Raw genomic sequence first — 144,179 nt, forward strand, 5'->3', positions numbered from 1 at the left:
CCTGCTTCCCACACAAAAGAAGGTAAGAGACAAAGGCTGCTGTTTTTCTCCAAAGGCAGATACCCCTCCCAGCCTGGGAAGGAGTTCCAGGGATATGGCAATTAACGTATTTTTTTTAATCTTCCTTTTATAGTTAATCTCCAAATCATGAAAGCAGTTGGCCAGTTCATTAAACTGTAGGAATACAATAGGTCTGAAATGAAGGCAGCACAGATGAATGCCAATGCATAAAACTGTCCCATTTGGTGGAAAAATACAACATGAATCTCAACCTGAAATACTAAATTAAACATTTGAAACTAACCACATGAATATGTTTTCAGACTAATAGGCAGCAGTTCATCTAATGCAGTGGAATGTCATCTTCAGAGTAAGAAGTAGCCATTCTTTGATCTCTTCTAGGAAAAAAATGCTCCTGTTTAGAATTTGGCATAAAATCACCTCCTACTAAGTTCATTCAGTGAATGTGCAGGAAGACTCCCTGACACAGTGGCACCTGATGTGCCCTGAGTGGGACTGGCACTGAGTCTGGGAGTACCCAAGGCATGTAGAATTAAGCATTTGTATGGCTGCTTTGGGAAGAAGGCCATGGGATGCTGGCATATCCTACGCCAGGTGGCACAGTTTCAAAAAGGCCAAAGCTGAGAAGAAAAGTGATGGGGAACCCAGAGCTATGGAGTGCATTCTAGCAAAATACTCATCCATGCTCTTCACCTCTCACTGTTCCCTGCTGCAAGTCCAGGGAAAGCCGCCTGCTCCATTTGAGCCACCTCCCCAATGGCTAAAGTATAGGGCAGCTCATGAGAGACAGGATTCTTTTTCTCACACATCTGTTGCAAGCAGAAGTGACAAAAGCAGGCTATTTTTTTTAATTAAACAAAACAAAACCCAACCAAAAAGCAGATACGAACATTATTTTCAAAGGCACTGGTTGAAAATACTAGTCCAGAGAGCAGAAAAAGAATGGTACATGTAGTTTCCAGATATATTGTTGGACAAAAATGCTTTTCTTCATTGAAATAAGAATTATGGAATGCTGGCTATCAGATGACATCAGACACTGAGTTGGTCTCTACTCTTTCTTGTTCTTGCCAACAAAGCCATCCATTATATTCAAGGCACCCATATAGTCAGCCACAAGCAGTGATACCTTGACAGGCAGGATACTAAAGAGAAACAAGAGAAGTTTTCTTGGTTATTATTATCATGAAAGCATCTTACCAACTCGGTGGAAATGCAGTGTCCCTGACTTGTTGCAGATGAAGTCACTGGCTTACCCACACAGTAGTAGGGGGCTTGTCCACTATCGGGGGAGGGCACTGGCCTGGGGTCTCTATATGTCTTCTTGCTTTCTTTACGTTTACTCAACTCACTTCTCACATCAGTTTCCAGAGCCTCCCTGCACTATGTGATTATTGATGGGAAGCAGTGAAGTCTTGTGGAGTGGGAGGAGCCTGGCTTGAGTCCTAGCTTCATCACTTACAATGCCATCCCAGGTACATTACTTAGTTCTCTTGAGTCTGTTTCTTCTGCTGTAAAATGAAGCCATCAAATCTCATTTTCTGGGACTCCTGTGAGGAATAGATAGGTCCCTAGACCTTTGGCAAGACCCAACTAGGACCACTCATCTTCTCTATCCCTGCTCACCCTTCCCAACAGAGGGCAGACCCCATTAATCCTGACATTCACACTGCAGAGCAAAGGGAGGCATGGTAAACCTAAGACTTGTCCTCACGGTAAGATCAAGGAAAGGACACTGAGCTCACATCCATCTGCAGGCACCACAGGATGTCACATGTTACTTTTTCCATGGTACCTCCCCTGAGCAACACACTGAAACATCAGAGCTCAACCCGCATCACACCCATGCCTCCCACTCTGGGATTTCTCTTTCTTGCTTTGTTTCTTCCTAGCACTTAAGACTACCTGGCATACCTTTTCTTTAACTTAATTTTTTTTGTCTGTTTGTTCTCTGTCACCCACCCCACAAGAAGAAAATCTCCATGAGGGCAGGGACTCTGGTCTTTTTCGTTCTTTGTTGTAACCCCAGATCCTAGGACTGGGTTAGCAATTCGTGGTGCTCACTGGGTGCTCTCTCATGCTTACTGAATGAGTATTTGAAGGAATGTGTGATGTCATCCCCTTTATTGAAACTTCATGTTTCTAAATGGTTCTCAGGAACTATGTAGATCTCTCATTAACCGGGGTCCAGAACTAATATCTTATAAAAGTAAATATAACCTCTATGATAATTCAAAAACATTAGAAAAATTAAGTCTCATGTTCTTTACTGTTGGCATTACTATATCACACACTTCTATCTATTAGGCAATAATAGATGGCCACCGTCCTGTGCACATACCCGCTGTCCCATAAACTGTGTGACCCTCACTAATCTACAAGCTATTACAAGCACTGACTTTGAGGTTGTAAATGAGAAAAGTGGCCAGGAGAATAAACGGCATGCTCAGACTTAAGAAACAGCTGGATCATAACCCCAGATTTCAAAGTGCTAGTCAGAGATCCTTTACCCTGCCTCCTACAGCCTGCCGGCTGTATCACTCCTGTGCTAGGTGAAGCCGGACCCATGAAAGGACACATGCAGAATTCTGTACCAAGTACAAAAAGAATACTTGTGCCAAGTAGATACAGTTAACTGAAGAGAAGAAGGCATTTCCTTATGCAAGAAGGACAGTGGCTACCAGCCATAATATCTACCTTCAAATAACTGAAGAATTGTTGTCAAGAGGAATGGAATTAGACACAGTGCTAGAGGGCAGAGCTAGAACTGGTGAACATTTAAAGGAGACAGATTTCAGAGCCATGGAGGGAAGTGGGTTGATAATGGAATGTGCTTCCTTGCAAAGCAGAAGCCCTGATTGGGCAGAGGGTAGGGAGGTATGGTATAATTAGATGACCTCTTACAGTCCAGAAAATGAATTGAGATAGTGGATATATGCAGCTGCTCAGCAATTTGGCATTACCGTTCCTATAGCTGGATCCCATGTTCACAGACTGCAGCTGATGGGTCTCAGCACTAAAATCCAATGGGGAGCAGAGGGGGTAAGCAAAGATGCCCTCTGGTACTTTCAAGAGGTGGTTATTATTTTAGTCTCCTGCCTCCAACTTTTTAAGCCATCTTATGCTTCAAATTTATCCTCCACTGCCAGTTTTACCCATACCAGAGCTTCCTGAAATGTTTGGCTTTACTGTCTGCCCTTGACTTGGGGGATCTGTACTCGAGGAAGCGTGGACACAGTATCTGTTCCAACATGATTATTCTATGATGCCCACAAGAAAGACCATCTGTCAGGGGAAAAAAAAATCACTTCAATCTGTCCACAGATCATTCACTAAACCCACTTGTCTCCAACAATAATGCAATAGTAAGATGGCTGGAAGGATCCAATTCCATCTTCTAGACTCATGGGAAGCACTGCAACTATGCAGATTTGAGACTGTGTCAGCAAACTCCCACAGGAAGGGATCAAAGTTCATTCATTTGACAGATATTTTTAAAGGGGTTCCTCCTGGTAGAAGACTAAGCTATTGACTGGCTCATTGGAGAAGTAACAGGAAGTTGATATTGTTACCTTTTCAAAAACATCACAAACGATATAAACCTTGGTACATATAAGTACACTTTCTCTTGCAGGATGGCATCTACTATCTTGTCAACTACATATTCTGGTTCCAGAACTGGTAACAGAAAAGGACGGCTAAGGAGTAAAAACAAAAACAAAAACCCAAGTTAATAAATTCCTAAAAAAAAAAATCTTACAAATTAGGGATAAAAGAAGCTTAAGAAATTATCACTTACTTGCCTCTTTGACCTATTTCTATATATACTCCTTTATCATCAACATGCTAATAACAACTTTCCTCTGAAATGGCACCTGATGATTCTAATTAATACACTGGTGTTACAATATGCATATACTTGAAACCATAGCAAGCAACTTCCTGTCATCTCTGTGAGAGGCAGACTTGGGCATTCATGCCCTTTCAGGGATTTTTCAGTCCTTCCATGGAGTCGGCCAGGGAAGGGGGCAGAATGTAGTTTGGTGGCAGAGAGAGAACGCTACAGCCAGGGATGCTGGGGAGGTGGTCAGCACATCTGGCCTCGGGGTGGTAGGAGCTGGACCCAGCCTTGATAAACCCATCCACATTAAAATCAGTATCTTAAACACAAACACATCTGAAGAAGGAAAAAATTCTGAGATCTCTTATAAATCAGGCTAAGAAACGTTAAAAAAAATAGAACAAAATAAAACAGGTGGTTAGTCATTTCTAAAAATGCAGTTTCTCTGAGATCAAAGGACATACTTACACAGTTGAACAACCTTCAAACATGCCAGTGTTAATAAAAAATGGGCATACAATAGTGGTTTTGATGCCGTTTAGTTTCTGGACTACTGTTTCTGCAAATATAGATTCAGCAAATCCAAGGGCTGCAAATTTACTTGCACAGTAATCTGAAAAAGGCAAACAACGCTAATGTATATTCTAGAGCTTTTAAATGGCATTACATCAAAGTTTCCTCATGACACTAATACAAATGGAGAATGAGACAATGATTCCAGAATTATTTTGTAGATCTTGGTCTCTGTGCCAAGAGGAACAAGTGGAGAGGAACAGTATCACGTAAAGGTTGGTTGACAAAAAGGGGCAAGTGCCCTCCAGGAGACACCAGGCTTCCGGGCGCCTCCTGCAGGTCACATTGCTAGACATCACTTCCACTCTGACAAGTGATCAGACACTGTGCCAGCTGTTACACAGGGCACAACGTGGGCGTCCAGTCCTTGTCCCACAGACTTTCCAAAGTATCAGGACAGAGAGATACACAGAAGAAGAAATCCATTAATAAAGGCATGTAGGAGTCCAGGCAAGAGAGATCTGCATGGGCTGTGATACTCAGATCAAATTTTCTTCTAACTCTGACTCTCTTCTGCTTGCTGGAGAAAACCAGACTGAGGAACACCAAGCTCTATCTCTTACACGTCTTGAAAATGCAGGGGGAGTGGGAAGCGGCGTCGATGTCAATTCTGAGCTTTCTGCCTACAATCATACATCAACTAAACAGCTGCATATTGGACTCAAAAAATGGGAACATTTGGGGGAAGAAAAGGCATTTAGGTGGCCTCTGACTTTCCTTTTCCTCACACCATCCGAAGAGGCAAAGGGGCTGTCCTTGCTCTGGCAAGAAGCAGCCACTACAACTGGCAGGAGTCAGGTCCCTAGGTTGTGGTGGGTTAGACAGTAGAGGACAGGATCTGAGCAGCTTCTAGGATCACCTGAGTCATTTGGTACGAACGCAGGTCAGTGAGCCCCTGCATTTCTGAGGTTCCCATGAGCAGATGTGGTCCAGGACTCTAGCAATCTGCATTCTAAATAGCACCCTCGCTGATTCTGATGCAGGGGAGCCAAGATCCACACCGAGGGAATTACAAAAATCTTACACATGTTTCTAGGGTGAACAGGGCATGGGAGAGTCTTATATCGTAAGACAGAGATATTGTGCCAGGAAAAGGATTCAGAGGAGCTGCAAATAGACCTGTAGGAGTTCAGAGACCCATGAGGTAACAATAATACCTGGTGAATTCTAAGAAGGATGGAGGAAAGGAAGTTTCACGCACGGGGAGATGTGTATAGATGGGTAACTGTATAGATTTGGGGTGACTGGTGGTTCTGAAAACCCTATTCCTGTAATTGAGGTGAACTGTGCCAAGACCACTGCTATGCACCTTGAGCTTCGAGTCTTCAACCAGTGGACAAGCAGCGAGGATAATTTTAGATTTCTTGGGCTTGAGAAACTTTCTCCAAGCCCACACCAGAAAGAATCTATTTAATGGAAATTTCAGAAGCCAGAATGCTCCTCCTTACCATCCTGATAACAGCACCAGGGAAATTCTGGGGGACGGTGCCTATGCTCATCACTTGTATAAAAATAATTTATCAGTAAGGTCTCTTTCTTTCTTTTTTTAAAGCCCAGGGAACTGCACTGACCCAATGATTCCAAAGTGCATAGTTCAACCTTGTATAAGCAAATCTGATGGGCAGCTTTGCTGTACCATGTTCTCAACCACTTACCTTATTGAGTATGGCTCTTAATTTATAACCCTTTATCATTTGTACATCAAATCAACGCTGATTATTCAGAGCTAAGTAAGATAAAGTCATAAAACTTTTTGCAACTGCTAAATTTCTCTTACCTGCCAGTTTACTTATTCCAACTAATCCAGCTGAACTTGAAATGCAAACCAAATGTCCATGGTTATTAGCGATCATAGCAGGTAGAAAGGACTTACAAGTCTAAGAAGAACAAGGAAGAACTGTTAACATTTTGTACTTTTTTTCAGAAGGTTATATGACCATTCTGATGAAAAGAGAGTCTTTCAAGTTCATAAAAATACCTGAAGGCACTGGGGTATAAAAATGTAAACATCTGGAAAGTAAGCCTCGTAGTTTGTTCAAGCTCGTAAATCAGTATTTTCCTGGTGGCAGTTCCAATATTATAAAAAAGTATTTATTAAGACTTATATTTAGCTCATATTTGACTTTGAAAAACAATATTCAGACAATAATTGAAGCAGTATTGGAGAATCTTAACTGTGGCAGACACAATCCACAAACCAGTAAGAGTACTTGGAGAGGTATGATTATTTAGATTTACATTGCCTTTCCCACACTCCTGCTTGGATCATATTTGGATTTCAAATTTTTCGGAACATTATTCATAGGACACACTGATGTTGGCGTCAGTTTAAAAACATCACTTTGTTTTGAAATTCACCTCTACTTTGAATAATGGTTTCTAATTTTTATTCCATGCCAGTAGAGAGGATAGAAGATAGAGAGAAAGAAAGGATGTGTGCTGTGTCTCAGTACTCTAGAGCACCTTCACCTTTGATGTGGGGCCTGGAAAAAGAAGGCAAAGGAGGGAGAAATGAGCTTTGATAGAAGATATATTCTACAACACAGAAATAAGTCTTAAATAGAAATACTTAAAAAAAAAGAAAAAAGAAATACTTGCTTATTTATGTGAATTTGTATTCATGCTTATTTTCAAATTTGAATCATATGAATAAATATGAGAAAAGGGATCTCTTATAAAAGTCAAACAACCTTTGTGTGCATCACAATGACTTTCAGAGAGAAACTAACGCTTAGAGAGAGGTGGAAAATCACAACAGCACAGCATAATAAAGAGCTCCCTGAGTTGTGATGGCCTGAGATGAGTCTCTTTACTTCTCCCTGGGGATGCGTCCCTTAGGAGCACGGTCACCAGGAGCCCTCTGACCCACTAGCAAGTGCCTACTCTATGCAGGGGCTCAAAGAACGTATGTGGATTTGACCAGGAAGAGTGTCCAGAGTGAGGATGATGGGGGCCGGGGACACACCAGCATTTTGGGGACAACTAGAGGAAGAGGGAGACAAAGGAGAGAGAGAGAGGAGAACCAGGAGAAAAAAGAACACAGCAGGAGTAGAGACTTTCGATGAGATTATGGTTTTATCTTAATTCTGGCTGAAGACTCTAACTTCATCCTAATGAAGGAGAGGGATATTTGGGACAAGACACCATAAATCACTTGCAGTAGCTCCTGAAGGTAGGCAGTGGCCACTTAGTTCTGGATCTTTCCATCTTTCTCCTGGAAATAATACGAACACCAATAATACCACCAATGCCAGGACACTTTTGGTGAAAGTAGGGGACAGAAACCTATAAAGTCCAAATAACATTGGACTTCAGTTGTCAAATGAGAGTTGGGCAGGGAGTCCAAGTGAGGAGACACAAGGAGCATGGGGGGAAGCTAAGACGTCCAGGAGAGTCGAAGGAGAGATGTCTCCTTCGTTCCAGGAGAGAACCACCCAGGGCAGTGGGAGCAGAGAAAGGCAAGGGAGGGTAATGCCCGTGGGTGAGGAGGCATGGCAAGACTGGTTTTAGCTAAAGCCAGGAAAACCCAACATCTGTAAGGGGCAGATCACCTTGGAGGTCAGGGGCTGTGCCCTTTAATGCCCACAGCTCCTGTCCTGTGCCTTTTGATGTCACCAAGCATACTGGTACAAATTCTCCTTTCCCTGGTTAGATACTTAGGGAGGTGACTGCAGGTCTTGGTTTGCCCAGAAGAGACGTGATTAATGATTATTTAATAATGCTCACTTTCACTTTATTATATATATATATATATCCACTTTCAAAAGAGTTCTGCCTAGGCAAATTATAAGGTCACCCTGGTCACGCCTAGGCAAATTATAAGGTCACCCTGCTGTCATTTCTGTGTAGCCTTGAGCAAATCTTTTAACTCCCCTGATCCATGCAGGGAGCCCGACGCGGGACTCGATCCCGGGTCTCCAGGATCACACCCCGGGCTGAAGGCGGCGCTAAACCGCTAAGCCACCGGGGCTACCCTCACTAAGCTATTTCAAGGATTATACAGGAGGTGCCAAGGAAAGTATCCGACATAAACTGGCGATCAATAAGTGACAGTAAGGCCTTGGGACAGTTGTGTCTTTGCAGGATTCCTGAGCAGAGGCTCAGACAGGTGCAGGTTACATCAGATCAAGGGGGGACAACTGGGTAGACTGAGACGAATCTAAAATCAAGACGTCTGTGCTTTAGTTAGGGGCAAATAAAATTTTAAGAGAACTAGAGGAGGGGTTCTTTCTAAATTCAGAGTAACTTTATATTTGTTATAAGAAGAAAGAAATAATTACCCATAAGTGTGCTTTGAAATTCACATCTAAAGCTTTTTCCATCAGCTCATCTGGGCAGTCGAGGAAATTTTTGCCTGTCACGATTCCGGCATTGTTGATTAGGATGGAGATATCGCCAACTTCTTTTTTAACCTGAATTGAATGACAGGAGCAACAGCACCAATGGAGTAATTCTTTACATGATCTAAGTCTCGTCTTCCCATAGCTTTCTATGTTTCTTTTCCTTGTTAACTCAGATGGAGTGTACGCACCCGGCAAATAAAGTATCCTTTATTTTCTTTGCTGAGTTTATAGTGCGTCAGACATCCACGTCTGATGCTCTTCTTATTTTTCCCCCTGTCTTAGGACCATTCCAACATTGCAGGGCCACTACCTTCCTTAACAATTAGAGCAATTAGAGCTATTCTTATACTCGGTGATCAGTCACATTGCTTCAGGCTCTGTGTAAGTGGCAGGTCATTTCAATTATTGTAATAGGACATAAGGCCTTATAGCCAAGTCCTAGAAATCAAGACCCAGCACACACTGAGGCGAGGTGGAGTAGGAAGACACAGAAAGAACACGAAGTTCCTAAACAGGTTTGACGTGGCACAGCTCAGAACCTGTCTGTCCTGCTTGTACCAGCTAGCTGGTTTTCTTCTCCCTACCACACGCTTCTAGGTGTTAAGATATGTGAAGGGAGGATCAGGGGTTGCTGCAACACTGGCCAGAGCAGGTACTCAATGACTTGTAGTTAAGAAACAAGATTTCTGGGTGTGACCTTGGAGCGTTTTGTTTATGGTAAATCTTTAGCTTATAATCTTGGCTCTTATGGTAGAAGTGAGCACAGGATTTTCCAGGATTGGTGACAGGAGATGGTGGTGTCCCTTTGCCTTTCTGTGTTTTGAATTTCATTACTGTGATTTGTATCCTACAGCAGGGGCTCTGTCCCCAGATCAGTGAGAACCACTGGTTGCACTTGCCCTGTGCTCAACAACAGGAAGCTCACGGCAGTACCCTTAACATCTCCAGTTCTCTCTGTGTGTGTGTATATGTGTGTGCACGTGTGCGTGCATGCGTGCACCTCCCTATATGAATGGCACAGGCTGGCACAGGCTGGCACAGAACGGGCTGTATTACTGAAGCTGGGTAGAAGCCGCCACCTCTCTCATCTATGTTGTGGAAGGCCTGGGTCCCAGCAACGAGGGTGATGTGTAAGGTATTTATTAGCCAACTAGATCCGTAGCCTAGGGAAAATTCAGGATGAAATAGAGCCTACAGAAACCCCACATTTTATGACAGAGCTTCCTACAGAAACCCCACATTTTATGATAGAGCTTTCAGATAAAAGCACTGTCAACACTCTGACTTCAAGTTTTATTTGGAGAGGGGCTAAAACATTGAAGTCAAATTCAAGCTGAACAGCAGTCGAGGCTAGAAACAACTAGCTTTACCTGGGGTTAAAATCAGGTCCAGGCTTCCAGGTCATTCCAGGTGTCATGAACGAATCAAGGGAATAAAAGGCACAGCATGAAGCATATAGTCAGGGAACTGTAATAGTGTTGTATGGTGCCAGTTGGTACCAGCACCTGTTGTGAGCGTAACATAACACATGGAACTGCTGAATCACTGTGTTGTACATCTAAAGCTAATATAACATTGTCTATAAACTATACTCCAAAAAAAAATAAAGAAAGAAAAGAAAAGAAAAGCTGGACAGGGCTGTGGACTGGAAGACAGTACCAGCATCAGAGGCTGATGTCCTAGCTCAATCATGGATGGCAAAGCTGGAAGTTACATCACAGAGAAATAAATAGGTGTGTGTATCCACTGGTGCTTCCTTCATGAACAAAGCATGTTATCATGTCCTTGACAGAATAAACATCAGAATTTCAAAATGGCATCTGGTTTTATTATCCATGGCTTGTATCTTTGACGTATGTGAAAATTCTATCTTTATGAATCATACTTTAAATGTACTGGGCTAAGTATTTGTGATAAGATTTTTCATGTGAATAATCTTCCTATTGCTTTATCTGTTTTGTACATAGGTTTATCTTTTTTTTTTTTTTTAAGGATTATCTTGCTCCAAAGTCTGCTTTTTCCTTTTATGTAAAGCTTTGAAAGACATCATGAGTATTCAGCCTCTGCCCTGTTGGGGAAAAAAGGGATCAAGTTCAACTGTAGTTCACTTATATATTTAACTATTACTGACCAGATAACACAATAAAGCTCATCCATGGGATGAACTTATGCTCATAATTGTTTGCAATTATGCTTTTTTATAAGAGACACGGGGTACCATCTAAGGGAAATGATACAGACTAGTTTTTAACTAGTTTTCTTTTTTTTGCATCCATTATTCTCCTCATTGTAAGAATGTGGCAACAGTCTGTTCAACCCTGGATAACAGGTCTAGTGAGATTCCCACAGAAACTGTCCCTGCCTAATGGTAGGGATTCCTCTACAAACATCCACGCTGTAAGAAAAGCAAGAAGACAGCAAATCAGTGTCTAACTTTAAACTGTCCAAGATACTGGGATGCCTGGGTGGCCCAGTGGTTCAGCATCTGCCTTTGGATCAGGGTGTGATCTTGGAGTCCTGGGATCGAGTCCCACATCAGACTCTCTGCATGGAGCCTGCTTCTCCCTCTGCCTGTGTCTGTCTCTGTCTCTCTCTCTCTTGGTGTCTCTCATGAATAAATAAATTAATTAAAAAAATAAACTGTCCAAGATACTAATTTTAACTTCCCAACCACAACTTATTAGTGGTGATGGGCAATAAAGAAAGGTCTGCTAGTGACCACGTGGTTTAAAAAAAATGAAACATTCCTGAAATTTGACCTTGCACATCAGGAAGCAGAAATAAACCTTAAGGTGTTCTCATAGATGTCACAAATAAGGCTTTTTTTTCCCTATTGAATCAATGCAGTCAACTGGAGGTATGCCAAGTAAAATTGATTCTGATTTGGACTAAGGGATATCATTAAATGTACTCAGACACTTCCACATGCCATGGTAAAAGGTATGCCACTACATAGCCCTAGTCTGGTCTTGTGTTCATTGTTCTAAATAATTGCTTACCTAGGATGCCAAGTTCTGAACTTGGGGCCAAACTATGATCTGGGGACACAAGCATTCAAAGTTCTTGGTGTCTGTGGAGATGGCACACTGTCATACCACCCTGAAAAGTTTCACCTTGATCACTGCTCTATGGAATACTTAAAAAAAAAATTCCCAGTACCTTCTCTCTATCCAGAATAAGAAGGGCAAATGGCTGGTTTATGAGTGGAGTTGAGTTTGCTTCCCCTGAATTGAGAAGAGCACGTAATCAATTCTTTTCAAGACCCATAAGTAAGAAAAGCTGAATAATAAGCTGGTAATATTCAATGTTTGACCATTTCTGAGCTAAGCATCTTGGCCAGAACTAAATCACAGATATAGGGAAGAGGCAATTATTTATTTATAGAGTGTCTCATATTAGCTTGCTCAATATTGGAAGGTCATCAGGACTTGAACATGAACCAATTATTGCTTAACAGTGGCTAGAGAAGTTGTTTGCCATCATCATGAGTGAACACATCAGGTGATCAGTGCTTCAAATGCACAGGGATTAATCTGTGAGGTTGGCAAAGGCAAAGACACACCTGCACCTTGAGGGAGGTGCTAGCTTGTCAGGTTTCGGTCTCCAGACTGTACTGGGCTGCCAGGGATTGGAGATGGTAGTTACAGATGTATAGCATTTAAAGACAAATTTAAACAGAAGCTACACAATCACCCACCAATGACCTGCCAACCTTACCACTAGGAAGTGAGGTGGGAAGGAGATTTGAGGTAGGGTCTATAAGCTGTGAAAGAGCTTTCCAATGTGGCTGACCTGCTCTTTGCAGGCCAGTCTGGTTCCTTCCTTCTTACTGAATTGGGGAATTCTGGGTGCCACCAAAAAAGTGGCCCAGGATAGTGATGTGCGGAGTACTCATGACAATGAGGGGGGGAGGGGATAGAGAAAATCCTTATGAGGGAAAAGAGGCAGCAACAAGTATGTGCCTCAATGAACTAAGAAAACTCTTTCCACTGCATAGTGGGGTTATGACTTCCTGGAAACCTTCTTTACTCGTGTAGCTGTATCATCACCAAAGAAGCCATAGCAGTTAAGAGTCTTTAGGATGAATAAAATATTCTGATTTTCTTATGACTATTTTAAAAGAAATACACATTTAAATGAAAGGCACTGTGGTATGGTGGAAACAGCTGGATTTAAACTCAGACTGAAATGGGTTCAAGCCTTGACTTAGTTATGTGCTAGCTCTGGGACCCTGAATAGATTATTCCATATCTCTAGGTCTCCTTTCTCCTCCAGGAAGGGGGCCACCCTCTACCTCTTATACTGTAACAGGGGCCGCACAGTCCCTACCGTCCACTGGGCAGGGAAGAGTAGGTCCTCTGGAGTCAACAGACTCAAGGCTGAGCTGGATCTTTGCTACTTAGTAGCTGTTTCTTAGGGGAGCTACTTACCTCCTTAAGTCTTGGTTTCCTTATTTGTGAAATGGGCCTCATAATGGACCTCACTTTATAGGATTATGATATAATATAGATGGGGTGCTTAGTATGGTATATTGTACACAGTGACAATTCAAAAACCCTAATTTTCACTCCCCAATTCTTTTTTTTTTTTTTTTTGAGAGAGAGAGAGAGACAGAGACAGAGATAGCGAGAGAGAGGGTGAGTGGAGAGGAGAGGGAGAAGCAGGCTCTATCCCAGGACCCTGGGATCATGACCTGAGCCTCCCAGGCGGCCCTCCCTAACAGCTTTTAAGTTAAAGGGTGCTGGAGACAGGCAAATCTGCACTGAGCAAGGCAAAGGGACAGAGGAGGCATGCGTGTGGGCGTATCTCAGAGTGCTTACTACCCACGGGGAAGAGCGAGACACAAGAACTACCTGCTCGGCCACTCTGTATATGTCTTCCCTTTGGCTGCAGTCGCAAGTGTAGGCATAAACTCTTGTGGCTCCGGCTTCCCGGGCCATCCTGCACGTGTCCTCGTTCCCCTCCTTGTTGATATCCCAGAGAACCAGCACCGATCCAAGGCGGGCAAATCTGAGGGCCAAGAGCCTTCCCAGTCCGCTCCCGGCGCCAGTGATGAGCACGATTTCACCAGCAACGTTCTTCCGTGGTTTGGGGATGATGGTGAAAACCATAGATTCCAGAAACGCAATCACTGATTTTCCTAAGAAAACGACCAAGTCCTTGGCTGACTTCAGGTTAGAAGCCATGTTGTGGCTGAGACCTATGAGAAAAAGAGACCCACATAAAGACCTCGGTGACTATTCCCTCTGAGTGTGCAGACGACCCAGAGCTCATGCTTTCTGAGATAGTCGGAGAAACTGGGACATGTAATTTAAACTTCCCTCTTGGTGGCAGACTTTGAACTTAGACACAGAGACTGTGTCTTGGCCAGCTTTCATTGACAGCACCAAGCGGGGCTCACATCTGAGTGTTGTACAGGACAGAAACGTTCCCTAACTAGGAGGTGTAACCATGCCAAAGTTTAACACAAAGGAGAAGTTAATTATTTCTCATAGTTAACCTTTCTTCATAATAATCTCAAGTCCTGTTGACTGCTTTTATTATATTGTAATGTTTGTGTGATAACTGCTACCTCTCTGGTTTTACTTTTGTCTCCTTTTAGGTTTGTGGTTATTGTTGTTGTTGTTTTTAAGATTTATTTATTTGAGAGAGAGAGAGAGAGAGTGAGCATGAGCAGGGGAAGGGGGCAGAGGGAGAGGTTGCGGGAGAGAAGCAGACTTCCTGCTGAGAACAGAGCCCTATGCAGGGCTCTATCCCATGACCCTGCGATTATGACCTGAGCCAAAACCAAGAGTCCAACTCTTAACCAACTGAGTCACCCAGGCGCCTCTGGGTTGTGTTTTTTAATTTGCACAGTTCTTCTTTAATTCTGTGTCACTATTTAAAATCTGACATTCAATAGATAAAGAAGATGTAGGGCAACACGCACGCACACACGCGCGCGCACACACACAGATACCACACAAAGGAATGTCATGCAGCCTTAAAAAAGAAGGAGATCATGCTATTTTCAACAACATGGATAGAACTAGTGAGTATAATGCTAAGTAAAATGAGTCAAACTGTGAAAGACAAGTACCATATGGTTTCACTCATACATGGAATCTAAAAAAAAAAGAATACACAAGTAAACAAAAAGAAGAATCAGACCTATAAATACAGAGAAAAATGGAGGGAGGATGGGGAAAATAACTGAAGGGGAGTGGGAGATACAGGCTGCCTTCCAGTTATAGAATGTGTAAGTCATGAGAATAAAAGGCACAGCACAGGGAGTATAGTTAATGACACTGTAACAGTGCTGTGTGGTGACAGATGGTAGCTACACTTGTGTGCACAGCATGACATCTAGACTTGTTAAATCACTATATTATACACCTGAAACTAATGTAATATGGCATGTCAACTATACTCAAGTAAAAAACTTAAAAAAAAAATCCGAGATTCAAGAAAAAAATGTAAAATCCTATTTGTAGAACACATTCCAAAAGGAGTCATTGATATTCTAAACTTTTCAGTTTCACTGTGAGCGTGGGATACCCCTTCCCCAGATTCTGGGAACTCCATCCCACATCACTGACCCTTCAGCCTTGGGACTGTAGAATATAGGTGAGAGACAGATGAGACCGCTGTCCTGCCCTGCCCCTGCCTACCTGTGAAACCTAGGGCAGGCTACTTGCCTATCTGGGCCACAATCTCCACGTATCTACTGGTCCTGTGACATAGGGTGGCTTTGCAGATGAAATAGGAATGAATGTTATGTGCAGGACCACAATGCTAGCTCACAGTAAGTGCTTTATGAATGTTAGCATGTTTCTCAGATTTGGAGTCCTGCTCACCAAGAAATCACCCAATAGGTTTGCTGAATGAATAAAAGGCCTCCCTTTGACAAGCTCATACAGGGCTATAGTTTACATCCTGTTATCAGTTGCTCACCCTTTAGTGAGAATGAGTTTATAAGATGCTTTACTAAAAGCCAGCGGAAAGGGAAGGTCTTATTTCCTACAGGATGAGAAGACATGTTTAGCAGGAGCATCCTGTGCTGGAGGTGGGAGGCTTCTCTGAATGGGGTGTCCAATTGAGAGGCACAGATGAGGGCAGGAGATGTCCTTCATTAAAGAACCAGCAGATTCACTTACTTGGCAGTTTGGTTGAGGATAGACTAGTCACTATTTATGATGATGGGTGGATAGATTCATCAACAGCAGGGCTTGGAGCATGGTGAGACCCTTAGAAGTCACTGTGACCTAAATTGTTGTTTCTTGGCTCATTGTACAGATGGGACTGAAGATCAGTAAGACTATGTATATAGTTTACCCCAGGTCCTGGTGCTAGGTAGTGCAGGGCCAGCTGAGTTCATTTATTATATTTACTGAGCCCTGATGCTGTGCAAGTCTGATGCTGGACATTGGGACTGAGGGAGTGAGCAGCCTCCCATGATCACTGTCTTTGTGAACCAAGGGTCTAGTTGAAGAAACAGACACTGAGCAAATAAATACATCACTACAAACTGTTATATTACAAATAAAACTACAGGGTGCTATAGAGAATAGATGGGAGATCTGGTTTAGATTGGGTGCTGGGGAAGAAGCAACAAAAGAGATTTGGTGGAAGGTGACATTTGAGCAAATGATGAATGGTCAGAGGTACACAGAGAGAGAGATCTGGGAGTAGCCTGACCAACAGATGGAAGGAAGAGTTTGAGGCTCGAGGTAGTTAAAGCCTGAGAATTAGAATCCTGGTGGTAGGAGGCATGGATGTTTTGGTTAAAGAGAGTTCTTGTGGGGATCCCTGGGTAGCGCAGCGGTTTGGCGCCTGCCTTTGGCCCAGGGCGCGATCCTGGAGACCCAGGATCGAATCCCACGTCGGGCTCCCAGTGCATGGAGCCTGCTTCTCCCTCTGCCTGTGTCTCTGCCTCTCTCTCTCTCTCTCTCTGTGACTATCATAAATAAATAAATAAAAAAAAAAAAGAGAGTTCTTGTGGAGCACTGGGTTTCACCATACTTTGGATGAAATGGCCCTCAAACTCTCTGACATTTTTGCTCGGATTTATTTTCATATAGTAGCTTTGGATGATTGATTTGAATGATTTGCTGAATGTAAAAAAAGGCCTCCCCTTTTAGAAAAGAGCCTCTCAGGCTCTGCAGAATTTGGAAGGAAGGTGCCTTAAAGGGAAAACAGTGGTTTTCAGACTTTCATTTTAAGCACAGTTGAGGGGACTGTGTCTTTAGACTGGCAAGGATGACGGCCAGACTTGCCACAGTAATGGGGCACCCTGGGCACCTTCTCCAGGCAGCAGCCTGGGTGACTCCCAACAGTCCTTCCATGAGAAAACCTACACCAGCTCATCCATGCCCCCTTTCAGGCACACCACTATGCAAGTCCATGCCAGAGGGACAGAGGTCTGTTTCTTTCCTCAGTGGGTTCCAACACCATGTGGATGGCTAGGACTCTCACCACTGACCTGGGAGAAGGTTCTTAATGCCAGAGGCCCTAAACTCCAGCAGCCCATTGTCTCAGTGCTGGCACGATGTAAGACCTAGAGCAACATCTTACCGCTTATTGCTGTCTCAGCCAATGTTTACTAGGTTCTTAAGAGCTTGGCATCCTGAGATCGCCCTCACTTGGGGTTTAGGGTGTCTGTTGGGTATCTGCACAGGTAGTCAGTTGTAGAGAATAAAGTTTGCGCTGGAATTCTGGATCTGCCACTGATTTCTCTGCAACGTTGGTTAAAGTTTTCTTTTGTGCCTCTTCTAATAAGAGGATTCCACACTATGCACTGATGGAGGAAATGTGGAAGTGAAAAGATTTAATATGCTTCTCTCTCTGTCTCTCATGAATAAATAAATAAAATCTAAAAAAAAAGATTTAATACAGTCAAGTATTAAGGCATGTAATATGGTCCCTATGTTCCCTTATGAAATTTCTGAGCACATTGGGCAAAGAAAAAGGTCTTCACTGTCCTGCACACAGCTCCCTCCAGGATGTACTGGGTGGGGGCAGGGGTGGGGCAGGAGGAGCTGGGCTGGATTTCAGCACCTGCCAGGTGACACCTCATCTCCATCTCCACCCCTCCTGCCCAGAATGTGGAGGCCTTGCTAGAACCATGCCGGGCACAATGACTATGCATTGGCTAGAGCTATGATTGGTGCTCCTGCATAGGAATGACGATCCCTGCCCATAGGAAGGAAAGATGGTTCTAGTAAGCATACTTACAAACACCTTGTAAATAAACGTAAGGTTTCATTTTAGTGTAAAGACTCTTAGGAAGTTACAGAATATATTAAATTTAATCAGTTTATACACCTCTTTGGGGTCTGCATCCCATTCCCTGACTAGTTCAAAAACTGAACTAACTTGAGGCACCTGGCCAGCTCAGTCCAGAGGGCAGCGACTCTGGATCGCAGAGTCGTGAGTTCAAGCCCCACGCTGGGCACAGAGCTCACTTTGGAAAAATAAAAAAGAAAGAAAGAAGAAAAAGAAAAGAAGAAGAAGAAGAAGAAGAAGCAGCAGCAGCAGCTAAACTACCCTGTGCAGTGTAAACACGTGCCTTCTTCCCAGGCCAGGGCGCACGCAGCCAGTTAGGGGGACGTGAGGAATTGGGGGCGGCGAGGGGGGCAGACGCGCCGGGCAGCGGAGAGCAGGTGCCGCTCCCTCCCGCCCACCCCAGTCCGCCGGCCCGTGGGCCCCCACCCCGGGCCCCCTCGTACCCCGCCCCGTGCCCCCCCCAGCCCCAGCAGTGCCCCCCGGGCGGGGCACCGAGCTACGGGCGCCTCCGGCCGCCCAGCGCCCCTCCCCGCCCGGGGGATTGCGCGCCGGGTCCGAGGTCGGTCGCTCACCGAGCGCACGCAGCGTCGCTGCCGGCCCAGGCGGTGTCTGCGGGGGGCGCCGCGTCGCTGGCTCGCGGCTGGGCGAGGTTCCGGGTTTATCTCGGAGGCGGCCCCAGGCCAAGTCCACGGCTGCCGGCTCCGCCCGCGTGGGTGGAGCCGCCCCGGGGCCGCAGCCACGTGGGCCCGCGCTCGCTCCCCCCTTTCCTTTTTTTTCTCCCTTCTCCTTCCTTCTCCTTCTCTTTCCTTCCTTCCTTCTTCCCTCCTCCCTTCCTCCCTCCTCCCTTCCCTCCTCCCTTCCTCCCTCCCTCCCTCCCTTCCTTCCTCCCTTCCTTCCTCCCTTCCTTCCTTCCTTCCTTCCTTCCTTCCTTCCTTCCTTCCTTCCCTCCTCCTTTCCTCCCTCCCTCCCTTCCGTCTTTCTCCCCTCCCTCCCTTCCCCCCTCCCTTCCCTCCTCCCTTCCTCCCTTCCTTCCTTCCATCCTTCCCTCCTTCCCTCCCTCCCTCCTCTGTTCCCTCCTTCCTTCCTTCCCTCCTCCTTTCCTCCCTCCCTCCCTTCCCTCTCTCCCTCCTTCCTTCTTTTTCCCTCCTTCCTCCCTTCCTCCCTTCCTTCCTTCCTTCCCTCCTTCCCTCCCTCCCTCCTTCCTCCCTCCTTCCTTCCTTCCTTTTCCTTCTTTCCTTTTCCTTCCTTTTTCCTCCAGGCCACTAGCCCGGGGATATCCTATCGTTATGGCTGGACACAGGCGCTGGGATTTCAGTTTGAAGAATCATCCCTGGAGTTTGGAAATGTCTGGTATCCAGGCTGCATCCCACATAATTAAATCAGAATTTCTGAGTTGGAAGGGGCCCAGGTATCAGCATTTAAAAAGTTTCCAGGGATCCCTGGGTGGCGCAGCGGTTTGGCGCCTGCCTTTGGCCCAGGGCGCGATCCTGGAGACCCGGGATCAAGTCCCACGTCGGGCTCCCGGTGCATGGAGCCTGCTTCTCCCTCTGCCTGTGTCTCTGCCTCTCTCTCTCTCTGTGACTATCATAAATAATAAATAAAAATTAAAAAAAAAAAGTTTCCAAAGCACAGCCCAGGAGGAGGGTAGGAAAGGAGGCAGGTGCAGGAGTCCTTGGCTGGGGGACAGGGAGCACGCTCTGGGAACCAGGTCAGTTCTCTGCAGCTTGCAGAGCAGGGCAGAAAGGAGGAGTTCCCCAGCAGAATCAGATTCCTGCAGTTGGGATCAAGGTCAACAGCTTCCCTGGCCCCATGGCTGTAAGGAGTGTGGGTGTGGGAACACAGCTTGGAAGGCAGGCGGGGTGCTGGGTCCAAGTGGGTGCGGCACTGGCAGGAGGCCTAGAAGTAGGGGAGGGCGAAGCTTGTTCCAAGGAGATGAGGTTGAGAAAAAGTCAACACTGTACTCTGGCCCAACCAGAGTGTTCACTGAACACCTGTGTACAAAGATCTAGAAGATACAGCAATGCCGCATCTGTCCAGAAAAAAAAAAAAAAAAAAGATGTTCGGTTTATTAGCTGAGCCTCTAACGTAGGGTAAATCACTGCTGAAATGCTTATAATACAGGGTGGGGTGTGTTGGATGGCATAGGGAGCTGGAATATTAATAAATGATGGAGTGTTGAAAGAAACCCAGGGAGTCAGGACAAGACTTCCCACCAAAGGTTGGGAAGGACACAGAAGTGGTAAAAGCTCAAAGGAGAGCAGATTAGCCAACTGGTATGTGAGGAATGTGAATTTGTTTTTTACTTGGCTGTGAGAAGGAACAGGTAGGTTGTATACGCCTTGAAAAGTGGGTGGAGGGAAGAGCCTTGAGTGTCATTTCAGCATGTTACTGGTGTTCTGCAAGCTGTGGTGAGTAGAGCAAAGTGCATAGCTGTGCTATCTGAAGGTGAAAGGGGCAGGTGAGCAATCATTGCGTAGAGGCATGTGCTGTGCAGGGCTGGGTGTATGGCTCTGGAGAACTGCAGAGCTTTTGGGAGCAAGGGGGAGACTCACTCATGAACTGCACATGTGTGAAGGTCAGTGCCAAAAGTTCAGAAATAATAGACATCAAACCAATGTATCACTGAACTAGTAATTAGTAAAAGTTTATTGCACACACACCAGGAAGTTTGCAGACTGGGAGCACTCAACCCAAAACATAGAATGAGTCTCAAGGTAAAGCAGCTTATATAGTGACAAAGCAGTGACCGGTTATTTTTCACTGTGACTGGTTGTAATATTAGAGTTTTCTTAAATGATAGGAAATTGGCCAGTGGGTACCACATATCAACCTTAAGAAGCAGTTTAAGCTTCGAGGTATAAGCGAGAAACAACCCAGGTCAAGTTAGCCTTACAAAATAAGCTAAATTAAATTTTGCTCCTATGACTAAACTGGTTTTGTCTACTTGGGGAGTTTTCAATGTGGCCCCTATTGTTTTGTTTTTTGTTTTTTGTTTTTTTTTCCCTGTTGGTTTTTCAACAACAGATATGCACTGCTTGCTCCTGGTGCATAGAATTGCACCTAGGACCTAACTAGTTTTCACAAGGAGAGGTCACTGGAAGGGCCTTCCAGACTTCGGAGACAGAATGGGCCAAAGTGGGGAGGTGGGCACCACCTAGGTGTGGCGAGAACTCTGGCGCAGACTAGTCAATCATGGGCCCTGCTCACACCATGTGCCTGCAAGAGGTCACATGGGCAGCCAGTGGAAAACACCAGCCTCTGAACCCTTCATGTTTTTCTCTGAGCAACATTCTGAGCTGTCACTCTTCTTTCTGGTGAGAAGTTCAGGGCAGAGCTCAGGAAAGAAATCTCGAGCATTATCAGAAATCCCATTAAAACAAAATATGAATGTAAAGCAGTGGCAGTTTCATAAATGATGTGATTAAGGGAAATAGAAATCTTTGGGTTCGGAGAAGACCCCAATTTGACTCAAAGTGAGGACTCAGTGGATTGACCATGATCCTGAAAGATAAGAAAGTATTTTTAAAAGGTCCTTTGTGGTAAAGGCTAGGAAAAGCCATGAAATGATGGAAGATGTAGACTAGGCTAATGAACAGAGGAAAACAGGCTCTAACTTCATTCTTAGCAAAATGAGTAGTAAAATGTGTCTTGCTTTCCAAAGTGACAAATATTAGAAAAAAAGAGCATGTCTTCCTAAGGGGGTGGTGTTATTTATACATTGCTGGAGAGCAAGTATGTATCAAGAGCTAGAAAGGTTTATACCTCACACCAAGTTCTACCAATGGGATTTTATCTTTACCAAATAATCAGGTCTCATTTGTTGAGTCCAGGAAGGGAAATTGGCCAATGGAGTCATGGGCTGGAAGGGAGACTTTTGGTTGTATTGAATCCTGTATTACTCTTTCTGGAAATAAGTAGGTCAGTAAAAAACAAGGGATCCCTGGGTGGTGCAGTGGTTTGGCGCCTGCCTTTGGCCCAGGGCACGATCCTGGAGACCCGGGATCAAGTCCCACGTCGGGCTCCCGGTGCATGGAGCCTGCTTCTCCCTCTTCCTGTGTCTCTGCCTCCCTCTCTCTCACTGTGTGCCTATCATAAATAAAATGAAATAAAATAAAATAAAATAAAATAAAATAAAATAAAATAAAATAAAATAAAATAAAAATTAAAAAAAACCAAATGTCAGTTTCTGACAAGTATACACAGATGGCATGCTCTACAACCATTCTTTATAAAACCATGTGTTTTAAGAGCATAGGAAAATACTCTTTACATAACGTTGGTTTAGAAAGCATAGTGTAAGACTAAATGTATGTGATTCAATTTTTCTGGCAATTTTCATTATAATGCATTAGAAATGCTGGAAGTGAGTTCACCAATATCTTAGCATTCTTTTATTTTCAAATAGTGGAATTTTTTTTTCTTTCTTTTTGTATTTTCCAAAGTTTCCATTACATACATATTTGTATTTCCCAATAAAAATGTTTCTTAGAGCATACAGACACAAGAAGATTTCCATGTAAGACGGTAGACTGAGTATATGCATTTATATCCTATTTTCTTCCAAAATTCCACTGAAAAAAAAAGGGAAGATATAAAAATGTGAATAAAAACATAGCAGTGCTTAGAGAAAGAAAGGGACTACCAGTGAGCATGAACTAGAGGTTAGTAAGCAGATGGGTCTCATTTTTAAAAACCAGAGCAAAAGATAGCTTAACCTAAAACACACCTGGGTAAGGCATTGCAGAAAAGAATCCTTCTTCCCAACAGAAACCCTGAGCAACTCCAAGTCAGTAAACAAACAGACCATGGAAATAGGACATGGGGCATCCAGGTGGACAAAGAGTCTTGACACAAAAACAAAACAATGACAGTACTGAAAGGTAATATAGGACAACTATTTTGTGGTTTGGGGCTAGGCAAGGGAACCCCTTCAATTCTTCATTTGACTACATACATCAAAACTGTAAATTGTAAAGAGGACTGGCAAAGTGGTGGAGGGTAGGGTCCTCAGCTCACCCGGCCCCACCAACTCACCTGGATAACTTTCAAAACATCCTGAACACCTACAAATCCAACCTGAGATTTAAAGAGAGAACAGCTGGAAGCTACAGAGAGAAGGGTTTTCACTTCTAACAAGGTAGGAAGGCAGACAAAGAAAAAAAGGAAAAGAAAAAGAAATAAAGTGGGGGAGGGGCCCCATGACTAGCAGGCGAAAGGGGATGGGCCAGAGGCGGCTGTCCTTTACCCCAGAGGCTGCTAACGGCCAGAGGCGGCTGTCCTCCGTTCTTACGGAGCGGTGGTCCCTGGGAGCGCGGGTCCACAGGGCCCGGATCCCAGGGCGCCGGGCAGACACAGCTGCGGATCCTGCACTCCCCGGGACAGGCGGAGGTGGGGAGGGCACAGGACAGCGAGGACGGTCCTGCCGCCGGGTACCCCCAAGCTGTGCAGATCAGTGCTCCCCGCCCCTGGAGCATCCAGGCCAGTGTGCACTGGGAGCTGCGGTGGTTACTGCGGGAGCTGACTCCAGGGCTGGAGAGCTGGCCGCCGCCAGTGGTGTTGTCCCTCTTGGTGTCACCCTGTGCCTGGAAGGGTCAGGGCCGCCAGGGAACAGAGGCCTCCCCGGGTAAACAGCTCCCACTGAGCTGTGCACCTGGCAGGGGGCGGGGCAGCTTCCCCAGGTGCACACACCTGAGAATCAGCACAGCAGGCCCCTCCCCCAGAAGCCCAGCTGGAAGGACAGGGAAGAGCAAGTTCTTGACCAAGCAGCACTGGAAAGCTCCAGGACTGAGGGGAAATAGTATTTAGAACTAGAGGGTCCCTTTTTCCCCCTTTTCATTATAACTCATTTTTATATCAGGTTAAAAATTTCCAATATTTTTTCTCTTTTCCCACCTAAACTATAATATTTTACCAACTCTTCATTTTTAAGTTTTTTCCTTTTTGATTTTCATATTTCTACAATTACATGTCTTTTTTTTTTAAGATTTTATTTATTTATTCGTGAGAGACACACAGAGAGAGACAGAGAGAGAGAGAGACAGAAACACAGGCAGAGGGAGAAGCAGGCTCCATGCAGGGAGCCTGATGCGGGACTCGATCCCAGGACTCCAGAATCATGCCCTGGATCGAAGGCAGGCGCTACACTGCTCAGGGATCCCCTACATCCTCTACACTCTACATGTCTTAGATATATATATTTTTCACTTCTGGATTTCCTTCAACCTATTCAATTTAATTTTGGTAGATATACAAGATATGGATTTTTGCTTTTTGTTTTCTCTGTCTCATTTTGTTTTGCAATGGTGGAAGTTAGTACCTGCTAACACACGATCAATATACACCCAGAACCAGGTGGAACACTGTATTGATTCATTCTGTGAGATTATATTCTCTCTTCCTTTCCATTCTGCCCCCCCCCCTTTATCTTGTTTATGTTTTTGTGGTCGATGTTGGGTCTTTATATATAAGTATTGCTGGTTTATATAAATTTGGAATTGAGCATCTTCTAACATACAGAACAAAATACACTCAGAACCAACAAGATCACCCTCTAGGTCCCCTCATGGAGACTACATTCTCCCTCCACTACCACTTCCTCACCACCACCATTCTCCCCCCAACTCTTCTTTTCTTCTCTTTTTTTTCCTTCTTCTTTGTTTTTGGCTTTTTATTTTTACTACTTTGTTTTAAAATTTGTTTTTCACTTTAGTGGTCCTTTTGTTTTACGTTGTTCTTTTCTTCTTTTTCTTTCTTTTTAAAAATATTTATTTATTTATTCATGAGAGAGAGAGAGAGAGGCAGAGACATAGGCAGAGGAAGAAGCAGGCCCCTTGCAGGAGCCTGATGTGGGACTTGGTCCCGGATCTCAGGATCACAACCTGAGCTGAAGGCAGCCGCCCATCTGCTGAGCCACCAAGGCATCCCTGTTCTTTTTCTTTTATTTTCTGGTCTCTGACCTCTTCAGAATCATCTAGGGTGTATTTTATTTAGGTCATGGTTGATATTTTTGACTCAGCTCACTCATATAGCCACTTTGCACTGGTCAAAATGACTAGAAGGAGGAATTCACCACAAAAGAAAGAACCGGAAGCAATACTCTCTGCCACAGAGTTATGGAATGTAGATTTAAATATGATGTCAGAAATTCAATTCAGAAGAAAATTGCAAAATTACTGGTGGCTCTGGAAAAAATGTAAAGGACTCTAGAGACTTCTTTACTGCATAATTGAGATTTAATCAGGCCGAAATTAAAATTTTTTTGAGCTGAAATCCAAACTGGATGCTATAAATGCTAGGGTTAATGAGGTGGAAGACAGAGTGAGTGACATAGAATACAAGTTGATGGAAAGGAAGGAAGCTGAGAAAAAAAAAAGAGAAAAACAATTAAGAGCCCACAAGGAAAGGCTTAGAGAAATAAATGATAGCTTGAGAAGGAAGAATATACATCTAATTGGGATTCCAGAAGCTGAGAAAGAGAGAGGACCACAAAGTATATTTGAACAAATCATGGCTGAGAATTTCCCTAATCTGAGGAAGGAAACAGGCATTCAGACCCAAGAGGTAGAGAGGTTTACCCCCCCCAAAAAAATCAATAAAAACATTCAACACTCTGACATATAATAGTGAAACTTGCAAATTCCAAAGATAAAGAGAAGATCCTTAAGGCAGTAAGAGACAAGAGATCCCTAATTTATATGGGGAGAAATATCAGATTAACAGCAGACCTCTCCACAGAGACCTGGCAGGCCAAAAAGAGCTGGAAGGATATATTCAGGGTTCTAAATGAGAAGAACATACAGCCAAGAATACTTTATCCAACAAAGTTGTTATTCAGAATAGAAGGAGAGATAAAGATCTTCTAAGATAGGCAGAAACTGAAGGAATATGTGACCACCAAACTGACTCTGCAAGAAATATTAAGGGAGACTCTGTAAAAGAAAGAGGGAGCAATCCACAAAACAGGAACTGTATAGGTAATTTGATAACACTATATTCATATCTTTCAATTGGTACTCTGAACGTGAATGGGCTAAATTATCTCATCAAAAGACACAGTGTATTGGACTGGATAAAAAAGCAAGACCCATCTATGTGCTGTCTACAAGAGACTCATTTTAGACCTAAGGACACCTACAGCCTGAAAATGAAGGGGCAGAGAACCATTTACCAATCAAATGGTCCTCAAAAGAAAGCTAGGGTAGCAATCCTCATATCAGTTAGAGTTTATCCCAAGGACTGTAGTAAGAGATGAAGAGGGACACTATATCATACTCAAAGGGTTTATCCAACAAGAGGACCTAACAATCATGAATATTTATGCCTCTAATGTGGGAGCTGCCAAGTATATCACTCAATTAATAAACAAAGTAAAGAGATACTTAGATAATACACTAACAGTAGGAGACTTCAACATAGCACTCTCAGCAAATGACAGATAGATCTTCTAAGCAGAACATAATCAAAACAACAGGGGCCTTGAATATACACTGAACCAAACAGATTTCATGGATATATACACAACTGAATACACATTCTTCTCAAGTGCACATGGAACTTTCTCCAGAATAGACTACATACTGGGCCACAAATCAGGTCTCAACTGATACCAAAAGATTGGAATTGTCTCCTGCATATTTTCAGACCACAGTGCTTTGTAACTAGAACTCAGTCCCAAGAAGACATTTGAAAGAAACTCAAACACATGGAAGTTAAAGAGCATCGTACTAAAAGATGAATGGGTCAACCAGGAAATTAGAGAAGAATTAAAAAGATTCATGGAAACTAATGAAAATGAAAATACAACCATTCAAAATCTTTGGGATAGAGCAAAAGTGGTCCTAAGAGGGAAATACATCACAATACAAGCCTCCCTCAAAAATATGGAAAAAACTCAAACACACAAGCTAACCTTGCACCTCAAGGAACTGGAGAAAGAACAGCAAATAAAGCCTAAACCAAGCAGAAGAGAGATAATAAAGATTAGAGCAGAACTCAATGAAATAGAGACCAGACAAACTGTAGAACAGATCAACAAAACCAGGAGCTGGTTCTCTGAAAGAACTAATAAGGTAGATACACCCCTAGCCAGCCTTATTGAAAAGAAAAGAGAAAAGACTCAAATTAGTAAAATCAAAAATGAAAGAGGAGAGATCACAACCAATACCAAGGAAATAAAAATGATCTTAAAAACATCTTATGAGCAACTATATGCCAACAAATTACGCAATCTAGAAGAAATGGATGCATTTCTGGAAAACTAAAAATTACCAAAACTGGAACAGGAAGAAATAGGAAACCTGAACAGGCTAATAACCTGTGAGTAAATTGAAGTAGTCATTCAAACCCTCTCAAGACACAGAAGTCCAGGGCCAAATGGCTTCCCAGGGGAATTCTATCAAATATTTAAAGAAGAAATTATGCCTATTCTACTAAAGCTGTTTTGAAGGATAGAAAGGGAGTGAATATTTCCAAACCTGTTTTATGAGGCCAGCATTCCCTTGATTCCAAAACCAGACAAAAACCCCACCAAAAAGAATTATAGACCAATATCCCTGATGAACACAGATGCAAAAATTCTCACTAAGATACTAGCCAATAGGATCCAACAATACATTAAGAGGATTATGCACCATGACCAAGTGGGATTTATCCCTGGAATGCAAGGGTGGTTCAACACTTGTAAAACAATCAACATGATAGATCACATCAACAAAAGAAGAAACAAGAACCATAGGATTCTCTCAATAGATGCAGAGAAAGCATTTGACAAAATACAGCATCCATTCCTGATTAAAACTCTTCAAAGGGTAGGGATAGAGGGAACATTCTTCAATATCTTAAAAGCCATTTATGAAAAGCCCACAGTGAATATCATTCTCAGTGGGGAAAAACTCAACAGGAATGTCCACTCTCACCACTATTATTCAACATAGTACTAGAAGGCCTTGCCTCAGAAATCAGAAAACCTAAAGAAATAAAAGGCATTCAAATTGGCCAAGAAGAAGTCAAACTCTCTTTCTTTGCATACAACATGATATTGTACGTAGAAAACCCAAAAGACTCCATCCCAAGATTGCTCCAAGATTGCTAGAGCTCATACAGCAGTTCAGCAATGTGGCAGGATAGAAAACCAATGCACATAAATCAGTGGCATTTCTATACACTACCATTGACACTGAAGAAAGAGAAATTTAGGAATCAATCCCATTTACAATTGCACCCAAAAGCATAAGATATCTAGGAATAAACCTAACCAAAGAGGTAAAGGATCTATACCCTAAAAACTACAGATCGCTTCTGAAAGAAATTGAGAAAGACACAAAGAGATGGAAAAACATTCCATGCTCATGGATTGGAAGAATAAATATTGTGAAAATGTCTATGCTACCCAGGGCAATTTGCATTTTCAGTACAATTGCTATCAAAATACCATGGACTTTCTTCACAGAGTTGAGACAAATAATCTCAAGATTTGTGGGGAATCAGAAAAGACCCTGAATAGCTCGAGGAATATTGAAAAAAAATGCCAGGGGAATCACAATGCCTGACTTCAAACCATACTACAAAGCTGTGATCATCAAGACAGTGTGGTACTGGCACAAAAACAGACACATAGGTCAATGGAACAGAGTAGAGAATCCGCAAATGGGCCCTCAACTCTGGTCAACTGATATTCGAGAAAGCAGGAAAGGATATCCACTGGAAAAAGGACCGTCTCTTCAATAAATGGTGCTGGAAAAATTGGACAGCCACGTGCAGAAGAATGAAACTGGACCATTCTCTTACACCATACTCAAAGATAAACTCAAAGTGGTTGAAAGATCTAAATGTGAGACAAGAATCCATCCAAATCCTAGAGGACAACACAGGCAACACCCTTTTTGAACTTGGCCACAGCAACTTCTTGCAAGATACATCTATGAAGGCAAGAGAAACAAAAGCAAAAATGAATTATTGGGACTTAATCAAGATAAAAAGCTTCTGCACAGCAAAAGAAACAGTCACCAAAACTAAAAGACAACCTACAGAATGGGAGAAGATATTTGCAAATGACCTATCAGATAAAGGGCTAGTATCCAAGATCTATAAAGAACTTATCAAACTCAACAGCAAAGAAACAAACACTCCAATCATGAAATAGGCCAAAGACATGAACAGAAATCTCACAGAGGAAGACATAGACATGGCCAACATGCACATGAGAAAATGCTCCGCATCACTTGCCATCAGGGAAATACAAATCCAAACCACAATGAGATACCACCTCACACCAGTGAGAATGGGGAAAATTAACAAGACAGGAAGTGACAAATGTTGGAGAGAATGTGGAGAAAGGGGAACCCTCCTGCATTGTTGGTGGGAATGTGAACTGGTGCAGCCACTCTGGAAAACTGTGTGGAGGTTCCTCAAAGAGTTAAAAATAGAGCTACCCTACATCCCAGCAATTGCACTGTTGGGGATTTACCCCAAAGAGATGATGTAGTGAAGCGGTGGAATACCTGTACCCCAATGTTTATAGCAGCAATGTCCACGATAGCGAAAATGTGGAAGGAGCCTCGGTGTCCATTGAAAGAGGAATGGATAAAGAAGATGTGGTCTATGTATACAATGGAATATTACTCAGCCATCAGAAGAGATGAATACCTACTATTTGCTTCAACGTGGATGGAACTGGCGGGTATTATGCTGAGGGAAGTAAGTCAATCAGAGAAGGACAATCATCATATGGTTTCACTCATATGAGGAATATAAGAAATAGTGAAAGGGATTATAAGGCAAAGGAAGGGAACTGAGTGGGAAATATTAGAGAGGGAGACAACCCATGAGAGACTCCTAACTCCGGGAAACAAAGGTTTGTGGAAGGGGAGGTGGATGGGGGGGGATAGGGTAACTGGGTGATGGACACTGAGGAGGGCACTTAATGGGATGAGCACTGGGTGTTATACTATATGTTGGCAAATTGAATTTAAATAAAAAAATTTTAAAAAACCTGTAAATTGTATAGCAACGTAAAATGACACACTATAGAGTAGGAGAAAATATTTTCACCTAAAGAATTGATAATGAGGCCGACTTTATAGCATTTCTATAAACCCATGTGAGTCAAGAAGTAAGAGAAAGGAGTAAAAAAATGCAGAGGCAATATACACAATGGAATATTATTCATCCATAAAAAAGAATGAAATCTGGCCATTGGCAATGACTTGGATGGATCTAGGGAGTATAATGCTAAGTGAAGTAAGTCATTCGAAAAAAGACAAGTACCATGTGATTTCACTCATATGTGGAATTTAAGAAACAATACAAATGAGCAGGGGGGGGAAAGAGGGAGAGACAAATAAAGAAACAGATTCTTTAAAAAAAAAGATTTTATTTATTCATTTATTTACAGAGCATGTGCATGGGTGGGGGGAGGGGTGGAGGAGGGGGAGAGAGAACCTCAAGCAGACTCCTTTCCAAGCATGGAGCCCAATGCAGGGCTTGATCTCATGACCCCGAGATCATAACCTAAGACAAAACAGAGAGTTAGGAGCTCAACTGACTGAGCCACCCAGGAACCCCAGATTCTTAACTGTAGAGAGCAAATAGATGGTTACCAGAGGGGAGATGAGTGGGAGGATGGGCTAAGTAGGTGATGGGAATTAAAGAGGACACTTTTTGTCATGCGTACCAAGTGGTATATGGAATTGTTGAATTACTATATTGTACACCTGAAACTGACATTACACTATATGTTAATTACTGAAATTAAAATTAAAACTTAAAAATGAAATATATAGGCAATGCATAGGCAGATAAATATAAATGACTGAAAACTTCTGAAAACATCCTAAATTTCCCTGATATTCAGGAAAATGCGAATTGAAGAATGCGAATATTCTTTTATTTATCCATCAATATTATGACATTGAAAAGTTAGATTAAAATCTGGGAATGCTGAGCACATGAGAACACAGGCATTCTTAGGTATTGTGTATGGAGGTATAAACTGGCACATCCTTTGTGGAAGGCAACTGGGCAGTAACCATCATGCCTTGTGATGCTTCTCCTCCAAGTGTAAGAATCACTGAAACTTGTTTACCATAGCAAAAAATTAGAAACTACTCAAATGCCCATCTATTTCATTAATCATGGGTAGTCACATAATATAATTCCCAGAAGTAGACAAAAAGAGAATGAACTGAGAACTATATTTACTGGCAGGAAAAGATCGCCACGGTGTGTTAAGTGAACAAGAAAGTACAAAATTACTCCGTTGAAGTTAAATTTATGAGTACATTGTGGGTGTGTGGCCATGTGAACTATGTACATGTACAAATACAGATGGAGCCATTCCCAATGGTTACCCCCGCAAGAAACAGAATTGAGAGGCATGAAGGGAGGTTTCTTTTGTTATGATGTAAGTTTCTTTATTATTACATTTTTTACAAATGTCACGCATTATTTTATAATATCAAAAATCAAAATAATGATTAAGATGTACATACTTTCTGTTTAAAAAGGACTCTTTTTTTTAAAAAAAAGATTTTATTTATTTGACAGAGGGAGAGAAAGAGAGATTACAAGTAGGGGAGCAGCAGGCAGAGGGAGAGAGAGAAGCAGACTCCCTGCTGAGCAGGGTGTGGGATGCAGAGCTCCATCCCAGGACCCTGACATCATGACCTGAGCCGAAGGGCACAGGTTACCGACTGAGCCGCCCAGGGGCCCCAGGGCTCTATGTTAAGGACATATTGTCTTTGGGGATTACTTTGCAAAGTAGCGGAAGAGATCTTGCCTCCAGATGACATGTTCAAAATATAGTAGTGTTACTAAAATGTACTATTTGGGGATACTGTCTTGATTTTGGTAGAAGGAGATTCTAAAAATTTTCAGGAAAGCACAGAGTTAGCTTAAAGGTAGATCTGTATTTCTATGACAAGAAGAAAGCAGTGGAAACTGGACAGGAAGGAGGACACAGGTACATTTGACTCACGCCAAAGATTAGAAAACCAACACCTAGGAATAAGTAATCCAAGAATTAGTAGAGGCAGGCGACACTTGTCCTGCCACCTTATTGGGAAAGTAACCATATTCCAAAGAAACTAAGAAGAGTCAGAAAGCTAAGGTTCAGGGAAGGTGGTGCCAGGAGGGGCATGTGACTGGGACTCCCAGGGCATTAGGCTTCCCCAGGCCACCCGCAGCCAAATTCCCTATTATTCTCCCAGTCCTGGAAATGTACAAAGGGAAGTGGTGTTATAAGTTTACTTTTGCTCCTCTATTTCTTCCAAGATCATTATCACTACTAACAAGCTTTAAAAAAAAATTTCTGAGCAACCATGAATTTATGGTAATAAACTTCGGCAGGTTTGACCTGGTTTGTTCTTCCTAGGATGTGTAATCACGCTGGAAGGCAATTCAAACAGAGCCACTGTCTCCTGGCACAGATAAGGCTTTTCCTTTTTTTTTTTTTTTTTTTTTTTTTTGTCTTTTAAACGATAAGGCTTTTCCTCTTTTTATTTTGCTTTGGTCTTCTTGAGCTTCTTTTCGCTTTTGATTCTCTTTCATCGGTGGAAATACTACTATGCAAATCATTAATCGCCTATTAATTAATTAAATAATTAGTTTCCAGAGCATTATTAGCCCTAGAAAAGGTTGCTAGTGGATGGATAGATGACAGGTGGAACAAGACAGGAAATCTGCCCCCCTCTGTAATCCCCACCCTATAAAGTTTTATTGAGGTGTAATTGGCATATTAGAAAGTTCACTTATTTTCAAGGTGCTGTTTAGTTTTAATAAATTTACATAGTTGTGCATTATTAGGGTGCATTCCGTCACGCCAATATATTCTGTTAGGAGCACTTTAAACCCACTATTTGGCTAGATTTACTGGGGAGTGGATGTAACACACATGGTATAAGTTCTGGTCCCGAAACACTGTCTCTAGGGCGTCCCCCCTCCCTCCACAGTTCAACAGCCTGGGCAGTGTAACCTTTCTGGAATTCTGGGCACGTGTGGATGGTTCCCAGCCAATTGTCTTGCCTTTTAGAAGCTTCATGGTTTTGTCTCTTCTCCCCATTATAGGGGTCCCCCAGGATAGACAGATATATTCCTCTTCCCCATCTCTTGACAAGCACCAGCACAACATAGGTTTAACCCTCAGGAATTTTACTTTATTACCTAGCTACTTTTCTGAACTGATGATTTAAAACGATTAAAACAATTTTTTACCCAGAATTTTTCAAATCAAAGTTAGATACCTCCCCAATAGTTAAGCAAGTGTCATTTTGCTTTGCATTAGTTTCACACCGAGGACTGGCTCTGTCATATTTACATGGCAGAGATAAAAGGTTATCATGAAAAATATACTCTAAGTACATAAAATATACAGTACCTAAGAAATTCCATGTTTTCAATGACTTACATTTATAAGCGTTAAAAATATTAAAAAATTACAGATGCCAAATTAAAAATGTGTGAGATTTATGATTTCAAAAGTTGTTTTAGGGGCTCTTCAAATAAGTTTGAAGACTATTGACATATACCAAGTTTTCTTTCTTTAATATTTTTGTATTGCCTTTACAAAATGACCGTTTTAGTAAAATACTATCATGTTAGTAATAGATTTTGTAATTAATAGTTAGTTATTTGTACAACTTTTAAAACTTGCTTCATGTAGCCAGAAATAATGGAATAGAGTAAGCAGTATGTCCAATTATCAAATATAAATTGCTAGGGGTAGAATTTAGTTTTGAGTTGAAAGAGCCCTTTGGTGATTTAGGTTAACCTCATTCTAATGACATATACAAAGTACTTATTTTAGCATTATTTATAACGGCCCAAATGTCCAGATAATTTGTGGCCTATTCATACAGTGCAATATTACTGCCTACCCCCACACATCCTTCCACCCACCGCACCCACCCTTGCAGTGCTTGCAGGTGAACCCTGTATATGCAGCAGGAGCCTCCTGCCTGAAGCCAGGCAGTCTCTTTTGGATTCCTCAAAAGTTTAACAGTAGGAATGCATGGGGGGGGGGGGGGGGCACTGGTCATGATCCCGGGGTCCTGGAACCAGCCCTGCCTGGGGCTCCCTGCTTAGTGGGGAGTCTCCTTCTCCCTCTTCTTCTGTGGTTCCCCCTGCTTGTGCTCTTTCTCTCTCTCTTTTAAAGATTTTATCCATTTATTCATGACAGACACACACAGAGAGAGGCAGAGATACAGGCAGAGGGAGAAGCAGGCTCCATGCAGGGAGCCTGACGTGGGACTCAATCCTGGGTCTCCAGGATCACACCCTGGGCTGAAAGCAGGTGCTAAACCACTGAGCCACCCGGGGATTCCCTCTGTCTCTCTTTCAAATAAATACATAAAACCTTAGAAAAAAGTTTAATGGTAGATTCATATTCTTTAAGAGATTAATTCAGAAAGAGCTTCCATATTGCCCAATTCCTAATGATGGGTTTCTGCACATTCTATGCCATGATTTTATCTTTACAGTTTGAAAAGTGGCCCTAGTAAAACCTGCTGGATAAGCAGCTCTTTGGGTTTGCCTTTCCCTGGGAGGGACACATGCCTGTCCCCCTGTGAGGATCAGCCTTTGCAGTAGCAGACTTCTCTCCCATTCTGTAGGGCCTTCCCTTGTCCTTTCTCGGCTCCCAGCCTAGGACCCCTCCTGGATAAGGAGGGAAGCCAAGGTGGCCTGTGTGTAACAGGGCTGTGCCTGAAGAGAGGGGCTCCAGGGATGGATGGGGAAATGTGATAAAAATTGCACTGGACCCTGGCTGAGCAGAAACCCAGGAGGTAACTGAGCAGCTGGCTTGCGGTCAGAGTTAGTACAATCCGGTGGTAACAGTATGTGGTCATCGTTTGTCTGTTGATCTCCTCCATCTGTCAAGGGTAGTTCAGGTTTATCAGCGTATACTGTGGAGGCTGCGGGTGAGTGAAATTCATATGTAGAAAAGTCAAAAGGTGATGTGATCTGATTCTGATTTGGGTTTATAGGATGTTAGAGCAGCAAGGGTTTTGGAGATCTGTTAAACCCAGATATTTTCAACCCAAATATTTTCTGAGGTTTTGCAGAAGTAACTCGGGCAATGTGAGACCCTTATTGCCCAGATAACTGCACCGGTTCTGCTTTGAATGTCTATTTTGGGGAATAGCGAGTGGTTATGAATGTAGGCTCTAGGGCTGTGGTGGAGTAGCCTGTGTTTGAGAGCTGGTGCTACCCCTTATTGTCTGTGTGACAGACACTTGACCTTTCAGAGCTTTGGTTTCTTATATGTAAAGTGAGTGTCACAACACACATGTGTTCTGGTTGTTGTGTGAATAAATTGTGATACTGACAAATAGGAATAGCCAGTACCAAGTACTTGCAAGGTGCCAGGCATTTTCCTAAATTCTTTACCTGCATTCATCGGTGAGTTTTATTACAGATGAGACACCTGAAGCACAGAAAGATGGACTTGCCCAGAGTCACAGTTGGCAATGGGTGGCGCCAGGACTGGATTCTAGTCAGGACCACAGTCTTGACCCCAGTGCTATCCTGCTTCTCATGATGGGCCATAAAATGGTGAGAGCGCTAATTTATTGAGCATTTACTCTATGCCAGGCACCATGTTAAGAGCTTTACATGACTTATTGTAAAGCAGTCCCCCCTGCCACTAATCCCACCCCATGTCCATCATGTCCTTACTCCTCTGAGTTGTGGCATGTTATTACTCTCATTTTACATGTTAGAAAATCAGGGCTGAGCAACCTTGGTGAAGGTCAGCTAGTTCTTACTTTGGCAGCTGAATTTGAACCGGCCATTATGTGGTCTCTCTTGCAGGAGATCCAGCATGGTGAGTGACACGTAGGGGCAGGGCCCACTTTAAAGACCTTCGATAAGTGGGGCTGCTCAAGGTCCTGTGCTCAGGAGGGCCTTATACTCAGTGTAGTGTCTGCCTTTGCTGTCTTAGAATTTGTCACCATTTGTCTTTGAACTTGGCTTTTGTAAATGGAGTTGGACAGCACAGTGTAGCATGTGAGAGAATCCAGACAGTAAAGTGCATTGCCATGTGAACATGGATGTGTGGTCCAGCAGGGGCCCACCTACAGAGTGGACAGTGCACATATAACAGTTGGCTCTGCATACATGTGCATGCCTTGGGGCTTGGGGGGTACCACAAAGCTCCCTGGAGGTGGCTAGGCCTGAAACTGTGCCCAGATTAGCGGCAGCAGCAGAATTGGAAGTTGGCAGAGGCGGTGGGACAGGACGTCCCACATGGGGGGCAGTGTCAAGACCAGGAGTGGAAGGCTGACTTGCTCATTTTCCCCACAGCCTGGCCCTGACACCTCTGTACGAATATTTTTTTAAATTTTTATTTATTTATGATAGTCACAGAGAGAGAGAGAGAGAGAGAGAGAGAGAGAGAGGCAGAGACATAGGCAGAGGGAGAGGGAGAAGCAGGCTCCATGCACCAGGAGCCCGACGTGGGATTCGATCCCGGGTCTCCAGGATCACGCCCTAGGCCAAAGGCAACCGCTAAACTGCTGTGCCACCCAGGGATCCCCCTCTGTACGAATATTAAATCTCCCATCTGAGCACCAGAACAGAAATGGCCAGTTCTCAGGCAGTATGCTTAGTGGGCATATCATTAGAAAATAAAAGTCTGTGACACTGTAATAAAGTGCATCAAAGAGGTATTAGAATTCCTCAAAGATTTAGAATTTCTGGTTGTGAAAACTGCTGTATGTTGCAAAGCAAAGATTCACAGGCTTAGAAGTAGAAATTAAAGATTTAAAGTTTAACGATTAAACTTTATAAAAAAATTAAAGTTTAAGGATTGTTGCATTGGATGGGAAATAACACGTTTCAGTTGAAGTTTCACGTGAACCAATTATTAGTAAGGAAAACAACTTAAAAATTAATTTTTCCCTTGTAATTGAAGATACACTGAGAGAATGGATCAACAGGCATTTTGAATTATGAACAAATCATGAAGTACATCTCAGTTTCTTGTACAACATCCACAAGATGCCAGAGAAAACATTAAAATGCCATTGTACACATTTACATTTAAAATTAAATATAGACTTACATGCATCTGGATTATATCAGGAGTTAATATTTTTAGAATCATTGTTCCTTGAGATTTATCAGCTCTAGATATAATAAAATTTATGTTTCAAAATAATTTATCAGAAATATAGCCTAACGAAAAAAAAGAAATGTATTGTAGTTTTGTTATAGTCTCTAAAATATTCTTATAAGCTCCAGGAACAATTGCATCAGCAGAAATTTCCTTTTCAAAGTTAAAAAATATTATTATCTGCAGTCTTTTACTTGCCTAGAGTAACAAACAGATGTCACTTTCAATTATGCTGATTGAAAATTAAGTTGCAAACAGTATGGATTGTGAAAGTTTAAGAAATGAATCTGCCAAAATGTGAGTTGGGAACATCTTATGATCAATTAAGTTATCATGACAAGGTAATAATATTAATAAAATATTATATAATAAACATAATATAATATTTATTATTTATTAATATTTATTATATAAATTATGAGACAACACTTTTGTAAGTTTGTACATTTATCAGAATTATCATTTCCCCCTGTTTTTTTGAACAGAAAGCCTCACATTTTTATCTTGCACTGGGCCTTGCACCTTCTGTTCCAGCCTTGCACAGCCATTCTTCACACTTGGAACCCTCTTCACTGAAGCGCCATGAAGCTACTCGGACCATAGCAATCTAGGAGCCAACTTTCTGCTCTTGAGTCTGGGGTAATTGCTGGAGAAATCTTTTCATTTTAAGAGGGAATGGTGTATTTTCCTCACTTTTCTTTGATTCACCATATATACATTATATATATACAATTCTTTTTCTTATCATCCTTGTAACCCAAGTATAGCAGACTTTCCTGAACCAACTCTGCTTCCATCCTGAATGCACTTGAAGGCCATACTTAGCATTTTATGTTAACAGCATTAGCTAAGACATATCCAGCTCTGTGGGGACTAAGTGAAGCATGGTGTGAATGGATGGGAAAGATAATCCTTATCACATAACATACAAGAGAAACACAATAAAATTGTCCATTTCAGGAGTTTGTTCTCACCCTGAAAGTTCCACTGCTCTCCAGTTAGCATATCACAATTTTCTTTCTCTTCATCATTTCTCAAGAACCCAAATATCCTAGACAATTCAGACCTAATCCAAAGCTTGCATACCCAAGTGACTCAACGGCGAGTAGGGAGCCTTGCTTGAAGAACCTGCTGTTCTCCCTCTTGCCTCTTGGTTCATGGGGGTGGATGGGGCTCATTCCTCATTTTAAGAAGTGTCCAAAAAAAAAAAAGTTTCTAATATGCCTTCCAGAAAAAGCATGTTCCATCCTAAGGTATAATTCTTCCAAAAGATATTCCAAAAAGAATATCTTCCAAAAAAGATATTCTTTTTTTTCTTTTTGGATTTTCCACTTACTTTTTATTGTTCTGTCAAATTCTGCAGTTACCTGACTCTCCTATTTCCTTTTTCTCTTCCTGAGTTCTGTTTGTGAGTCACAAGTACATTCAGTAATTTCACAAATATTTATACATTTCCTACATAGGTCTTCAATAAAGATTTATTGCAAGAATGAGCTCTCAATAGAGATTTTTCAGGATAGGAAGGGATTCAAATAATTTAGTCATTAACCCTTGATTTTCAGAAATGGAAAAGTCAATTTTCAAGAGTCAAACTCAAGAGTCACTTGGTCTAAGGAAGCTGTTAATATTAGAAAGTTCTTTATTATGTTAAGCCAAAATTTGCATCTTTTCCAGTATCAAGGAAAGGAAAGGCTTACTTTAGAAAATGACTTTTGTAAGAGAGAGTGCTCTTTTTTTCCTAAAGCCTGTGGAAGATTCTAGTCATCTATTTCAGAGTCATCAAAAACTTCTATCTCCTCAGCCTTTAAATGTTTTTTCAAGTATTTGGTTTAAAAATGGCTAATTCAGGGTGCCTGGGTGGCTCAGCAGTTGAGCATCTGCCTTTGGCTAGGGGCATGATTCCGGGGTCCTGGAATCAAGTCCCACATCAGGCTCCCTGTGAGCAGCCTGCTTCTCCCTCTGCCTCTCTCTGTGTGTCTCTCATGAATAAATGAATAAAATCTTAAAAAGATAAAAATGGTTAATATATTATTAAATACCATCTCCACATATTAATATTTTGACTATTTTTTATTGCATTAGATTATGAAAACCTGTAGGAGGAGAGTAACCATCCATTATAATATTATTCTGGTGCAAAAATCAATCTTCATTTCTAAAGACCGACAGGCCCAATGAATCTCCACTTCACCAAAATGACATGCCTATGAAGTGCTTTAAGTACCGTAATCACACAAGATGAGACCTCACATGGAAAGTGTTATAGCAACTGGGCTGCTTTTTGAAAACTTGGTGGAAGAAAAGAATAGACATGACCAAATTTTAGACACAGTCAGTTTAGTTCTGTAGCTTTTATTGGGCAGATTTCATGAGTATATGTGAAGATATGAAAGAGTCACATGGACAGCTATTATATATTTTAAAAGTTCCAACTTACTGAAATAGGAAGGAAAAGTGCAATGTGCACTAGGGAGTCTTTTTAGGTTCAACTCAACATTCAGATTCAGAAGATAGCCATGGGCAGGAGTCTACTCAGGGGGTATGAGAGAAGCTTCAGGTGCCAATGGGCAGTGGCAGGCACTCCTCTTGTTTGCATGAGGGGTAGGCCTTTCAGCATTCAACACACATGCCCAGGAAACTTCTCCTCAGATGCCAGAAATGATGCAAGGAGAATCAGATAGGGCAAGTGCAGGATTGCCCAGGCATTATAGCCTCATGCTCCAAAGACCCACAACTTCATGGGCATAGACTCTGTGAACCCTGGTATCAGGATCCCCAACTCCAGGAAGCCCAAAGAATAGTGTCCCTCCCCGTCAAGTATCTATAAACCATTTATAATTTCTCTTGGTCTGATGCAAGTTACCAATTGGTGATCCTTTTTATTCTAAGCAATGTTGCTTAGGAACATATTTGACATTTGGTTTTTGTTTGTTTTTTTAAAAAGATTTTATTTATTTATTCATGAGAGAGAAAGAGAGAGAGAGGGAGAGACACAGGCAGAGAGAGAAGCAGGCTCCATGCAGAGAGCCCGATGTGGGACTCTATCCCGGGACCCCAAGATCAGGCCCTCGGCTGAAGGCAGCGCCAAACCGCTGAGCCACCCGGGTTGCCCAACATTCAGTTTTTACCAAGTTACTAGGGGAACAGAGCTAGAAAGTTACCTAAGAGGAAATTCTCTTGCAGAAAAGTAAAAGGTTTTGTTAACCTTTTATCCATGATACCTTTAAATACAACTGAAAGATAACAGAGGAGCGGACTATGCAGTTTCTAAATATTATAAATCTCATAGATAAGAAGCAGAGTGAACTTCCAACAATATTAACCAGGAAGGAGGCAAAATCTAACCAAACTAAAGCCTCTGTGTGGCTAACAGCTGTCACAAAGGTCTTATACCTTATTTGGTGACTATCTTATTCACTATTTCTAGTGCCATACATAGTAGCTACACAGGAAATATGTGTTCAGTTCAGTGAATGCATAAGTGAATACATAAAAGATTCTATTTAGGCCCAACTTAGAAGCAGAAGGATATATTCTTGGCTCAATCAAGTCAAAGCTAACAGGACAGGTCTTCTGATACCACAGTGAGGAGGTGTGGACCACTTTACTTGGAGATAAATGGCCCTTCAAAAGCCATTGCTAGATGTCAACCCAGCTAGACAAAAATGTGTGAATGCTCCTGAGGCATTAAGGCAAGGTTGAATAATCCTTTGAATACTTGGTTTGAGAAGGCAGAGAGGTGTCAAAATTTTAAAAGATAACTAAGAGATAATTATAAGTTAAAAGATAGTTAAAAGATAATTTGTTTTTCTAAAAATATTGCATTTTGGAATTCTTTATTCCTTTGTTAGTCGCAGAATTTTTCTCTAGTTTGTTCATACCATGTTAAACTGCTTCCTTTATATAAATGTAGAAATTATAGTTCTCACATAATGGGATAAATCTTATCCATTGCATGCTCCCTCTTTGATTAACAGAATATATACTTTAATGTATTTGAAATATCATGTTTTGGTTTGAACATGACTCCCCAGCTCTTGAACCTGGTACAGGCAAAGCTAGATTGATGTATAGTGATTATGAATCAAGAACCATTCCACACCCAGAAGATGTTAAAAATATTCACCAAATGGCAAGCATGTGTGCTGCACATGTAAGTCAGTATAGACTTTTTAAAAAGGGAGTTTATATTGTGTATTCAAATACATCAGTGTTGAGATTATCTTATTGACTTAATTATGAAGATAAGTTTCCTTCTCAAATTGGTAGTATATAATAGCCATCTAGTATATATTTTTTTCCTTATGGAGTAAAGTACTTAGGAATTGTTTGGCACACCCAGATGCAAACTCAAGTGATGAATTATAAGTTTATTTTATCGAATAAGCAGATTCAGTCCCACTATGGACCTTGTTATGATCATCCAGCAAGAGCAGGAATTAATAGATAACACAAATAAGCCTTCACTTTGTGAGGTAAACAGTATTTTTCTTCATTATAAAACTAATATGTTGCTTTAAATCTGATGTTGAAAAATTATCAGCCTAAAACACTGATTTACAAGGTCATCATTTTTAATTACCCCTCTTCTAAAAATATCATATGCTATCTATTTAAAAATTAAATTTGGGTCAGTTTGCATTAGAATTCAGGTTTATAATCAGATTTGAATCTCTGGTTTGAAACTTTGTTCCAGCGTTTTTAGCTGTTTAACCCTTTAAAAATTACTTATTCTCCTTAAGTCACACATGTTTTAAGTGTGGTAAAATGCATGCAAATCTGCTAAACAGAATCTGGCCCAGGCAGGCACTCAATAAATGTTAGACTTTGTTCTGTCTGCTTTCTAGAGAAGACAGTGCACCTGAGCTGAATCTATCCATAAATACTCTGGAACTCATAGAATTGCCTTGCATAAAGTTACAGGTATTTTTTCACTAAATTAAATGAGGAATTTGCCAAATATTCTTAATATTCTTCTGGCAACGCACCGAGGTTTTTTTAAATCCTTCATTCTCCAAACAAAATTCTCCATTACTTGAACTAAAAGAATTCATAAAAAAAAGTTGAGGGAGTGTTATTCATTTCATTTCATATTCATAGTTGAAGTAAATAATTTATATTCTGTAAGGCTTCATAGTCACTAAATTTTCTCAGTGTCTGGATGAACTAAGACACAGCTAGCAATAGTCCAAAAAATTGTCCTTGTGCTATTAAAGTATTTGCTCTTGGGGCACCTGGCTGGCTCAGTGGTTGAGTGTCTGCCCTTGGCTTGGGTCGTAATCCTGGGGTCCTGGAATCGAGTTCCACACCAGGCTCCCTGCAAGGAGCCTGTCTCTCCCTCTGTCTATGTCTCTGCCTCTCTCTCTGTGTCTCTCATGAATAAATACATAAAATCTTAAAAAATAAATAAAAATTAAAAAATTAAAAAGTAAATAAATTTAAAAAATTAAATAGTTGCTTTTAGCTTTAAAAAATGTATATATAGTTGTTTTCTGGCAAAAGAGGTAGCAATGATGGGGCATTTTGTTCAAAAATAACCAAAATGTACATCATATACTTACACAAAATTATATATCCATTGTATCTCAATAAATCTGGAAAAAAATTAATCTATACACACCAATGTTTCTTTCACCCCCTATAGTTTTAGTATTATTAATCTTTCCTTTTCTGGAGACATTGTTTTTAGCTTTTATGTACATAGGGACTCCGAGTTTACAAAAACCATTATTTAACATCACTGACTTCTTTGCTACTAGGCCACTCCCTCTGAGTAGGTCACATTCATTGTGTGATCTTGACAATCTACAATCTATTTTTAGTCCTCCCCATTCAAGAGAAGCTAACATTATATATATATAATATATAACATTTATATATATATAATATATAACATTTATATATATATATATATATATATATATATACATATAAAACATTATATTCAGTTGTCAGAAAAAGTTTCTTGGCAAATGAGGAAGTCTTATTTCTGCTTTCTTCATTCGAAACTTCCTGCCATTCAAGGCTGTTCTCACGGTTTACACATACTTTCTTATCTGCTTTACTTTCTTATCTACTTATCTGTAAAGGAGATAAGAGGGGGGAAATGATTAAATGAAGTATAGTGCATTCCTACTAATGACAGTATATAGCCAACCAAATTCACACCTTGGAACATTATGTAGCTTGAGAAAATCTCATTATGTATAAAAATGTTAAAGGTGGAAGGGGAGGTGGGTGGGGGTTGGGGATGACTGGGTGACGGGCACTGAGATGGGCACTTGATGGGATGAGCACTGGGTGTTATTCTATATGTTGGCAAATTGAACACCAATAAAAAACAAATTTATAAAAAACAAGAATTAAAAAAAAAAAGGCAGAAGCTCAACCACTGGACCACCTAGGCATCCCCTTATTCTTGCTCTTAAAGGAGCTATAGTTTCACAAGTATTAACATTTTTGCTAGTAGCTCTTGAAGTTATGTGCACTGTAGTCAAAGAAAGGAGAAGTTGGATAGGCATGAGTGGGCATAAATGTTCCATGCAGTAGGGTATACATCATCAGGACCTGGAAGGACTCCTAGAGTCCCAGTAAACAAAATGAAGAGAAATAAATGTTACAGTTCTTAAGGTTCTGCATCACCCAGTTCCTGCCATCCTCTTGCTCATGCAGGACCAGCAAATGCCTCTAGAACAGAGCTTGCTAAGATGCGGGTCCTTGCATCCAGAATGTGGTCCCCATTCTTTCAACTGGTGAGCCCACTGCATGGGACTCACCTTTAATGTTACTTCCTCCATAAAGACTTCTCTTGAGAGCGCTGGTTCCCTAAATCCCTTTTTTACATACTCAAAACCTGTGTTATTTTCCTTTAATAGCATAATAAACCTTATATTTATCCATGTGACAATCTCTTCATGACACATTCTCACTCAATTCAGGGATTCTATCTGTTGTGTTCACTTGTGCTGTCTATCCTGAGCACCCTGAACAATCCCTGGAATATTGGAGGCATCTGATATTTTTTAATGAATAGGAACAAAAGAGAACTAGAAAGAGTACAGCAATAGACCTTGTCAATCTTACCAAACATATTACAGTGTCAAAGACAGATAGACTATGTAGTTTGGATCCAGGCCACCTTTGATATAGATTCTCACTCCGTGACAGGCTGTGTGGTCATGTTAACTATATGAGCTTCCATCTCCTCATAGGTAAAATGGGCTTTGTAACCCTATCTTGTAGGTTTGTAGTAAAAGAAACAATGAGTATGACATGCCTAGTACATTGCTTGGCATACAAAAAAGGTTTCATTAATCATATAGTGATATATTTGTAATAATTACTAATTCTAGTACTTTGAAGTAAATTTAAAATACAATCCAGGGCAGCCCAGGTGGCTTAGCACTGCCTTAGGCCCAGGGCATGATCCTGGAGACCCAGGATTGAGTCCCATGCTTCCCTGCATGGAGTCTGCTTCTCCCTCTGCCTGTGTCTCTGTCTCTGTCTCTCTCTCATCTCTCATGAATAAATAAACAAAATTAAAAAAAAAACAATTGGTAATAAATATTCCCAGTTGTAACAAATGTTCTGTATACCATATAGCTCCTTTAATTCAGCTGCATGTGTCTCTAGTCTGATGCAGTGCCACATAGTAGTCTATAAATATTTCCTGAAAAATTTAAGTGACTAAATATTCCACCTTGGTGACATACTATAATACATTTAACCATTTCAATATTATTAATATTTATAAAGCTGTTTTTCTCTGTTAAAAAATTCTGTAATGAACCGTTTACATATAAAAAAAAGTAGCTACTTCTATGCCATTATACATTTACCAGAAGAGCTAAAATTAAAAAGACTGACAACACCAAATGTTGACAAAGTTGGGGAGTAATAGGAATATGGCATGGGAATCTTCTTCACAGCAAAGGAAAACCATCAACAAAATGAAAAAGTAACCTCTGGAATGGGAGAAAATATCTGTAAATCATATATCCGGTGAAGGGATATCCAAAATATGTAAAGAACTCATACAACTCAATAGCCAAAGAACAAACCATTCAATTAATAAATGGGCAGTGGAACTGAATAGACATTTTTTCTAAAGAAGACATATTGGCCAGCAGGTACATGTTGAAAAAGTGGCCAACATCACTAAGCATCAGGGAAATGCAAAGCAAAACCACAATGAGATACTACCTCATGGTATTATAAGACAGGAGGTAACAAGTGTGGGTAAGGATTGGGCGATAAGGGAATCTTGTGCATTGCGTGTGGGAATGTAAATTGGTGCAGCCACATATAATGGAATGTTATTTAGCCACATAAAGAAGGAATCTTGCCATTTGTGTCAACATGAATGGACCTTGAGGGCATTATGTTAAATGAAGTAAGTCAGGCAGAGAAAGACAAATACTGTATGACTACACTTATATCTAGAATCTAAAAAAAGTAATTCAGGAACGTAAAATAGATTGAAGTTGTCAGAGGTGGGGCTTGGGGGAAATGAGTGAAGGTGGTCCAAAGGCACAAACTTCCAGCTAAAATTAAATAATTTCTGGGAAAGTAATGTATAGCATGGTGACTATAGTTAACAACATGGTTTTGCATGGTTGAAAGTTGTTTAAAGAGAAAATCTTAAAAAGCCTCATCACAAGAAAACAAAATTGTAACTATGAATGTTAACTAACCTTATTGTGGTAAACGTTTTGCAAATGAACACATATCAAATCATTATTTTGTATACCTTAAATTAATAACAGTGTTATATGTTACTTATATCTCAATAAAACAGGAGTGGAAGATGTAATATTGTAATGATGATCCCTGTAGATAGTCTCAATACACACCCATGATTATTTCCTTGGGATAAAATTCTTAATTATAAAGTTGCTGGGGCAAAAGATAGGCAATTTCTAAGGCTGAATCTCTTCCCAAAATGAGGAAAACTTATTGTTCTTGTGGTTTATGAATGTTGTTATATTTTTTAATACTTTATACCAACTCCATTTATTACTGCTTTAAAAAGCTTTCCCAATATGCTTGGTAAACTTTATATATATTTAGATTTTAAATATACATTTTCATATAAATTATATCTTTTATAAAGTTTCTTTACTCTTTTAGGTAGAGATTTTGGATGTTAGCTTTAATAATTCTGTCATGAAAGGCCTGTTCCTATCCTTTGTATCTTTTTATGTACTAAGACTGATAATTCTGTTATATATATTGAAAATATTGTCTCTCCATTTGTTATTTCATTTTATTTTTAACATGTTACATATCTAACAGAGTATTTAAGAGTATAGACTATATTCAGACTGCCTGGGTGAAGATCTGGATTCCAGCTGTTTTGGGCTTTGAGTGAATTACTGAATTGCTCCATGTCTCAGTTCATTCACCTATGAAATGGAGGTAACAATGGTATGTACTTCCTATAGTTCTCAGAATTAACTGGGATGACTCTTGGAAAGTGCTTGTTCCAATCTCTGATAAGTCATAAGTACTCAACCATTTTGAGAAAAAATATTGTCATTTGCTGATTCATGTTACTGATTAGTCAAAAGGGTGCAAAATGGGCCAGAAACTTCACCTTCTGGATACAAGTATCTTATTGGTCATATATGATTTGCAAAAAATTTCTAGTATTCTGTGAATTGTATTTTCACTTTCTTCATGTCCTTTGAAGTGCGAAGTCCTAAATTTTGTTTAAATCAAATTTATTTAACTTTAATTGTTGCTTGTATTTAGCGTCGTAGCTAATAAACCATTGTGTAATCCAAGGTCATAAATATTGAATCATTTCTTCTAAGAATTTTATGGTTTTATCTCTTACATTTAAGTCTATGATTAATTTTGAGTTAATTTTTGTATATGGTGGGAGGTAGGAGTTCAATCTCAGTCTTTTGCTTGTAGCTGTCCAGTTGTCTCAGCACCATATGTTGAAAAGACTATTAATTTCTCATTGAATTATCTTGGAATATTTGTTGAAAATCAACTGAACCTAATTTTAAGGATTTGCTATGGACTTTCAATTCTATTCCATTGATCTATATGTCTAGCCTTATACCAGTATCATAGTGTCTTGATTAGTGTAGCTTTGTAGTAAGCTTTGATTTGGGGAAGTGTGATTCACTACAATTTATTCTTTTTCAGTATAGTTTTGGCTTTCTGGATCCCTTGTATTTATATATATATTTTGGAATTAGCTCATCAATTCCTGCAAAATAAACAAATAACTAAAAGGCAGCTAGGTTTCTCATAGGAATTCCATTGAATCTGTAGATCAATTTGGAGAGTATAGACATCTTAACAATAGTATGTCTTCTAATCCATGAACATGGAATGTATTTCCACTTACTCAAAGTCTTTTAAAGTCTCTTTCAAGCGTGTTTTGTAATTTTCAAGATATGTTTTGCATTTCTCTTGTTAAATTTATTCCTAAGTATTTCATTACTTTTTATGCTATTGTAAGTGGAATTGTTTAATAATTTAATTCAGGGTTTGTCATTATAAGTGTATAGAAACACAATTATTTTTTGTATATTGATCTTGTATTTTGATCCTATAACCTTACTTAATTCATTTCTTAGATCTAATAATTTGGGTATGTATGCATATTCTTTAGGATTTTTTATATGTACAAGATCATGTCATCTGACAGTAAAAATAGTTTTACTTCTTCCTTTCCAATCTGAATATCTTTCTTTCATATTCTTGCCTAATTGTCCTGTTGAACAGAAATTGAATCAGAGTAGTGAAAGCAGACATCGTTGTCTTGGTCTTGATCTTGGGGTACAAGCATTCAGTCTTTCACCATTAAATAAAATGTTAGCTATAGGTTTTCATAGATGCTGCTTATCAGGTTATAGAAGATCCCTTTTATTCCTAGTTCATGTGTTTTTATCATGAAAGTGTTAGATTTTGTCATATACTTATACTGTGTTTATTGAGATGATTATGGAGCATTTATTTGTCTTTGCTAGTCTTTTATTGAAATTTTTGTATTTGAATCCATAAGGGATATTGATCTTCAGTTTTATGTTCTTGTGGTGTCTTTGTCGAGTTTGGTGTCAAGGTAATAGCATCATAAAGTGAGTTGGGAAGTGTTCAGTTCTTTTTTATTTTATTGGAGTAGTTTTGGTTTTTTTATTTCCTTTCGAGTCAGTTTTGTTAGTTTATGTCTCTAGGAATTTGTCTATTTCATCTAAGTTATCTAATTTGTTGGCATATAGTTTTTCATAGTATTTCCTTATTATCTTTTTTCTGTCTGTAGTTTCTTTTATTCCGGATTTTAGTACTTTGAGTCTTCTCTCTCTTTTTTTTTTTTCTTGGTCAGTTCAGCCAAAGTTTTATTAATTTTGTTGATCTTTTCAAAGAGCCAATTTTGGGTTTCCTTGATTTTAGTTAGTTTTCTAATCTCTATGTCACTTATCTCTGCTAACATTTCTTATCATTTCTGCTTGCTTTGCATTTAATGTGCTCTTTTTTTTTGTAGTTTCTTAAGGTGAAAGATTCCTCACTTAAAATCTTTCTTCTTTTTTAATGTAGTCATTTATAGCTATAAATTTGTCTCTAAGCACTGCTTTAGCTTTAGCTGCATCTCATAAGTTTTGGTATCTTGTATTTCCACGCATTTATAAACTTCTCAAAAATTTTCCTGGTGTTTTCTAATTTTATTCCATTTTGGTGGGAGAACAAATTTTGTGTGATTTCATTCTTTTCAGGTTTATGTATGATTGTCATATGGCCTAACATATAGTTTATCCTGGAGAATGTTCTATGTGTGTGTGAGAAGAAAGTAAATTCTGCTCTTGTTGGTGGAATGTTCCATAGCTGTCTATTAGGTTGACTTAGTTTATAGTGTTCTGGTGTTCCGTGCCCTTTTGATAATAGGTACATTCTTCAATGATTTTTAAACTGTATTTTTGAGTTATTTTCTTAGAGATTTTTCCAGGACATACAATGTCTTAATTTATCAGATTTATGTTACTTTAATTCCAATGAGATAGAGAAATTTTACTCCTATATGGCTATATTATCTCATCCATTTGGTGCTATTCTCATTATATAGATTATGTCTGTATATGTTTTAAGCCAAACAAAACCTTGTTGTAATTATTACCTTATAAATTTTATGTTTTAAAGAAGCTTAGAGAGGAAAGGAGAACAAGTATATATTTATAGAGTTTGCCACATCAGTCTTCTCTATTTTTTAGTTCTCTTCATTCCTTCCTGTAGATTTGAGTTACTATCTGATGTCATTTCCTTACTACTATAGTTTTGTCTTCGTTCACCTCTTTTGTGCTCTTATTGTCAAAAATACCACATTTCTATATCACATAGGACCTACAATACTATTATGTCCATATTGTTTACATATTTGCTTTTAGAATCTGTTAAGGGAAGAAATATGCATTTATGTTGCCTTTTTAAAATTGCCCACTTTATTATCTGGCACTCAGTTTTTAAATTTTTTTCAACTGGATTCAAATTATTCGCTGGTGTCACTTACTTTCAGCCTAAGAACTTTAGCATTTCTTGTAAGGTAGGTGCTAGCAACAGGTTCTTTCAGTTTTTGTTTTGCTTTTGTTTTGAGCTGTTTATTTTGTTTTGCCTTTTTTAGTTTTTTAAAGATTTTTATTTATTTATTCATGAGAGACAGAGAGAGAGAGAGAGAGAGAGAGAGAGAGAGAGAGAGAGAGGCAGAGACACAGGCAGAGGGAGAAGCAGTCTCCATGCAGGGAGTCTGATGTGGGACTCGATCCTGGGTCTCCAGGATCACATCCTAGGCTGAATGTGGCACTAAACCACTGAGCCACCCAGGCTGCCCCCACTTTCTGTTTTAAAAATATGTATTCCATCAGATGTTTGAATGTATTTTATAATAACTGCTTTGTTGTTTTTCTGTTAAGTTCAAAATCTGAGTCTCCTTCAAGACAATTCCTATTGCCTACATTTTTTTTCTATGGATGGGTCATGCTTTCTTGTATCTTTGCTTATCTTATACTTCCCTGTTTGAAAGTAGGCATTTAAAATTTTTTATTTATTTATTCATGAGAGACACAAAAGGAGGCAGAGAGAGAGGCAGAGACAGGAGAATCAGGCTCCATGCAGGAAGCCCGATAGGACTTGATCCTGGGACTCTGGGATCACACTCTGAGCCAAAGGCCGATGCTCAACCACTGAGCCACCCAGGGGTGCATGAAAGTAGAAATTTTAGGCAATATATTGTAGAAGCTCTGGATAAAAAGTTCCTCATGGGGCTTATTATGGTTGTTTGCTTGTTGATTTATTTAGTGACTTGACTGGACTGGTTCAGTGAAGTCTATTTCTCCTGCAATATGTCATTGATGCCATTCCTTCAAAGATTCCATTTTTGGCATGCAAATAATCTTCCTTTCTGTCAGGGATAATTATCATTTTAGCCAGGCAATTTTTTGCTCTTTCTTCCTCTTAAGTTTCTAGCAGGTCTGCCTCTATTTGTATCACATCAAGTTCTTAACCTCTATAACTTGCTGGTGGTTGAATTTCTTTTTCTTCCTTCCTTTCTTTCTTTCTTTCTTTCTTTCTTTCTTTCTTTCTTTCTTTCTTCTTTCTTTCTTTCTCTTTCTTTCTTTCTTTCTTTCTTTCTTTCTTTCTTTCTTTCTTTCTCTTTCTTTCTTTCTTTCTTTCTTTCTTTCTTTCTTTCTTCTTTCTCTCTTTCGTTCTTTCTTTCTTTCAACAATTCTGTGATCTACAGTCTTATCTAATTGAAGTTCAGTTCCTTGAGAGAAGCAGAGAGATGCCAATCTTTGAGGCTAAATTTGACCTTAACCTAGCAGAACCTCTGAGTTATGAAGCAAGAATTGGGTGTGATAAGTAACTTTCTCCACTTACTGACCTATTGGAATTATCCCTATTGAGTAGGATATGAGGGCTGAGGAGATGTCAGGAAGTAAGACTGCCACCCTGCTGCTGCCGCCACCATGTGCAGATCTTCCACAACCCAGAGCCTGGGAAGTTGGGATTTCCAAATATTTACTGTCTGGTGACTCTACTTAAGATCAAAAACAGATCTTGTCTTAAGAAGATGGAAGAGAGGGGTGCCTGGGTGGCTCAGTCAGTTAAGCATCTGACTCGGCTGAGATCATGAGCTCAGTGTCCTGGGATCCAGCTCCGAATGGGGCTCCATGCTTAGTGGTGAGTCTGCTTCTCCCTTTCCCCTTTGTCCCTCCTCTTGCTTGTTCTCTCTTTCCCTCTCTCTCAAATAAATAAAATCTTAAAAAAAAAAAAAGAAGATGGAAGAGTTAGGACCTGCTACTTGACTGCTGAAACCACTGGTATGTCTCTCCAACAATAAAGAGTTGTTCTTTAAAGAATTGCTTTCTTCAGCAACAGCCTCTCCGGATCTTTCCTGCATAGTGGGAACTAGGAGTGGAGGAACAGCACTGTCTGGCTGAGTCTTTCCACTCAATATTGGTCTTCCACAGAAGATGGGATCTTGTGATATTCATCTGCTGCCAAACTACCCAGAATGGCAATTCCATCCCAGAGATCTGGGGGAGATGGAAAAGACTTTGGTTGTCAAGCCCACTGGAACAGTTATTCTACAAGACAGAGCTGTAGGTGGATGGGTGTGGTCCCCATCCCCAAGGCCATGGCCTCCCTGTGTTCTTATTGAATTTCTGTCGATTTTATTGAATAAATGCTTTTCAGTTTACTGCATGCCCTTTGATCTAGCTCCAAAGATTTTGAATGATCGTCTTCTAAATTTGACCAGCTTAATACATACCTCTTTGTGAGTTATCTTTCCCATCTATATTCTGTCAATCTTTACCATCTGCTTTGGTACTTTTTATTTATTTATTTATTTATTTATTTATTTATTTATTTATTTTGAGGTAGATATTGTGGTAGATTTTTATTTTGTTTTTTTGCTAAATTTTCTGCAATAAACATGCACTAATTTTACAATCTGTGAGAACAGAAGTTCTGAAAATTGATCACTTCTTGAAAAACAATATATATTAACAATTTTTTTGTTTTTTTTTTAATTTATTTTTTATTGGTGTTCAATTTACTAACATACAGAATAACCCCCAGTGCCCGTCACCCATTCACTCCCACCCCCGCCCTCCTCCCCTTCTACCACCCCTAGTTCGTTTCCCAGAGTTAGCAGTCTTTACATTCTGTCTCCCTTTCTGATATTTCCCACACATTTCTTCTCCCTTCCCTTATATTCCCTTTCACTATTATTTATATTCCCCAAATGAATGAGAACATATAATGTTTGTCCTTCTCCGACTGACTTACTTCACTCAGCATAATACCCTCCAGTTCCATCCACGTTGAAGCAAATGGTGGGTATTTGTCATTTCTAATAGCTGAGTAATATTCCATTGTATACATAAACCACATCTTCTTTATCCATTCATCTTTCGTTGGACACCGAGGCTCCTTCCACAGTTTGGCTATCGTGGCCATTGCTGCTATAAACATCGGGGTGCAGGTGTCCTGGCGTTTCATTGCATTTGTATCTTTGGGGTAAATCCCCAACAGTGCAATTGCTGGGTCGTAGGGCAGGTATATTTTTAACTGTTTGAGGAACCTCCACACAGTTTTCCAGAGTGGCTGCACCAGTTCACATTCCCACCAACAGTGTAAGAGGGTTCCCTTTTCTCCGCATCCTCTCCAACATTTGTTGTTTCCTGCCTTGTTAATTTTCCCCATTCTCACTGGTGTGAGGTGGTATCTCATTGTGGTTTTGATTTGTATTTCCCTGATGGCAAGTGATGCAGAGCATTTTCTCATATGCATGTTGGCCATGTCTATGTCTTCCTCTGTGAGATTTCTGTTCATGTATTTTGCCCATTTCATGATTGGATTGTTTGTTTCTTTGCTGTTGAGTTTAATAAGTTCTTTATAGATCTTGGAAACTAGCCCTTTATCTGATATGTCATTTGCAAATATCTTCTCCCATTCTGTAGGTTGTCTTTGAGTTTTGTTGACTGTATCCTTTGCTGTGCAAAAGCTTCTTATCTTGATGAAGTCCCAATAGTTCATTTTTGCTTTTGTTTCTTTTGCCTTCGTGGATGTATCTTGCAAGAAGTTACTATGGCCGAGTTCAAAAAGGGTGTTGCCTGTGTTCTTCTCTAGGATTTTGATGGACTCTTGTCTCACATTTAGATCTTTCATCCATTTTGAGTTTATCTTTGTGTATGGTGAAAGAGAGTGGTCTAGTTTCATTCTTCTGCATGTGGATGTCCAATTTTCCCAGCACCATTTATTGAAGAGACTGTCTTTCTTCCAATGGATAGTATTTCCTCCTTTATCGAATATTAGTTGACCAGTACTTTTTATTTAATTTTAGTCCCACTAGACTTTAAATAGCCTCATTGCTTTTTAGTCAGCCTTTTTGTTGGCTGTGTCTCTTTCCTACAAATATGGCTGATTAATGCCATTTGGATCATGTCAACCCTCTTTTTAGCAATTGTAATAACTGTGCTTGCCCTAAATCATGTTTATGCTTTTCAATATACTCTACTGATTGGCTCCTTTGTGTAAAAGCCATCATATTTCATTTGTATACTCATTTGGATCTTTCTTCCAAATGTAACCTTTTTTTCAAAATATCACCCTCTGACACTTTCCCACATATATTAATCAGTCTCATGAAATATTTTATCTTTTGGATCATTTTTACTTCATATTATTTTTGGGAAAGAAATTATCTTCTCAACACTACAGTGCTAACTATTTAATAACTTCTCACCAACAATTTTTCTGTTATATTGTATATTCAGATTAGCAATTTAGCTATACGTTTTCACCATGCCATTAACTTGTTAGCATATTATTATCTTGAAATTGAATAAATTCATTAATTCAATGCATATTGATGTTTTTACCAAATTAGACATTCCAATTATTTCTTTTGTTTGACTGTCCATATTTTAAAACTTCAAAATAAAAAGATGATAATTGACATATATTAGAAGATTATTATAAGAACAAAGATTATTATTAAGAGTTTACATACTTGGTTGTACAGCCATCAAACATTCCAGTTTTGATGAATTTCAAGCAAATTATGATGGTTTAAATTGTACTTTTTTTTTGTATTCTTAATTCATTTTTTTTTTAGAATTCTTAATTGCAAAGCCAAAAGCTGTGAATTTGCTTGCACAATCATCTGAAACAAAAGGAAAAGCTATTCACTATTCATAATAGAATTGGAAAAGTTAATTCTTGGAATTATTTTAAAAATTGAAACTCCCTTTCCTTTCTCTAGTTTATCCTTGGGGACAAAATATCACTGTTAAAGTAATTTTTGTGACCACTCTACTATACCTTCACTATTTACCCAACAGCAAAGTGGAAATTATTTCAATTTCTCTTAACCCAAGAAACTAATGAGCCAATAAATGCATTCTTCTCTTTGTTTTTGCTTTTTTATTTTTTTATTATTTATTTTATTTTTTTTTATTAATTTTTTTTAATTTATTTATGATAGTCACAGAGAGAGAGAGGCAGAGACTCAGGCAGAGGGAGAAGCAGGCTCCATGCACCGGGAGCCCGACGTGGGATTCGATCCCGGGTCTCCAGGATCGCGCCCTGGACCAAAGGCAGGCGCCAAACCGCTGTGCCACCCAGGGATCCCTGTTTTTGCTTTTTTAAAGAAGAGAATATCTCCCCTATAACTGCCATTTAAAATAGAACCACTCGTACCAGGGATTTTCCTTTGGTGCAGGAAGAGTTCTCTGTATCTTAGAAGAGTCCTAATTTGAGGGTGCCATGACTAGGGAATACAAAGACACTTGGTGAAGTAAAGTATTCATCTGATAGTCCACTTATGCCAACTACTCCTGCTACAGTTGAAATACAGACCAACTGACCATGGTTAGATTTAATCATGGCAGGAAGGAAGGCCTTACACATCTGGAAGATATAAACACACTGTCAATGTTTCAGTCACTTCTTATTTTATTTGCTCACTAAATATTTGATGATATTTATGCGAAATTCTGTGGCAGTACAAAATAGTTACTGGTGCCATGTAGTCACTTCTCAAGAATCTTAAAATTTATTATGTGTTAATCTATATGAAATATTATTTGGCTTGTTTTTTCTTTTAGGGAAACTATACCAATTGAATTAAATCAATATTTTACATTTACAGTTTGCTAATAATCCTAAAAACTACTTTTTCTAGTATGCTTAATTTTTCCAGTTTTTAGCAATTTGTATTAAAATTTAATTACATTAACCTTCCTGGCTTTATTGTAAACCAGAATTGCTCTCATTCCAATAAATTGGCAGGATGGCAAAAACTGTTTGGGGAAAGGTAGATTTTTTTAAAAATTCAAAATCAATTAATTAACATATACTGTATTATTAGTTTCAAAGGTAGAGTTAAGTGATTCATCAGTTGCATATAATACCCAGTGACCATTACATTAGGTGCCCTCCTTAATGCCCATCACCCAGTTACCCTAATCCCCCCATGCACTTCCCCCACAGCAACCCTCAGTTTGTTTCCCATATTGAGTCTCTTATGGTTTGTCTTCCTCTCTGATTTTGTTCTATTTTATTTTTCCTTCCCTTCTCCTATGTTCATCTGTTTTATTTCTTAAATTTCACATCTGAGTGAAATAATGTAATAATTGTCTTTCCCTGATTAGTTACTTTGCTTAACATAATATCCTCTAGTTCCATCCATGTTGTTGCAAATGGTAAGATTTCATTTTTTTTGATTGCTGAGTAATATTCCATTATATATATAAAAGAACAAATATTATATATATAATATTTATGTGTTTAAATATTATGTGTGTGTATATATATATATATATATATATATATATATATATATATCACATCTTCTTTACCCATTCATCTATTGATAGACATCTGTACTCTTTCCATATTTCGGACATTGTTGCTATATACATTGGAGTGCAGGTGCCCCTTTGAATCACTCTATTTGTATTTTTTGGATAAATACCTAGTAGTGCAATTGCTGGGTTGTAGGGTAGCTCTATATCTAATGTTTTGAGGAAACTCCATACTGTTTTCCAGAGAGGCTGTACCAGTTTGCATTCCTATCAACAGTGTAAGAGGGTTCCCCTTTCTCCACTTCCTTGCCAACACTTGTTTCCTGACTTGTTCATTTTAGCCATTCTGACATGTGAGGTAGTTCTTATTGTGGTTTTGATTTGTATTTCCCTGATGCTGAGTGATGTTGAGCATTTTTTCATGCGTCTGTTGGCCATTTGTATGTCTTCTTTGGAGAAATGTCTGTTCATGTGTTCTGCCCATTTCTTTACTGGATTATTTGTTATTTGGGTGTTGAGTTTGGTAAGTTATTTATAGATTTTTGGATACCAGCTCTTTATCTGATAAGACATTTGTAAATATTTCTCCCATTCTGTAGGTTATCTTTTAGTTTTGTCGACTGTTGCCTTTCCTGTGCAAAAGCTTTTTATCTTGATGAAGTTCTAATAGTTCATTTTTGCTTTCGTTTCCCTTGACTTTGAAGATGTGTCTAGCAAGAGGTTTCTGTGACCAAAGTTGCTGCCTGTATTGTCCACTAGGATTTTGGTGAATTCCTGTCTCACATTTATGTCTTTATCCATTTTTATCCATTTTTTCTTTTTTTTTCTTTTATCCATTTTGAGTTTATTTTAGTGAATAGTGTAATAACAGTCAAGTTTCACTTTTCTGCATGAGGTTGTCCAGTTTTTTGTGCCAGTACCATACTGTCTTGATGATTACAGCTTTGTAATATAGCTTGAAGTCCAGAACTATGATGTCACCAGCTTTGTGTTTTTTTCCTCAACAATCCTTTGGCTATTTGAAGTCTTTTCTGGTTCCACACAAATTTTAGGATTGCTTTTTCCAGCTCTGTGAAAAACGTTGATGGTATAAGTATTGTGATAGAGATTGCATGAATATATAGATTGTTTTGGGTAGCATAGACATTTTAACAATATTTGTTCTTCTAATCTGTGATCATGGAATGTTCTTCCATTTCTTTGTGTCTTCCTCAATTTCTTTCATAAATGTTCTACAGTTTCCAGAGTACAGATCCTTTTATGTCTTTGGTTTGGTATATTCCTAGGTATCTTATGGCTTCTGGTGCAATTGTAAATGGGATTGATTCCTTGATTTCTCTTTCTTCTGTCTCATTATTAGTGTATAGAAATGCAACTGACTTCTGTGCGTTGATTTTATAGCCTGCGACTTTGCGGAATTCCTGTATAAGTTCTAGCAATTTTGGAGTGGAGTCTTTTGGGTTTTCACCATAGCATATCATGTCATCTATGAAGAGTGAAAGTTTGATATCTTCTTTGCCAGAATGAATGTATTTTATTTCTTTTTGTTGTCTGATTGCTATAGCTAGGACTTCCAGTACTATGTTGAACATCAGTGGTGAGAGGGGACATCCCTGTCTTGTTCCTTACCTTACGGGAAAATTTTTCAGTTTTTCCCCATTGAGGATGATATTTGCTATGAGTTTTTATATATGGCTTTTATTATATTATACTATATTCCCTCTATCCCTACACTGCAGAGAGTTTTAATCAAGAAAGGATGCTGTATTATGTTGAATGCCTTTTCTGCATCTATTAAGAGCATCATATAATTCTTGTCCTTTCTTTTATTAATGTGATGTATCACATTGATTGATTTGTGGATGTCAAACCACCCTTGCAGCCCAGGAATAAAGCCTATTTGATCTTGGTGAATAATCATTTTAATGTACTGTTGGGTTCGATTAGCTATATCTTGGTGAGAATTTTTGCATCCATGTTCATTGAGGATATTCATCTGTAATTCTTTTTGGTGGGGTTTTTGGCTTTGGGATCAAGATGATACTGGCCTCATAGAATGACTTTGCAAGTTTTCCTTCCATTTCTATTTTTTGAAACAGCTTCAGAAGAAAAGAGTTCTTTAAATGTTTGGTAGAATTCCACTGGGAGGTCATCTGGTCCTGGAATCTTGTTTGTTGGGAGATTTTTGATGACTGCTTCAAGTTCTTTGCTGCTTATGGGTCTGTTCAGGTTTTCTATTTCTTCCTGTTTCAGTTTTGGTAGTTTATATATCTTTGAAATAGAAATGCATCCATTTCTTCCAGATTTAATTTGTTGGCATATAGGTGCTCAGAATATGCTCTTATAATTGTATTTCTTCAGTGTTGGTTGTGATCTCTCCTCTTTCATTTATGATTTTATTTATTTATTTGGGTCCTTTCTCTTTTCTTTGTGATAGATCTACCTCACAGTTTATCAATCTTTTTAATTCTTTTAAAGAATCAGGTCTTAGCTTCATTGAACTGTTCTTTTGATTTCTATTTCATTGTTTTCTGCTCTAATCTTTATTATTTCTCTTCTCCTGCTGGATTTAGGCTTTCTTTGGTTTTCTTTCTCCAGCTTGTTTTTTGAGAAATGCCTGTATTTCTATATCCTTCCTTCTTAGGACTGCCTTTACTACATCCTGAAGGTTCTGAATTGTTTTTTTTTAATTTTCATTTGTTTCCATGATTTAAAAAAATTGTTAATTAATTTCCTGGTTGACTCATTCATTCTTTAGTAGGATGCTATTTATTTATTTATTTTTTAATTTTTATTTATTGGAGTTCAATTTGCCAAAATAGAGCATAACACCCAGTGCTCATCTTGCCGAGTGCCCTCCCCCAGTACCCATCACCCAGTCACCCCAACCCCCCCCCCACTCCCCCCTCCACTACCCCTTGTTCATTTCCCAGAGTTAGGTGTCTCTCATGTTTTGTCACCCTCACTGATATTTTCACTCATTTTCTCTCCTTTCCCTTTATTCCCTTTCACTAATTTTTATATTCCCCAAATCAGTGAGACCATATAATGTTTGTCCTTTTCCGATTGACTTATTTCACTCAGCACAATACCCTCCAGGTCCCTCCACGTTGAAACAAATGGTGGGTATTTGTCATTTCTAATGACTGAGTAATATTCCATTGTATACATAAACCACATCTTCTTTATCCATTCATCTTTCGATGGACACCGAGGCTCCTTCCACAGTTTGGCTATTGTGGACATTGCTGCTATAAACATTGGGGTGCAGGTGTCCCGGCATTTCACTGCATCTGTATCTTTGGGGTAAATCCCCAGCAGTGCAATTTCTGGGTTGTAGGGCGCATCTATTTTTAACTCTTCAAGGAACATCCACACAGTTTTCCAGAGTGGCTGTACCAGTTCACATTCCCACCAACAGTGCAAGAGGGTTACCCTTTCTCCACATCCTCTCCAACATTTGTTGTTTCCTATCTTGTTAATTTTCCCCATTCTCACTGGTGTGAGGTGGTATCTCATTGTGGTTTTGATTTGTATTTCCCTGATGGCCAGCGATGTGGAGCTTTTTCTCATGTGCTTGTTGGCCATGTCTATGTCTTCCTCTGTGAGATTTCTGTTCATGTATTTTGCCCATTTTATGATTGGATTGTTTGTTTCTTTGCTGTTGAATTTAATAAGTTCTTTATAGATCTTGGAAACTAGCCCTTTATCTGATATGTCATTTGCAAATATCTTCTCCCATTCTGTAGGTTATCTTTTAGTTTTGTTGACTGTTTCTTTTGCTGTGCAGAAGCTTTTTATCTTGATTAAGTCCCAATAATTCATTTTTGCTTTTGTTTCTCTTGCCTTCATAGATATATCTTGCAAGAAGTTACTGTGGCCGAGTTCAAAAAGGGTGTTGCCTGTGTTCTCCTCTAGGATTTTGATGGAATCTTGTCTCACATTTAGATCTTTCATCCATTTTGAGTTTATCTTTGTGTATGGTGTAAGAGAACGGTCTAGTTTCATTCTTCTGCATGTGGATGTCCAATTTTCCCAGCACCATTTATTGAAGACACTGTCTTTTTTCCAGTGGATAGTCTTTCCTGCTTTGTCGAATATTAGTTGACCATAAAGTTGAGGGTCCACTTTTGTATTCTCTATTCTGTTCCATTGATCTATGTGTCTGTTGTTGTGCCAGTACCACACTGTCTTGATGACCACAGCTTTGTAGTACAGCCTGAAATCTGGCATTGTGATGCCCCCAGCTATAGTTTTCTTTTTTAATAATCCCCTGGCTATTCAGGGTCTTTTCTGATTCCACACAAATATTAAGATGATTTGTTCCAACTCTCTGAAGAAAGTCCCTGGTATTTTGATAGGGATTGCATTAAATATGTAAATTGTCCTGGGTAGCATAGACATTTTCACAATATTAATTCTTCCAATCCATGAGCATGGAATATTTTTCTATCTCTCTGTGTCTTCCTCAATTTCTTTCAGAAGTGTTCTGTAGTTTTTAGGGTATAGATCCTTTACCTCTTTGGTTAGGTTTATTCCTAGGTATCTTATGCTTTTGGGTGCAATTGTAAATGGGATTAACTCCTTGATTTCTCTTACTTCAGTCTCATTGTTAGTGTATAGAAATGCCACTGATTTCTGGGCATTGATTTTGTATCCTGCCACCCTGCCAAATTGCTGTATGAGTTCTAGCAATCTTGGGGTGGAGTCTTTTGGGTTTCTATGTACAGTATCTTGTCATCTGCAAAGAGGGAGAGTTTGACTTCTTCTTTGCCAATTTGAATGCCTTTTATTTGTTTTTGTTGCCTGGTTGTTGAGGCTAGGACTTCCAGTACTATGTTGAATAGCAGTGGTGAGAGTGGACATCCCTGTCGTATTCCTGATCTTAGGGGAAAGGCTCCCAGTGTTTCCGCATTGAGAATGATATTTGCTGTGGGCTTTATGTAGATGGCTTTTAAGATGCTGAGGAATGTTCCCTCTATCCCTACACTCTGAAGAGTTTTCATCAGGAATGGATGCTGTATTTTGTCAAATGCTTTCTCTGCATCTATTGAGAAGATCATATGGTTCTTGTTTTTTCTCTTGCTGATATGATCAATCACATTGATTGCTTTACTACTGTTGAACCAGCCTTGCATCCCGGGGATAAATCCTACTTGGTCATGGTGAATAATTTTCTTAATGTACTCTTGGATCCTATTGGCTAGTATCTTGTTGAGAATTTTTGCATCCATGTTCATCAGGGATATTGGTCTGTAATTCTCCTTTTTGGTGGGGTCTTTGTCTGGTTTTGGAATTAAGGTGATGCTGGCCTCATAGAATGAATTTGGAAGTACTCCATATCTTTCTATCTTTCCAAACAGCTCTAGTAGAATAGGTATGGCTTCTTCTTTAAACGTTTGATAGAATTCCCCTGGGAAGCCATCTGGCCCTGGACCTCTGTGTCTTGGGAGGTTTTTTATGACTACTTCAATTTCCTCCCTGGTTATTGGCCTGTTCAGGTTTTCTATTTCTTCCTGTTCCAGTTTTGGTAGTTTGTGGTTAGTAGGATGCTCTTTAACTTCTATGTACTTGTGTTTTTCCAAATATTCTCTTGTGATTGAGTTCAAGTTTCAAAGCATTGTGGTCTGAAAATATGCAGGAAATAATCCCAATCTTTTGGTACCAGTTAAGACATGATTTGTGACCCAGTATGTAATCTATGTTCCATGTCCACTCGAGAAGAATGTATGTTCTTTACAATGGAATGTTCTGAATATATCTGTGAAGTTCATCTGGTCCAGTGACATTCAAAGCCTTTTGTTTCCTTGTTGCTCTTTTGCTTAGATAATCTGTCCATTGCTTTGAGTGGGATGTTAAAGTTCCCTGCTATTATTGTATAATAATCAATGATAATTTTAATTTTGTTATTAATTGGTTTACATATTTGGCTGCTCCCAGGTTAGGGGCATAAATATTTACAATTGTTACATCTTATTGTTGGATAGATCCTTTTATTATGTATAGTGTCTTTCTTCATTTCTTATTACAGTCTTTGGTTTAAAATCTATTTTGTCTGCTACGCCAGCTTTTTTTTTTTTTTTTTTTTGATGTCTTTTATCATGGTAAATTGTTCTCCACCCCTTCACTTTCAATCTGGAGGTAGCTTGGGTCTAAAATGAGTGTCTTATTGACAGCATATCTATGGGTCTTATGTTTTTTTTTAATCCAGTCTGATACCTTATGTCTTTTGATTGGAGCATTTAGTCCATTTACATTCAGAGTAATTATTGAAAGATATGAATTTAGTACCACTGTATTACATGGAAGGTCACTATTTCTGCAGATTATCTCTCTTCCTTTCTAGTCATTGTTACTTTGGGGCTCTCTCTTTGCATAACGGATCCTCTTTAATATTTCTTGCAGGGATGTTTTAGTGATCACAAATTCTTTTAGGTTGTTTTTTGTCCTGAAAACTCCTTATCTAGCCTTCCATTCTGAATTACAGCCTTACTGGATAAAGTATTCTTGGCTGCATATTTTTTCTCATTTAGCACCTTGAATTTATCATGCCAGTTTTTTCTGGCTTACCATGTCACTGTGGACAGGTCTACTGCCAGCCTTATGTTTCTACCCTTTTAGGTTAAGGAGCTCTGCAAAAGATGGATTTTAATGTAAGGAAAATATGTTCTGGTAAGTAAAGCACTTTGGAGTTGTCTAGCATGACTTAGGTAAATTCTTAGCTATTTTGGTAAAATTTACTCATTCATCCAAGTAAGATATTAACTCAGTGTTCTAAGTCCCCATGCCATGAAAAAGTCCCAGTTCCCTCACCCTTGCATCTCTTGCCATCATCAGAACATATTCTGTCAAGGAACCTTTCCATTCTCCCCAAAATCTCCCCCCAAAGAGCTGTACTCTTTTATCTGATTATTTCTTCTAAAAAATTTTTATATAAATTCAATTAGCCAACTTAAAGTTCATCATTAGTTTCAGATGTAATGTTCAATAATTTATCAGTTGTACATAACACCCAGTGCTCATCACATCAGGTGCTCTCCTTAAAGCCAATAATCCAATTACCCTATCCCTTGTCTGATTATTTCTGAAGAGAGATTAGTTTTTATTTATTTATTTAATGTATGTATGTTTACTTTTTTTTTTAATAGATGAAAGAGTTTATTTATCCATTTATGTATCTGCCTTGGTCTAGAAAAGACTAGTGAAGGGGTGTCTTAAAAGGGGGATCATAGTAACATTTTGAAAAATATTCAAGATCTTAAATATATTACTCTTCCCAGAAGCTGGCTGCTTCCAAGCTTGACTTAATATTTTGCATGTTTTCTCTCCGTTGTTTTGTAAATATATTTGCTTCTCCTTTTTGCAATCAACATCTTACAGCTGATTTTTGCTGTTTTGTCAACTGACGTTTCACCTTCTGTTTCGCCAATTCCGGAGGAATTGTTGAACAGCTTAAAACACTGCCCACAGATGTAACACTCAGATTTCTTGTTCTGTACTGTTTAATATCTTCTGTATTTTCTTCATTTCTGAAAGGCATGATTTCTTTGTTTAAGGACAAGGCAATCAGATGAGGGCATGCATCTTCATACTTTTCATAGCCCATGGGCATTCCTCCTTGACTTGCTTTACCATCTTGCCTGGTGTCATTTTTAGTTTTGTTTTTTTCCTCAGAATACTCAGTTATAGAACTGTTGTCAATGACTTGCTCGTCTATTTCTTCTAAAGCCTGACTGAGTTCAGGTAATTCAAAATTGTGTGCATCAGCACTCTCCTCTGAGAAATCATCTTCCTTTATTTGTTCAAGGTCTCCAGATGATACACAACAGTCAGTTGACTCATCTGTAGAGTTTTGATCACATCACTCTGATTTTCTAAACTACAAACACTTGCTTTTTCTGACATCTCTTCATCAGAATGTGAGAATTCAGACTCATCTTCTGTTTCAATATTTCTATCAGTTGGACCTACTGGATGAAGTAGTTCATCATCTGCCTGCATTTCCTTTGTGTAGCCGCTGGCGGAAACCTCTACATCAAGGGAGTGCTCCTTCCTGATATCACTAGTGATATCACTAAAAGTTGGATAAAGCTCACTTTCATAGCTGAAACGTTCCATGAAGAAATCTCTAATGCATTTAACATCTCTGTCAAAATACCATTCAGCGTTGTGATGAGAGGTTGAAACCATCTGTGGAAAATCAATCATGGTGATGTGGTCATCTTTATCTAAAATGAGATTGAATTCATTAAAATCTCGGTGAATCAGTCCATGATTTGCAAGTCTGACAATTAGTTCCACAGCTTCATCATGTACTGACGCAGGATCTTCCACATGGTGTATCTGACATAGAGGTTAGCCATTTACGAGTTCCATGACCACTGCATGGCGGTTATAATCAATTGGTTTTGGGACCGGGAATTTCCGGTCATACAATGCCTTCATATAGGCAAATTCTTTCATGGCAGAGAGACGAGATAAATAAAGCCAGGACATGTTATGCCTGTGTTTATGATAATCACGCTTGTTTTTCAGATTTCGAAAGGAGGTTCTTCCCAGTCTGTGAAGCTTTATTTTTTTTTATTATTTTTTTAAAATTTATTTATGATAGTCACAGAGAGAGAGAGAGAGAGAGAGAGACGCAGAGGGAGAAGCAGGCTCCATGCACCGGGAGCCCGACGTGGGATTCGATCCCGGGTCTCCAGGATCGCGCCCTGGGCCAAAGGCAGGCGCCAAATAGCTGCGCCACCCAGTCTGTGAAGCGTCAACGCCAACCGCTGTCCTTCTTCATTTGCAACAATGTAAATATCCGATTCTTTGCCAACACCCACCTGGTTTCCAGCGGACGCAACTACCTGTCTAGAAGAAAGTGTTTTCAAAGCTGGGTAATCATAGCCTGCATTTGTCAACCGGTAGCCCTGGACAGTTTTGGTGCGCTCCCAAGCTATGAGTTTATGTTTCACTAATTCTGTTAAAACTTTATTACAGCCACCATGTTTAAGGCTGGCTATAGAAGCAACTAAACTGCAGGGAACTATTTCATGGTTCCTCACGCCCATTTCAACCGCGGTCAGGACCCTGAAGTCATCCCAGCTCAGGTAACGTAACTTGGCCACGTTCACCTTCCCGGTGGCGCCCGAAGACCAAGCCAGGAGCCTCCCCCTCTGCAGCCGCAGACTCGCCTCTGCGGGCGCCTCCCTGTATGTTTACTTTGGAACTAGGACCAGAATCGCTACAAGTTTCCTGTGTTTCCACTTGAGAAAACTTTTCCTTCCAGAGGGGAAGTGACTAGGTACTTTAGGGATCTTTTGTGTTTGTGGCCTTACATATCAGTGGAGGATTTTTTAAACACATTCTAGAAGATGAATTAATTACAGAAACTCATGATTTGTTCTCACTATATAGGTATTTACCTTTAAAAATAAGAAAAAGGAATAGAAATAAGTGTTGCATGAGCAATTATCAAAAATGTATTAATAACACTTGTATAAAGCATTTTTAGCTAGGGAACTCAATATAGAATTATATATAAATCCAGATTTACACATTACTCTTAGCCAAGGTAATCTGTGAAGTGATGAGACTTGTCTGATAAATAGCTTTATCTATTTTCCCTGATTTTACCATGTGTGGAATGCAAGTAAGCATCAGAATTGCTCGATTTTATTTTATTGCATCTGATGTAAGACTTGATTTTTTCCCCCTAAAGATTTATTTATTTATTTTAAAGAGAGAGAGCATGAACAGGAGGTATAAAGGGAGAGGGAGAGAGAATTGCAAGTAGACTCCATGCTGATCTTGGAGTCTGATGTGGGGCTTGATCCCAGGTTGCTGAGATCATGATCTGAGCTGAAACCAAGAGTCAGATCCTTAACTAACTGTGCCACCCCAGCACTCCAAGACTTGGCTTTTCTCATGGAAAATCCTAGTTAATAAATATCCTGATTTTTTCACATTGGTTATGAGTCAGATAAGTTATCATTATTTCCACAAAATATTTCAGGTTATGAAGAATGCAAATGTTTTCAGTTAAGTTGAATGACAACAAATGATGACTTTATTGTACGTTTTGGCAATTGTTTGGACTTAGCTACCCCACTTGCGTTGTCTTTTGTAATTCATTCATATTATCTTTTTGATGACCTTTTAATATCACTAGTGATTTGTTACTTTGTATTGTCAATTTAAATGACTTAAAGACTTTAGGATTAATATTTAGCAGGGTAAATTTATGAGAAATCTTTGGTTTTCTACAAAATTTTTAAAGAAACTAAAATTCATAGAGCAAAGGGGTAGAGTTACCTAGTATGGTTTTGACTTCTTTTTTCTAAGGCTGAAATTGAGAAGATAAGGTCAATGTGGTATATAGTTAATTTTTTTAATATGATGATTAAGTAAATTATATTTTAAAGTCAAGGTTGAAAGCTAATCATGATATTGTTATGTAGCTATATGTTTAAGATCATATGCACATATTACTGTATATTTTCAAATTAAGAAGCAAAATAAATGCATGTATAATAAAGATGAGGGACCTGGTAACTTAAAATTGGCCTTAGAATATTGAGTCTGCTGTAAACAAGAACTATTCTCTACCTTACTGTAATCCATCCAGAGACTGGGAATTCTTACCTTGTCAGGTACTCTAAGCCCTTTGGCTAACTTCTGTTATGCTACTGAATTGTTAAAACAAAGAATAAAAATTCATCGCATCTGAAAGCTATTAAGTCTCTTGTTAATTGTCCCCTAATTAATTAATATTATTAGTTTTCTCTGTTTTTAATTTTTAAAAAGATTTTATATACTTATTTTAGAGAGAGAGAGAGAGAAAGAGTGGTGGAGGAGCAGAGGGAGAAGGACAAGAAGACTCTGTACTGAACATAGAGCCCCATGCAGGGCTTGATCCCAGAACCCTAAGATCATGACTTGAGCCAAAACCAAGAGTCAGAAGCTTAATTGGCTGAGCCACCCAGGTACCCCTTCCTGTTATTTGGGGGGAAAAACTGTACAGAAACTGTAGCTATTAAGGTATCCAATGCAACCATTCAGCTATGTTTTTGTTTAGAAAAATAAAGCTGAGGTATTATTATACTCAGAGCCATCTTTGGCACTTCTTAGGGGATGACTTCTAAGGCTTGTTCTTTTAGCTGAAATCCATGGCATGGGAATCAGTGGCAACAGGGATGCTGAGAACAATGTGGTATAGTTGGCATGCTCTACATTTCTTCATTTCTGCATTAGTTTAGCCCCATTAGGGGATTTGCCCTGAGAAAATGTGGGTAAAAGCTATCAGGTCAAAAAAGGGCAACTAGACCTTTCCTGAGAAAATTTATTAATATATATTTGCTTCATCACAGATTGTACAATCATCAGGATGGAAAGAAGGGCTCTGGGGATTGTTATGCTTTCACTGTAATAATTAACCAAATTAATGTAAAGTGGTTATGTCTTTTTTTTTTTTTTTTTTTTTTATTTATGATAGTCACAGAGAGAGAGAGGCAGAGACACAGGCAAAGGGAGAAGCAGGCTCCATGCACCGGGAGCCCGACGTGGGATTCGATCCCGGGTCTCCAGGATCACGCCCTGGGCCAAAGGCAGGCGCTAAACCGCGGCGCCACCCAGGGATCCCTAAAGTGGTTATGTCTTACACCAAAATGTAGAGGTTTCTCTTTCCTCCAGTTGATAATTTTAGTTACCAAAATAATTGAATTAGGTCCATTCAATTTTGTAATCAATAGGAAGTTTCTGAACTATTCTCATCTGCCTGAAGGCTCTGGTGCTACAAGCTAGAATTGTATCTTGTGAAAAACACATATAGCAGGAAACACTAAAAAGTCACTTTGCAAAGGGCTGTTCCAAGAAATTGACTCATTGGTATGGGCCTCCCACCATGAACTGCTGACATTGCCACACTTATAAGGCCATAGCAGGGGGTGAATCTGGTCCCTTGGGCCTCTTAGTCCAGAAGTAGTTGACAATATAAAAACAGACTCAGACCAAGATCCAGTAGAACGAAATAATTTCATAGGGCTGGATGATGGACTCAATGAGAGAAATTTAAAGGTGGTTAATGTTCTATTTTCTGATGAGCATATGAAGTCTTTTCCTTTCCTCTTGATCTGTTTCTGATCCTCAGTGAAGGAAGTTATGCATATGCATATAGGTTGCCATAAAACTCTTTTTGAAAGATCTCATTCCAACCAATACTCTCAGAATTCTAGAAAATGTCTTATGGGGAATCTTTTTTTTTAATTTAAATTCTAGTTAGTTAACATACAGTGCAATATTGGTTTCTGGAGTAGAATTCAGTGATTCACTGAATTCATACAACCCTCAGTGCTCATCACAACAAGTGCCTTCCTTAATGCCCATCACCCATCTAGCCCATCCTCCACCCAATCTCCCTCCATCAACCCTCAGTTTGTTCTCTATCATTAAGAGTTTCTTTTTTTTTTCATTAAGAGTTTCTAATGGCTTTTTTCCTTCCCTCCTTTTTTTCTTTTCTCTATTCTCTTATGGGGAATCTTAGTGTAGATTGTAAAATAACAAGTGTTCAGTAGACTAATTCTAATTCTTTTTTTTTTTTTTAAAGATTTTCTTTATTTATTCATGAGATACACAGAGAGAGAGAGAGGCAGAGACACAGGCAGAGGGAGAAGCAGGCTCCATGCAGGGAGCTTGACGTGGGACTCGATCCCGGGACTCCAGGATCACACCCTTGACTGAAAGTGGCGCTAAACCGCTGAGCCACCAGGGCTGCCCACTAATTCTAATTCTGAAGTGGATTTCAGATGAATGTCTTAATATGGGTTAAGCTTAGACAAATATATGGAATGAAATTTACTCTAACCACTGTATATCTATAAACAATCAAACCATTTTATTGACAACATGAAAGATATTAATTTCTTTTATCCATGAACCTATTTAGAGCAGAAGACTGATTCTATCAAAGTGGCTATTACTGAGATCCTTCCTCTTTTATGGGCATGTACTTATTTTTATAGGTTCAATAAGAACCAAGTCTTCGGGCTGCCTGGGTAGCTCAGTGGTTGAGCGTCTGCCTTTGACCCAGGGGGTGATTCCAGAGTTCTGGGATTGAGTCTTACATCAGGATCCCTGCGAGGAGCCTGCGTATGTCTCTATCTTCTCTCTGTGTCTCTCATGAATGAATAAATAAAATCTTAAAAAAAAGGAAAGCCTGAATTCAACAAGATTCTGGCTCTTCCATTAAAAAAAAAAAAAAAAAGAACCAAGTCTTCTTTTTAGCAGGATGTAATTGGAAAGATTGATAGTGTAACCACAGCATAGGAGTGCCATATTTAGGAATAAGTATCATTTGGAGCACCTGGATGGCTCAGTCAGGTAAACATCTGCTTTCAGCTCAGGCTGTGATTCCAGGGTCCTGGGATGGAGTCCCACATTGGGCTCTCTGCTCAGCAGGGAGTCTACTTCTCCCTCCTCTTCTGCCTGCCATTCCCCCTGCTTGTGCTCTCTCTCTCCTCTCTCTGTCAAATAAATAAAATATTTAAAAAAGAAGAAAAAGTGTCATTTAATCATTTACAACAAGCTCATTTTTTAGGGACAATGGTTATAGTTCATATGTGGAACCAGTGCCTACTAAGCTTCTTTCCCAGGAAGCTGTACTGATACCTGTTTTATCAATAACAGGGCTCCTCACAGTCTTATAGTTATCAAGAAAGGTCTTTTCTGGGATCCCTGGGTGGCGCCACGGTTTGGCGCCTGCCTTTGGCCCAGGGCGCGATCCTGGAGACCCGGGATCGAATCCCACGTTGGGCTCCCGGTGCATGGAGCCTGCTTCTCCCTCTGCCTGTGTCTCTGCGCCTCTCTCTCTCTCTCTGTGACTATCATAAATAAATAAAAATTAAAAAAAATATTAAAAAAAAAAAAAAAAAAAAAAAAAAAAAAAAAAAAAAGAAAGGTCTTTTCTTGGAGGCTAGGAACCTTGGCAAGATGGGAGGATCTCAAGAAAAGGGAAGCTGTCATAATTCGAAATACTGCAGGCAAAACTTGGTAGAGACATTTCTTTGTTTTGTTTTCCTAGTCTTGGAACACAGGAGCTAAGAGCTGCAATAAAAAATTGAAAAAAAAAAAAACAGCTTTGGAATTTTACAGAAGCGAATGAAGATTCTTTTCCTGTCACATGGAAGTGGATTTCTCTGGTTTTAGTGGTTGTTCAGCATCATCTCTCCCAAAGTTTGCTGACATTTATCAAGAAGGCTATCAATACCTTTGGCTGTAACTATGTAAATGAACGAAGCCAAAGAGAATAGAACACACAGTGTTAAAGGTACAAGTTAGAGCTTACTGAGGTCTGAAGGATGGTAAGGGGCAACTATGCAAAAATCAGGAGAAAGTATATATTCTTGTTAGAGAGAACTATTGTGCAAAGGCCCTCCTATACGAAAGAGCTTGATGTGCTCTGGGGTCTCATCAAGGTCCTTGGAGTAGAGAAAGTGTGCAGAAGGTAGAGAAAGTGAGAGATGGGAAGCAGATGAAGGAGGAGATTGCTACATCATGGAGGGGCTTATAGGCCTTGATAGGTTAACTGTACATTATTCTAAGTACATTTGGAATCCTCTGGATATTTTTGATCAAGGGGGGTGAGATGGTTTGATTAATGTGTTTAAAAGATCACTTGGGTGGAAGCACCTGTGTGGCTGAGTCCGTTAAGCATCTGTCTTCTGCTCAGGTCATGGTCAGTGGGGAGTCTGCTTCTCCTTCTTACTTTGCCCCTCCCTCCACTCATGCACACATGCTCTCTCTCTCTCTTCTCTCAAATAAATAATTAAAATCTTAAAAAATAGTCATTTGGTTCCTGTATGAAGACAAGTGAGAAAGCACAAGCATGGTGCACATAACGCATTTAATGCAAGGAGATTTACCTTTGAGACTTTAATCCCCCAAATACATATTTTAGCAACAACAACTACAATCACTGAATTTCTAAATTATATAAGTAATGAGTATGAAAATATTTTATCCTAACAAGAATATTTCCAATTCACAGGGCACTTTCCTACACATAATCTAATTTGACCCACAGGGAGATCACAGATTAGTAGGACAGCTTTATAGTTAAAGAAACAAGGTCTCTGAACCTTGACTCAATGCCCAACATTATGTAACTAGTAAAACAAGGATCTGAATTCTCAGTCTAGTCATTTTTCTAATATATGAATTCACTTGATGATCTCATATCTACTAGAAATATGCTTTTCATTAGGCAGTTGTTCAATAATATAGAAATAGTATTGTAATACAAATAAGGTCTTGATATATTTTACCTGATACTCACAATATGCCTCTGAAAGTCACACCAGGTAGTTATTTCTATTTTATAGTGAGGACCTGAGGTGGGGGATGTGTGGATGTGTGGAGATGGAGTAGCTTTATTCAAGGTCACATAGCTAGCCAATAAAATAAATGTAACCTCAGGATTCGGTTAGAGGTCTCCTGAACAGAGTCCATGCCTTTACCATCAGAGCAGGCTTTTCTTGGAGCTAATGCGTTCTTTTCTCAGATTCACCTTTTAAAAAAACAACAGAAGCTTTTTTGTTTGTTTGTTTTGTTTTGGTGATAGATTTTTGACAATCATATTGTGCTACACTTGAACATTCTTACACAATTATTTTCATGTAGAAATTAGATATGTACACCTACAAAACCTATGTTAGAACAGACTACAGTTGCTCAAGGAAATAACAACCACTAGCATTGTGATCATCATCATCATCATCATAATAGCAATAATACTTTTGGAATCTTCCTACTTATTATACAACTTCTAAGTGTTTTGCACATCTCAATTCATTTAACTCTTGCAAGAGTTGCTTGGTTGATGTCTCCTACTTGTTTGTTTTTTATTTTGTTGCTTGTACTTTAGGTGTCATAGCCAAAAAATCATCAGCAAGACCCATGTCAAGCAGGTTTTTCCCTATGTTTTCTTCTAGAAGTTTCATGGTTTCAGGTCTTACATTTAAGTCTTTAATCCATTTTGAGTTAATTTTTGTAAATGGTGTAAAATATGGGTACAGTTTCATTTTTTTCACATAGCAATGATGTGGAGAAAAAGGAACGCTTATGCACTGTTTCTGGGAATGGAAATTGCTGAAGCAGTTATAGAAAGCAGTACTGAGGTTCCTCAAAAAATGAAAAATAAAATTATCATATCATCCAGCAATTCCACTTGTGGGAATATATCCAAAGGAAACAAAGCACTAATTCAAAACGATACCTACACCTCCCATATTGGTTGCAATATTACTTACAATAGTGAATGTGTGTGTGTGTGTGTGTGTATTATTTAGCCACAAAAATGAAGAAATTCTACCATTTGCAACAACATGGATGGATCTTGAAGGCATTATGCTGAGTGCAATAAGTCAGACAAAGACAAATCCTGTACGATCTCATTCACATGTGGAAACTAAAAGAGAACAAAAGATACAAATTCATAGAAAAAGAAGTCAGACTTGTGGTTACTAGAGGTTGAGGGTGGCAGGAAGGGGAATTAGAGGAAGGTAGTCAAGGGCACAAGTTTCTAATTAGAAGATTAAAAAATCCTATGATTTTTTATGATCTTATCTCAAGGAGATTTTCTTTGTTTTTATCGTATCTGTATTAGAAAAATGAATGTTAGTTGAATGTTTTACAATCATTTCACAATATATGTAAACAAAAACATCCTGCATATGCCTAAAACTTACACAGTGAAATATGTCAACTATTTTTCAATAAAATTGGGGGGAACCCCCCCAAAACAAATCCAAGTGTGATGGTGAAAGCATTCTGGGTCACAGGATTTTTATGTGGAGAACAAGGGAAGATTATGACTTTCCCTATACGTTTTGTGTAGGAAAAAATTTGCTCTCAAAATATATGATTTATCTTGAAAGAAGTTCATGCAGCTTTCTGTAAAAATTATTAATTTTCAGCAACATATTGTTACCCTTTGTGACCATTCTGAGGACAAGAGTTTTTTTTTTTTTTTTTAAAGATTTTATTTATTTATTCATGGGACACACACACACACACACAGAGGCAGAGATACAGGCAGAGGGAGAAGCAGGCTCCGTGCAGGGAGCCTGATGCAGTACTTGATCCCAGGACCCCGGGATCACACCCTGAGCCAAAGGCAGATGCTCAACTGCTGAGCCACCCAGGCGTCCCAGGACAAAAGTTTTGACATTTCTCCATCATTCACTAATTGGAGAGACCTCACTCTAAACTAAGAGACCACACTCTCAGGCATGTGAAGTATTCTTTTTTTTTTTTTAAGATTTTGTTTATTTATTCATGAGAGATGCAGAGAGAGAGAGAGACACAGGCAGAGGGAGAAGAAGGCTCCATGCAGGGAGCCTGATGTGGGACTTGATCCCGCAACTCCATGATCGCCCTGGGTCAATGGCAGACGCTCAACTGCTGAGCCAACCAGGCGTTCCCCCCTCCCCCGCTTTTTTTTTTTTAGGATTTTGTTTATTTATTCATGAGAGACACACACAGAGAGAGGCAGAGACACAGGCAGAGGGGAAGCAGACTCCATGCAGGGAGCCCGATGAGTATTCATTTTTTTTACTTTTGAAGTAAAAAGTACAGGCAAGCCCTGGATGTAGGAAACACTGACTGGAAGACATACCACTCCCAGGTAGGTCCTTGGGCACTGTGGCAACCAGACAACTAGAAAAAAATCATGAAGCGTTCTGATGAGAAATACTTATCAAGTACTAAACACTGTGTGCTTTCAATGGCCTATTTTATGTAATCCTCAAAACAGCCCTGTCAGGTAAGTATGAGACTCAGGTAGGCACATAACTCACCAAGGGGTATACCTTTCACAAGTAGAAGTGGGTTTTGAGCCCAGACTGTGATTCCAAAGCTCCTGTTCCTCTGACCACACTACACATGTAACTTTCCTAAATAATCTGCAATAAACTGCACTTTGAATCCCAAGATTTTCTTTTATTTTTCTGGCATGTACTGAGCTTTTCAGGTTAGAGGATAGACTGTGAGAATTCCTACAGATATCTGACTCTCAAGAAGGTTAAAAATATGGAAATAACAAATATAACAAAGCATTTTGTAAAATGCCATGCAAATTTTGATTTTTATCATTTGCACAAGAGACTCTGATAATGCACTCAGTTTGCAGTCTATCACCCCAAAGATTCCCATCATTGAGATATAGAAAGCTTTCTTTTCCTTTTCTTAAAAGTTTTTATTTAAATTCCAGTTAACATACAGTGTAATGTTAGTTTCGGGTATACAATATAGTGACTCAACACTTTTATAGAACACCCATTGCTCATGACAGCAAGTGTCATTCCCATCACCAACTTCAATCATCCCCCATCCCCCTCCCCTTTGGTAACTGCTCTCTAGAGTTAAGAGTCTCTTATGGTTTGCCTCTCTCTCTTCCCCCTTTTGCTCATTCATTTTGTTTCTTAAATTCCACATACAAGTGAAATAAAATGGTATTTTTCTTTCTCTCATTGACTTATTTCACTTAGCATAATTCTCTCTAGCCCTACCCACATCAGTGCAAATGGCAAAATTTCATTCTTTATGGCTGAGTAGTATTCCATTGTATGTATAGTTCCATTCTAGTATATTCCATTGTGTGATATATATAGGTGATATGTTAATTTCAGAAATATCATATACTATGTAATACTTCATACTGCACCCTGTTGTAATATCTGGGCTCTTCCACTACTAGAGAGGCTAAATTTAGTCCCCAGGAGAAGGTGGAGACTACAAGCTTTCTCCATTGTAATGACAAACTAATTATAATTACTAATAGACTGTGGGATGGTACTTGGGCACCATGTGACTATATTGCTTCCGACAATCTTTTATCTTATGCATATGTGAGATATATATATATATTCCCGTATATTCCCTCACCTCCCACTTGCACAACCTCTCCCACTATTAACATCAGCACCAGAGTGGTACATTTGTTACAATTGGTGAGCATGCACTGATTCATCATCATTTTTTAAAAAAGATTTTATTTATTTATTCATGAGAGACAGAGAGAGAGACAGAGAGAGAGAGAGAGAGAGAGGCAGAGACACAGGCAGAGGGAGAAGGAGGCTCCATGCAGGGAGCCTGACGTGGGACTCCATCTTAGGATTCCAGGATCACGCCCTGGGCTGAAGGCTGCGCCAAACTGCTGAGCTACTTAGGTGTCCCCTGATTCATCATTATTACCCCAAATTCATAGTTTACATTAGGGTTCACTCTATTCTTGGGTTTTGACATATACCCACTGTTACAGTCTCATATGGTATCCTACCACATACTTTTCACTGCCCTAAAAATCCTGTCCTACCTAGTCATCTTTCTCACCCCAAAACCCTGATCTTTTCACTGTATCTCTAGTTTCACCTTTTTCCAGAATGGTATATAGCTGGAATTAAATAGTATGTGGTCTTTTTGGTTTGGATATTTTCAATCTGTAAAATGCACTTTAAGTTTCCTTCATGTCTTTTCATGGCTTGGAAGCTCATTTCTTTTCATAGCTAAATAATATTCCATTGTCCGTACCAAGTTTATTTACTCATTCACCTGTTGAAGGGCATCTTGCATGTATCTTAGTTGATGATTATAAGTGAAGCTACTGAAAACACCTGTGTTTATCAAGGAGAGTGATCACTGGATTGTATGGTAAGAGTATGTTGAGTTTTGTGGGAAACTGTCAATCTTTCAAAGTGGCTGTAACATTTTATGTCCTCATCAGCTGTGAATGGGGCATCCTGTTGCACCACACCCTGGCCAGGACTGGATGTTGTCAGTGCTGCATGCTGTAGTCATTCTGATAGGCATGTGGCACACTTGGAGATATTAACAACCACTCCTGACCCTTGCCTGAATTGATGATTACACTGGGGATTGCAAAATGGTGATTTTCTAAGTTAGCTTCCCCTCCCCCCCGTATTTATTAATTGACCTTCTTCTGGAACAGGAAACATTTTGCTGTGTTTTTCAGAAGACACCTCTTTTGCAATAAGGAATTCTAATGAGCTTGGAGCCTGACATGGAGCTTCATCCCAGGACCTTGAGATCATGACTTGAACTGAAATCAAGAGTCAAATGATTAACTGACTGAGCTACCCAGGTGCCCCTTGGCATTTTTTTAATTGAATTAAATTCAACAGTGATCTTCAAATGTTATTATGGATATAGTTAATAAACTCTCAATGTATTTTCAAGGTTTTGGAAAATAGAAAATGATATGAATTAAACATATTATGTCAGAAGAGAAATATTTTGAAGTATAATAACTATAAAGCTCAGAGTTTGCTACATCATCTTTTAGATTATTTATCAAATTGTGATTACTGTTTTACATGCCTTTTTCCTCCACAAAGCTATGGATTTCTAAAGGGAAAAGACTGGCCCAATTCACTTTGGTACCATGCATCCAACAAGATGTATAAATTATAGTCTGTTCTTCATAAATATTTGATGAATCCATGAAATAAAGACGTAGATTGGCTCACTGTTGAGCAATTGTTTTGCAGTAGGCACTGCTGTTTTAATTTAGATACATGGACAGTCGTTTCGTTCCTATATTAGTGTGATAGCCCTCCAAAGTCATTAGGATTCTAGGTTCCTTCTGGACTTCCAGACTGTCTTTTTAGCCACTTCTTCAGGTGGTGTAATGTGGCTGCTGGTGCTTCAACTATCACATTGGAGTTCCACCCAGGGAGAAGGGGAAAGCAATAGGCCAAAAGGGTATTTCCACAGATACCTGTTTCTGCTATTTCTATTTACATGTTCATGACCACTCCTATGTGCCAGACAAGTTGGGAAATGTCATCTTTTAGTTGGGCATATTGCCCCTCCAGTAAAATTAGTGTTTTGCTACCAGGTAAGGAGGGAATGGTATTCTGGCACAATCAATTGGGCACAAAATTTTCCAATTTTTTTATCTTGAAATTTTTAGTAGAGTTGTCTTGACTCTAGTTTAACTCATCCTTCTAATTTCTCTTTTGATATGATTTTGTGGAGACAGTACCTTGTTATACACACACACACACATATACATTTGTCTCTCTCTCTGTATATACATACATATACATGTCCATGATTGTACATATGTATGCATTTACATTCACTATATATGCACATAGATATATCACACTTATAGATATGCGTAAAACAGACATATATATTTTTATTTTTTAAAGATTTTATTTATTCATGAGAGACACAGAGACAGAGAGAGAGAGAGGAAGAAACAGGCAGAGGGAGAAGCAGGCTCCATGCAGGGAGCCTGATGTGGGATTCTATCCCGGGTCTCCAGGATCACGTCCTGGGACGAAGGCAGGCGCTAAAGCGCTGAGCCACCCAGGGATCCCGTGTGTATATATATAGCCATTATGTAGGTATCTGTTCACATAGATTTATGTATTTTTGTCAGACTTTCCGGGAGTTCTTTTCGACTCTCTGGGATTAATGTTGAGGAGAGGGTGTGAAGGATGAGAAATCATGAATGCAGAATCATTGATTCGACGGAACTCTATCCTGCAGTGCCCAGGAGTAGTTCTGATTAGCGAGCTACTACACATTCTTACTCAGGTGGTTTACCTGTTTATTCGGTAGTTACCGAATTCATGCTGTGAGCCGGTATTCCGCATCATCATTTTGTTCTGTAATTACTGTTGTCATTAGAGTTACTAGAGCATCATCTGGCTACTCTGTGGGTTTCTATGAGGTGAGGCAGCCCTTGGGGTGCCCACTGTCTAGCTCCAGAGGAGGCCAGAGTCTAGTGAGCAGGCATCTTTTGTGCCTCTGGATGCTACTGACCAGAAGAGAGAGTGCACAGTCTGATGGACTATTTACTCTTTTCCTTCTGCCTTTCATACCTTTGTCTATGGATGTCTGTTCTCAAAATCCCATTCCTTCAAAGAAACCTCCCCTTTGCCACTGACACCTTAATCATCAATTAACTATGGGTCCACCTATATTCCACACTCTCCGTGAGCCATAAGACCCAAGTGCACAACAATTTCTCCTAGAATTGATTTATCTTGGTTCTCAAACCTCCATTTTTAATGATGGCAGATAATTAATCTTACCAATTTGAAGTGATTCTTTATTTCTTCTGGGTTAAAGCCTAGTCTTTTTTTTTTTTTTGAATACTCAATTCAAAATACTACATCCTGTTCACATCTTTGGGCTGTGTTACAGTACCAAGACATGGACCCTCTCCATGGATAAATTTCTCTGTGACTTTTGCCACCAGTTATTTTTAGCCACTTCCTTTGACTCTCCTTTTTATTTTTGTGAGCTCTACCCCATGGTGTCTCCTGCTAGCTTCTCTACCTGGCTCTGTTCCCCAGGGCTGGGTCACACATGTCACTCTGCCTTTGCCCAACATCCTGCTGAACACTGAGTTCATATTTGAATTTCTCCCTCCGATTCCCAAATAATTTTTTCAGGAGTTTATTCAGATTGAGATCCAATCCAAAAGGATGCAGTGCATCTGTTGCTTTGTCCTTGAGTGTTTTAAAATTCAGCACAGGCCCAATATTGGTGAAGAATACTTAATGCTAGATATTACAGCTGGCAAAGACTGCCATTTAACTTGTTTAATTCAACAAAGGTTGGGTGGCCCTCTCCTACCTTGCATTTGGCCATCTAGATCTGGATGATGGTCTCTAAGAAAGGAATGGAGAAGAGCCACTGACTCTTAACTGTCTTGGCCCAGAATTGCTGTCCTCAACTGGCTGTGTGGTCCCAACCTAAGGACAAGGGAAGTTTGAAGTATGAGGAAGCACTTGGAATTATAATGAGCATATCCAGGCCATAAGCTTCTCTCCTTTGAAAGGAATATTTTGAAGAGACACAGGTACTAATCTGTGGGTTGCATGTCTTTGAATTTTCTGGTTGTTTCCTTATGGTGCAATTTAGATTGTTCTATCTCCGGCATTTCCTATAAACTGGAAGTTAGATATAAAAGCTTAAGGATAAATGTTCAACATTTTTATTGAGACAAATGATGGGTAATGTGTAATTCGCATTGCATCACTTCAGGAAATTTAAATATCTGATTAGTTAAGATTATAATGCTTAGATTGTCTGCTGGATTAGTATAATGAGTATCTGGTTACTTTATTAGACGGTTACATTTTCACATTTATGAGTAGTAAATCATACACTTAATACATTTAATACTGACATATGTAAGTCAATAATCTTATTAGGTGTTACAGAATGATGATATTCTAATTCGATTTTTCCTTCTACATTGTTAGCTCACCTTCTTCTGTAAAGATCTATCTTTATTTGGTTTCCTTCAAATACAGTGTCTACTGAAAATGCTCAGAATTAGTCACATGGTCTTGTCTGCCTGCAGGAGGCTAGGATGTCAAGTTTCCTATGTGCCACAGAAAGAGGTGAGCAACAGTTATGGGCGAACAAATGTATTCTCTTAGTTGGATCTTCTAACCAGTTGTTTACATATACATTATGATATTAATTTTTTGTCAACTTTCTATCTTATTAGATGGTAAAATCGGTAATTTTCTGACTATAGCTTTTTAATTGATATTCTTGCATTTATATAATCTGTAAAGAAGCATAGTTTTACCTCTTCTTTTTCAATCCTTAAACTTGTAATTTTTCTTTTCAAATGTATTTGACTGATGCCTCCATGACACTGTGAATAGTGCTGGTAAACAGTGGACATTTTTGCATTGTTCCTGCCTTCTGTGCTTTCCCTTTAGATTGGACACCTTATCAACAATCCTTACCTGTTCAGGCATGTCTCTGATCTGAGTCAAGGATCATGGGCAGACATTCTCTATCCCATGCTCATGATGGACATTGCTAGCCAGTATCTACCAAACTGTGACATGGCATAGATCCTTTTCAGCTCTAGCTAGATATTAATCTCAATTGACACCTGGGGTAAAGTCTATGTGCCATCCATACCTGAACCAAAAGTATGCCTTTAAAAATTGTATTTAATGAGTCATATGATATATTCCAGAAGACAACCAAAGTATACTTTTGACAACGACACAATAACCAGATTTATTCTAAAAAGTATTAATTCATGGTGTTGTTCATGATGTGTTTTGTAACAAGCGTGGTCACCTTTCAGAACTTTGGGTGGAACTTCTATGACTTTAGGTATGTGAGACAGTTATGTCATGCCCAGACCAGGTTTCCTCCCTAGCCTCCCCTCCCCTATCTTGCTTCCACACCATATCCTGGGATGGGCAGGCCCTCTGTCCAATCAGAGCTGAGATTCCATCTCCTCTATATAGCATACAGAAACACTCCTCTTCAAATTATTTTCTGACCCTGTAATTTTTTCCCATGTATTGATAATTAACTCCAAATAAAAAATATGCATTTCCCTCCCAACAAATTTGGATGCCATTCATTTACTCAACAAATATTTTTCAGATACCTGTTTTCTTAAGAACTGTATGCTAATCTCCTGGGATACAGCTAGGACAAGGCACCAAAAATTATTTTTCTTAGAAGTTTAGTGGAACACAGATAGAAAACAACTAATTGAGCAAAACTATTAACTTCCATTATATGTGACAGAAGAAAGATGTAGTGTATCAGGGAATCTAAAATAGAATGTATCTAGTAAGATTTATGTACTTTGTTACCCTGTAGCATTTTTCACATTATACGTATACAATAGCTATTTATTAATTATTAATGAGCAAATAAAAATTTATGTCATCCATAAAGCACTTAAAACATAATTCTTACCAAATGGAAGAAAGGTGATGATAGATTAAAGATAAACACTTTGAATTTCTTATACTTAAAGAAAAATTTAGAGTGTGTAGATATGTGGTTTCCTTTTACCTTTTGGAATTTACTGAAATATGCCCCATGATTCTGAAGTGAGATTGTAGGACAGTGCTAGATCCTTGAGATTATATAGTCTTTTGCCATAAATTTGTCAAGTCAGATTAAAGTTCAATAGTCAAATAAAGCCAAACAGGAAGAAACAGCTAATACATTGTTAATAATTTGCTAATACATTGGCATAGAAGACTTGAAAGGACAACTAACATCTTGGGCTGTTGTGAAATTTTTGTAATTGCACAAGTCATTTTTGAAATTCTTACAACTCAATAGGTAAAAGGTTAATTGCAACAAATGTATTTTCCTGGGGCTAGTTAGACTAAAATAATAGTGGTAGTAGAGAATTAAATAAAACTGATTTTCAAGAAATATTTTTAGCTGACAAAAGAAATGTACATGTGACTTGCTTTAATAACATTTACAAAGGAGCCTCTCCCTTATCAGAATATTAGCCTTTGTATTTACACAGTGTCCTATTTTATGTCGAGCATGAAGAGTTTGTGAAACTAAAATAAAGACATTGATTGCAAGAATGCTCAAAATGAGACTGATTACTACCACCCCTACTTAATTGACCATAGGTCACATAGGTGACTCAATGCTGGACCCAGTGCTTTCACCCATAGCCTGATACTCTTCCCACCACAATGCACCTGGAAAATTTGCACAATCAAATATCTATAAAGTTAAAAACAATACCTAGAGGCCAAAACAACTGTAATAGAACAAAATCTATTTAAGAGAAACAAGCGGCAGGATATGGTGTTCTATAGCAATGCAGATCTTGTAAACTAAGGGCTTCAGGGGCACCAGAGAGTAATGTTTGAATAAAATAACCCACTAAAATTACTGCATGTGCGTTTTTATTCAGAAAATATAATATCTTTCCTGGAGTTGAGTGTTCTTTTCTGTGAGCAGATTCAAATGTTTTAATGATATATTTTGATGTGCTCTGCTTTAGGAATTGAGGGAAAGACTCAGAGTGGACTTCCGATGAGTGGCCTTGTTCACTCTAATCACAGTGTATTTTTAATGGTCACAATTCTGAGCAATTGAGGAATTTCAAATCCCCTGTGACCCACAGTGATCTCACCAGTTACATATTTCTAGATTCCTTACCAGTGTGCCAATGGAAACAGTTAACCTTACAGAATAATCTGGTCCGGCTGCAGGTGCCAGCCCCATCAAGGTTACAGGTTCTCTACTGTCTTTTCTTTTCCTCCAATCTCAGGAATTTCTTTTCTTTTTTTCCCCTTTCCTTTCTTCCCTTTTTCTCTCAATATATGACCTCATTTTAAAATTTAATTTACTTTTGTGTATTAGAGATATCTACTTTCTCCTTGTTGTGTGCTGGGTCTCAGCAACTGTATGTTTATAGCCTCAGGAAGAAACACTCAAATTAGAGTAATTCAAGGGGAGTTGAAGAAAGAGTATATTTACAGAGGTATGGGCAGGTCTTGAGAAAATAACAAGGGAGTTTTCAGTGGCTGAAAAAAGCATGTGACTTTGCCACCTTAGGTATAAAGAAGCAAAGGAATGCATTACCAGAATTGAAGCCAGAGAGGCTGCATAGAAATGGCTGTCCTTTAAAATCTGAGCCCTTTAATCTGGGGGCCCAGTTAGCCTGTGGCAACCCTGCAGAGAGGAACCTGGAGGTATAAATAATCCAACACTTACTTTCTAGTCCCCTAGGACTTCTGCTCAGTGAAACTCAATGGGAAGCCAGAGAGCAATGCAACCCATTGATGTCATCTATGGTTCTTGGGAGTACAGATCAAAGTGGAGAAGATAGAGGGAGAATGGAAAATACCCAGTATAGAGGCTATTTATCAGACAGTCACTCACAAACCTATAACAAAACCTGGCCACTTTAAGAGAGCCAAGTTGTGGCCATCAATTCAGGTGAAGCTTGAGTGTTTCAATATAATGATTTCTGATTTTTGGTACAGTTCGTTTTGCCTCAGTTACCAACTTCCAGCCCTCCCCTAGCCAACACTTTCCTTCTGTATCTGCTGATTGATTTTGGTTTTCTAACCTGGTACTACCACTTTTAAGACCCTTTCAGTTAGGCACAATCTAGAAGGATGCCTACTAAGTCTGTTAAAGAAATGAATAGGCTTTACCTTGATCCTCTCTTGACTAAATCTTCTGTTCAACCTGTCACTCTAGTTTGATTAGCTCTCTTGATTCCCATATTCCAGGTTTTTCCTTGGTTGATGGCCCTAATTGCCTTCCTTGGGTTATCTATTTTTATTCATTTCTTATCCTGATTGGTTGAAAAGAGATAACTTCTGGGCAAGCTGTACCTGAGAAGTCTAAAGTCCAGACAACACTGACTTTTCTGCCTTTTCCCTATTCCTTTAAGAATTTTTATATCTTATCCTAGATTCTCACTTTTGGAAGCATATTTTCAGTGTAGCAAAGTTATTATGTTAATAAGTCTTTATATGAAGATGCCATACCTTATATTTAACTCTGTCCTATACATTTTGAGATCATTTTAGTGCTTATCACTTCCTTATCCTGGACAGGAATTCCTTTCTAAGCTTTTAAAGTTGGACAAATGTCAAAATATCTTTAAGAGATATTCTTAAGGAAGTGAGAGGATGGGATAAGGACTGTCATGTTCAAAGGTCATATCTTTTCTTTTTAAAGACTTATTTTTTTTATTTGAGAGAGTGAGTGCATATGTGAGCAGGGGGAGGAGCACATGGAGAGGGAGAGAATCTCAAGCAGACTCCCTGCTGTGCCTGGAGCCCAATGCAGGGCTCCATCTGACAGCCCTGACTGAGATCATGACCTGAGACAAAATCAAGAGTTGGTTGCTCAATCAAATGAACTACTCAGGCTCCCCAACCCTCACATCTTTTAGTATTGAATTTCTAGTTTTACTGAACTAGATGAAAGTTGACTTGGTGGATTGGTTAGTGGACTGAGTCAAGTTCCAGTTGTTCTTTCAACTCTTCCTGGGATCTGGGTTAACATCTGGGAAGGGGGACTAGGGAAGGCTTGGAGCTCATGGTTGAAGCCATCTAACATTACACACCCTTAATGCTTCGGGAAGAGCAGTACCAGTATGGAAGAGCCTTGGAAAATGAGCTATGAATTGTGGCAAGATTTTACTACTAAGATGTGTTAAGTTATGTGTCTCTGAGGCAAAGAAGAGAGGGAAGTAGTTGGCTTCCACAGCTATGCCTACTTGTGTTATTTTGGTATGAACAGTGGTAATTACAAAGCCAGAAGTGGACTGCCTAGGTTAGAGTGTTGGTATTCCAATGATTAACTTTGTAATTTGAATAAGTTACCTAACATTTAGTGTTCTAAATGGGGTGATAATATTACCCAAGTTGTATGTTTTCTGTGAGAGAAAATGAGGTAATATAGGTAAAGTGCTTAATAGTGTTTAGCACAGAGATAAAGTCCTGAAAAAAATGAACAAAATATCAGTGAGCTGTGGGACAGCTTCGAGAAGAAAAATATATGTATATTTGGAGTCTCCAAAGGAGAGGGTAGGAACAAAATAAAATATTTGAAGATGATGCATTGGTCAAAAATCATCCAAATCTTGTGAAAACTATAAACCCATGTATTCAATGAATGCAGCAAACCCCAATCACAAGAAAAATGAAAAAAAAATACACCAAAGCACATCCTAATCAAATTATTGAAAACAAATTTTAGAGAGAAATTCTTAAAAACATCCAGAGGGGGAAAAATACCATCTTACAGAGGAACAGAAATAGAGATGACAGCATATTGACTGCAAGAAGCACATACCCATAAAGGCAATGAAGTAGTATCTTTTAAACACAGAAAGAACCCCTTCCCCAAACTAGAGTTCTACACCCAGTAAAAATATCTTTCAAAAACAAAGGCAAAAATACTTTTTCAGATATACAAAAGGTAAAGAATTCATTGCCACCAGACAAGCACTGGAAAAAATGTAAATTATTAGAGGAAGTCCTGCACACAGGAAGAAAATGATACCACATGGCAATCTGACTCTACACAAAGGAACGAATTCTATGGAAATGAAAATATTTCCTTCCTTATGTTCTTTAAGAAGTAATTGATAATCTAAAGCAAAAATAGTAACAATATACAATAGAGTTTATATCACATTTAGAAGTAAAATAACAATAACATTGGAGCATAGGAGAGAGGTAGTGAAAGTATATTATTGTAAGGCATATATTCTATACATTAAATGGTATAATGGTATAATATTACCTAAAGGTAGACCTTAAAACAACCACTAAGAATAAAACAAAGATTAGCTAATAATGTAACAAAGGGAATAAAATAGGATATTAAAAATAAACTATAAGTAAATAGTGAGAGAGGAAAAGAGAACAAAGAAGACATAACTATTTAACAACTGGCAATGTGGCAAAGACAAACTCCTTCATATTAATAATTACATTAAATGAAATTGCCTCAACATCCCAATTAAAAAATATTATAAACATTAAATAAAGAAAAGCAAGATCCAAATATCTGCTCAGTCTATAAGAAAAACACTTTAAATATGAAGATACAAATAGGCTAAAAATAAAAGGATGGGTAAAGAAACACAATTTTTCCAGTTTTAAAAAAGCTATAATTTCTATAGTAAAAATCAGACAAAGTAGAGGTCAGAGCAAGGAATAAAGAAGGTTGATGACAAAGAAATCAATTAATCAAGAGGATATAACAGCCCTAAATGCTTATATCCCTAATAACAGAACTTCAAAATACATGATATAAAACTCAATAGAACAAGAAGAAATAGACATTCCACGATTATGGTCAAAAAGTCAATACCCCACATTCTCTGGTTGATAGAAAAAGGAAACAGAAAAATATGGCTATAAAGTTGACAACACTATCAATCAACTTGATCTACATGACATTTAGAGTCATTTTACTCAAGGAGAGTAGAATGCACAAAATATTTATAAGGATATACTTTATTTTTGGCTGTTAGTTAAGTCTGGGGTAACATAAGAGTTTCAAATCATATAAAGTATGTTCTCTGATCACGATGGAATTAAATTAGCAGTTAGTAACAGAATGATATCTAAAAAATCCCCAAGTATCGGGAAACTAACACAACTCTAAAAAAAAGTAGGTCAATGAAAAAAAAACAAAAAGAAAGTAGAAAGAACTTTGAACTGAATAAAAAGACAATAGGAGATCAAAATTTGTGAGATGCAGATAAAACAGTGCTTAGAAGAGAATGTAAATGATTTTGACAAAATAAAATACCCATTTATCTTAGAAACTTTCAGCAAATTAGCACTACAAGGAAACCTCGATAGGGTAAAATACAACTATGAAAAACCTAGTTAACATCATACTTAATGCTGAAAGACTAAATGCTTTCCCATCTAAGATATAAGTCAAAGTAAGGATGTCTACTATTACCATTTCTTATAGGTTCTGGCCAATGCAATAAAGCAAGAAAATTGAAATAACAAGCACATGGATTTGAAAGGAAGAGCCCAGAATAACTTTATTTGCATATGACATTAATGTTCATGTAGAAAATCAAAAGAAACCTGAAAAAAAAGCTAGTAGCACTGAAAGATGTAAAATGATACAACCACTCTGGAAAGAGTTTGCAAAAAAACTTATGTTTGCTAAGACATTAAATACATGTCTTCCTTACCATCCACTCATTCTTCTTCTAGATATTTATCTAGGAAGAATGAAAGCACATGCCCACACAAAGACTTGTACATGAATGTCAATGATAGCTTTATTTTCAATAATCAGAAGTTGGAAACAACAAAAAAAATCATCAATAGGTGAATGGAGACATAAACTGTGGTCTATCCATAGAAAGGAAAATAAAAGGAATGAACTATTGATCCATGTAACATCATGGATGAATCTCAAAACAATTATTCTGAGTGGAAAGAGCTAAACAAAATAGAGTACATTAAGTATATTCTGTATTATTCTATACGCATAAAATTCTAAAAACTAATGTAAACTAATGTCCAGAAAACATTCTAAAAACTAATGTAAATTAATGTCCAGAAAAAGATGGTGGATAAAGATAGCTAGAGTTGGAAAAAAAAAAGATGAAATGCAAAGTGCCACTGGAAGACTTTTAAGGAGCAAAATTAAGTTTATTATTTTGATTGTGAGGATAGTTTCACATTTATATACATATTTCAAACTCTGAAGAATTTCCACTTTAAATATGTACAGTTTACTGTATATCAGTTATATACTAATAAAGCTATTATAATTTTTTGCTAGGCCTATAAAAAGAATTAGCTAGTTTGTTTTCCTCTCTTGTTATTTTTTGAAAACAGTTTTGATTCTATCACTATTTACTCAGTGAATTATCTGCCTCTTTTCTTCTTAGTTATTTTTATCTGGAATTTTTATTTCACTTTAAAAATATAAATGTACTTTTTGAAGTAGTCAATGCTAATTAATATTAACATTCTAAGAGTCTCAATGTTATTTCTTTCCTTTTACTCTTTCCTTCTCTGTTCATTATTCTTCTTGCTGAAACATATCCTTTAGTATATCTTTCAGAAAGAGTTACAAATGCTCCTAATGTTTGTACTATTCCAAATGTCTCAATGTGACAACCTGAACTATTAGTTTAATTAAATATAGGAATTTGGCTTGAATCTCTCCACCTCTCCCCCAACTGTCCTTAGTTTTTAAAAGACATTTTCTAATGTATTCTGGCATATATTATGTCAATAGAAAACCTTCACTCTGTTGTAAGTAATTTGTCTTTTATCTCTGGTAGTTTTTTTTTTAATTTCTCTTCACTGGTGATGTTTTAAATTTCACTGTCGTGTAGCTAAAGATGAATTTGCTTTTATGTAATCTGCTTGGCACCCTCTTCATGTTTTTTATCTTTTGATGAAAGCCTTTCCTCAGTCTCAAAAAATTTGCAGCCATTGTATTTTTGAATAACAACCTTATTGAGATATAATTGATATGTTATAAAATTCACTTTTTGAAAGTGTACAATTCAGTTTTTCTTTTTTTTTAAACCAACACAAATTTATTTTTATTTTTTATAATAAATTTATTTTTTATTGGTGTTCAATTTACCAACATACAGAATAACAACAGATACGAGTCTTTATGTTCTGTCTCCCTTTCTGATATTTCCCACACATTTCTTCTCCCTTCCCTTATATTCCCTTTCACTATTATTTATATTCCCCAAATGAATGAGAACATACAATGTTTGTCCTTCTCCGATTGACTTACTTCACTCAGCATAATACCCTCCAGTTCCATCCACGTTGAAGCAAAAGGTGGGTATTTGTCATTTCTAATGGCTGAGTAATATTCCATTGTATACATAAACCACATCTTCTTTATCCGTTCATCTTTAAATGTACACCGAGGCTCCTTCCACAGTTTGGCTATTGTGGACATTGCTGCTAGAAACATCGGGGTGCAGGTGTCTTGGCGTTTCATTGCATCTGAATCTTTGGGGTAAATCCCCAACAGTGCAATTGCTGGGTCGTAGGGCAGGTCTATTTTTAACTCTTTGAGGCTTAATAGATCACCGAATTGTGTAACTATCACCACAATATGATTCCAGAACACTTTTACTATTCCCAAAGAAAACCTCAGAACCATTATGAATAGTCAATCCCCATTCAGCCCCTCCCTCATCCCCTGGTAAACACAAATCTACTTTCTACCCCTATAGATTCTATATATTTAACATAAATGGAATTATATAATACATTACCTTCAGTGTCTTACCGTTTTCAGTTTGCCTAATGTTTAGAAGTTTTATCCATGTTGCAACACATATCTGTATTTCATTCCTTTTATGGTTGAATAATATTTCATTGTATGGATGTACCACATTTTACTTGTCCATTCATCTGCTGATAGATATTTGGGTTGTCTTTACTTTTTAACTATTATAAATAGTGTTGCTCTGAACATTTGCGTACACGTTTTTGTGCATACATATTTCTTCAGTTCTCTTGTATATATACTTAGCAGTGGAAATGCTGGGCCATATCGCAACTATATGTTTAACTTTTTGAGGAATTGCCAAACTGTTTTCCGGCAATGTATGAGGATTCCAACTTTTCCACATCCTTGAGAACAATGGATAATGGCCATTAGTAGCCATTTTTTTCTCTGTCATTTTTGGTAGTCTAAGTTTTTAGAACTTTGAAAGGATATTTATTGAAGCTATTTAATCTATTCTTGTCACTTAAATACTTTTTCAATTAAAAAATGTTTGTTTTGTTCCAGTGATTTCCTCATTATTAACTTTCTATGAGTTAATGCAGTTGTGAACTGTGTTTAGTCTAGAATTTATCCTGCTTAATTAATTTTTTCCAAAAGCTGTATACCTCATTTATTGCTAACACATTTTAATTTCACAGTTATTGATCTCTTTTTTTACAGAGGGCCTTCCTGTGTTTATTTCTTTGTAAATCTTGAAATACTTGTTTTAAACTTTCTTTTCAGATGGTCTTAATATTTGCATTTTACCACAAGTGAAGCTGTTACATTTGCTTGCTTTTCTTGAGGTTATTTCCTTATATATTTTAGAATTTTTTAGTGCTACTTGTATAAAATGGGAGTATTTCTCTCTCTCCCTCTTTCCCCATCCTTGCTTGTTTATGAGCTTTGGTTCAAAAATTGAATTTATATTAGAGTTTTGGGGATACTTCTCCATAATGAAGATTTGCATAATCATATTGCAAATCTAGTGGCTAAGCTGGTAGGCGGCTTTGCCAGGTACTGGTTCTTTAACTGTATCTACTTACTCCTATCTTCCCAAGAAACCAGTCTTAGTCAGTATTCTTGACTTTTTTCAGCCTTTTGCAATAGATGGGCAAGACCTGCCCCATCTGAGGTCCTTGGAAGTGGAACTTGTTCTTCTACTTTGCCCCTTGGTCCCAGTTCTCATGAAAAGCTAAGTATTGGACTGCTTCCACCAGTCCCTAGGCTCAGAGACCAGGAACCCACAATTTCAGCTCCTGCTTAGCATGGTGTGTTTCTCTTTTGCCTAAGCTACATATAAATTTATCTTTTTCTGAGCATGGTTGTCTTTTAAATTAAAACAACTCACATATCTTCACTATGAATTTAGATGGGAGCATGGACTCAGAATGCTGTTTTATTGAATGCCTATGGCAAAACAAAACAAAACAGTTTCTACTTTACCACTTGTTGAGACAGAAATCAATCACACCAATTAACAAATAGTTATAAAATGAAACACGTGCTGTGAAGGGAAAAATAAACCAAACAATCAAACAAAAGGAGTGTTTTTTGAGAATTATAATGAAAGGCCATGACAAGTCTGATGACACTAAATAGGGAGGAGTGAAGAAGTGGGCCCATGGAAGTCACTGGTATTAGGATAAATCAGCAACCGGCTTTTTAGTGCAATTGATTTATGATGGTTGCTTGATCTTCAGTGAAATGTTTTGTTTTAGTGGCTTTAAATTCTGATAAAATTCTATAAATTTCTTTTTTTCCCTAGAATATCTTCTAAGGCCCTATGTAGCAAGGATCCGGTCATATAAAATTTAGTTTTGATTTTATTTGAAGTCTTTCAGGTAAAGGAGATGCTCAATTAGGCCAATCTTCCTAAGCAGCTTCAAGGTGGATGTCAGGCTTCAATTTAGAGACTCTTGATTGTCTCAAGCCATTTCTACCTTGTCTTCTTATATGACTCAATATTCTCTGTTCAAAGTCTCTAGGTATATTGTTTGCTATGGCAGCCATTACTAGGCTATCCTACAGTCTTGGAAAGCTGGTTGAGTCAATAATTGTCTGCGTGGATTAGTAGATGACTACTTGTTTTGTGAGGTTATGTGTGCACAAAGGAATTTCCATGAGACACATTCCAACTCCCAAAAGCTTCCACATTTTTTAAAAAGATTTTGTTTATTTACTTATGAGAGATACAGAGAGAGGCAGAGACATAGGCAGAGGGAGAAGCAGACTCCCTGGAGGGAGCCCCATGTGGGCCTCCACCCCAGGACCCTGGTATCATGACTTGAGCCAAAGGCAGATGCTCAACCACTGAGCCACCCAGGCACCCTTCCACATTTTGTGTATGTGTGTTGTTTTGCAAAAAATGATTTCACATTAAAGCTATTATCAGGAGACAGACTTAGTTCCTCCTTGGAGTAATGGTCCCATGGAGAACACAACTGTATGATTTCTAGGGCTCTGAGAAAGTTTAATTCCAAAGTTTTCCCAAAAGACTTATAACTTGAGGCATTACAATTACAGCTTAAGGTATACATGATGGAAAGCTTGAACTTCTTAATTATATAATTCAATATATACAGAAAAAGGATTATTTAGTATAACCTGTCAAAAGATTACCCATAAATCAATTCAGACAAAGACCAACAACCAAACAGATAAAAGGATACATACATGTTGTAAGTAGAAATATAATTTGGCATGGTATTTTTGGAAACCATGTGTCAATACCATAAAATATTACATATGCATATTCTTTAACCCAGCAATTCCACTTTTAGGAGGTCATTCTATGGAATAGTTGTGATGTATAGTACTGGTAGGAAAGGCAGTCTCATGTGCAGTCTGTATAAGAATGAGCCTTGTCCCTGCACTTCCTTAGCAAGAAACAAAGAACCCGCACAGCCTTTTGGAGGCTTCTCAGATTGTGTAGGAATATCTCTTCTTGTTTCATGCTCAGCGAGCTCCTTTTGTCTCTACTTAAAGTGTGGTGTGTGTGAAATGACACCAGGCCAACCCCACTGCAATATCTGTCCTCTGCAGGGAAGGACACAGGTAGGTGAATTGTCCCATGTTGGCAGTGGGTAGAAGCCTGGTGGTAATTGGGGGACCAATGCCCAGTATTGGAGCTGATCTTGCCCTGTCTCTTCTCTATGTGAGTGAAACATTTATCCATCCAATGCTTGACTGTATTGTGTTTTCCTTAGTGGCTCTGATATTAATATACAATGGGAAGAAGGGTTTAGAGTCTTACTCTGGGATTATGTAGTACTTTGCTTGAAAACTATGGCTGTAACTGCTACTGCTACACACACACACACACATACACACACACACCTTTTTATATAGGATAGGATATGTAGTACATATATATTTGTGAGGTTATCTACTGCAGCATTGTTGGTAAATCTGAAAAAATTGCCAATGGAGTTGTTTTTTTTTTTTAAAGTACACATGTTACATAATAACCAGGTAGTAGTTGAAGAGCATCAGGGTGACTTACATGTTGATGTAGAAATATTGCCAAAATATGTTAGGAGAAAAAAACCGTGGCAGAATAATATGTACAGAATTATTTTATTCAAGTTGTCAATAAAAACAAAACTGTGTATGTCCATGCAGGCATGTGTGTGTATTCATTAGTGAAAAAAAATATATATATACTTAGGATAAGCACCAAACATTTAATAGTGCTTACTCCTGTGGAAGGTTTGGGAGATGAAAGAGGAAGGTCACTGTAACATTGTAGAGTTCTGCATTTGTTTGAATTTTCTTAGGAAGAACAAGTAGAGTACTTAAAACTATCTGAGATTACCTTCTTTGTTTGTTGGTTAGTGTTTCACTCTGTCCAGTAGAACATAAGGGTGAGGAAGCAGAGAATGGGCCGGACTTTTGTTTTCTGGAGCCCCTGGACCTAGAGTAGTGCGCAGCCTGCGGTACACGCTCCGTAAATATTCACTCAATGAATAACTGGCTCACGGTCTAAGTTCTGTATAAGTTCTGCCCATTCCTAATTCACCTACAGCTCCTGCCCTACCAGACAATTCTTTAACCAGTGAGATGATATGCATGTGTGATATGTGGACTTCTCTGTAGCTATGTTATATTTAATTAAAAAAAAAAACTGAGAGAAAAAGCATAAGCACGTGACATGGATGGGTATGCGCAAGTTATCGCCAAGATCCCTCTGCTGATGTGGCTGTGCACTCCCTCCTCTGCAAAGACAGGCATTCCTGGCCACTAATATAATTGTATGTTTTGTCAATGACATAATTGCAATGAGTGAGCATTGCAGGTGTGGGCATTTGGTATAGAAAGTGATGAAGAAAATCTCTTCATTGTATTTTTATCATAAAACATGAACATTTGTATACTGCCCCCGCCGCCACCACCACCCGCCCAATAAACCAGGATACTTTGAAGGGTACAAAATGATGACAGATAGAACTGATGTCATTAAACATTCTTCTCTCGGGACAACAGGGAGTGAGGAAACTTGTTCTATTTGGCAGAGGGGGAAGTCGAAACACACCAACTTATCTCGCCACTTACCTGCTCTCAGTCTGGAATTGGTGTCTGTCACATCCGGACTACAGCCCAAAGCCTGAAGGCCTCGTAAGTCTCATTCCTCCAGAGACTCATGTGTTCCCATCTGGGGCATTGTATTCACTGTTGGCTCAGTCTGGAATGCTTTTCCACCACATATTCATATAGCTGTCTTTATAATTTGTTGATTTAATCAAATGATTCACGTGGGGGTGCTTAATTAAGTAGGCTTCCAGAAAAAAGCTGGTCATAGTTTCAAAGCATTCAAAGCTGTACACTCTTCCATTTTCTCCTAAGAAGAAACCTCTGTAGCTCAAGGCTCAGATTCTTCAGGCCTTTGATTTTTGGATAACTTTCTCGTTACACAGGGTTTCCACTTTGCAGTAGAAGGACGAGAAACTGAAGAGGAGTATAAGTGGCGCTGCAATCCTTTCTGCCTCGTGAGACACAGACCTCAGAAGAGAAAACGCTCTTGTTGGGTTTTCTCAGGCTTTCACCAGACCAGAGCTCATCCTTGAGAGGCCTGGGTGACAAAGCTCCTGATCCCTGAGTGGCCCCGGGTAAGAGAGCAGCACCTGGTGCTGGAGAAGCCCAAGTGAGAGAGAACCTGGTCCCCATAAGCGTCAGGGTGACAGAGCACCTGGTCCTGAGAGGCCCAGAATGAGGCAGGGCCAGGTAGGGAAAAGCCCAATGTCTCCTTTAAGAACTGGGAGTTATCACAGCCACCTAATGAGGAAAGAGTGGGGACAAGAACTTCAGATCACAAAACTAGTTGGGATTTCAACCCAGGCAGCCGGGCCGGAGTTTACACACAGAGTACACAGCTATCCACTCTCAAAAGGAACCCAGACCAAGACTAGGGTTAAGGTGGAACTGGGGCGGCCTGAGTGCCTGGATGGAGGTGATGGGTGAAGCAGTGCTGGAAAGATACGGATGGAGCAGCAGCGCCCCCTGCAGGGAGTGTGCGCCTCCTCGCCGAGGGCGCGCAGCGTTCTCCAGGCTCTCCGCTCAGCAGAGGTTGGGAGCTCCTGGCACAAGCAGCCCAGGGAACCCTAAGTCTTCCTCCTAGGCTCGTTCTAACCCCAGTCCCTCTCGTGTTTCTGGACCCCCGAACACCTGTGCTGAGCACACACCGAAGCACAATCAGAGCTATCTGAGTCAGCAGCTAACTGTCCACAGTTCTCTGCGTTGCAAACAGCATCCCCGGAGACTTGGGCAAAGGCTCCTGGGAACCTGATTAGGACATTCTTGAAAATCAATGACTTTAAGAGTGAAAGGCCCCAAACCCCAATGATGGATTTCAGACTGCAGGCCAGACAACGTGAGAGTTATCTGGGGGCCCAGGAAGACCGCAGAGCACCCCTCAAGTCACATCTCCTGGACAGCGGCGACCCGTACTGTGAAGCTAAGGACTACTTTCACCTTCCAGCAGGAGCAGGCGGCCTCATAGGCAGCCAGAGAGAAGGAGCCCCCGCCCTGGCCATCTTTTCCTCTTTCTTCTTTTCTTGTTTCCCTGTCCTCCTTCTCGGCTCTCTCCCTCCCTAAACCTTTGTGGTTCTTCACCTTCTAGATGAAGGAGAGGGGAGGAAATGCAAGAGTGAATGGTACTGTCTGACCCCAGGCACTGCTGGACACGTAGCAGAGGTGCCAGGTGGTGAAAGAGGTGAGAGGTCTGTTAGAGTTTCAGTTCGGTCTACACAGCTACCACAAAATAGTAAAGAAGGGGCTCCTACATAAAGAACTGTGCTTGATTTGGAAAATATTGTGTTCATTTGATTGTAAAAATTGTGATTTTTCTCAGACCCTATTGTATGAGGTATGTATATATATGTGCAAATATATAATAATACATGTTGTATTATTATAATAATGATGTTACTATCTTATCATGGAGGGACAAGGGCATTTTACTCTCACCATCTCTAGGAAATAGGCTGGATTCCTGTTTCCAAGGTTTGGGTCCTTTGCTCTAGGGGAGAGAATTAAATGACTTTTTTTTTTTCCCTCAAAAGACTAGCCCCATGTCTCTCAAATCTGATCTGCAGATGGGTTTTGTTTGGTCTATGTCGTTTTAAATGGAATCAATGGCCCCAGTTAAAAACTTGGGCTATTACCACAAAAGTCTGGGTTTCAGGTTTCTTTGGAAAAGTCTGGCAATATGATGCTGGCATTTCCCAGGGAAACAATTGTCTAAGGATGAACAGAGACCTAATACCTCCAATGTGCTACAGGCTTGCCACTCCCTGTTGCTCACGACACTGGTTTCCAAGGGCCAGCTGTTGTTTATCACCTTTTTCCTGATCTGCTTCAAACACATTACTTCCATTTCTAGTTCAAAAGGAGAGGGCTCTCACCTGGAAGAAAAAGTTAGAGTGCCCGGGATCAAGACGATAGGTGGTGGTGTGGCTCTGAGTGGCTTGCAGTGATCAGAAGGACAGGAGTCTTCTAATAGTGCCTGGCCATGTGGATGTCCTGGGGACCCTAGCAGGGTTGGACACAGAGGGACAGACTGCCCAAGACAGCAGAGTTGCCTCATCAGAATGGAGCACACAGGTGGTGGGCTGCAGAGCAGAGACTCTTCCTCTATTTTTCTGAGTTGCTAAACACTGAATTTTGTCAGAAAGAGCACAAAAGAGAAAATGAGTGAGGGTCCTGGTGGATGGGAGTTGAGCAGCAAGTAGTTTCAATTAGAAAAAAAGGAAGAATGTTACAGTTTTGGTGTTTGTTCCTGAATGTTTCCCCAAATGGTTTAATTAATATGAAGTAGCCATAAGCCTCTTGTGTGGTAATTTGCCTTCTAAAGCATCCATAATACCTTTTCCAGTGATCTGGTCACCAAATTCCTTCATTCATTCCTTTATTCACATATGTCCGTTTGTCAGTTACTGGAGAACCCACCATTGCTTGTGGTATAAGGATATACACTACTGAAGAGGATACAGTCCCAAGTTTTTACAATTCTTGGTAGTGACCAGAGTGAGAGATCAGGAGCTGGAGTGTAAAGGACATTGCTAGGGAGCAAGAAGAAGTTTGGGGTCTTCATTTTATTTTTTATCCTTAAACTGCTGGGCAACCTTGGTTCAACTATTTAACCTTCCTGGACTTCATCTGCATTTGTGACATGGAGCTAAATTATTTTGTATTTCTTACTAACTTCTTAAATGCTTTGCTGAAGAAAACAGACATGCACCTCTGGATATAAGTGCAGATCTCCTTCTTTATGAGGGCACAGCTAGTTTCTCTATCAGGCTTTGGTTTTTCTTCCTGTATGTGATTTCCAGAAATGAGACTGGAAATATGCTGTGCTTTGCTCAGTGTGTTCACTCACCTAAGCTATGAGGAATTATTTTTTTAAAGATTTTATTTATTTATTCATGAGAGACACAGAGAGAGAGGCAGAGACATAGGCAGAGGGAGAAGCAGGCTCCCTGTGGAGACCCCGATGTGGAACTCGATCCCAGGACCCCGGGATCACGCCCTGAGCCAAAGGCAGATGCTCAACCACTGAGCCACCCAGGCGTCCCTATATATGTGGAAGTAAATTAAAAAAAATGGTTTTGCAGCCTTGGCTGTTGGAAGAGAAGGAAGTCAGTGATGATGATTCTGTCCAAAGCTTCAGTGTCTTCAACTTTAGGATTTAGGTGGAAACCAGAAGGCGAGTGAGGACCTGGGAGAAGAAGAAACTTACAAAGATGTCATGCAGCTGGGGTAATGGGTTTATTGGATCTATTTACAAATAAGCAATTACTGGTGCTTTGTCAAAAATAAAGGGACAAGGAACAACAGCGATTGTAGCATGAAAATGACACAGCTGCAATAGACCAATACTGAGCATAAACACTGTCAAGAGAACACAGGACCTGAAGTGAGCACTTTCAGGTTGTATAGTTAAGTTATCCAGATAATACAGTCAGCTCTACAATGCAAGCAGTGCGCGATAGTAAGACACGATTGACCAGGGGGCAGAGGAAGGCTGGCTGGGGCCTGGGGTCACTGGCGGCCAATGGGGTTAAAATCTCATAAACCCTCCATATCTTTTCTCCATCTCAGGAACTTCTTTGGAGTAGCTTTCGCCTTCTTCGTCAGAGGGCAGAGAGTCGGCAAAGCGCTTGAGGAAACCCCCATACCTTTTCTGGTAGTCCATCCACCACTCGGGGCGACCGACTCTTCTCATGAAGCCCCCATACCGCTTCTGCAGCTCTTTGGCTTCTTCTTCCAGTTGGGGGCTTCTCTTTAAGGCTCTCATGAAGCCCCCATATCTCTTACTCACATCTTCATCATCACTGCCCTCTTGGTGGGGGCCACCTTCTCGGTTCTCCCCGGTTCCCAGCAGCTCTTTGAGCAGGTCTGAGGAGTTGGCCAGGACATCCTCCTCCTCTCCGTTCTTCTTCATGAAGCCCCCATATCTCTTGGCCAGGACTTCCCCTCCATTGGCCTCTTCGTCTGCCTCCTGAGGATAAAGCTCATCCATTTTCTTCATGAAGCCTCCATATCTTTTCATGAAGCCCCCATACTTTTTGGCCAGTGCGTGGCTCTCCTCCGGCTTGCTGGTCTCCCTGAGGGCGGTGGCACCATCTTGAGGAAGCTCCAGTTTGGACAGCTGCAGGAGCTCCTTGCAGGCTTCCCAGGTTTTGAGAGAGGGTAGTTTCCCTTCGCATTCCAGGGTGCAAGCCTGGGAAAAGAATTCTAGTTAGTGATACCAAGAGGCTTTTCAGATTTCATTAGGTAAAGGCATTTTCGTGAACCATTGAGTGTGTGCTTTGATATGGAAACTCTCATATAAAAAAGTAATTGCCATTTTCTTATCACAACTTTTCAGTATACCGAACAGGCAAGTCAATGGAAAGTGGAATCACTGTAGGTAATTAACTGAATTGAATTAGAATTTTTCTTTGAATTTTAACAGATTGTATCTCTGCCATGCCATTTCAATATTGTCAAAGACTTTTCCCACCCAATTTTAACTTAGATTGGCTGCCTGCACAATCTAATTTCACTGGATAATTTTCCATTGTTGATTGCATTTTGTTTGAGCTTTTTTCTAACCAAGAGGGAGAAATTTCTCTTTACCTAATTAGGAACATCAGCCCCAGATTCCTTCCATCTTCTTGTCTCATACATAAAATCAATACTAATAAGTTTTGTTTACTCTCCTGAGTTACTATTCTACCTGGAATGGCATCTAGTATTCCTGCAAACATTTTCATTCTTTTTTTTTTTTTAAGACTTTATTTATTTATTCATGAAAGACACAGAGAGAGTTGGAGACATAGGCAGAGGAAGAAGCAGGCTCAAGCCTGATGTGGGACTTGATCCCAGGATCCTGGGATCACGACCTGAGCCGAAGGCAGATGCTCAACCACTGAATCACCCAGGTGCCCTCAAACATTTTCATTCTTTGAAGGAAAACAACAGTTTCAAAGTAAATCAGAAAAGAAAGACATTCTAAAACTCATTTTAAGTCCTATGAATTATTTGGATTATAACATATTGATTTGCTTTCCCTCTCTCTTGATTGAAAACAGATTTAAAAAGAGTAAAACTGATTTAATCACCTTGAACCAAATGTTTGTAATGATAAAGTCTGATATGAAATTATCATATGCAAATGTTCACACATTATTCATGTTTGTTAGCATTTAGTTACAGGTATACAAAAAATTTTTCCCCCAATAGAAATCATATTATTTGATAAAATATATAATTCCTTCTTTTTATTATAAAATAATTAAATTCTAATCATTGTAAGATTTAGACTATATGTTCTAATAACCTTGTTAGGTTCTCTTCTACCGACAGATTATTTGGGTATGATAAAAAGAGAACTAATATTACATGATAATTTATAAAATCTATATAATATTTCTGGGTATTTCAGGGCTTTCGATAGTTGCTTGAACTATACTTATAGAATTCAGGTTACAGACCCTTGATTTAGAAAAACCAGGTCCTTTCTTGGTATTTAAAATATATTGATATATTAATTTATATAAAATACACACATATTATTTTCACAATGCAAAAAAGCACTCTATTAGTGCAACGAAATTCCTTAGGGATCTTTAACCAGCTCTTAAAAATTATTTAAGAAAATTAAATAGATGCATATATAAAAATCTACAGATGATGCTGTTAAAATGATCCCATGTTATTCTTGATATCTAGGAAATAAAAATATCGTTAAAAATGCAAGATGTTCAGATGTCAATAACATTTCCATTCTAAAATGAAATGTAAATGATCTCTGTCAAAAATTACCACTCAATATTTTGTACAGTACTACCAAAAGGCTTCTTAATGTTGGGATTCCTTCAAAAAGAAATAATGACAAATAATTAGAATAAAACATTCACCCTAAAGAACTTCTGTTAATTTATAAGCTCCTATGCAGAGGCCCCTGGGTAGCTCAGAGGTTGAGCATCTGCCTTTGGCTCAGGTCGTGATCCCCGGGTCCTGGGATTGAGTCCCACATCGGGCTCCCTGCGAGGAGCTTGCTTCTCCTTCTGCCTATATCTCTGCTCTCTCTGACTGTCTCTCACGGATAAATAAAAAATAAAAAAGTAAAAATAAAAAATAAGCTCCTATGCATTTTTCGGTAATATTTATCACACTCTGTGTTCTATGGTCAAGATCGTATTACACAGTGAATTCAATATGGACATCAATCACGGCATGCTTGCTTAGCTTTGCATCCACCACAGAACCAAGTACAAGTGTCTTTCAGACGGTAGAGGCCCAATATTTGTTATGTTGCTTCTACATGGTTTTAGTCAGGCAATCTCATTTCTCATGTCTTCTGCATCTGAGCTGAAGTTCCAGAACTGCTATAATACCAACAACATAGTCATTAACAAAGCCTTTTGTCACAGAGAAAATAACAACCCTACACGTAAGCCCCAGAAAAACCAACCAGTTAAATCAGAAAGACAAAAGATAGATGAAGGGAATTATTATCCATAATAAAACTTACGATGCAGCATTTCATCACAGTTTAAATATAAAGCCCTACTATGTGTCCTCTCTTTAGTGCCATGTTAGTACCTGCACAGATGGAATGAAATGGATCAGGTAACTCAAATGAAACAAGGAAACGTTGAACCTGAAATGTACGCCTTGGGTTTTGTGGAATTCTTTCCTTAATTTTCATCCCTATTTTACGCATCTACTTCACAAAATTTCTTCAAAGGCTCAAATGAGGGACTTAACTCCTTGGGTTAATACATTATTCTCTACCTAGCCTTTTAAGTTATCATAGAATTTCAACAAATTGACAAGACAGTGCAAAGGAGTCATTGGAGGGGTAAGTTAAAATGAAGCTTCCTGGAGTCCCAAATTCAGAGATTCTGATTCAGTAGAGCACCTGGGGCAATTTAAGAGCACAGGGACTCTGATCAGAATATGAGTGTTCTCTTGTTCTCAGCTTCTCTCCCCGCCCTCCCCACAGCCCCTGACAGGTAGTTTATCTTTGCATTGTTGTCACCTCCTTGGACACTGGCCACCTCTCCTGTGCCTTTTTCATAGCCAAATTCAACTGCTGTCTTAGTGGCTATTACAAAAGTGCATCCAGGATAAGACAGAAGTTGAATTTCAGCGTCACTTGCTGGTAGGTAGGACGTGCTGATCTCTTTCTTTCCCGTCTACTGCGCACCCCGCTCCTCTCCCTTCCTCGGGATCCGGACCCTTTGCTCCAGGCTCCCTCTACCCACAGGTGAGGGTAAGGGCTTGCGTGATCTGAGGGTGGAAGGACTGGGGAAATGAAATCCAAAGAAAGATAACGAAATGTCACTGATATACTATGACACTAGTTGCAGGAAGGATGGGAGGATGGATTGTCTGGAAGGGGCTCTTGGTATCTGCCTTGGGACAGGTGGGGCGACGAGCTGCTCTCGGGGACATCTCGGGGCTCCTGCACCCCCGGGGTTAAAGCGAACTTGGTCTGGGTGGCGACACTGCCGCCCTCACCGGTCCCTGGATGGTCGGGGGTCCTGAGGCTGGGGGCTGGGGCGGGGCTGTGTCGGCGTCCGGCGTCCGGCAGCAGTGGGGCCCCTGCGTCGCCGGGGGTCCAGGCGGCGTCCGGCCCCAGCCCCGGCCCCAGCCCCGGCCCCAGCCCCAGCCCCGGCCCCAGCCCCAGCCCCGGCCCGGCCCCGGCCCACACTCACCAGGGGGTTGAGGTCGCTCGGGCGCGCCAGGCGGTAGCTGCAGGTCGCGCAGTCCTGGCCGCACTCCGCCCTCACGGTCGCCAGGAGCCCGGGGCCGAGCGCCAGGAGCCAAGCGCAGAGTCTCAGGAGCCGCGCCATGGGCTGCGGGGAAAAGGGGGCGCGAACTCCGAGCGTTCCGGGAGCAAAGCGGGTCCCACCCGGGGGCTGTGGAGCAGAAGCTCGCAGGGCCGCGCCCCCCTGAGCCGCTTCTGGAGTTGCCAGGGGCCCAGGTTGACGCTCCCCGCCCCCCCCCGCCCCGAACCCGGGGACGCCCAGGCGCTCGGCTCGCTCCCTGGGCTCGCACCGCCTCGGGAGGACCTGGGGACAAAACCCGAAGGCGAAGACCAAATGCGAGAGAACGGGCGCCTCCGGGGCGGGGTTCACCCGACTCACAAACCGGGGCCAGAAGAGAGTTGGGACACCCCATGCAATGAATGAAACGCCGGGGGGAACCCCGCAAAAACACAAAACGCGAAGCCGGAGCAGGCGGACGGCGCCACACGCGGGCAGCCAAGGCGCTGCTCGGACAAGTTCACTCACGTTGACGGCGACGCGGCGGCGCAGGCTGCTCGGAGACATCGGGTCCCGGGCTGTGCTCTGCAGGGGAGAGAAGAGGGCAGGTGTGAGCCGGCGGGCGCGGGCGCGGGCCGAGGCGGCCAGGTGCGCGCCAGGTGCGCGGGCAGACCCGGCCTCACCGTCGCGGCCTCGGCGTCTGCGGGTCCGCGCCGTCCCGGGGCTGGCGGCCGCGGCAGCCACTTTATAATTAGCCCCGAAGCCACGGAGGCGCGCGCGCCCCAATCGCCGGCCGGCTGCCGTGACGCAGGCCCTACGCCAGCCCCGCCGCCCGCGCGGGAGGGGTCCGGCCGCCCGCACCGCCCGGGGTGGGGGGCGCGCGGGGCCCGCTCGCGGCGGGGACACGCCCAGGCAGCGAGGCCGCGCGGGAGCCGTGGGATGACATCACATGCCCCCAGTGAGGTCGCCGGAATTGCTCTCCCTGGCGTTGCGGACTCCGGGGCGGGAGCCGGGGGGGGGGGGGGGGGGGGGGGGTCGCTGGGAGGCGCAGGTGCACGGACTCGGACTGCTGGAGCGCGCTGGCTAGTCCGCGAGCTAGTGGGCCTGCGCGGCCTCTGCCTCTCCCGGCCAGTGGGTGCTCGCGGGGGCGCTCGCGGGGGCTGCCGTCTGTCCCCCCGTCTGTGTCTGTCCTCTCGGGGCTCCGCGTCCCTGCTGCAGGTTCTAACAGCGCTGCGCGCGTCCTAGGCGCTGTGAAGGGTTAAAGGAAAGAATGATGGAAACTTAGGGGGGATCCCACAATCTCGGGGCTGAGCTTTCCCCTTGCACTTAAGTGAGACCCCTTGACAAACGTGGATGGGGCAGCGTCCCCCGGGCGGGGACCAGCCCGTACCCAGCTCCCCAGGCAGGCTTCCAGGTCGGGGACACTCTGCCGGAAGCGCGCTGCCTGGGGTGTCCTGGGGATGTCTGATGAGTGGGAGGGGTGCGGGGCGGGTGCGCTGTCGGGGTGCCGGGGCACAGGGGGTGATGGCGAGGGGCAGTGCGGGGACTCCGTCCACCGGCGCCCGGGGCTGGGCGCCGAGAGCCAACGGCGGGGTCCGGGCTGTGGGTCGAGACCCACCCTGCCACTTCCTAGCTCTGCGGAAGGTTGCCAGGGGGCTGGTTACTTATCTTGCGTAAGGCCTCAGTGTTCCCATTTGGCAGAGGGACAAGGGGGTAATGCGCCATTCCTAAGACTCCGGAGAGGCACAGATGACATAACGGACGAAGGCATCTAGCCTGTGTCTGACATAGGCAAAGCCCTGGCAAGGGGTGATCTAATCATCCGTGGTCCCTGTACCTCTCGGTTCGTCTACCACCTGTTCGTCGCACATCTTGTTTATTTATCCATCCATGCGTCTCTCTGTCCTGGCCCTAGGGGGAAACCACACACAGTCCCAGCCGAGCCGGTACAGAGGGGCTCGGGTCTTTCTCCGCCACAGGCGCCCTCGACAAGGACGGGCCGTACCCCCGCCTTGGCTGGCACCGGCAGCCGCAGGGGCTCCCCGGGCCCGGGCCGCGCTGCATCGCCCGTTTTGGTCGCTAGAGGGCAGCGCTCTCCTGCGTAGGTTTGGGAGCCCGGGGAAGGGGTCTCAGGGCCAGCTCCGCACCCGCACCCGGAGTGACCGCAGAGCTGCAGGGGTGCAAGGCCTGCCTTCGGGCAGGGGTGAGTCTGCAGCTGGGAACATGGAAAGCGGAGCGCTGGGGTGCGGCGGCGGAACGCCCGACCTAGCCCGAGGAAGCCGGTGCTGACGTCTTGCCAGAAAAGCATAACGTGCCCCTTGAACGCTTGAGGCTCTTCCCCCGAGGGGGCTGCTGGTCTCCTCTCCAGCTGCTTACTCTCTCTCCAACGGAGAGGGGATTTTGCATCAGTAAGTGAGATTTCCCCCAGTGGCCTGGGCTTTGTAAAGGCAGCGGGCCTCAGGGCAGTACTCCGGGCATAAGGAGTGCACGAACAAATCCTACCCCAAAGGAATGGAATCTCGCTGTACCTGGGCATTGGCGTGCCTGGCGTCACCCGACAACTTTAAATACACAACCAGGGACGAGACATCCGTGTGCGTGGAATGACCGCGCCAGGCGTGGCTTTGCTAGACAATGTGCATTGCTAGACACTGGCAAGGCTCCTTACAATCCTGGAATTAGAATCCTCAGAACCCTAGAGGGTCCAAGTGACACCCAGGTGGCCAGCCCAGACAGTGGCAAAAACCAGGTTCTGCCAGAACTTTCGGGGGAAGCCTCCTCCCTGGCATCTACTACAGGTTTGGTTTGTTTCTGATTGGAATAATGAATGTCTGCTGAGTTGGTTTCTCTTGGTGAATCTGCTTCTTTCCCTGTAGCTTTTTAAATATCAGGAAAGAGAGAAAGAGAAGGGGAAAGAGAGAGAGGGATGCCCCTAGGATAGTGCAAGGATACTTAGTGCCCCAGAACCTGGCCAGTGTTTGGGGCGTAGTGGATGCTGAATAAATGTGTGGCCTGACTGTTGGAAGGGGTGAGGGTCGATATCCGTTGTACACCCCAAGAGGATCTCTTTCATCCCCTTCCCCATCTATCCTGGAAGCAAAATGGCATGCATTTCTGTATTCATTTCTTTATATTTGAATAGTGGCAGTGGCTTGCGGGGAATTCATTTTTTCGTGGTGTTGTAAATATTTATTTCAAACTAATAGATGTTGCAGTTACCTTCTGGGAAAAAGGCTGTTCCAGAAATCAGACTCACAAAAGGGAAGAGAATCTTCTCTTAAGGTATCTAATCCAGAGAATTCTGATTTCCATGTCAGGATCAGGTTCACTCCTTCTTCTAATTCTGAGGTCTCAAACTTTAGACAAAAGGGATTTACTACAGAAACCACAAAAAAAAAAAAAAAAAAAGGGTGATTGGTAAACCCTTGGTGATGAGTGGTGCTCTGGGAGCTGTAGGAGGGATTTTAAAAGTCCTTGCAATGTCCTCTTTCATCATTTTCAGGATGGCAGATGCCTAATTTGAATGATGTCTTTCAGGTGCCTGTTCCTCCCCTGCTTCCCTTTCCTCCCACTCAGATACAGATGCTTTATTATGGAACTTGCTGTCTCCCTGCCCCTCGATCCCTAACAAATCAGTAGTAGGAATACAGCAGTTCTGCACTCCGAACTCCGGGGATTGTATAATGTTTCAGCAAAAAAAACAAACAAACAAACAAAAAAAAAACAAAAACACCACGTTCTAACATTTCAGATATTTGGAGTCATGCCAGAGGCAGGGTAAACTTGCCTGTTTTCCCTTACAATCTAAAGTAACATGCTTTGCAAGCTAGGATTCTGTGAGCTAGGCACGTTACCATAAAGGATCCCTGTGAAGGGATTCTTCTTCAGACTGGCTCAGAACCCAGGTCACGGAGAGACGGTAAGTAGGATTGGTTGGAAGGAGATGCTTTTATGGGGTGATAAATCCCCGCTTCAGGGAAAATGAGTGCTGGTACATTCCCACTCTCAAAAATGCAGCAAACGAAATAAACCCCTTAGAAGAAAAAGTGAGCTGATACAAAGTTGCCTATGAGTTTAAATAATAGATGAGTGGGTCAGACAGAGAGAAGAGGGAGAGAGGTGAACAATAATAAAAACAGCAGGGAAGGGAAACTAAACTCAGCTCATCAAACATAATGTATATATATGTGTAAACTCAGAATTGAGATAGAGTTCCTAAGGTAGGCCTTCAGCTCTCAGGAAAAAATAAAATTGAGTATTAAGCATGAATAAAGCAAGTTACATGATGACTCATTAGATTAGGAGAAGATATACCTGGGGTTCCAACGAATATATGGATTCTTTTTTTTTTCTTCCAAGAATCTGAATCTTAATTTTATTTCTTACTCAAACGAGGAACAGAAAATTTAATTTTAAACAAGGTTTGTTTTATAATATTGATAAAGAATAGAAAGTTTTTAGAATAAATCTTACAAAAGAGGTACAAGGCCTTAACAGAGAACATTAAAAGATGTTGATGAAAAATACTTAGACCTAATAAATGGAAAACATAACTCGTAATTTAATTATTTCCTGTCGTGTCATTTATCTTGTTCCTCTATTGCCTGCATTTTGTAGAAACTGGAATTTGCATCTTAAATCCTGATAGATTAAAATTAAATATTTCTAGCTAGATTATGTCATAGGTGATATTGCTACTTTATATACTTATACTACTTTATATACCATCATGTAAACATATCTGGTTATCCCCACTATGAGTGAAGCTGAGAATAACCACTGAATTAGAGTGATTGACCACTCGATTGGAATGATCTTCAGGTTCTTATTAGTCCTCATTGGTAAGAAATCATTTTTTATTCTCATTATAAAATTTATAACAAAAGTAAAGAATCCAACAACATTTCCCTGTTTTCACTGACAAATGTAGTCCATTTCTTTGGCTAATACAAAAATACTTCAAAGTTGGATTTTTTTCATATCATGTTTTTATAAATTTTTTTTTATTTATTTATGATAGTCTCACAGAGAGAGAGAGAGAGAGAGCGAGAGAGGCAGAGACACAGGCAGAGGGAGAAGCAGGCTCCATGCACCGGGAGCCCGACGTGGGATTCGATCCCGGGTCTCCAGGATCGCGCCCTGGGCCAAAGGCAGGCACCAAACCGCTGCGCCACCCAGGGATCCCCATATCATGTTTTTAAGAAATGGTGGTGAAACTCTAATTCACAGATTGCCAACCAATCCCATGCAGCTAGTTTGTAAGTACTAAACCAAATCCTCCATGTAGGAATAAACCTCCCATATTTTGAAGGTACAGATTTGGGACTGTAGTCTGGCTTTTGCCTATAGGACCCCTGCTCAGCTTATCACCTCCTTCTTGCTCCTGACTGGCATCACTCTGTATTGTGACACCATGCTCCTTGGGCACAGGTAAACACACCCGTCTAGCAACTCCATGATCCTTTGTCCAACAGAAGAGGCATGCATGGTATAACTGGCTGCATTTTATGTCCAGGTGCATTGTTTTGGCTACCATGTAATGTTGGAGCGTTGCTCTGAGTTCAGGGCGTCGCTCATCTGGCCCTCTGATTCAGGCATGGGTGGGGGGGCATGCTGTCAGACTCTGCTCAAATCATGTGGCCTTCTCAGAGCTGCAGATGAAGCCGTGCTCAGTCTGAAGTGACCGTCTTGAGGACTGTAATGGCCTCATATCTGGCCTTGCTGCCCCACAGATGGAAGAGAGTAGTGTCTCCTGGCATACAAGCCATTCGTGGTAACCTGTTTGGGAAACTAAGTTTGTACAAAGGCTGCAGTTTGAAAAAGTTTAGATGTTTGAAGGGTTGCCAAGTAGCTTGACTTCTATTTTATTTGATTTATATTTTTCATTTATTTTTCAAATTTCAATTTAGATTCTAGTTAACATATAGTGCATTGTTGGTTTTAGGAGTAGAGTTTAGTGATTCATCACTTACATACAACATCTTGTCATCACAAGTGCCCTCTTTATACCTGTCCTCCATCTAGCTCATCTCCCCACCCACGTCTCTCCATCAACCTCAATTTGTTCCCTATCTTTAAGGGTCTCTTATCGTTTGTTTCCCCCTCTCTTTTTTTCTTTTTCTTCCCCCTCCTATATATTAATCTATTTTGTTTCCTAAATTCCACAGACAAGTAAAATCATATGGTATTTGTGTTTCTCTGACTGACATGTTTCGCTTAGCATAATGTACCCCTAGTTCCATCCACGCTGTTGCAAATGACAAGATTTCATTCTTTTTGATGGGTGAGTTATATTCTATTGTGCATGTATACCACATTTCCTTATCCATTCATCAGTTGAGCAGCTTAAATTAAAAAAAAAAAAAGATTTTAGGAATTGCCTTGAAGAAAACCGGAAAACCAGTCATGTTAGAAAATTGTATTGCTCTTTGGACCTCAACCTTATTTAATGACTTGACTTTGATTTGTTTTTGGTTGTTTCCAAAACCAAATTGCATATCCTACCCGCAAGACCTGCAGAGAAGGCAAAAAATATTAATGGAATGAATGAATGAAAACATCCACCAAGCAACCAATTTCTGCAGTTGAAGCAGTGCTAGAGGAGAAGTTCTAAATAGATTTGAGCTACAGTAAATCCCTAGGATAAATGCAAGGACTCCAGTTTACCTGGAATTCTTGAGGAAATTCCTTGCATATAATCCACAACACAGAGCTTTTCTTTATACATGAAGGATACACAGTAAAGTTGTTTTTAAGAACTGTGTTCCTACTTGTAGTTACATCTTCCAGTGGCTCCCATGTTAATGGGATGGACTCAACAAGTTAAAATGTTGTCATAAAATTATATAAGGACAAAGATAAAAGCCTGCAGACATTCATTACTGACTCATCATTCTCTTGATATTTACTTTGTTTTGTGTAGATACTAGAGCTTAGAAAAATATTTTTAAAAAAATTCTTGTGAAAATCAGTCTAGAGAAGGTGGTTTTGTGTGGTGCAAAATGTAGTAAGAGAATAGTAAGGTTGAAATAGACACCTTTTTTTTTTTCAACTCTGAAGCTCTTATCTGATAATACACTTGCTGGAAAAGTAAATCCAGTGAATATCTTAACAGATATCCTAGAAACTAACACATTGCAGATTTTATGAAGAAAAATGATGATTATGTTTCTATTAAGAGTTTAGGATCAGAAAGTGCTCATTTTAATTTCTGTTCTGTTATCAACTAAATGTATGCACTTGAGAAAATGAGTTTCTAAACCTCATTTTTCTCATCTGTACAACAGAGATGACAAAACTAACTTCACTAACTTATTGCATGGATTAAGTGAAAAACTAATATACATCCTGTGTTAGGTATTGCATTTATATTAATCACCCTTTTTATTGTGCTGTGTATTGAATTTCTGAAGCAAAATATTTTTTCTCAGTTCCTGAATTGTCGTATTCTTGGCTTCTCATTTTCAAAGCTGTGATTTGTTTACTTTAGTGTAGTGTTCAAATAATAAAAGCAAGTGAATATTTTGATAATGGCTAAAGGAAACAGGTTTTTTATCTACCTGGATCTGGTGCTCCAAATTAAAAATTACAATGATAGAACAATTTATATTAACTGTAGGTAGCAAGCTGCTTCATAAAATTGGAATACTTATGGAAAAGATGACTTGTGGATAGCACAATATTAACATCTTATTTTATTTCGAATATATTGTGTAACATTAATCTTCAACATTTCTGTGTGTAGCAGGGCAATTTAGGAGAGGTAAAATGTGGTAGAGGTACTTAGCCTAGGGCACTTGAAAGCTTCAAAGGAAAGCAGGGTTGGAACAAGTGGAGATGATAGGAGAGAGAGAGAGCTAGGACAAGGCAGAGAGACAAGAAAGAGCCCATCAATGAAGACAGCTGTCAGGGTGCAATGTGGTGTGACGGGGAAATTGATCTGATATGGAAAGTCTCCGGTAGGGTGGGTCAGGGGAAGTGGAAATGAAGAGGAAGGAAGGAGACTGATAAGCCATGTGAGGTAGTGGGAGTGGTGGGAAAGCTGCTGGTTGCTCAGGGTAGTGTGACACAGGGAGCACTGACTTCTATCTGCCCCCCTTTGCTCTGCAATGTCCACTTCACAGGGAGCTAGATGTCTTCAAGATTTGTGCAGAGGTGATGTAAGAAGAGATTTTTTTTTGTCCTTCATGTATAATGTGTGTGTTTTTTAAAAAGATTTTATTTATTTATTAATGAGAAACCGAGACATAGGCAGAGGGAGAAGCAGACTCCCTGTGGGGAGCCTGATGCGGGACTTGATCCCAGGACCGCCGGATCACGACCTGAGCTAAAGGCAGACGCTGAACCACTGAGCCACTCAGGTGCCCCAATGTGTTTGTTTGTTTTTTTTTTTTTAATTTTTATTTATTTATGATAGTCACAGAGAGAGGGGCAGAGACATAGGCAGAGGGAGAAGCAGGCTCCATGCAGGGAGCCCGACGTGGGATTCGATCCCGGGTCTCCAGGATCGCGCCCTGGGCCAAAGGCAGGCGCCAAACCGCTGCGCCACCCAGGGATCCCATGTGTTTGTTTTTTAACTTCATATCCCCTAGAAAAGATGTGGGAATCAGACAGAAGGAGAACATGTTGGGATCATAACTACCATTTGCCCTATCCATTGTCCTCCCCTAGAGGATGACACACACTCATTAATTAATTAATGGACACTCACTTAGGACAAGTTCTTCAGCTCCTTGCTGTAAAACCTCCAAATGGATTTGCTTCTTTCACATCAAATGAGTCTGATTTTGCACTTGACATCCTCCTAAGCCCTTAGGGAAGCTTGTGTCATTGACACAAGTATTGTTAGTCTTTGCCTCTCAGCTATTTCTTTGTCCTCATATTGCATTCCTAAGCATGAAAATGTGCTTGTTTTTTCTCTTATGTTTAAAAGAACACTTTCTTGGGGGCACCAGTGTGTCTCGGTTAAGTATCCGACTCTTGATTTCACCTTAGGTCATGATCTCAAGGTTGTGAGATTGAGCCCCACATTGGGCTCCATGCTCATCAGGAAGGTTTCTTGAGATTCTCTCCCTCTCCCTCTCTCTGGCCCCCTCTCCCACCTTTTTCTCTCTCTAAAATAAATAAATAAATTTTGAAAAAAATTAAAAATAAAAGAGCACTCTCTTAAATCTGTAGTAATTCTCCCTGCCCGACTTCTAGCCTAACTTTATATTATCTTCACAGTTAAGATTGTTGAAGAATGGTTTAACAAGAATGGTCTAGAATGACCATTTTCATCTTCCTATGAATTCTTATTCCACTGCCATTTTGATTTTGTTCTTATCATTGTAGGGAAATCATACTTGTTAAACTCAACAATAGCCTCTTAGATGAAAAGCCAAGAAACTGTTTTCAATCCTTATATTATTTGTCATATCCACAGTATTGGACACTGTTGACTGTGCCCTCTTTCTAGGAATTGTCCCTGAAATTTTTTTTCTAACCTTTCCATTTTTCCTTCTAACTGTTTTCTGGGCTTTTCTTTCTCCATCTGTCCCTTAAATGATGATATTCCCTATGGTTTTGTCTTGTGCCTCATCTCATCTCAAGTTACACATTCTGCTTGGGAAAAACTATCCACTTTAGGACTTTACCTTTATTCATATATATTCCTAAATTTTTATCTTTAGTTCAGGTTCCTCCTCTGTCTGCTTGAGCATATCTCAATTTGTATGTGTTCCAGGCACCTCAAACTTAGTCTGTGTTTAACTACTTTAGTCATTTCTTCTTCAAATCTGCCCTTGCTCCTGTATTCAATCTCAGGGAATGACAGACATCTGGAAATCATTCTTTTTAAAATTTAAATTTAGCCATTCTAAGGCTGTGCAGTGGCATTTTCTAATTTAATTTATACTTCCCTGTTGACTTAATGATGTTGAGCTTCTTTTCATGCTTTTTGGTCATTCATATTTTTTTGTGTGATGTCAATTTGAATACTTTGCTCATATTTATTTTTTATGATTGAGTTGTCAGAGCATTTTGTATGATCTGTTTCTAAATCCTTTGTCATAAATACATTCTGTTAATAGTGAATATTTTCTTCCAGTGTCAGGCTTGTCTTAATATTTTCTTAACTATGTCCTTTGAAGAGCCAAAGATTTGTGTCTTATCTAAGAAATCTTTGCCTACTGCCCCTGGTTGTAAAGACACTCTCTTCTTTTCTTCTAGAAGTTTAATAGTTTTAGTTGTTATATTTGAGTCTTTGATATATACCAAGTTAATATTTGTGTCTGTGATAAGAGTCAAAGTTAATTTTTTCCCAAAATGAATATCCAGTGTTTCAACACTATTTATTGAAAAGACTACACTTTTCCCATTGGATTAACTTGGAAGCTTGGTCAAAAAAATCACTTGACTCTATGGGTGTGGATCTATTTCAAACTCTCTATTTGATTCTTTGTTTTGCCGATCAACATGTCTGTGTATATGCTAACATTTCACACTGTCTTGATTACCATAGCTTTATAGTAAGTCTTGAAATCAAACTGTAAACCCTCCAACTTTGGTCTTCTTTTTTGTAATTGTTTTAGCCATTATGGGGTTTTTACACTTCCATATGAACTTTAGAATCAGTTCATTAGTTTCTACAGAAAAGCCTGCTGGGATTTTGTTTGGGCTTAATTAATTCTTAGATCAGTTATGGGACAATTGGCATCTTAACATCTGTGTCTTCCAATCCATGTATGTGGTACATCTTCCCATTTATTCAGGTCTTCTTTAATTTTTGTCAGCAGTGTTTTATAGTCTTAAGTGTGTAGGTGTTGCATACATTTTGTGAAATTTACTCCTAAGCATTTCACACATTTTGATTGCTTTCAAATCATATTATTTAAAGCTTATTTCCCAGTTGTTTGTTACTAGTTCTATTTTGTTTTTAAAAGAGGGATAAACTTGTATAGGTATTAACGCTATTCTATGTTAGTTTATAATTGATAGTACACTTCTCCTCTCTTAGCCTGTAGATGACTTTCCATAATCTTTTTATTCTCCTTATGTAGGCACATATACTTGTATGTAACAGACACCCAATAAAAGTTTTTTGAATGAAGATATCACTTTCAAGTTCATTTTGGTTTAGTTTTCAAAAGACCATTAAAAACACTCAGAATTTAAAACTCTGGGAATTCTCATAGCTTGAGATATATCTGAAAAGCAGAGTGAAGTGATTTGACAATTACTTGACTGATTTGAAATATGTGGACATTTCTTCACTTGATTGGCATCCGAATTATCTATTGTTCATCTTAACAAGATAAGTGTCAAATCACTTTTTACTTGTGTTATCTCAGGAGAGAAGCCTAAAAAAGAGTGATTCTAAATCTACAGCACTGCACACAGATGTAGGGAGTAGGAGCTGTTATAGCTCAAGACCATTACAGCAACTACAGGGTAATAGAATCCCAGGGTTGCCAAGAAATCCTAGAGGTGAAAGGAATTGAAGAATTAGAGGTGTAGTTGTATCCAATGAAAGTAAATTACTTCTCAATCTTGAGTTTCCCACATTCGGAAAATCTTCATTTGCAACATCAGTGATAATAACTTGTGGAATCCCAGATCCACGATGGCCTACCAGTCAAGCAAAGAGACCTCAAATATATTAACTGTTTCAAATATTTTAAAAGACAGACACCATTTCTTTGACTTGTAGGCAGAAAAACCTCACATATATAGTGATGCTGTGTGATTATAAACCTTGACAAAAGAATCAAAGCTTCTCTCATGAAAGGTTTCACGTACTTGTCAAAATGAAAACAAATTTAGAAACTGAGAACATAAAAGTGCTTTACCTCTGTGCATATGTATGTGTATGTACGTGGGTGTGTCCTGGGAGTACAGGGTAAGATTCTTTTTCTTCCACTTATTTAGTTAGTACAAGAAAAGTAAGAGAAAATTTGTCTATACCCAAATTATCTTCCCCTTGTATCATGATTATATGGATACATACAGCCTGAGCTGGATATGCATATGTCTAACCATAGCTGGTAGCAATGGCTTTGAATAGGAGTGTATTCACCTTGATGAGGGCATCTATTAAACAAATATGCAAATTCCTAGACCTACACCCAGACAGTGTGATGCTGGTGATCTGTAGAGACAGACGTCCAGGAGTATACACAATAGCAAGGTCCCCTGCAGTCAGACCATCTGATCATACTTAAGAGAAATGCTATCTACAGGAAAAAACACTCAAATGGATGTGGCCTGGGCTAATGGTTTAACCTCTGGACCTTACAGCATGTGGCTACATCGATTGCCCTGAATGGCACCTTGAAAGTCACACATACATCCCCCATACTCACACACACCAAATACACATCCCATACATGTGTATACACACACATACCACACAACCACACATACATATGAACATATACACATATCCCCCATATATATATATACATATACATGCACTATATTCACACACATCAAAAAGTCACACACACATATCACACACATATACATACTCACCACACACATACTTCATTTGTCACACACACATACACCTAGCACACCTGTATGCACACACACACACACACACGTGCATTTTGCTTTTTCATAAAATACAGGGAAAACACCACTCATCATAAAACAGTAGTATGTTGGAGAATAATGGTCTTTTTCCAAGTCTCTTGAAATCCTTAAAAAAAGTGCAAATCAGGGAGATGAGCTCATCTTTGTGGCCTTCACAGAACCTGTTCATTTTTATCATGACGAAGAACAAACTCTTTTTACTATAATGAGGAGAAAGTAGATTTCAAAGCTCCCTTTAAAATGTTAATATATGTCCCACAGGTACATGGTCTTATTTCACATTCACTCTGGGGGTGGGGAAACTGAATGGTATTCTGTAGTGGGCAAATAATAATAATAAAAAAAAACTTGGTGAAATCATGACCAGGAGGTAGGAGTAGGGGTGGTTAAGAGCAGAGCTCTGGGGCTTTGTGTTGGGATCATCTGGATTGGATTTTCATCCTGGCTTTGCTTCTAGAGGCCTTGACGGAATTCATAACCTCTCCCAGCTTCATCAGCAAAGGGTCATAATTGTAGTACTTCATAGGATTGTTGTAAAGATTCAAATGGAAAATGCTTATAACAGGGCTGGACACATAGTTAAGAGTAAATAAATTTTTATTAATAAGCAGAATTGATGCCTGGAGCCACCGAAGCTCCCATGGCTTTCTCAGTACCCCCTGCACCTGTTGTTTTTCTGTTCTAATTACGGGTCACTTACTAGAAGAAGATGGGGAAGAGCTGAGAGCAACGTGACTATAGGGAGGACAAGGCAGAGAGACCAGGGGGAGGAAGGAGAAGTGTCTTGGTGTGGAGTGCATTGGGATCCCTGGATGTGGCCTCATGCTCCCCCCTGCTTCAAACCATATCACCTGCAAATAGATCCTGCCAATCATGGTCTTATTGGGGATCCAGGTGGCCAATTTTATTTGCTATAATCTTCAGAGGCACATATTGATCAGTTCTACGACTTCTGCTCTTCATTAAAATAGCAGTGAACATTTAATTTCAGATATCTCAAGTATTAGAAGCAGCTTTGAACGCAACTTCTTTTCTTTCTTGGAATTTGGGGGCTGTAAAAGCTGGCTAGGAGGAGCCCTCAGATACAGTTCTTTATAGCAGATGTTACAAAATAGTGGCCAGCAGTTGGAAATTGGCTCAGAGACGTTTTGTTTGGCTGATAAGGTATGTTTTAAAATTTTGAGTTGGGGTATTTAAGAAAAAGGAAACCTTACATAAAAGTGTCTATTTCCAGCTTATTTTGGAAGTCACATCTAGCTCTTGTCCAAGCTCCCATTCTTGTTTGGACCTACAGGTAGAGGCCAAGTTGTGGCTGTCCTAGGAAGGATGAGGGTCCTTCGGGTTGCCAGGCCATGCTGGGCCTGCTGTACACATTCTAATCTTCCTGAAGTTTTGAATTCTATTGCTGGCTTTACAAGTTATTTTTTTTCAGATGAGATATAATCAACATATTAGTTTCAGGTATACAGCAACATTCTGATTCAGTGTTTGTATGTATTGGGAAATGATCACCACAATAAGTATGGTTACCATCTGTCACCTTACATTGTCACAAATTTTTTTTTCTTGTGATGAGAACTTTTAAGATATGTTCTCTTAGCAACTTTCCCACACAAGAGCATTATTAACTGTAGGCACCATGCAGCACATTGCATCCTTATGACTTACGTACTTTATCATTGAAATTTTGCATCTTTTGACCCTCTTTACTCATTTCACCCTTATACCTGCCCACCCCCTTCTGGCAACTACCAGTTTGTTCTCTATCTATGAAAGTGGTGTTTTTGTTTTCATTTTTAGATTCCACATGTAAGTGAGATCATACAGTATTTGTCTTTCTTTGACTTATTTCACTCAGCATTTTTATGGACCTTAAAATCCATCTATGTTGTCTCAAATGGCAAGATTTCATTCTTTTTATGACTGAGTAATGTTCCACTGTGTGTGTGTGTGTGTGTGTGTATGAATTTTTTAAATTCATGTATTGATAAACCTGTAAGTTGTTTCCATATCCTGACTGTGGTAAATAATGCCACAATGAACATGAAGGTACAGATACCTTTTTAAATTAGTATTTTTATGGTCTTTGGATAAATACTGAAAAGCAGAATTGCTAGATCACATGGTAGTTCTATTTTTAATTTTTTGGAGGAATCTCGATACTCTTATCCACCATTGTCTGCACAAGTCTATATTTGCACCAATAGCATACAAGGGTTCCTTTTCTCTATATCCTCACCAACACTTATTTGTCTTTTTGATGACAGCCATTTTAATAGGTGTGAAGAGATAGTTCATTGTGGTTTTGACTTGCATATTCCTGGTGATAATTGATGTTGAATATCTTTTCATGTGTCTGATGGCCATTTGGATGTCTTCTTTGGAGAAATGTCTATTCAGATCCTCTGCCATTTTTAAATCAGATTTTTTTCTTTTGCTATTAAGTTGTACAAATTATTTATATATTTTGTTTTTTTTCTTTATATATTTTGGATATTAACCTCTATCAGATATATGATTTGCAAATATTTTCTTCCATTCAGTAGGTTGTCATAGTAATTTCATTGATGTCTCCTTTGCTGAACAGAAGCTTTTTAGTTTGATGTAATACCATTTATTTATTTTTGCTTTTGCTGCAGGATTTAAAAAATCATTACCAAGACCTGTGTAAAGGAGCTTACCGCCTATGTTTTCTTCTAGAAGTTTTATGGTTTCAGGTCTTATATTTAAACCTTTAATCCATTTTGCGTTAATTTTTGTGTAGGATGTGAAACAGTCATCCAGTTTCATTCTTTTGAGTGTGGTTGTCCAGTTTCCTCAACTGGCTTTTCTCTGAGGCTGTCATTTCTCTATTATAGGTTCATAGCTCCTTTGCCATGAATTAATTGAATATATATGCATGGTTTTATTTCTGGACTTTCTATCATGTTCCATTGATCTGTGTGTTTGTTTTAATGACAATACCATACTGTTTTGATCACTGTAGTTTTTGTAGTGTAGTTTGAGGTCAGGGAGCTTGATGCCTCTAACTTTGTTCTTTCTCAAGATTGCTCTTGCTATTGGGTCTTTGGTGGTCTCATGCAAATTTGGGGATTGTTTATTCTACTTCTGTGAAAAATGATATTAAAATTTTGACAGGAATTTCAGTAAAACTGTAGATTGTTTTGAGTAATATGAACATTTTAACAATATTAATTCTTCCAACACATAAGCATGGAATATTTTTCTATTCACTTTTGTCTTCTTCAATTTCTTTCATTAATGTCTTAAAGTTTTCAGTGTATAGGTCTTTCACTTCCTTGCTTAAATTTATTCCTGGTATTTTATTCTTTTTGATGCAATTGTAAATGTTTTCTTAACTTCTCTTTCTGAGAGTTCATTATTATATATAGAAATGCAACATTTTTGTATATTGATTTTGTGTCTTGCAATTGTACTGAATTATTTATTAGTTATAATAGTTTTTTGGTGGCTGTTTTTTTTTTATTTATACAGTCAGACTTAACATATTTCTTTACTCTGAAGAAATAGATTTAATTTTGTAAAAATCTCATCTTTTATACTTTGAATACTATACCTTCTCACCCACTCTGTTCTTTACTTGTGCAACTTTAGTTAATTTGTGCTGGAACTTTTAATTCTGCAGAGTGTTTCCAAAGTCAGAAAGCATAGTATACATGAATTTTAAAAAGATAGCAAATTCATTAAAGAATAATTTATATATAGGGTACCCTCTATTTTGTTCCATTTGATGAGTTTTGACAAATATTGCACTTATGTAATTGCTATGACAATGAAGATGTAAAAAATTCCTAATACTCCAATTATTTTCATGTCCTTTTGTATTTAATCTTTTTCCATGAGTCTGGGCCCCTGGAAATCACTGATGTGATTTTGTCTCAATAGCTTTACCTTTTTAAGAATGTCATAAAACTGAATCATAGAGGATGTAGCCTTTTGTATTTGGTTTCTTTCATATGCTTTTGAGATTCATCTATGTTGTAGCACATATCTGTAATTAATTTTTTTATATTACTGAGGATATTCCATTGTATGAGTGTATCTATTCATTTATACACTTAGCAATGATGGACATTTCATTTGTTTCTGGTTTTAACAAGTAGAAATAAAGTTGCTGCAGACATCTACACACAGATTTTTTTTTTTATTGCTCTTGGTTAAAAATCTAGGAGTAGGGCTGCTGGGATGTTATGATCCTTCAGGAATGGATTGCTTATGGATGTTATAAGACACCAATAGGCTGTTTTCCAAAGTAGTTATACCATTCTGTTTTCCTACCAGCAATGTATGAGGGTTTTAGTTGCTCTATACCTTTGCTTGCACTTTGTATTGTCAGTTCTAAATAAAAAAAAAAAGTTCCTTGGTAAATTGTTTAAATCTTTTACTCATTTTTAAAACGAATTGTTCAGGGGGCACCTGGATGCCTTATTTTGTTAAGTGTCCCACTCTTGGTTTTGGCTCAGGTCATGATCTCAGGGTTGTGAGATCTAGCCCCACATTGGGCTCCTTGCTCAGTGTGGAGCCTACTTAAGAGTCTCTCCCACCCTCTCCCTCTGTCCCTTCCTTCTCCTTCTCTCTCAGATAAATAAATACATAATTTCTCTTTTAAAAAAGTGAAATGAGTTGTTTGTGTTCTTATTACTGAATTGAAAAAGTTCTTTATATAAATTATACACAGGTCTTTTTCTAAGTATGTATTTTAAAAATATTTCTCTCAGTTTGTGACTGATCTTTTAATTTTCTTTACAGCATCTTTTGAAGAGCATAACTTCTGATTTTAATGGAGTCTAATTTCTTTTTTTCTTTTTCTTTTTTTTGTGCTTTTTGTTTCCTAAGAAACCTTTGCATGGCCTGAACTCATTTTTAAGCAGAGTATTCGTTACATTAAAATATACATGATTGAGGAGGTGGGAAAAATATATGACCAATATGCTTTTCTTCAACCTTCAGACAGACACATTTTCAGGTTAAAAAATATCTCTAAATTTAAAGCAATGTGTCTGATGGTTAGAAAGAATGCAACACATACACTATTTTTTTTCTGTGTTCCCAGGTTTTTAGGATAGTCAGTCTTGTAATCTTTGTCCAGGTTGGCAATTGGACCTACTGCTTTATATTTAGAGATACATCACATGTGTATATTCTGTAGTCTCATAAGCACTCCTTATATTTTCTTTCATTTTATCTCTTTGTGTTCGATCTTTCCTCAGAGTCCTCTCCCAAATTGTCAACTCTCTTTAGCTGTTTATGATCTGCTGTATTTCATTCATTGGATTTTTTTTATGTTAAAGATTATACTTTGTTTCTCATTTGGAGAATTTTTTTAAGGTTTCCCTATTCTTTTTCCCAACTGTTCTGCTTTTTTGTTTTCTTTTTTAAGGATTCTGGTCATTTAATTTTATCTTTAATCACTTGAAACATTATGGTTCTGGAATCTCTTTTGGGTTTTTCAATGAATTTGAGTGCTTTGGGGGAAAAACTTGTGTTTCGTGAAATGTCCCCTACCCCTTTTTGCAACCTGTTTTTTCATATTGTCTGTAGCTTTTTATAGCGAGTTGATTTTTTTTATAGAGATGCTTATTTGTTTATGTATGTTTATTCTGTGGAAGTACTCTAGGCTAGGAAAGTGACAGTACACAGCATTTTTGTGCTAGCTTGCTAATGTGTCCTGGTGGTATTAGTGGCCCCAGAGCAGTGTTTATTTTAATTTATTGACTTATTTTTAAAAATTTCTGTGTTGGGCAGCCCAGGTGGCTCTGTGGTTTAATGCCACCTTCAGCCCAGGGCGTGATCCTGGAGACCCAGGATCGAGTCCCACATCGGGCTCCCTGCATGGAGCCTGATTCTCCCTCCGCTTGTGTCTCTGCCTCTCTTTCTCTCTCTCTTTGTATCTCTCATGAATAAAAATTTCTGTGTATGCAGGGAGCTCATGGGAGGCTTCTCCTTCCACCTAATATGAACTTGAGGCAACACTTCTTCCTGTGTGGGTGTCAAAATTCCCATATCTAGTCTAAAAACAGTCCTATGCCCCCTGGAAACACCAGGTTCCCCTTAGTGTTTAGACTTTGATTTCATTCTTAGTATCTGACAAGTGGAAAGTTTCCTGTATTTTAAAATTGATTATATGTTTGAAAATACTCTTTAAATACTTATCTGGTATTTTATGTGTTTTTAGCAGGAACCAGGGACTCTTTAACAGGGTTGGTTTGCCACATTGCTAAAAATTCATTCTCCCTAAAGATTCTGTTTTCTAATTAAAACCACTCTTAGAGTTTGATGTCTAGATTTCCTTGTTTGTTTATCTATTGCCTCCAATGTTTTCTTATTTTTTTAAATTTTCTTTTTAATAATAAATTTATTTTTTATTGGTGTTCAATTTGCCAACATACAGAATAACACCCAGTGCTCATCCCATCAAGTGCCTCCCTCAGTGCCTGTCACCCAGTCACCCCCACCCCCCGCCCTTCTCCCCTTCTACCGCCCCTAGTTCGTTTCCCAGAGTTAGGCCTCCAATGTTTTCAATCATATGCTGAATTGTTTTCCAGAAGAGTGAAAGATGAATCCTCCTATTTGAAACTTGCAATTTTCATGAAATACGAAAAAATTCTTTGAAAAATTCCCCTCCAGCCACTTGCATCCCCCTCCATGTAAATCTCTGTCCTTCAATTTAGATCTCTTTCCCAGTTAAATAGTTGATGCCCTTTAAGTTTACTTATTAACTCTACCTTTATCTTCTTGTGGAAACATGCCCCTGAGTTATCAGAATCACTAACCCAGCACAGCCTTTCCCTTACGTTGCATATTTTTTCTTCCCTCATCAAATAGGTAGCTTGAAAATATCATGATAATCTGCATATCTGTTCCATTATGCACTTGGAGATTTATGGAGATCAGAGCATTTTTATTTGAGTGCTTCTTGCATCTCTGGTTCCATTTTAGTGGAATGCAGAGTGTGTAACATACTTTGCAGTAACATGTGGGAAGTGTGTAACGTGCCTCCATCCATGAGGATCTTGCCACCTGGTTGAAGAAGACAGACTTATAAAGCAAAGAATTTTATAACCAACTGAGACAACATTTAATTGGTTGCTACAATGTTGGAGAGTAAGCACAGAGAGAAAGGGGATGGCCCTGCAGGGGATAAGAGGTTGAGGAAGGCTCTCCAGGAGCTAAGTTAGACCTGATGACACTCAAGAATTTGGGACTGGATGTTCTCCCGGGGAGAGCACCTCATCCAATAGAGCATACGTATAGAAAGCTCAGTAAAGGGACCAACTATTTCCCACTCCAGCCACAGAAAGTGAACAATACCCAAGGAAATCACTTCTGCAAACAAAATAACTCAGTGGTTCTCTTGAGTAAGTCCATAAGGAGTACTCTTACAGATGGTTTAATTGGCAGCTATATTTTGTTTGGTGAAACAGAAACCAACAGGCAATCATTCTATTTGTTGATATTAATTCAGAAACATCTCTAACCACAACATTTTCATTTTGTCTTACACACTCTAAGGCATGCTAAAGTAGATTTTTTCTTTACAAAGGACTTTAGAATGTACATTTATAAATTCTTTCCCTTCTGGGGTAAAATCTAGCACTTGTTTGGGAAATAAAATGTGAGACACATGCAGGTTGCTGAAAAAGGGAAGAAGGGCCAGGATGTATCAGAATGTTCCAGCTTCCCAGACCTCCCTCCCTCTGAGCTCCTCTTCCAAAAATGATTTCCCTTTTACCAGTCCTTGGGAATTAATTTTTCTCTCAAATAAACTTAGTTCTGTTTGCATTCTTTAAGCCGTCTTAGTCTTGGTAGAAGACGATAGGCATTTAGTAGAGACCAACGTGCTTGGCTATATAAGGGGTTATTCTGAGGATTTTCATGTCCATTCCTGTTACCACCATTTATATATCTGTATTTCATGCTGAAGCCAAAGGGAGTTCCACATTCTGCCCTGGATTCTGTATGGGTCTCGTCATTCAAGGGCAAGAACAAATTGCTGGCAAGCTGTGATACACATGTTTATAATCACTGACATTTGCAGTCAGAGGACTAAAAGATACATTCTTTCTACACACGTATATTGAGGATGGTTAGAAAAATCTGTTTTGAGTTAGGCTTCCTCCCTTTGATACGTGTTTTCAATTGCTAACCAGATGCTGCCTTAATTTTGTTTGTAGGAAGCTGAACTGACACCAAGGAAAAACAGCCCGCTGTTTGGATTGTCTGCTACATTTGGCTTTCTGGGAAGTTGGTATCACCAATGTTCAGAGATGCAGGGAGAAGCCACCTGTCAGATGTAGGAAAACCAAGCAAAATGCTGCTACTGTGTTTTTCCGGTGTGCTTGCAGGTAGACTTAATTAGTGGATCGAATGAACTTTTGCACGGAAATTAAAGAAAATGTATTGCAATTTTGAGAAAACAGTGGGACTTCTGGCAGCTGTATAGTAATTGTATGGCAAGCCTAATGTAATGGCCTGTTTTGCTTATGGATGGCAGCTTTAAGCAAACTTTCACAGATTTCTTAATTTTCCTCACTCTCTTTTAGTGTATCCTTTTTGCTCATAAGTACCTCACTGTTAGTAACTTTCCCACTCATGGCTTTTATCCTGTTTCTTTGCTCATCTTCCTCCCCTGCATGTTCCCCTCTTCATGTTTTCCTGTCTGCATCTCACATCTACCATCACCTTTCAGAGACTGATCTCCTGATAGCTGCCCATCCCACTAGCCAGGGTTGACTTGGCTCGGTGTGCAAGTAATGTCTTATTGACTCTTTCTTTATCATAGCAGAGGCACCCATCCATCGACAGGTTCTGAACTTTGTTTCCTTGTTTTTATTTTTTCACTTTCCATTATTACCCCTTGACTTCCACTCTTGAGGTTTCTCTGGTGGGTTATTCCTTACTACCTTCTGTAAAGAGTGGAGAGATGAACACAGGCAGTACTTGGCATTTTTCTTCCTGCCTTTCCTCGGTGACTTCTTCAGTGTGGAAACATCTTAGTGTTTCTAGCCCTGCCACATAGGCCTTCCTGCCATCCAAAAACAGAGGGAAAGAAGAAAAAGAAAAATAACCATGTTAATTCCTGGGAGTTGTGGCAATTTAGAGAATTAAGGCCTCATATGGTATCATTGGTTTTGATCCCTGATTGGGAAAGCAAGTCTCCAGAAGACTTTCTCCGAAGTCATTTGGGTTTTAATGAGGTCAGAATAACTGGGACATGGAAATTGATACCATTGTTATTAATAAAGGATGGAAAGCATTTTTGGCTCTTACCATTAATAAGTAGACAGATGGATTGTTCTTTGTCATAAAACTAAGGACCTTCCTTAAATCTTTTCCTTAATTGTATTTTGCCTAAACTGTTTTGTGGCTATTTTTATCTATAATCTGTATTAGGAAATAAAAACATCTATTTCTATCTCTTAACTAAGACTTATAGTAAAACAAATTTATTTCTTATTAGTCTGTTCTTCGATTCATAGTATACTATTGGAAAGATGACCTACATGGTGAGTCATTCTCTACATGCTCATTTGGGAAGCAGTGTGGAAGAACACTGAACCATTATCAAGAAGGGGCTACAGTTTCTCTTTTTCCAGCCTGATAATCCAATTCTCAACTCTAAGACAAGAGAAAAAAGTGAGAGATCTCTTTCCCCTGCCCCAGCCCCTTGCCATCCAGTCCATAGGTTGTGATAGGGGAAGATAGAAATAAGATGTTGATTTCCAATCTATTTTCATTTACTCATTTATTTATTTGCTTATTATAGGTCAACTGATTATTGTGTGTAGGGTACTGTGTTATTTATTTATTTATTTATTTATTTATTTATTTATTTATTTATATTAGTGTTTTCTCTTTAAAACCCAGTTCAGACTCAAGTATTCAGTCATCAGCACGTCTGGATGGCAAGTTCACTGGAAGGATGCTTTGGTGTGTTCCACATGCTTGGAATAGGCTCATAAATAATTGATGCTCATTAAATATTTAATGTTACTGAGGTCACTGAGGTTCATAGCAGACTAGTAACTAAAGCCCTTTCGCTGCTTACAACACCTCTATTTCGGCATCAGCCAAATCCAAGGCTCAGACCTGTAGGTTGGACTGTAATCAGCCTGTTAGGTTGGGGCTGCCCTGTATCTCCATGTGGCTTGATGCAGGAGAGCAAGCAGGAAGCAGTGGTTAGAGCATCAGTCCTGAAAGCTCAGAGGAGTGAGTGACTATTGGAATGAACTCAGATCCTGGGTTTGCATGGAGTGTTCATGCCAACTCTGAGCCCTGCCTCTGGCCTGCTTTTCTTTTTCTTCACTGGCTTTCTTGGGCTGGGCTCATTGGTTCCTGTCATCGGTGTCTTTTAGCATCTTCTGGACTCTATGATTCAGGCCCTTTATTGCCTTTTCTACTTTCTGCCTGAGTTTAAAAATTAAATTTCTTGCTACCTTTTTTTTTTTTTTTCAGTGTAGCCTGGTTTATTTGGAAGAAAAAGCTGAGAAATCTAATTTATATTCTTGGTTCTGGTATTATATGGGTAACATTAGGGAAATCCTGTTACCATGGACTTTTCTACTCCTGGAATTCATATTTAAAAATATTTTGCTGGTGTTGAATTGTTAATGAGCATGTATAATATGCTGGATACTGCATGGGGAATTTTCATGAAGGATCTCCTATCCTAAACATCTGGAGCATCTGGAACACCATGAGAACTTGAATTTAGGGCAGGCTGATCCCTGAGAGCCACACCATATATTGTCTAGTGTAACCTTAGGACACTCTGAGGCTAGCATTGCTAGAGGTCAATTTTTAGTCAAATATTTATTATACAGCTGAGGATATTAAGATGCAGAGAAAGAAAATGACTTGCTCAAGGTTATAGAGATGTTCAGAGGGAGATCATAAATGGGAACCAGTGCCCAGCTTCCAGCTCAGTGTTTTTTCCATTATGCGTCTTTGTTATGATTCTGAATCATTTTGGACATAGTGCAGCCCTGTCAATGCATATATTATGTAATACATCCCTTTACTCAGGTGCCACATAATCTACGCTTACTTAACTTTTTATTGCAAAAACATTCAATCATATACGAAAGTATAGAATAAAAAAGTAAACTTTCATATGCAGAATACCAGCTTGAATCATTACCAACATTTTGCCTCTTCTTGGTTTCATCTATTTTCCTTTTTTAATTGTTAAGTATTTTTTAAGACGTTTTATTTGCACTTATGTATTACATCCCTAGAAAAGGAACCCCCAGGATCTGCCCTCCTGTGTGTTTTCATCTTGCTTCTTCATGGTCCATGATGCCAGTTGAGGTTGTCAGTACAATGAAACCAAACTGGTGGGTTAGGAGCAGATTGTTCTGCCATTTTTCTAGATCTTTGAGTCTTAGTCAAATCTGGAGCTGATCACTCTACACTTGTTTAACCTGTCCATGGGGTTCACAACAATTTTCCCAGCTCTGTGATCATCAGTGATTTCATATTTGCCAATATAAGCATGCTTCATCATCACAGTTAGAAACTGGACAATGACTTTGGAGTGTGGCCTAATGAGAGCCTGGCATTTACCTCTCCTTTCAGCAGTGTTAATGCTCTTGAGAACAGCTGCCAGGGCATTCACTCTCAACGTTATAGCGTCATAGAAAGATGGCAGAAAGAGATAATTGTTAGGTATTTCAAAATAAATCCCAGACCGTATCATTTCTCCTACAAATACTTATGTATATATTTCTAACAGTTATGAAATACCATCATCATACTTAATAAAATTAACAATGATATCCCAAAATTACCCTACGTATATTCTACATTCAATTTTTCTCTAAAAAGTTACTTCTAATGGTTGTTTTTCCTTTTCAAATTAGAGTCAAAATAAGGAGACTGTATTTCATTTGCTGGGCTATGTCCTGAAAGATTTTTTTCTACTGTTTGATAAATCTCCACACTTATTTTTTCTGCTATTTATGGATTAAAGAAATAAAGTAATTTTTCTGTAAAATTTCTTATACTGTGGACTCAGCTAATTTCAACCTCGAGGTGTTGTTCAATATATATTGTATATATGTCCTATAAATAACAGATGTATATGGAGGCTCAATTTGATTACAAGTTTTTTTGGGGGCTCGAATATGTCATGGAAGGTATTATGAACTTACAAATTGCATCACATCAAGTGATAGTAACACCTTTTTATTCCACTTCTAGTAATGTTAAAATTGGCTGGTGACTTTAGATAATGTAAGTGACCATTATAAAATTCCCCATCAGCTTCTCACCTAAGGGTTTGGACTACCATTGCCCAAATCAATGATGCCAGTAAGGACTCTAAAGTTCTGATTTTTTATTTTGCCATGTTTTTCCTGCATTTACTGATTGGAACTCTTATGTAAATAACTTTTCCCCATCAACTATTCATCTACTCTAAAATGCAATGCATATAAGAAAGGCAAGTTAAGTGCCTTCATTTTCAATTTTTTATAATAATAAATCAGTACCCTGGCCATTGTCATTACCATTATGTGAGGCATTATCGTTTTGGAATAATAAGAACTCAGGGATTTTACATATATGATATGTTGCAAACTATGCATTAATAATATTTTTGGTGTTCAATGGCTAGCAGCAGTTTCTTCAAGTTAGTCCTGTGTTTGACACTACCTCCCGTAGCTTCTTTGCCTTCTGGCATAATAGATGTCTCAGACTCTCGTCCATACTCTGCCTTAAACCTGAAATTGACCATTTGTCCAAGAAATCCTAATTCATTTTAGTGATAAATATTATTCAGAAAGCATTATCTGCTTATAAGGGTCATTATTGCCTCTAGATTTTTTAATAAGCATGAATTATAAATGATATTATTAATTTATATAATAAAGCACGTAGTTTTTACTTAACTTTTCTGAGTTTATATTTGTATCTCTCTTTCTCTTTTTGTACACGGGGATCTCGATATCTGATGCTTGCATAGCTCATTCCTAGTCCCACCTGGCACTCAACAGAGTGGAGACTGGGAACTTTTTGAGACTCCTCTGAACTGTACTCATGCCTCTCCTCTTCTGGGTGCTTAACACTATGTTGCACATGGAAGAGGCATTTGATTCTTTGTTGAATTGAACTGAAGTCCAAGTATTTTTTGAAAGACCCTCTGTGCTGAGGCCCAGGGAAGGAGTGGGCATGGAGTTCAGGCATGGAGTTTCTAGTTCAGCCTCTCCTTCGCCACTGGAAAAAAACTGAGGCCAACTTGTTGAAGCAATGTGAATAGAACTAAGGGAAGGGAAAACACAGCAAACTGTAAACCACATGCACAGAATAGTTGACTATTTAGGGCTGTGGAGATTTGAATTCTAAGAAATAGCTGGATTCAAAACTCTTTCATCAACTCTCTTAAGAGATGCTTCTTCTATGTCTAAGAGGGAGGAAAGGAGAGATGGGGAGGTGGCCTTCTGCTCCCAGAAAGGGAGGGTGAGGGGTTGGTGGAGGGAGAAAAGCAGATGCTCAGCTTTTTGACAGGTAAAATGCCTGCAGATTGTTTTTGCCTCAAGACAGCCTTGTTCTTCAATTCTGTAAGTGCAGGAGCAGGCTACTCAAGTTTGAGCAGAGAATGGGCACAGGGTGGGGGCAGGAAGCGTTTATTCTCTACCACCCGGAAGTCTCTGGCAAACTGCTCTGCAGGAATATATATCCCTCTACAGTCACGTTTCCAAAAGTCCAAGTTTATTTATTTCTAGTAATAGGTCCTCTGTTGTTGGCTGAAAACTACAGTATTTAAGAAAAAATGTTTGTAGAAGACAGGCCTTGCGTTTTTTTCTTTTTTCTTTAGAAAACAATGTAGTATTTTGTGAAGCATTACTGGTGGCATCCAAAAACTTTTCCTTACATTTCAACTAATTAAGCTCAATATAACTCAACAAATATTTATTGACTATTATTCGTAAGATGTTTATAATGGAATAGGTATCCTGTGATAAGCAGTTAGGGAGAATTTTCACCTGCAAATAAGCAAATATGTTTAGAAGCATATTGTCTGTGCCACTAGAATCATTTTACTCCCTGGGTTTAGGAAACAGCCTGATAAAAACACACCTTGATACACGTCTTTTGGGCAAGTGCAGGCTTTGCTACTTCGGTCTTAAATAATCTTCTGAGGAGCTGAAACACGTCCTAGCATGTGGCTCTCTGTAAAACCTCTATTTGAATTTCAGCTTTGTCTTTGAAATAACAGCTTGACCATGTTTCCAAAGAACATGTCTGCAATCAGTGCCAATTTTCCTCTGTACAGTGGATCTCTTCATAAAAAGATAAAGCACTAACATTTTTTAAAATAAGAAGCCACCTTCACAAGGAAACTCATTAAGACATCCATACAGAGAAATACGTGTGGCATCTGCAGATGAGACCTCTGTGCTGTTCACTAAAAATACAGCTGGAAAGGATGTTAACTAGACTTACCATGGTGCTCACTTTGTGGAGCACACAGATATCAAATCATTATGTTGTGCACCTGAAACTGATATAATGTCTATGTCAATTCCATCTCAATTGAAAAAAATCACATTGGAGATAAAGCTAAAAAGAGGTCCAAAACCAGTTGAAATTTTCTTTCATCTAATGCTGCTTCTCACATTCCTGAATGGGATGGAATTTCCACCACATCAGTGACTTCTTCATTCTGTATCAGTAACAAAGCCCACATCCAGGTAGATCTTTATAGAACTGTTGAATTGCATACATTTGCACTCTGTAGGCAGACCTAAACAGTCCAACACCAGCTTGTGCATAGCAGCACCCTCAAATACTCCTCAATGAGACCTAGAATAATAAATACGTAGGAACAGGAAATAAGAATCAGAGATTGATGAAGAGAATGTCACATTAATTCAAAGAAAAGTCCATTTCACCTTTATGAAAACTGCCTTGCTCCTTAGAGGTGAGCAGTTTTCTCAGTTACTCAAGGCGCGTGATTACAATGAAGGAAGGGTGCCTCCATGCACGCTGTTTGCAGTAGCGAAGGAGGATGGAAGTGTAATTGTACCTTTCATTGGTGGGAGTAATAAGGAATTGAGAAATTATATGGCAGATGATACCGCGGAGTGGCTTTGTGAACCACTCTGCTGCATTTTCCCCTGAGTGTGACAATGTTTGTAGTGTAATTGTGTTTTGCCTCTTGCTGCACAAAAGCCCTGGAAATGAATTTTTGATGCTTCAGAATGAGCCCTGTGAGGAAAAGTTGTCAAATATGATAGGAAGGGTTCTTACAGCACATCTCTTAAAAAGTAGAGTATAAGTTTTGGAAGAAAGGTTTGCTTGGGCTTTTCTCACCATAGGTCTGTCTGAGTTTTCACTCCCCACTGGAAAAGCGATGCTGCTTCGTTATGGCAGCTCCTGTAGTTCTGCTGCAACCATCCATCCATAGCACCGCTAACCCTATGGTTTCTGATCACAGATTTCTTTGTTTCTGCCAATGTGGGCTTAAGGCATGTGATGGTGTTTGGAAGGAAGTAAACATGTGTAATAGGCCAAGATGGCGAACTCCAGCTAGTGGGACCTGTCAAAAGTAAACTTGGACAGTGATCAGTGGAGAAAATAAAGACTTTATTCTTGGCTACTAAGAGTGATGCCATCCAGCAAGCTGTTCTTTGATTTTACTGTCGTGAGTCTAAGTGCATGTAACACCCTGAGGGGATAGCACAGTTGAAAGACGCAATACTTGAAAACAGAAGAAATCCTAAAGTTACAAATACGTCTAGCTAGGAACCATCAGAGTATTCCATATTTCAGAGGATTTTATTTTCAAGTTTGCCTTCAGTTCAGAGAGAAGCCATACATCTTCTTTCTCTTTCTTTGCCAAAGGATGGGGACCTGGACAGGAGTTCTGGAAAGGCCTATTGAGACCCTGGGAGCTTCCTATTCTGGTGGAGGCAGCTGGCGGAGGCCGGTGATGCTATGCCCATCTGTTTAATCTCACGGTTCTGGTTAATGGGCACCACGTTGTCCAGTAGTGCTCTTCCTAGAACCGTCTTAATGACTGTGAATATTATTTTGAAAGGCCCAACACCTGATCTTCCATTAACAGAACTGGCTATTTTGCTTTTAAATGTCCACAAGAGCCAATTATCCTGAAAATCCCCAATTAAGTGCACCAGATTGAATTATAGAAGTGCACATTTTAGGAAATTCCCTTTGCATTCCAACTTTGTCCAGTTGAGGTAAGGTGTTTATGGTGAGAACATTTACTTTTGCCTTTTTATACTTTGTCCCCTTTCAGAGTAATTACATTACAATGTCACTTGTCCTCAGAGGGGAGGGTCCTGTGTTGGTATTCAGCCTCTTGAAAGGTGGTAAACCACATCTTCCTACAACTTCATTTGACTTGTAGGATCAAATAAACATGGCAAAATGACACCTGGTTGCTTGCTATGAAGTTTTATAGTGCCACTGGACTGTAGACAAGGCCTAATGTCAAAATTATTTCTGCTCCATGAGAGCCATATGGGGGGCAGGGTTTTCCTATCCTTGATAGAGACATCAACACTGTGGTTATTGGCTGCATTGGATACCATCAGAAGGAACCAGGAAACTCCAGTTTAGGTACCGAAAAAATAAGAAATGTACAGTAATAATCTCAGTTGTGAAGAGGCTGAGGGGCTAAAACACAACTATTGAAGAATTTTAGTAAGAAATTGTTCTAGCTTTTGAACTATGTTCAGGAGTATCTGTTGATCAGCCAGTGGGTAGCACTTAAGGAAAACAGTTTAGCCTCACAACTGACTAATTTCTGAATTTATCAGATTTAGGAATTCATCTGGAATGTAAAGAATTTCACATAGATCTTTGTATCCATTTATTTCTCCTTGTACCTGTTGTAGCTACTGGTGGAATATTGGAGGGGTAAAGGGGTGGTGGGTATACTGTGAAGTATCTGGATTTTTGTCCTAGCTGTCAGAAAAGTAGATTTTAATTTACATTTATTTTCCATGAACAAGGTTGAACATCTTGTTATATGTTTAAAGGCTATTTGCATTTCTTTTTCTAAGAATTTTTCATTGTTACCTCTTTCTCTAGCTTCTCTACTTTTAGAAGCTCTTTATATATTAGGGACATTAGCTGTTTGTCCATGTCTGTGAAATGTGTTGCAAATCTATTCCCCTAGTTCGTCATTTGTCTGCACTTTGCTTCTGCAAATGTGTTTTAATTTTATATGGCTAAATTTATCAATACTTTCCCTTGTTGCTTTTGTGCTTTGAGTCATAACTGGGGAAGCTTTGTGCATTTTCAGGTAATGAAGGAATTCGCTCCTTTTCTTCTCCTATTTGTATGGTTTTATTTCCTATATTTAAATCTCTAACCTATTTGAAACTTTCATGGCATCGAATGTAATGAAGAGATTCTATTTTATAATTTCCCATAGAGCTATTCAGTTATTCCAATATTACTTTATGAAGAAGTCCATCCTTTCCCCATTGCTTTGAGGTTTTGCCTTTCTCATATACTAAATTTTCACATGCAACTATGTCTATTCTGTATTTTCTGTTTTATTCTATTAGTCTGCCTTGGTATTCATGAATCAATTTCATTCTGTTTTTAGTTATATAGATTTATACTACTCTAACAGTAATTTATAATGTCATTTCATATATAGTAGGAATAGTTTCTCCACTCAATCTGACTCATTGTGTTCCTTTTCCAGGGTGTTTGTAGTTATTCTTGCTTGATTTTTCTTCCAATGAGCTTTATATCCATCTTGTCCAGCTCCAGGAAAAAAAATATCTGTTAATATTTTCTGAGATGGCATTAAGCTTATAAATCACCCCAGGGAACACTGATGTCTTTACAGCACAAGTTTTTCTACCAAGACATACTGCCCGTCCTTCCATCTTTCAGTAAACCTTATAGTTTTTAGGAGTGCTTTATGCTTTTTCTCATGTAAGTTTTATATATCTCCTAATCTTGCTGAGTTTATGTGTGATTTTTTTCTGTATCTAAGTAGTCTTCTTTTCCATTATATATTCTAATTGATGCTTGTTTTGTATGTGAGGGCTATTTGAAAAAATATCAACTTAAAATTGTTGTGCTAAATTCTCTTATTGTTAACTTTTTTATTAATTTAGTTTTGGGGGGATGTCACAGATGTATAGTTCTATCATAAGCATTCTATCATATGCATATTCTTCTTTTTAATTCTTATGTCACAATTTCTTTGTCTTGTTTTATTACTTTGGCCCAAATCACCAACACATGTGGTCCATGTGTAGCTCCACTGCTATTCACATAGAATAGAGTTGATCATTTGGGTGACCCAGTTCTCTTTGTCTTACTTTTGCTTTTCTTCTAGTAGAGATGTTATGACTGTCAGAGTTCTCAATGTTAAGCATGAAGAGACAATGGGAATCTAGGAATCTGGATAATTGATGGTTGGGAATTTGGACCTTGGAATGTCTATGGCTCACATTAAATGCATCATTGAACTATAAACATGTAAATGTTTCATTTCTTTGGGAACTGCTGAGGTAATATCTCCCTTAATTGTCAAGAACCTGTATACTTACAGAGATATTTAACTTGAATCATTTCTTTTGCCATTGTAAGATAAAGGATGAATAAAGAACTTAACTTGGTTAAGAAGGCCTTTTTCTCAAACCTGCCTAAGCCCCAAAGCCAATCCCCTAAAGTGTTCTTAACACTTATTTAGGGCTTGTAAGGTGCCAGGTTCCAATACCACATCCCCCCTGCTTAATATACATATAACACACCAAACTGACTTCTGGGGATGGTATGTAACTTGCTCAAAGTTATACAACTTATAGGAGGTGGAGGTGGGATGAAAACCCAGGACTGTTGGATCCTAGACTGCCTCCTTCATGGTCCAAGTTTCTCAACCATGGCCCTTGGTTTGGATATAAACATGCACTAACAGTGAGTATCTTTGAGCAAGGTCTCCAAGGTGTGTAGGTTTCATGGCTGCTCCTAAAATAATTACCAGTTATCTTCAAGTGACCATTGGCATGAACATTGTTAAATATTCAATCAAGTTTAAGAAGCCATTTGGCCATGTGGCTTTGTCACATTTGCTGACAGCAGAAAATGACTCAGTCTTTTACCTCGAAAAATTGCATTTTAATATTTTGAGGAAGATATTCAAATCAGATAGCTGTTCTCACTTTTGCTCCCATACCACATTCCTGGCTTTACTGCAATCTATTTTTTAAAACTTCCAACAGAACAAAAAGGATTGGCATGTGTTAAATCTTCTCTCTCTGCTTCCACCTGAGAGTAAAGGTTAGAAAATTGGAAAAAACAAAAAAGAAAAGAAAAAAGAATAGACTCAAGAATGAGCTGCTACCATTTTTGGAGAATGAACTCCACATGCCTCTCATATTCTCTTCCATATTAAAAGCAAGATTACTTTTTAATACTCTTTATGCTTTTATGAAAATGTTATGTGCTTTTAAAAGTATTATGCATAAAGACAATAAGAAAGTTTAAATAAAATCTTTTTTTCCCATTAGTAGGTATTCAGTGATGTGTCAGATCTTGATATAACCTAATTTGTCTTCTGTCAACTTTACTTTTGGATTTCCTGATTCTAATTTTCTGAAAGTTGACAGACGTCGTGTTATTGTCACTAATTTCTCCCACTCGGTTCTCAGAAGTTCATTGTTCTGAGGAAGAAATTGTCATCTTCTTTCTCCCCTCCACTGATTCTGCTTAGGAAAGCAAAGAGCTTTTATATGTACCTCAGTACAAGCTGGCATTTGATTTTAGAGTGCATGAGTCCTGTTCTAGAAAGTTCTGACTTGCTTGGTCTTCAGTACTCATAGCATCTTTGTGGTGAAGGAGAGAGGGTTAAAGGGTGAGTTTGCTGTGCCCCAAGAGGAGAAAGCCCATGAGTTTATCTACTGGGACATACATGTAATTAAGCAAGAGCTTTCACAACTGACAGACCAGAAAGCACACTTCAACATTGCCCATTGCACATACTTATCTAAAGCTTCTTTTTTTAAAAAAATTATTTATTTACTCATGAGAGACACAGAGAGAGAGAGAGAGAGAGAGAGAGAGGAGAGAGAGGCAGAGACACAGACAGAGGGAGAAGCAGGCTCCATGCAGGGAGCCAGAAGTGGGTCGATCCCGGGTCTCCAGGATCAGTCCCTGGACTGAAGGCGGCGCTAAACCACTGAGCCACCCAGGCTGCCCTATCTAAAGCTTTGCAACCTTTCCTTTGACATGTAACTTTTTCTCTGAACTACTGTCAGTGACAATGTTGATGGACTCTCTGTTTACTGTCTAATTTGGGGTGCATCACTGGGGAGGGCAGGCTTCTGACCGCTCGGACCACCTGTGATATCATGACCTGAGAAAAAGTAGGAATTTGAAGGAGTAATGTTGGCATGTTGGAAAAGCTTTTTGTTTCTGTGGTCGAGCCTGGCTCTGTGCCTTGGCGCCTGGTGGCAGCCACGTAGAAGGATCAGCCTTGTGAGTAGAGAAACATTTAGTCTTCATGCTCATGCAACTTGATAGAATTCCTGTCTTACTTTTTCTTCTTTTACAAAATCTAGGGTCATGTGAATTCATTGCTAGGACCTTGAAAGGGGCTTAATAAATTCTCTTTGCTTTTATGGATTTTTGCAGTAGCTCATCTCTTGCCTCAATTTCCCCAATGTGTGAACTCTCTCTTCTTTCCTAACTTCTCAGTTATATAGACTTTCTTTGGTGTGGCTTTCTCCTCATTCCACATTTTTTACTGTTAGGTGATTGTATGAATGGTTTGTTATGATGGCTCAGTTTAGGATATTCTGACACAGTCATTAATCGTGTCCTTTTTCAATATCTAAACTGACCCAGTTTGGATGATAAGGCTTGTCACTTCCTCATTGCTTTTAGCCACTTTATTATTACATTTCATTATACTTCGTTATTACATGCTGCTCAGATGAAATTGCTTAGGAATTTCCTTTTCCTCCTAACCCAATTTTGACTATCCACACTCCTCCCCACATATAGTTAATATCTGAGTTGGAACCAATCAGGGCTGGCATTGGATGCTTTATTATCAGTTTGACCTACCAATAACATCAGCAAGGTATCCACACTTATTTGTAAAACCAGCAGTGCAAAACATGAACATCCATCCACATAACAGTTATACTACTATCTCAGGATGAACCTCCCTGGACCTTAAAACTGACCTTCCTTGTATTCTTTCCTATTTATTATTACATAAAATTGTCTAAGCTAGATACTTCCACTTACTGTGACAGAGTATGTGGTTTGGGGAGAAAAATCTCAATGCTTTGTTTCTTTTGGAGGGGACTGTTTATGGGATGTTTATATGACCTGCATCTTGACAAAATGGTTTGTATAAATGTGGTCTCAGTTAAACTGCGAGATGTGTGACAAGGCAAATAATAAAGAGATGGCAAAGGCTTCATCCAAAATGGCTAGTGCCCGCTAAGCTCATTTTACATTTGACATGGTGCAGACCATGTAAGAGGTGGCTGAGAGCCTCAGGCACCCTCGACATAGGGAAATATGGGTTATTACTGGAATGTCAGGCTTTGGCGTCAGACTTGATTTTTAATTTGTTCTTTGCTTCATAAATTTATGGTGGTCTTGAGTTAATGTCTCTGAGCCTGAATGTCCCTCTGTAAAATTAGCATAATGATACCACCTACCCGATAGAATTTTGTAAAAATTCAGGAAAACACTACACATAGCATGAAGCCTGCTCCTAAGTGAGCTGTAGCGGCCGCCACCATTGGCATCACTTGTATAAATAACTGTCCTGTATTCCATTGGCATTTCTGGCATCACTGGGGAAGAGTGGAGATGTGATTTGGGAAGCACTATGGGTAAATATCAGAACCAGTAGGTTTTTTTTTATAGGAAAATATGGAACCCAGAAACAAGAGCCTAGGCTCTGCACTGACTGGCTCTGTGACCATGGACATGGGGGTTGTGGGAACCAAGTGGAATCATACATATTATATTAGTTTAAAATACAAAGTATTATATGCAAATGTGATGGATCCTTTGCTGTTGTGTGCTATTATGAATATTATGGGCCAAAGGAGCTTTGGTGAGGGTTTCTGCCCAATGAGGCTTCATCAGCAGGGGCTACTTAAATACCACTGTTCACATTTTGCTGTGTTCTGGTTATATTTAAAATTGGTTATGGACTTGGCCATATTATTATAAGAAGAACATTTATTTTGTATGTTCTGTGTGAATGACACAGTATCCTACCTTACCCTGCCCAACCTCTGGTGTTGGGGTCAGAGGACACAGCTCTTGCACTAGCACTGCCCCATCTACATATAGGACTTCGGAGGTCAGTTGACCTCCCTAGAAATCTGTCTGCATTTCCACAGTGAGATGTTGAGAGTAGATCCTCCAATGCAATCCACTGACCACTCTGACACCTACAATCTAAGTGGTCATTCACTTGCCTGGAGTTGATGTGGCTTCTAATTGATTTGTCTAATCTTACTGCTTCAATAATCCCTTCCTTCATATCTATTCTTCCATCACAGGTCCATCTTCTCCATTGGCCATATTTAGTGTCTTCCTCTTACTCTTGGGATAAAGAAAGCCCAGTCCTCAGGCCTCCAAGACCATCTTGGTCTGCTTGCCTACTTTCACCATACTTTGCCTCATCACACCTCTCTAGGTATGCTAACTTCTTTCAGCCACGCTCCTGTTACTTACTGCCTCTTTGCCTGGTCAACTCCTACACATCCTCCTGCCTTCAGCTCAAGCGCTACTTCCTCAGGCAAGCTTTCCCTGACCTGAGCAGACCCCTTACTCCCAACTTTACCAGCATTAGGTCTCTTCTCCATAGGTCATGTCAGCCCTGCAAATTTATGTGAGCTCATTGATCGCTTGATTCTTCTCTGTCTTCTCCCACTCTGAACATAGCTCTTTGAGGACAGAAACCATCTTTATCTTTGTTCACTGCATATCCTCATATACCTGGCAGATGGAGGTGCTGAATAACTACTTTCTGAGTGGATGAAATATACATGAACTATGACATACTTTAAAAACTTCCGCATATTGTGATTCTGATATTTTTTTATTCATTAATTCAGGGCTGTTCAGTATGAGTCTTACATGGAATGTCCCAATAAGTTCCCAGTCTCATTATTTCTAGGTGTCTAATTTCTAAGAGTCTAACCCTAGGGATTTAATAAATTAAGTGGGCATAGATATTTTGGAATCCTTCCCAAGATTTGAGATATGAGGCATTTAAGTAAGAGAAACAGAATTCTGGAAGAGTGCCACAGACCTGATGGTAAGCAAGTCTTCTCTGTGGACCTGTCTCTGGGCAAAGCTGCCTGAATTCCCTGCTGTGCTAAAGCTAATGTTATAACTACAACAAGAGGACTTGGCTCTCAATGAGCCCATGGAGTGTAGGTCCTGTGATGCTCTAGTCATCTTAATTCAGTCTTGGTTCTCCTGGCTTCTCTCGCTCCTTTTACACTTCTGGGCTCTGATTCATCTGAAAGTCCACCTGAGCTCCCTTGTGCTTATTAAGTCTGTAGGTTCCAGCGGGCAGCCACTTCCTGATGCATGTCTCTCCTGAGCTTCACTGGGCTTTGGTATTCTGCTCTTTCCTCACATCCTCTTCTCCCAGAAGATATGGCTTCCAATTCTCCAGTGACTCAGCATGACTTTATGATGGCCTTCATTTTGAGGTATTCAGTTGGAGTAGACTTTTAAAAAGGCTCCACCTTTATATGCAGTGAGAGAAAACCTCTCTGACTCCATGAATATATCATCTGAGGTTAAAACTACATTAAGAAACAAAGCTCCTGACATGAAAAGGAACTTGCTTTCTGTAAGAGACAACAGGTGAAAGTCAACAACTTGGGGGAGAATTTCCCATAAAGCAAAATCAGACGAATTTAAAGCAAGAAGACAGCTTCTTAACTGTATATGTATATGTATATGTGCATATACTGTATATGTAGATCACCTGTGAAGAAGGTGAAATATGGACTTCAGGGCTGAGATCCAGCACTGCTGATTTCACTAGGCCGAGAGAGCAGGGGGCAGAAACTTACCTTTTCAAGGACCACTGGTCATTCAGACACAGACGCTCAGGAACAAAGCTTTAAACTCTTCTGGAAGCAGCAATACCCACAACCAAAGCCATTTTGCTCAGAAGCCATCCTCAGGGATGAGCAGACATGTTTGAGGGAACTGATGGCTGAAGACTGGGCATATAGGTCTTGATTAGATACCATAGTGATCCATCTTCCTCGGGTGGATGAAATGTTAATGCAATAGAAATTTAAACACGACAAACTTGGTTCATGACTTAAAGACTATTTTGACTCTACATGTTGCTCATTACTCAAATGCTTCTGATGGCATTATTGGGAGCATAATTTTCCTTTTTAGTTGAGGGAAGGATTCAATGTTGTACCTGTTTTAAGTTTTTGAAGGGAACTCTGGGTCTGTTGCTAGTATTTTTCTGTAGGCGTTTTCCATCTATGCTTTGTGTTTGGGGGATGAAAAGGGTTCCCACTTCCTTAGCCAAAGGCAAATGCATTTTTGTTCTAATATCCGGTGACATTTCAGCCAAACCTATGTTTGTGACAGTACACTATCTCTACCATACCCCAGGGTGGGAGCAGAAAGTGAACTTGTGAGGATGCAGGAAGCTCTGGTTATGTGCACTGGGATTGACGCACATCAGCCTGCACTCCTAGCCAGCTGGCTTCCATGGTCACTAAATCATAGCAAGAGGGACAGCACATTTGCTAGGGAAGCAATGAGTGAAGAGTTATGTCTAGATGGAGTGTGATTCTGGGCATCAAATTAACTGGAGGCTTCCTAACTGTTTTTCTAACTATAAACATATACATGCTTATTGTAGGGAATTAGAAAATATTTAAAAATATGAAGAATAAAATAAAAATTTCTTATAAACCAACTCCTCAGAAATAACTTTAGCAACATTTTGCATTTTGCATATATCCTTCCAATATGAAATATATATAAAATATATGTTATTACTAATAGCTCTCAGCTATTTATATATGCACACACATATTAACATTTGCATCTTAATATATATTATATATTTAACAATGGAAAGAAGGTCACAAAATATTGCTAAAATTAATTATGTATTGTATATGTATATACTTCATTATAAATATATACACAGAAACAGACATAAATTACTTTAAAATTTGGATATTACTAAGTTTTTATCTAACATTATGCTGTGACATTTTCCTATGGGATTCAATATCCTTCAAGTACATGGTTTTTAATAGCTTATGTGATCCATAATGTTATGATCACAATGAATTATTAATTTATTTCGGGCCATTGATACTGTTTCTAAATATTTATTATTACAAAGGAATGTTTGAATGAATAATCCCAAGTTTACACTTTTGATCTTTGATCATATTAACTTATGGCTCCTTTAATATAAGCCCAAACCAGGGAAGACTGTTTTAATTTAGTGTCTCACTGGAATTGAGTCAAGAAACAGTTCCAAAATGAACTCACTGAATTGCTTTCCAAATCTCCTGCTCTCCAAGGAAGGAAAGGAACCTGAGAAAGCCCCTTCTCTTCTTAGCTTTATGGGGACAAAGCTCTCTTCTCTATTAAGCACCTGCAGATTCAGTGGGAGCCCTAGTTAACTCTGGCATTCAGGAAAGGGAAACTCTATGGCTACCTTAGTGGCTATTTCCTGAAAGCTTTTCTGTGTGATTTTCATGTATCTCAGAAGACATAACTTTGCTCAGAGTGTTTGATTCCATGTGCAAAGTTTTGCTATGCAGAAGCTCTGGTAAAGAAACATATCTATAGGGTTAAGAAAACAATCCACAGAACCTCAGCAGGTAGGAGCTCATGCTTTGAAAGAGTTAAAGAGAAAAAAAAAAGAGTTAAAGACTGATAATGATTGATTAATGTGATGTCATGGGTGCCTGGGTGGCTCCGAGGTTGAGCCTGCCTTTGGCTCAGGTCATGATCCCAGGGTCCTGGGATCGAGTTCCACATCAGGCTCCCCATAGGGAGCCTGTTTCTCCCTCTGCCTATGTCTCTGCCTCTCTCTCTGTGTCTCTCATGAATAAATAAATAAAATCTTTAAAAAAATAAAAAGAGAGATGTCAGAGTCACCAAAGAGATGAAATCACTAATTACTGCCTAGTCTGTTTTAGATGTAGTAGGCTAGAGTTTGACAATTTCCAGCATCATCATCTGTTTTTAGATATAGTAAGCTAGAGTTTTACAATTTCCAGCATCATCAACCTTAGTTAGACCATGACATGAATACGAAGTGTAATTTCCACGACCAGAAGTTTAGTAAATAGCTCAATAAAAAATGCTCTGGCACACAGAGAAAACATAAGTTTAGTTCAATTTTAATCTTGGGGAATGTGAATTTGGAGTCATGATTTAGAGTTTCTAAGAAAAGGAAATTCAATAGTGATATGATTCAAAGCACACTCCTTCCTTCATCAAGTGCAGATGGGCTAGCTGTTCAAGTGTTGTCTCCTGCCAGCTCATGTTGGGGAGACATGTTCAGTGCCTGTCTCAGAGGCTTGTTTGGGGGAGATCTTTGTGATGGTGCTGGGGTCGACGGGGCACCTTTTGCTATAGTCAGGCACAAATCACCAGTCTGGGATGCCCCCATGCTCATGCCAGCTCTGGACTCTTCTTCTGCTTCCTTCCCCTGCTACTGTCCCTGCTGTATGAGCCATCTACATCTCCTGTCCCTCTGCTGTGTCCTTGGCTTGTCTTCTCATGATGACCTTCTGCACATGGCCCAGTATGGACGTCTCTGCCCTCAGCCAGCCCTCACTCTATTGTGATCATGGTTTGTGGGTGTTATCACTGGTGGGTCTGCCTGCTTGGGGCTACTGCCTGGCTTTACCAACCTTGTGTCAGATTGAGTGATATGCTTAGTCTCTTTGAGCTCCTATCTCTTCATCTGTAGAATGAAGCTAATAAACCTAATGTCGTAGGTTTTGATAACTAAGTAAATAGTTGGCACATGGTAAGGATTGAGTGTTAACAGGGTCAAGAACAATAATGTTGGAAAATCAGTTGGGAGCTCTTCAAAAGTCAGGGAACTGGCCTTCATCTTTTTGTTTTATAACCATTGGACCCAGCACAGGGTAGAACATTTGCTGATGATCAATACTTGCTTGACTTGTTCCTAGAGTTTGGTGGTTATCTATTAGCATTACCTTTTGGGGAGATGTCTGGCTTTCCTGATTGTGACCTGCGTGGTGTCTGGCCATGTAACTCCAAGGTTGCAGCCTCTTTTCCATTTTATCATGACCAGAGATGTGTTCATAAATGTTTCCAACCAGCTCTAAAAGACAAAGCCCTAATTTGAAGTGTTCCTGGATTCCTGTGGTATGAATAATTTCACCAGGGTCAATTTCAAGCTACCATCATGAGATGAACTTGTTCACAGAAGCCCTAGAAGTTTTGAATTTGACTCTCTAGAGCTGCTGGACACACTGCAATTTGCCATCTGTAGAACTAGAACCTAGGGGACTTACGTGGTGCTTAATTCTGATATCAGAATTCACTGGGGTTGGGCTGGTGTCCTGTGTGCCATTTACCTTTCCTGACACCCTGAATGAAACTCAAATTCACATTCAAAAATCCGTCCTACAAAGCACATGACAGCACTTTGGGTCATGATGGGTCTCCCCCACAATTCTGGCAGTCACAATGAGAAATGTCAAAATCACTTGCTTTACAGGCTAACCACTTCATCAACAGGAGACCTTTCGTTTGTCATATGATAAGTAAAATGGATCTCTTTAGCAATATCAATGAATTCCTTGGAATTATTGTCTTTTCCTGCAAAGAAGTTTTCTTTCTCAGCCATCATTCAGTTGTTAAATGAACAAGGCAAGTGCCAGTGCCATATGTTCATTGGAATATCCCCCAAAAGGCTGATGCATGGAACCACATTGTTAGTGCATAGCACTGTTCCATTGGTTACAGTGGGAATGATGCTCCCTGCAGTTGTGACATACTACTGCCTTTTCTATTTTTATTTATAGGTGTTCCCTACTGTACTCAGGGAGAAATTAAGAGCAAAGAGTTAGAAACTCAGAAATTTTAGAAGGGTCTAATAGAATAGTTTCTCCCACTCAGATCTGTGGAAAATGGGTCAGCCTCTGTTTAATCCTATGGAAGATAAATGGCCTGTATCCAGTTTAGCAAAGATTTATTGAGTGGTTACCACATGAAAGGACTCTGTTAAATGCAATTATTACATTATAGTGTCTCAGTGTACCCAGCACAAATTCACAGCTTCCCATCACCATGCCCTAGAAATTTCTTTTATAAAGTAGCACTTTGTTCACCTTCTATTGGTTAAATCACACACCTCAGTGCATGCTATTATTCACCCTGCTGGGTACAATAGGGATAAAGAAGATGCACAGGACATAGGCCATCTTCAAAGAGCCCCTCTTTTGTGAGGAGGCTACCTGGGCATGTATGAGAATGAAAGAGTAAGCATACCACTCGACAAGGACATATCGACTTTGTTTAAAGCCCAGATATATGAGAAAGCACCTGTAGAGATGAATGCTCTCCACTTTAATTACTTTTAGAAACTGAGTGATATTCTTCCAGGGTTTCTACAATTGTCCAAACTGGTTTACATTTTCCCCTATGAGAACAGCCTGCAGAATCTATGACCTATTCTTTTGGGCAGATATGGTTAATATAATTTTTGAGGGTAGATTTAGGATGAATTCTTTGGTAAACTTAAGAGTCTCATGAACCGACTTTACAAATGTGGCAGGTATTATAGGTTGGCTTATTCAATATCTAATCAGCCACTCTCCCTTTGCCTTCTTTTATTACAGAGTCCAGGAAACTGAAATAGTCAACCTCCTGGCATTTGTGTGCATCTCAGATGGCCAGGAAATATTGCCTTTGCCAATAATATGTAGGTGGAAGTTCTTGGAAAAGTTTCTTTTTTTTTTCTATTTAACAGGCAAAGCCTTGCATGGAGAAAGATTTTGGCCTTTTGTCTTCTGTGCCTGGGGAATCTTCTAGATCCTTCTACATTTAGGGTTAGTATTATCCCCTTCTAGATCCTGGGGGCAGAGTATTACTTAGTTTACAAACATGAGGACATCTTGAGGACAAAATCCTAAAGATGATTGGGCAAAATAGGAGGAAGTGAGATCCTGATAGCATCATGGAATGGCCAGCCCAGCCCTGGACTCTGTGCCTCTGGATGTCCTGTTACGTGAACAAAATAGACCTGACTTGCTAAAGCATCCGCTTGCCTGGTTGCCCATGACTTACAGAGGAGTGGATTTCTGACAGGATACTTAGATAATTCCATAAGAAGAATTCTAAACATGACTTGAACCATAGCAGAATTATTGAAATAAGTTAGGATGATTATGGTTTTGAAGGCAAAGGAGGGAGCTGACATCTACCGAGGCTCTCCTCTGCTCCAGGCACACTTAAGGAGGTCAGTGAAGTTGGCATCATTCCCACAGCCACCAAATGGGAGGGCTGAAGTTCAGACTGGTCTTAATGACTCCCAAGATGAGAATGTGTGTGTGTGTGTGTGTGTGTGTGTGTGTGTGTATGCATGTGTTGGGCAGGTTGTGAAGAGGCATTTCAGGTAAGGGACAATATTGATAAGAACAAGCGTAGGTAGGAAAAACAATAAGAGACTTGGCCCAGCTGGAGTTCAGAATTAATTTTGAGAGTACAGAAAGACTAATGTGGGCAGAAAAAAGCAAAGGTAGATTATAGAGAGTCATGAATCTTAATCCAGTGACTAAAGCCACTGGTTAGTAGGAAGCAATTGTGCATTCTTTAGAAACGAAATTATACGGTATGCTCTTGGAAGAGTTATCTGGCACCAGGTCTCACTATAAATAAAAAAGGAAATCGATTTTAATCAAAACCAGATTAGATTACTTTTTAGAAGATGACTTTTGCCAACATGCTATTTCTTAGATTATAATTATTGAATACCAGAAGCAATTACCGTGCCTGCTTGGTAAACAATTCCCCTGCTAGAAACTTTAGTCAGGTAAGAATACAAGGGATACATGGAAGAGGAATTTGCATCTTGCCTTGATGCACGTTTAGCAACTTTGCATTTTTAGTGCTATTTCTCAAGATTTGATCAAGGCTAGAAAAGTGTATTATGTCTCAGATAGGAGGAGGGCATTAGAAAAATCTTTGATGATTTGAAATCATGCATGACACAAAATAACAGAAAATTAAGTTAATTATTTGGGCAGCTGT

The 144,179-nt window shown here is 39.6% G+C and overlaps 2 protein-coding genes and 2 pseudogenes across 2 annotated transcripts; all 4 read right to left on the bottom strand.

Annotated features, from left to right (window-relative positions):
- Positions 1 to 846: 846 nt before the first annotated feature.
- On the bottom strand, positions 847 to 18,766 carry SDR16C5 (short chain dehydrogenase/reductase family 16C member 5). The gene is made up of 7 exons (XM_025477776.3): positions 18,615 to 18,766; positions 13,632 to 13,978; positions 8,716 to 8,847; positions 6,213 to 6,312; positions 4,331 to 4,475; positions 3,594 to 3,719; positions 847 to 1,166 (listed from the first exon to the last, which is right to left on the bottom strand). Exons 2-7 carry the CDS (start codon positions 13,962 to 13,964, stop codon positions 1,073 to 1,075), a joined length of 930 nt encoding a protein of 309 aa, XP_025333561.1. The 5' UTR covers positions 13,965 to 13,978; positions 18,615 to 18,766; the 3' UTR covers positions 847 to 1,072.
- Positions 18,767 to 63,005: 44,239 nt separating this feature from the next.
- LOC112678359 (serine/threonine-protein kinase RIO2-like) lies at positions 63,006 to 77,633 on the bottom strand (annotated as a pseudogene).
- Positions 77,634 to 96,797: 19,164 nt separating this feature from the next.
- On the bottom strand, positions 96,798 to 102,091 carry PENK (proenkephalin). The gene is made up of 4 exons (XM_025477777.3): positions 101,996 to 102,091; positions 101,841 to 101,897; positions 101,262 to 101,402; positions 96,798 to 97,774 (listed from the first exon to the last, which is right to left on the bottom strand). The coding sequence occupies exons 2-4, from the start codon at positions 101,877 to 101,879 to the stop codon at positions 97,112 to 97,114; spliced, it is 843 nt and encodes a 280-aa protein (XP_025333562.1). The 5' UTR covers positions 101,880 to 101,897; positions 101,996 to 102,091; the 3' UTR covers positions 96,798 to 97,111.
- Positions 102,092 to 125,131: 23,040 nt separating this feature from the next.
- Positions 125,132 to 125,604, bottom strand: LOC112678360 (40S ribosomal protein S15a-like; annotated as a pseudogene).
- Between the last annotated feature and the right edge of the window lie 18,575 nt (positions 125,605 to 144,179).

Source organism: Canis lupus, chromosome 29 (genome assembly GCF_003254725.2).
Source record: "Canis lupus dingo isolate Sandy chromosome 29, ASM325472v2, whole genome shotgun sequence".
NCBI classification, from domain to species: Eukaryota; Metazoa; Chordata; class Mammalia; order Carnivora; family Canidae; genus Canis; species Canis lupus.

What these genes read in the sequence shown, in the direction of transcription:
- PENK (XM_025477777.3), bottom strand. Translation starts at nt 101,879, where the DNA reads ATGTCTCCGAGCAGCCTGCGCCGCCGCGTCGCCGTCAAC. An exon ending in GCCGCCGCGTCGCCGTCAAC is followed by an intron (nt 101,403 to 101,840) that starts GTGAGTGAACTT and finishes TTTTCCCCGCAG; the next exon opens with CCCATGGCGCGGCTCCTGAG. An exon ending in CGAGCGACCTCAACCCCCTG is followed by an intron (nt 97,775 to 101,261) that starts GTGAGTGTGGGC and finishes TTCTTTTCCCAG; the next exon opens with GCTTGCACCCTGGAATGCGA.
- SDR16C5 (XM_025477776.3), bottom strand. Translation starts at nt 13,964, where the DNA reads ATGGCTTCTAACCTGAAGTCAGCCAAGGACTTGGTCGTTTTCTTAGGA. An exon ending in TATACAGAGTGGCCGAGCAG is followed by an intron (nt 8,848 to 13,631) that starts GTAGTTCTTGTG and finishes CATTCAATTCAG; the next exon opens with GTTAAAAAAGAAGTTGGCGA. An exon ending in ATTTCAAAGCACACTTATGG is followed by an intron (nt 6,313 to 8,715) that starts GTAATTATTTCT and finishes TGTTCTTCTTAG; the next exon opens with ACTTGTAAGTCCTTTCTACC.